This window comes from Tamandua tetradactyla, chromosome 22 (genome assembly GCF_023851605.1).
Source record: "Tamandua tetradactyla isolate mTamTet1 chromosome 22, mTamTet1.pri, whole genome shotgun sequence".
NCBI lineage: Eukaryota > Metazoa > Chordata > Mammalia > Pilosa > Myrmecophagidae > Tamandua > Tamandua tetradactyla.
The window spans coordinates 32,733,511-32,877,689 of NC_135348.1; the positions used below are offsets into that span (position 1 = coordinate 32,733,511).

General features: G+C 35.4%; 1 long non-coding RNA gene across 8 annotated transcripts; it reads right to left on the reverse strand.

Annotated features, from left to right (window-relative positions):
- Positions 1-59,395: 59,395 nt before the first annotated feature.
- On the reverse strand, positions 59,396-95,986 carry LOC143666095 (uncharacterized). Of its 8 annotated transcripts, none has more exons than XR_013167388.1 (6): positions 95,815-95,986; positions 90,164-90,261; positions 88,150-88,245; positions 85,768-85,834; positions 69,118-69,194; positions 59,396-59,651 (listed from the first exon to the last, which is right to left on the reverse strand). It is a non-coding gene; the product is annotated as an uncharacterized LOC143666095 (long non-coding RNA). The 8 variants fall into 8 exon arrangements; XR_013167384.1 differs by lacking the exons at positions 59,396-59,651; positions 69,118-69,194 and adding exons at positions 61,076-61,489; positions 88,854-89,076; XR_013167387.1 differs by lacking the exon at positions 88,150-88,245.
- Between the last annotated feature and the right edge of the window lie 48,193 nt (positions 95,987-144,179).

Consider the following 144,179-nt stretch of genomic DNA (forward strand, 5'->3'; position numbering starts at 1 on the left):
TTTTTCTAGGAAATAAAAACAAATAAAACTTTTATATTTACGAGAAAGTAGTAAAATAAGCTACTCAATACAAAAATATTAGATAATATCCTATAAACTTAATCACAAATATAGCTAGTCAAATATAATTTGAATTTTGCTAGATACAATTGACTAACTTCATACAATTTACTCACGTAGTATTGTATCAACATCTACTGCTATTATGTGCATTTTTGCTATATCATGCCCACACCCTCAAAAAGACAACTGAGAGAATTACAAATATAAAGCAACTGATTTGCCATGTTGTATGTAGTAAGATTTCCTTTCATCTTTTTTTTTTGTTAGATAAATTGTGGGTTTACAGAACAATTATGCATAAAATCAGGACTCCCATACCACCTTATTATTAGCACCTTGCACTGGTGTCAAATATTTGTCTTTATTTTTTCCAGAGGAAAGAAATGACATTCCTCTATCAGAGATAATTTCAATAAATTTATTGCTTACTAAGATTAAAGGTAGTACAGTAACTATTGGTTAATTAATATGACTTAAGTAAATATATTTAAATGTTTGTCATTGTGCTGGCTTGAAATAATGTACATACCCTAAAAAAGCCATGTTTTAATTCTAATCCAATTTTGTAAAGGCAGCCATTTCTTCTAATCCCTATTCAGTATTGCATGCTTGAAACTGTAATTAGATCATCTCCCTTGAGATGTCATTTAATCAAGAGTGGTTGTTAAACAGGATTAGGTGGAGACACGTCTTGATTAGGTGGAGACCCACCATTTGGGTGGGTCTTGATTAGTTTACTAGAAAGTGAGAGATTCAGAGAGAGCAGAGCAGGATGACATAGCCACGAGAAGCAGAGTCTACCAGCCAGTGACCTTTGGAGATGAAAAAGGAAAATGCCGCCCAGGGAGCTTCATGAAAAAGGAAGCCAGGAGAAGAAGCTAGCAGATGACACCATGTTCCCTATGTGTCCTTCCAGCTGAGAGAGGAACGCTGGCTATGTTCACCATGCGCCTTCTCACTTGAGAGAGAAACCCTGAACTTCATTAGCCTTCTTGAACCAAGGTATCCTTTCCTGGATGCCTTAGATTGGACATTTCTATAGACTTGTTTTAACTGGGACATTTTCTCGGCCTTAGAACTGTAAACTAGCAACCTGTTGCATTCCCCTTTTTAAAAACCATTCTAACTCTGGCATATTGCATTCCAGCAGCTAGCAAACTAGAACCGTCTTAACAATGAAGATCCTGTATATAAATTTTCAAAACCAAGGAGAGATCTCATTTTAATAATCTAAGTAATTAAAAGGTTGTTCTGTATTTTAGTCAATTTATAGAAGTTGAAATATACACAATTCAGCACTGTTCCAAAGTAACTTCATTCTGGGAGATCTAGGAAACAATTATTTAAAAATATATGCTAACTGCATATGATATCCAAAAGACAGACAGGTGATAGTCCAAACTGTGAGGAAATATTACATTTTTATAAGTATTCTAAATAAGTACTTTTAGTTATGAAATGCACTTTAACATTGTTTAACCCATTTTTATTATTTTAATTATTTAACATTATCTGACTCATGACAAGTGAATAGAGTGAATAAAACATGAGGTAGTCTGTACTGATGAAATTACTAATGATTTCTGAATCCCAATCTTCTCTTCATTTCATTCATAGAAATGATTTCTCTATTGCATTTTTTTGCTTTTTAAAATATCATGAATAAATTATTTTGAAATCATTCAAATCAAACAGATTTACAAATTTTAGTATGATCTCAAAGTTCCTTTCAAATTCTTCATTAAAACTAGTTTTTCAGGTATAAGTTTAACAGATTAAAGAATAAAACATTCAAACTAATTTGTTAAAAATTGTATAGAGAATATTTTCCTACAATCTCCCCAAATAACTATAATAGGTTTTTCCAAAAGCAATTTCATGTTTATCTTTGAATGGCATACATATACATTCATACATACAAATTCTTTAATATCATTTTCAAATTTCCACATACTTAATCTGCTAAAGAGAAAAATCTCAATTGCTATGTTTTTTTAGTAATCTTAGACACTGGTTTTCTATGAAATTCAAAATAAGAAAAAGCATCTCTAGTCTGTTTAATTAATGCCTTCACTTGCTAACATACCATACCAATGCTTTGAGTTCTATAACAATTTGCTATTTTTCATCATTTTGAGGGTTGGCATTGGCTTTTTGTTTCTTCTGCTGTTTTTTTTGTTGATCTTCATGTGTCACATAGCACTGTTAGACTGGGAGAAAGACTTCGCTGGACCAGCTTGGATGGCCGGGTCTCTCTCTTTCTGTGAGGTCTTCAATCCTGGGCATCTTCATGGCATGATGCACACAGGCACCATTGCAAGTGGGCATAGGCAGAAGCCACAAAACTTGTACTTAGGCTCTAAAATCACACAATGACATTTCCAATTCATTATTGGCAAGGAAGCCACACAAGGCCAGCTCAGATTCAAAGGGTAAGTAAACAAACTCCACCTCTTAGAGTAAAGAAGTTGTGACCATATTTAATGTATTCCAGTAAACTAGCTGTTCTAGTTTGCTAGCTGCCAGAATGCAATATACCAAAAACAGAATGGCTTTTGAAAAGGGGAATTTAATAGATTGCTGGTTTTCAGTTCTAAGGCCCAGGAAATGTCCCAATTATAACAAGTCTATAAAAATGTCCAATCATCCAGGGAAAGATACCTTGGTTCAAGAAGGCTGATGAAGTTCAGGGTTTCTCTCTCAAGTGGAAGGGCACATGGGGAACACGGCATCATCTGCTAGCTTCTTCTCCTGGCTTCCTGTTTCATGAGACTCCCTGGGAGGCATTTTCCTTCTTCATCTCTGAAGGTCGCTGGCTCGTGGACTTTCTGCTTCGTGGTCCTCTAGCATTCTCTGCTCATTCTGAATCTCTTATTCTCCAGAATATTTTCTCTTTTATAGGACTCCAATAAACCAATCAAGACCCACCCAAATGGGTGGAGACATATCATCACCTAATCCAGTTTAACAACGACTCTTGACTAAATCACATCATCCAGGGAGATGATCTGATTATAGTTTCAAACATACATGAATAAGGATTATTCTACTTTTATGAAATGGGATTTTGATTAAAACATGGTTTTTCTAGGGGGCATACATATTTTCAAACCAGCACACTAGCTATGATTGTATTGGTATCTCATCTTCACTTTTACTTTGTCTTTATATCTGGAGAGTGGAACCTCTAGGAGAGATTCCTATGGCTACCGAAATAAGTGTGATGTTGACCAGCTAATAAACTTCTCTAATTCAATTTCCACAACAGCAGCACTATACATACTAATTGCACAGCATCTTTTTAAATAATTTTGTAAACATATTAAGATAATACATAAAGAACCTAGCTCAGTACATGGCATATAATATACTCTAAACAATTGTTTTTCCTTAGCTCTTCTAATAGCCTCTCAGTTCTCTAGAAACAATTGCTGTAAAACAAACGTATTATGAACCATAACTTTATTCTTACCAGTTGGTTTGTTATATAAGATACCTTCTATTAGAAAAGAAAGCCTCTTTACATATTATGATCATAAGTTCATGTTAAACTTTCCTTTGTTACAGAATCTTCCTAATTTGTTGATAAAAAATCATATTTAATATTTATTCAGTACAAATATATTTTATATACTAACTGCAAATGTAAATCTGCTTAAATATTTTTCTTATGCATCAATGTAATTTTTATACTAATGGATTGAACTCCAGCTACAGGATCAACTCTACCACATGTCACATCTTTATGGCAAACTCTAGGATCAAGGATATGTAAACATTAAAAGTATTATGAGAATGAGACATTTTCCTTCTGACTCTGTGTTTGTTGGCATGATTCTCACTAAATATGACCAAATTCAATCCTTGCTACTATGGACCCAATTCCCAATGATTAAGCCTCTGCCTCAGTGAGAGTATTAGTTATCAAGTTCCAGTCTATTTTCTTATCCAAAACCTAATTTCTTATTTGTCTAAGAAGAATCATGTTACCTACTCCCTTAAACAATACACGTACACATACCTACATATACATATATAGTTGTTTACTACTGGGCAAACTTCTTTTCTTATTTAAAAGTTTAGCTTAAGAGTCAAATGCCTGTGATATTTTTCTTCTACAGCTTCCCTGACTCCGCTCTCCCCCACCAGCACATTCAACAAGGACCATACCCAGGACACTAGAAGCATTTTTTTCTAATCTGGTAGCAATTTTTACACCGCCTTTCTGAGGCTGTTTAACACCTCTTTATGTCTGTTTCCTTCACTATCTGTGATCCTTTTGTTTATAAGGATTTAGTTTTATCCATCATAAATCAGCATCGTTTGGTCTAATGCCTTTAACAAACTAGAAGCTCAATAAATGTTTAAAGAAAAATGACTCTATTAGCATTTCATTTATCATTTTAAGTGTTCTTAGGTTATAGTTCCAGCTTAATCAATATTGCTACAAAAAAATTTTGTTGCTTAGGAAAATACTTTATCATTTCCCAATTCCAGAAACAGTTTTGAGAAAACAAAATGAGGGATTAACCAATGTAAATATCCCAAACAAATCCAATTGTTTTCTTAGCCATTGTTGAATAGTCAACTGCTAGGCAATTATTTTGTTTACGCAACTGTGACAGTCTAGCTCATATGATATACATAATAGTAATACAACAGTGAGAGCATAAAACATAAAGATATTCCTAGTTTTAAATTTTTTATAGAATAATCTATCAAAATATGTCCATTATATGTGTCCATAGGTATTCAGAATAAAAAGTGTTCAAAACTCACAGCATACTGCCGAGTCCAGTTCAAACAATAGTTCAAGCAGGGTCAGAAGGGGTAGTGGAAGATGGAAAAAAAAAACGCAAACACAGCACAGAGTTTAAGAGAAAGCAGGTGCTAGGTGGTACATTGCCCAACTGACAACCACAATGACCATGAAAAACCAGCACAAGTTTGTCTTATACTGTTCAACAACAGAAATATAGATAAGGTAGTGCAGTACATGAGGAGGTGTTTGACATAATGAATAGGGATACAGAATTTTCTTGAGAACAGAGTGAACATTAATTAGCTTGCTTGAAACTGCAGAGGCAGAACTTTCCCACTGTAAACCCAGATTAGATAAGGCACAGCCCAGGCCAGACCTCCTCTCATGGAGACCAAGGGGCCGTGCCTCCAAGTTCATTCTGATGTGGCCCTGCCAGCAGTCAGAGGCCTGTTGCATGAAAAACCTGACCTGGGCCCCAACAGTGTACCCAACATGCCAAAGCATTTATCCACCAAATGTTGATTGCACATCAACTATTCATCAGGCTCTGATTTAGGTAAGTGGCTTCAAAGAAACTCTAGCCCCAGCTTCCTAGTGCTTATAGACTTAAAATATTTTTTTATGGCAACTCCAGTTCATTTTTAGAAGGGAAACTTCACATTCTCATGAAAACAACCTAATCAGCAGATCTCACCCTACAATATTGGATTAGGATTAAAAGCACATGGCTTTTCTGGGGTATATAATAATTTCAATACAGCACAGTGTTGCTACGAACATTGCTATGCATTTATCTGTTCAAGGCCTTGCTTTAAATAATTATTTTATGTATATACCTTTGCATCTTCTCAGATTATGATGTTGTAAAGTTAGAAATCAATAATACAGGGACAACTGAAAAATTCACAAACACTTGGAAACCAACTGTAGTAGATAGTTAAAGCATTCTTAAACAACCAATTGGTCAAAGAAGAAACTGTAAGAGAAATTAAGAAATACACTGAGGTAAATAGAATGAAAATCTAACAGACTTTGTCAATTTGTATTTTAAGAATTGGAAACTTAAACTTAAAATGATGTGTCAAATAAGATCTCCTCATCAGAATAGCTTTTACATAACAAATCATTTTGTAAGTTATTAAGAGCCCCACTTTAGACATGAAGAATGTCATTTGTCATAGTCTTTGTATAATACAGGTAAAGAGTTCATGCAAACATTTTGATTTTCCAAAGTATTGGTAATCTTTCCCTTTGTTGATTTTAAATCATTGCTGAAGAAATGCAAATACTTGGATGATTGAATTATCATCATTATCATCATTAGATTATATATCCAGCATTGTTGGATCTATAGATTTGATTTTTTTAATTTTTTTTCTTTTTCGCATGAGCAGGCACCAAGAATTGAATCCGGGTCTCCAGCATCACAGGCAAGAATTCTGCCACTGAGCCACTGTCACACCACCCTACAGATTTAATTCTATTTCGAGAATCCTTACTAACCAAAAATTCCCAGTGAGTTCCAACTTATATTAATATAAGAAAGCAGTTAAATAGTATAGGCACTGTATTGAAACAAAAGGTTGGTATTGTAGGTTTCTTATATTCAGCCAAGATATCATTCATTTGTAAGGGTGAAAGAAATGGGTTTTCATGTATTCAGTCATTCAAAGGATACAGCAAAGTCTGTAGTTTCTGACTCTACATTAGGCAAATAGCAATTGAATCAGAAAAATTCTCTAAATAGGGGAATATAAAAATAGTAAACAATACATTTTAAAATGTCATAAATCCAGAATAAGAAAGAGGTTCTTTAATCGTGTATAAATTAATGTAATGCCTGGATATATCCTAGAGTATATTAAGCAGTTAATCAAAAAATATTGGCAAAGTCCTTTGAAGGATGGGAAAAAAACATGGAACTATTAAAATTTACCATCAGGGGATCCCCTGATACTGTGTCAAACTTTAGGGACACCAAAATCAGTAGGCCATGCCCTTGATCCTGAGGCTTACTCTTATGAAGCTTATGTAGGTAGCAGAGAAACTTAGACCACTTATAGGTATGCCTAAGAATTAATTCTGGAGGACCTCTTTTGTTGCTCAGATGTGGCTTCACTCTCTCTAAGCCCAACTCTGCAAGTGAAATCATTGCCCAACCCCCTACGAGGGACATGACATTCAGGGCTGAAAGTCTCCCTGGCAGCATGGGAGATGACTCCCAAGGATGAATCCAGCCCTGGAACCATGGGATAAATGATTCCATCCTGACCAAAAGTGGGAAAAGAAGTGTAACTAACAAAGTATCAGTGGCAAAGAGAGTTTAAATAGAGTTGAGAGGCTACTCTGGAGGTTGCTCTTATGCAAGCTTCAGGTAGAGATTGCTACCTACCATAACCTGCCAAGTCCCAACAGGACCATTTCAGCCAATTCTAAAGAACCCCTAGAGCAATAGTTAAGATTCCAAAAGGGTTCCATGCACTAGAGTAACTTTCCAGAAACCTACAACCTCTAGATGGTTCCTTGGTCCAAATAAGTCCTGAAACCTAGCCCAGCCTCTCCTGAACATCAGCTATTTCCATCTCCCTACCCCATATTAGTGACAGTCCCTTCCAACGTGTCAAAGTTAGAATGGACATAGCCCAAACACCCCTAAAGTGAGGAACAGAGAGATCAAAGGTGATGATGGAGTTATACAAAGAAGACAGGATTTAACAAATGAATGTGATTGCTGAATCATTAAATTGATATCTCTTTTAGTTTCCAGTATCTTACAGCAGCTGAAGGTTAAAACCTAAAATTGTGGAATTGTAACCCATGCCAAAATCTGAAATATGTTCTACAACTAACTGTGGTGCTGTACTTTGAAATTTATTGCTTTTTTGTATATATGTTATTTTCATAAAAAAAGAAAAACAAAGTTGACTGTGATGATAAAATATATATATATATGCCTTCTAGCCTCCTATATTCTAGGAAAAACTGTAGGGAAAAATCTGAGAGGATCATATGGTAGCCCATAGCAAACTCTGGGATCTGTCCTGTAACTACTTGTTGAGGGGTCCTTTAGGAACTATTGCTTTTTATTTCTTTGCTTTGTATATTCATTATGCAATACAAAATTTTTTAAAAAGTCAATAAATGCAAATGAATATTTCAGCAAATAGTGATTTTTTTAAAATAGTGTTTTAAAACTGGACACTTACATGGAAAAAAATAAACATCAACTCAACCCTTATTTCACATTATACTCAAAAATAGTTTGACATCCAATTGACCAAGAATGGTGGTTTAAAGTGCTTCAAGTTGCTGTTCCCCCAAGTAATGTTTCAACAGCTAGCAAAACTGGCATAGCCATCTTCCCTCAACTCTGGAAAACAGTTAAATCATTGCAGTAACTGGACCCATGCTGAATCAGAATATCACAGCTATAAAAACAGCGGGAGAAGCTCACTGCAACCTTTCTATACTCTGCCTTAGGCCCACCCCAGCAGGACTATGCTTCCATTATGGATCATTGGCTCTGTTTTGGAGAGAGGAGAGCAATTCCTATAGCATTCTAGGGTACCTGAAGCCTGAACCGGGAAACTCATGACTTGCCTTGTAGACAGGAGCTGCCTGGAGACAGCTAGAGCCCTGGAAGAACCAAGTCAAAGAAGCATGGAGCGAAGGATTATCAGCTTGAAGACATGTAATAGAATGGCAATGAGAGATTTAAGTCTATTTCATAGGAAACAGAGGGACAATTGGATCCTGCAATCCAGGCATTGAACCAGCACAAGCCCAAGACAAAATGCAGGGTTAAAAAAAATGGATAGAACCCTGCATTTCACTTACACCTAGGTCTGATCTTCTTGATAGCAGGGCAAACCCTGAAGGACAGCACCAGCCAACAAAGAGTCAATTTTCAAAGAATGTGAAAGTTGTTTCTTGCGTTAGTTTCTTTGTTTATATTAGCTCTTGGAACTCAAGTTATTCTCTGACATATAGCTCCCTGAATGCAAATTTAAGGAACAAACAACCTGTTCCAGTTTGCTAAAGTTGCTAGAAGAATACACTAGAACAGAAATTGGTTGACTTTACAATGGGGATTTATTAGCCTACAATTTACAGCTCTTAGGCTATGAAAATGTCTAAATCGCGGTATCAACAGGATGATACCTGGATTCTAAAGACAGGCTGCTGGAATCTGGGACATGACTGTCACATAGGAAGGCACGTGGCCAGTCTCTGCTGGTCCTTCACTCCTGGCTTTCATTGCTTTCAGCTTTTGGCTCCAGTGGCTTCCACTCAGCTTCTGTGCATCCTCTCCCAGCTTCTCTGACACTTTTCTCTATATGCAACTCTTAAATTCAGCTGTTAAATTCTCAGAGGCTTCTCTGAGCCCTCTGGGATTTTACTGTCTTTTGTCCTCTCATCAGGGCTCCAGTTAAAGGGTTAACACCCACCTTGAATGGGCTGAGTCACATCTCAATTGAAATAACCTAATCAAAAGGTCCCACCTACAAAAAGTCTGCACCCACAGGAATGGATTAAAAAACAGAGCCTTTTCTGGTATACAAAACAGCTTCAAACAAACACATAGCCCAAGGACTAAATCTAAGAGCTAACACATTTACCAATTAAAATGAACAGTGTGACAAAAAAAAAAAAAAAAAAAAAAACAGGAAATAATGGTCCATCCAAAAGAACAAGATAAAAATTCAGAAACCATCAATGAAGAAGATAAAACTTTAGATACGCCTGATAAATACATTTAAAATATGATCTTCAAAATGCTCAAAGAGGTAAAGATAAACACAGTGAAGATTAAAGGATATCAGAAAAATAATACATGAACAATATGAGAATTTAAATAATGAAATAGAAAATTTTAAAAGAAATGAAACAGAAATAGAGTTGAAAACTACAGTAATTGAAATGAAAAATTTCCTAGAGGGTTTTAAAAGCAGATGGGAGCTGACAGAAGAAAGGATCAATGAATGCAATGTCAAGACAATTGAAATTGTCTGGGGTAGGGCAGAAATAAAACGGAATGTAAAAATGAATAGAGCCTAAGAGTACTGTGGAACATCAATGAATGTAGCCAATACATGCATTTGGTGTCCCAGAAGAAGAAAATACTGAGAAATGGACAGAAGGGATATACAAAGATATAGTGGCAGAAAACTTCCCAAATTTAATCAAAGTCTTGAATATATACATTCAAGAATCCCAGCAAACAATAAACAGGATAAACATGAAGGAAACCATATCCAAAGACAAGAAGACAGTTCTGAAAGCAACAAGAGAAAAACCACACGTTACATACAAAGGAGTCTCAATAAGATTAAGTACAATTTCTCATAGTAAACCATGGAAGCAAGAAGGTTATGCAACAAAATATTTAAAGTACTAGAAAAAATCTACCGCCAACCAAGATTTTATATCTGGTGAGACTATCTTTCAAAATGAGGAAGAGATTAAGGCATTCCTAGATAAAAGCTGAGAAAGTTCATCACTACTAAATCTGTTCTATGAGAAATGCAATGGGAGTTCTTCAAACTGAAAGGAAAAGACAATATACAGTAGGTTGAAATGACACAAAGAAATAAAGACCTTTGGTAGAAGCAACCATGTGGGTAATTATAAGTATCAATAATATTGTATCTGATTTTTTGTTAAGAAATCCCACTTTTTAATTCTTAGAGGTTCTAAAATGCAAAGATATAACAAGTAATGATAAATCTATGGTTTGGACAAAGTATAAACATAATTTGTAATAAATACAACAAAAAGGTGGAGAAGCAGAGTGGTATAGGAACTGTCCGTGGATTCTACTGAAGTTGGTATAAAATCAAACATGATTTTTATAGATAAAGGATGCTAAATTTAAGCCCCATAGAAATACCAAAGAAAAAAAATGTAGAATGGACATACATACAGAGGAAAGTGAGAAGGAATTGAAAATGGTACACAATAAAATAACATATAAATATGTATGTGTTCATTGACAGGAGAATTGAGAGCCAAAAGGTGAAAATAGTATGTTTCCCCACCTGGGGAAGACCTACTATTTTCCACTCATTGAGGACTCTCAGTCTGATGGGTCAGGCCCTCACCCTCAGGGCTGGCCCTTATGAGACTTATTCCTGAAAAGGAGAAGCTAAGCCTACTTATGATTATGCCTTAGAGTTACCCCCATAGAACCTCTTTTGTTGTTCAGATGTGTCCTTTCTTTCTAAGCCAAATCTGCAGGTAAATTCACTGCCCTTCCCATTTTGTGGTACATGACTCTCAGGCGTGTAAATCTCTCTGGCATCAAAGGACATAACTCCTGGCATGAACTTGACCCTGGCATTGTGGGATTGAAAAACACTTTTTGGCCAAAAGGGAGAAAAGAAATGAAACAAAATAAAGTTTCAGTCACTGAGAGATTTCAAATAGAGTCAAGAAGTCATTCTAGAGGGTATTCATATTCAGTATATAGATATTCCTTTTCATTTTTTTGAAAACAGAGGGAAATACCTGAAACTGTTAAATTGTAACCCAATGGCCTTGATTTTTGAAAATAATTGAATAACTATAGAGCTTTTGAGGTATGACCATATAATCGAGAAAACCTTCTGACCAACATCCATTTATCCAGTGTATGGACAGATGAGTAAGAAGAAAAAAAGGTGAAAAATAAATAAATATAGGGGATAGGGAGAATGGGATGCTTGGAGTGTTCTTTTTTACTTTTATTTTTACTTCTATGCTACTATATATATATTTGGAATAATGAAAATATTCAAAAATCTATTATGATGAGGGATGCACAGCTATATGATGATACTGTGAACCACTGACTGAACAACTTGGATGATTGCATGGTATGTGAACAAAAATATAATAAATAAAATTGCATTTAAAAAATATATCATGACACCCACACAAGGACAGACATATAGACCAAAGGAACCAAACTGAGAGTTCAGAAATACACCCTCACATCTACGCCCAATTGATTTTTAATGCCTAATTGAGTTTGATAAGGGTGGTTCATTCACTCAATAAGGAAAGGATAATGCCTTTACAGGTGGTGCTGGGAAACTGGATATCCATATGTGAAAGAATGAACACAGACTCCTACCTCACACAATATACAGAATATTAATTCAATATGGATTAAAGACATAAGCATAAGAACCAGGTCTATTACACCTAGAAGCAAATATAGGGAAACTCCTTTAGTACCATTTGTTAGGCAATAGTTTCAAAAACTTTACACACAAAACATGAGCAGCAAAGGAAAACACAGGTAAATGGGCACAAACAAAATTAAAATTTTTGTGCATCAAGGGACTTTATCGTGGAAGTAAAAAGACAAACAATAGAATGAGAGAAAACATTTGGAAACTAAACATACAAGAATGGTTTAAGATCCACAATAGATGAAGAAATCTATCTTACAACTCAACAACAATAAAAAAAGACAAACAGCTCAATTAAAAATAGACAGAGACTTTAATAGGCATTTCTCCAAAGAAGATTTGCAAATCTTGAAAACATTAACTATTACTTCCAAAACTGTCATTTCCTACCCACTAGAATGGCTACTATACAAAATGGAAAATGACAAACACTGGGGAGGATGTGTAGAAATGGGGACCCTCATTCACTGTTGGTGGAGACATTAAATGGTTCAACTATTGTGGAAAACAGTTCAGAAGATTCTCAGGAAGTTAAATATAGAATTACCATAGGACCCAGTAACTTCACGTCTAGATATATACTCAAAATATTTAAATCAGTGTTTGAACAGATATTTGCACACTGATGTTCATATTGGCATTATTCACAGTTGCCAAAAGAAGGAAACCAACCAAGTGTTCATCAATCAATGAACTGATGAACAAAATCTGGTACATACATACAATGGAATATTATTCAGACATAAAAAGAATGAAGTTCTGATACATGTGACAGCATGGATGGACCTTAAAGAAAGTGTATTGAGTGAAATTAGCCAAAGACAAAAGGGCAGTTACAGCATGAGCTAAATGATATAATTAGAATAAGCAAATTCACAGAGGTATACACTAGAATACAGTTACCAGGGGTTGTGATCAAGGTATGGAATGGGGGATGTACTAGTTTGAAAGGATGTGTGTTCCCTAGAAAAGCCATGTTTTAATCCTAATCCCATTTTGTAAAGGTAGCCATTTCTTCTAATCCTTATTCAGCACTGTATGCTTGAAACTATAATTAGATCATCTCCCTGGAGATGTGATGTAATCAAGAATGGTTGTTAAACTGGATTAGGTGACAACACGTCTCCACCCATTTGGGTGGGTCTAGGTTAGTTTCTGAAGTCCTATAAAAGAGGAAACATTTTGGAGATAAGAGATTTGGAGAGAGTAGAGAAGGCTGCAGCACCACAAAGCAGAGAGTCCACAAGCCGGCAAACTTTGGAGATGAAGAAGGAAAATGCCTCCCGGGGAGTTTCATGAAACCAGAAGCCAGGAGAGAAAGCTAGAAGATGACACCATGTTCACCATGTGCCCTTCCAGCTGAGAGAGGAACGCTGGCTATGTTCACCATGTGCCTTCTCACTTGAGAGAGAAACCCTGAACTTCATTAGCCTTCTTGAACCACGGTATCTTTCCCTGGATGCCTTCGATTGGACATTTCTATAGACTTAATTGGGACATTTTCGTAGCCTTAGAATTGTAAACTAGCAACTCATTAAATTCCCCTTTTATAAGCCACTCCATTTCTGGTATATTGCATTCCAGAAGCTAGCAAACTAGAACAGGGGAGTTAATATTTCACTGGTATAGAGTTTCTGCTTGGGGTGATGGAAATGAATGGTGGTGATGGTAACGCAGCATTATCAATGTTATTGGTATCACACTGAATTATATATTTGAATATTGTTAAAAGGGGAAATTTTAGGTTTTATCTATATTGCTAGAACCAAAAAGTAAAAAAAAAACCAGAACTGAACAACACAGTGAACCTTAATATAAACTGTGGAATATAGTTAATGGCATAATTATATTACTGTTTTACTAATTTTAACAAAGGTACCACACTAATTCCAAATGTTAATAATAGGGAAAATTGTGTGTTGAGGGGATATAATAGAATTCTGTATTTTCTGTTAGATTTTTCCTTGTACCTACTTCTCCTGTTAAAAAAATTAGATAAATCAGCGGTTTAAGATGAATATTACACAAACTTTAATACTGCAAAGCTCCTAGGATCTATATAAGGATATTTCTACCACATGGATATAGGCAAAATTTCTTAGATAAGAGAAATAAAATATTCACAACAAAGGAAAATTTATATGTTCAATTTTATCAGAATTAAAAATGGTGAATTATTCTCATATGGTATTAACAAAATTAAACTCAAGCATCAGACTGGGAAAAAATATTTGTATCACCTATTACTAAGAACCTTTGCACATATAGGGAGTTATATGTATAGCCTTCTACTACAACTCAATAGCAAAGAGACACACTAATAAAAAGTAGATAAAAAAGCTGATAAATGGCTACCAAGCACATGAAAAAAACATACAGTATAAATCTTCAGAGACATGAAAATTAAAATGATAAAATAATATCACTATATACCCATTAGAATGGCTAATATACCAGACTAACAACACAAAATGAGGAACCATCAGTACTCTAATACACTCTAATTGTACTCTACATACAATTGCTTTAGAAAAGGAATATTTGGCAATTTCTAATAAAATAAAATGAACTTATTTTTTGACCCAGTAATTCCACTCCATTGTATTTAGCAAAGAGAAATGAGAACATGTTTCCACAAAGAGACCTCTAAAAAATTATTCATGATAGCTTTCTTCATCTGATGGCAAAAGTGAAAGTAAAAAAGAAAAACTATCTGCCCATCAAAAGGCAAATAGATCAATCAATTGTGGAATGTTCATACAGTGACATACTATGCAACAATGCAAAAAGAATAATCATGGTTAAAGTGTACCAACTTGTATGTTTTAGTTTGCTACCTGCTGGAATGCAACACACCAGAGATGGATTGGCTTTTAATAAAAGGGGATTTATTTCATTAGTTCTTCAGAGGAAAGGCAGCTAACTTCCAACTGAGGTTTTTTCTTATGTGGGAAGGCTCAGGGTGATCTCTGCTGGCCTTCTCTCCAGGCCTCTGGGTTCCAACAACTTTCCCCAGGGTGACTTATTTCTGCATCTCCAAAGGTCTGGGCTGAGCTGCGAGTGCTGAGATGAGGTATGCTGAGCTGCTTGGGCTGTGCTATGTTGAGCTCTCTCATTTAAGCACCAGTCAATTAAATCAAACGTCATTCATTACAGCAGACATGCCTCCTAGCCAACTACAGATGTAATGAGCAACAGATGAGGTTCATGTACCATTGGCTCGTGTCCACAGCAGCAGAACTAAGTACCTTCACCTGGGCAAGTTGACAACTGACTCTAATTACCACATTGTATGAATATCACAAGCATCATGCGGAAGAAAAGTAGCTGGACACAAAAGAGTGCTTCCTGCACAATTCTATTAACTGACATATGAAATTGACTAATGTGAAAAATCATAGAAGGTAGGGATGGTTTTTAGGGGGTGGCACTCGGGGTGGTAAACTGAGTGATTAGAGGCACAAGGAAACTTTTAGGGTTGATGCAAGAGTTCTGTATCTTGGTATGAGCGTGTTAAACAGGCATATGCATTTATCATAATTAAACAACTAATATTTGTGGATTGTATGTGCAAAAAGATAAACTAATGGAGTGGAGGGTGTGCAAGAAGGTAAAGTTATAGATGATTTAAGAATGGCAAATGATAATTATTGAAGATGGGCAAAGGGGATAGGTGGGTTCATTATAATATTGATTATTCTTCATATGTATGAATTTTTCCATAATATAAAACTTTATATTTAAAACAATTGTATTAAAAAGAGGGGGGGGGATGAGACAAAACAAAGTGTCAGTGGCTGAGAGATTTCAGAGTCAAGAGGTTATCTTGAGGCTTTTCTTATGATTTATATAGATAGCCCTTTTCAGTTTATGGTGCATTGGAGTGGCCAGAAAATGCCTAAAACTGTTGAAATTTGTTCTAGTAGCCTTGATTCTTGAAGGCGATTGAATAAAGATATAACTTTTATAATTAAAAAAATGACTAATCATAATCTCACTGAAAATGTGTGTTTAGTAATATTCTTTGGACAAAATTGTCATATTATAAAATAAAAGAAAGTAATAGCCTTTAAAAATATCAACAGAACCCAGAATTTGAGTAGAATGTGTATGGCAGAAGGAAATGAAAGCATTTTAAATATCTCATCCTGGAGCAGTGGGGTAAAAACACATTTAACAAATTATATAAGGACTATGAAATTAAAAATGGGAATGGTATTGATAATTTATTTAAATAAATACTTAGAATGAAAACAATTCATAAAAATTACTGTTCTTACAAATGGGAAATTTTCTTGAAGGTAATTTAATTATGTAATGGAGGAATTAATAGGAAATGTGGTTTCATGGGCAAGAGTCTGAAAACACTATTTTCTTTTTACTCAATGCAGAAAATAAATAAATGCCTGAAATGCAAACATTTATCATATATCTACCTATGCATCTATCTCTATTTTTATACAACCTTTAAATAATTTTTAAATCTTTAAAGGCAAATCATGATGCATAAACCTTTAAGTCAAGATAATTCATTCCATTATATACATTAATTTTTCTTTTATTAAATGCAAATAATGTTATTTCAAGTCATTTTCTTTTAGAAAAATATTTTTATTGAAAAATTTTCACACACATACAGTCTATCCATAGTATACAATCAATGGCTCATGATCTCATTACATAAGTGCATATTCATCATGATGATTATTTTTAGAAGATTTGCATCACACCAGAGAAAGAAATAAAAGAAAAAAGAAAAAAAAATACCCTTTACACCCCCCTCACTGACCACTAGTATTGCAATCTATCCAATCTTTTCTTACCCCTTATCTCTCCCTTTTATTTATTTATTTATTTATTATCCTTATTTTTTCATCATTTGTCCATGCCCTGGATAAAAGGAGCATCAAACACAAGGTTTTCACAATCGCACAGTCACACTGTAAAACCTATATAGTTATGCAATCATCTTCAAGAATCAAAGCTCTTGGAATACAGTTCAACAGTTAGGTACTTCCCTCCAGCCACTCCAATACACCATAATCTAAAGAGGGATATCTATATAATGGATAAGAATAAACTTCAGGATAACCTCTCAATTCTGTTTGAAATCTCTCAGCCACTAAAACTTTATTTTGTCTCATTTTTCTCTTCCTCTTTTTGGTGAAGAAGGCTTTCTCAATCCCATGATGCCAGATTCTAGCTTATTCCAGTAACCCTGCCCCACACTGCCAGGTAGATTTGCACTCCTGAGAGTCATGTCCCACATAGTGGGGAAGGGAATGGTTTCATCTGCAGAGTTGGTCTAGAGAAAGAGGCCACATCTGAGCAACAAAAGAGATTCTCTGGGGGTGACACTAAGCCATAATTATAAGTAGGCTTAGCTTCTCCTTTGCAGAAATAAGTTTCATGGGAAAAACCCCAAGATCGAGGGCTCAGCCTATTGATTTGATTGTCCCCACTACTTGTGAGAACATCAGGAATTCCCCAGATGGGGACCCTGAATATTTCCTTCTTTCTCCCCAGTCATTTCAAGTCATTTTAATAGATACAGTAACTATAAAATGATCCTTTTAAAGAAGTCCTCACTTTAATTTTCCTTCTATTCATCTATCTATCCATTCAACTATTTAATTTCCAGTTATATACAATCATAGAAAGAAGCAAATGTATCATGGCATTATAAAAAGTCAAACAAGATTTGACTTTTTATAAGGTCTAAGGTGCCTGAATTTGAAGAAAATTTTGTTTATATTTTTAAAAATATTTCTTATATTCTTCTAATGAGCTATTAGGCATTCAAAAATTATATGTATATATTTTTTCTTTTTTCTTTTTAATGGAAAAGAACTAAAAGGAACCTGATACTTTTTTTCTATATGCTTGGTAAACCTTAAACAATTGAATCCCTATTTTAGATAGACACACATAATAAAATATCTAGTTTTATCCCTTCTGAGGAACCTAATGAGATAACATGTGAAAGCTCACATGGATTATTTTCATGATTTATGGTTCTCCAAAACTCTAGGCTGTCAGATTCATATAACATAGTAACTACATTACTGACTCCAAATCTTCACCATTCATTGTATCCATGCCCTTTAATACATGGTATTTCTGTTGCTATTCCTTTCACAAAGAGGAATTCAAAATTTTTAAATATATCCATGTGTGTGGCCTTAGCCAATAAGATAGTAGCAAGTGTGCTACAAGTCAATGTTCAAAAAGCTCCTCCATGATTGGGCATGCCCACCCTCCATGACTGGGAAGACAGTTTCTCTGTAATTACTGTGTAACCATACGCTGGATAATCTGCTGGGTAATGAGAGATATGGGACACAAGACCACGCTCTCCCAGTCATCCCTCCCAAGACTAACTGTATCTACCAACAGCTGGGCTGATTACAAAGGCCTATGGCCTGGATGGCAAACTGGAAGCAAGAACAATAGACAGTCACATGTCACAATCTCTGGGAACAAGAATTATGGGAAGACATCTGGGATGACTGCCAATGAGAAAATGGTGACTGTTTATTACATCCCTGCCCACACTCCCAACACATTACTTGGAAATGTGGAAGTGGATGCACACTACTTTCAGCAAAGCTGAAACCAGGAAACCAGCTGAATGGGTTCATCGGAAAAGCAGACAACAAGGAGATCAAACCCTGTGATGTCTGGCCCAGTGGTTCCAACTGCCATGTTTTAACCTAAATCTCATTTCATAAAGGCAGAATAATCCTTATTCAATACTGTATGTTTGAAACTGTAATCAGGTCATCTCCCTGGAGATATGATTTAATCAAGAGTGGTTGTTAAACCAGATTAGGTGACGACATGTCTCCACCCATTCAGGTGGGTCTTAATAAGTTTCTGGAGTCCTATAAAAGAGGACACATATTGGAGAATGAAAGAGATTCGGAGTGAGCAGAGCAAAACAACATAGCCATGAGAAGCAGAGTCCACCAGCCAGCGACCTTTGGGGATGAAGAAGGAAAATGTCTCCCGGGGACCTTCATGAAACAGGAAGCCAGGAGAAGAAGCTAGCAGATGACACTGTGCTCGCCATGTGCCCTTCCAGATGAGAGAGGAACTCTGTGTTCACCATGTGCCTTCTCACTTGAGAGAGAAACCCTGAACTTCATCGGCCTACTTGAGCCAGGGTATCTTTCCCTGGATGCCTCAGATTGGACCGTTCTATAGACTTGTTTTAATTGGGATTTTCTCGGCCTTGGAACTGTAAACTAGCAACTTGTTAAATTGCCCTTTTTAAAAAACCATTCCATTTCTGGTATATTGCATTCCGACAGTTAGCAAACTAGAACAGTCATTGCATATAGGGACAGTTCTATGTCCCTGCTACCTTATATAATTCTTTATCCCACACCCTGGTGATTGGGAAATGGTTTAATTCCCTTTCTTGGCCAAGCTAGCATCTCTTTGTAGGGTTGTTACCTCTGTGTGTGTGGGACTCCTAGTGTTCTGTTGTCCCTTATACTGCGGTTATGGAATATGGATGCATATTCCACATCTGTCCTTTGGTGAATGCAGCCTGCTACATGGGGTGGAATGTTGGGATCCAGGGCCTGGGATTCACTTCCATATTGAGAGCATGCCCTCCATACTGAGAGCAGGTCATTGTACAAAGCTACCTACATGAGAGGGACAGACTTTAAAGTTTACAAGACCTCCTCAGGGGGGAAAAAATATACAAACAGTACCATAAATAAGGCATTGAAACTCCCCTCTTGATCACTGTTTATAACAAAGCACCAAACTCTGTGAAATGAGACCCTGCTGAAACTCCTTTCTCACACTCTTGTTCTAAATTCTTAGAAGACCTTGCACTCTCCCACCCCCTTGGAGAGTACTGACGTTCATTTTTCATGGACAGTAGCCACCATGGAAGATCTTCTATCTGCAAGTCCTAATAAAATTCACATCTAACACTGTGCCTGACATGTCCTTTGGACTTCCCAAACCAAGTCTTCCAAGAACTGGCTTGGAATAGTGTACAATTTGATTTTTCTTGCATTTTTGCTTTAAAAGTTTATGTGGGGACTTAGATATTGAAAAACTAATAGAAGTAATAAACCATAGTTTTTATAAGAAAGCAAAATTATAAATGTAATGACTGAAAGCTTTAGAATCCTTTTCATTTTATAATTCTGTAAATAACAGATAATGTTTTCTCAACTCTGAAATGTACAAGATTTAGCATGGCAGAAGGCCATCTATTATTTGCAGAAATTTTCTTTAGTATCTGATATGTTAGCTGTCACAGCTAAAGCTTGATAAGAGTGATTATAATACATTAATGTACTTAAAATTTAACATATAGCAATTGCATCAAATATTAGTGTATTAGTTTGCTAAAGCTGCCAGAATGCAATATACCAGAAATGGAATGGTTTTTATAATAAGAACTTCCTATGTTACAAGTTTATAGTTCTAAGGCTATGAAAATGTCTGAACTAAGACATCCAGATAAAGACACCTTGATTCAAGAAAGGGCAAAGTCTGTCACATCGGGAATGCACATAGCTGGTGTCTGCTGGCCTTGTTCCCATTTCTCTTGCTTCCAGATTCTGATGCCAGTGGTTTCCTCTCTTACATCTGTGGGCCATCACTTAGTTCCTCCAGAAGACAACTCTGAGCTCTGGCTTGCTTAGGATCTCATGGGTAAGTACATGACAATGTCTACTGAGCTCTGCCCATGTCTAGGCATCTGCTCTGTTGGCACTCCAAGCATCTTGATACATCCATGTCTCTGTCAACATAGAAGTAACTGTTCTCCAAGCATCTGCATCTGAGATTTATCCAAAATGTTTCCCTTTTCAAAGGACTCTAGTAAATGAATGACCCACCTTGAATGGGTGAAGTCACACCTCTACCTAATCAAAAGGCCACATTCACAATTGGGTTTGCTGCATCCCCATAGAAGCAATCTAACTGAAAGGTCACACCTACAACTGGATGTGTCACATCTCCATATTACCTACCCAAGCAAAGTTTCTACCCTTAACAATAGGTCTCTCCCTCAAGACTGGGTCAGGATTAAAACATGGCTTTTCTGGGGTACATAATAGATTCAAACTGGCACAATTAAGAAAGTATTATTATAACATATTAAAGTCTTCTATATCTGATAATATGTCTTCTCAGAAGTGTGACTATAAACTCTCAAGTTGTGAAAATAAGGTGATATAGCTGCTTTTAAAATGTATTAAATAAACATATTAAAATTTACTAACTATATGTAGATAACACCCAATTAATATCATTTCTCTAATTTTAAATAAGCTTTGAATTTTTATTTAAAAAAACTGACCTCTTTTGACCATTTCTCTTTGTTAATAGAAACAACTCACTTCTCATGCTGTAATTTCTGTATCCTGGAGAATAAAACCACACTGAGATAATTTGATACTGTTGTAGTATTGTTAACGTAGAGATCCAAAGCAACTAAATGACATTTTCATTGTATTTCATATCAATTTAACTCAAATTTTAAAAACACTAAACTGCCGCGACCAGCACAGCTCAGTGTGGGGACTGAAGGGAGGCGACTGGGAATTAAGAAAGAAAGATAGGAGACAAAGGTATAGTTAAAACTGGGACCAGGTGGGACTCTGAGCTCTGATGGAGACTCAAAGACCCCAAGAGGTTGGGCACTGTTTATTTTATAGGGCTGTAAAGTAAAGAAAGTAACAAAAGTGTACCTAAAGAACAGGGAAGGAAGAAGCAGGGGCTCAACCATCTGCTTCCCTGTGTGGGAATGAGTCAAAAGTTATGCATGTTTCCCAAGGCTTCCTTCTGCCCCAGACTCAAGCAGCTTCGCAACACTTTAATCTTCTCAGGACTTCAGGTGCCTATTCCCACAGAGACAGCTTTGCTATATCTCTGCAGAGTGCATGTGACCTCTGTCTCATCCACACCTGACACTAACAATTGCAATAGAACTTTGATTTTCCCAAACAATTGCAAAATTAATTGCATAAGAATTGAGCTTTTCAGCACACCATCATTGCCACTATTACTGATGCACAACAAGGGATTCATCAGGTTTGTTGATTGGCATCAGTGATGATTAGCTTTTGGTGTCAACTTGGCCCAGTGATGATGCCCAGTTGTCTGGTCAGGCAAACACTGCCCTGACCATTGCTGCAAGGATATTTTGTGGCTGGTTGATAAACCAGAAAGCTGGTATATTAAGTCAGTTGATTGCAGCTATGGCTGATTATATCTGTGGTCAACTAAAGCATGTCTCTCACAACAAGATAATCCAATCAGATGGAGGCTTTTAAGGAAGAAGATAGATTTGAGATTGTCCAGGCCCTTCGTTGGAGTTGGTAGCTGCCCTACGGATTTTGGCCTCTTTCATTCCCATGGTTTCAAGCAACACCTATATAAATCTCATATTTACAGATCTCTCCTGTAGGTTCTCTTTCTCTTTAGAACCCTGACTAATACAGCATCCAAATATAGTTCTATGAAGTGGCAACATGGATGCTGTACCGACTGGGCCATGGACAGTTTACTTAAGTTCAACTTGAAAAGAACTTAGGAAACAGAGCTGCAAAGAAACTCGTGGTGACTTCTGGAGAAGATGGCGACTTAGTAAGACGTGCGGGTCTTAGTTCCTCCTCCAGAACAGCTACTAGAGAAGTAGAAACAATACAGAACAGCTCCCAGAGCCACGACAGAGACCAAGAAGACAGTGTACCCCATTCCAGAACGGCTGACTGGTTGGGAGAACCCGCTCCAGTGAGATCGCCGAGGGGCGCGGGCTTCCCCGGGCTGGAGCGGCAGGTGGCCGGAGTCCCTTCCTCCCTCCTTCCCGGGACGGCTGGGAGAATTGGACAGGCGGTCCTCTCAAGCCGTGGTGGCTGGCACCCCCCACCCATGCACGACCTCCCGGACCAGCTGGGAGAATTGGATCAGAGATCCCCAAGCCGCAGAAAACGGCGACCGGGGTCCCTTCCAACATGTGGCTTCCCGGTCCGGCTGGGAACGGTGGATAGACACGCCCCCAAGCCGTGGCGGCTGGCGCCCCCCCACCGCGCTTGGCGCCCCAGGCCAGCTGGGAAATTTGGACAGGCGCTCCCCCAAGTCGCGGAGGTTGGCGACCCTCCCCGGCGTGGATCCACGGGCCGGCTGGGAGATTCAGATTGGCACTCCCCCAAGCCGCTTTGGCTGGTGACACCCCCCTACAGTGAGAGTTTTCCAAAGTTAAAGAAGCCACAGCATCTTTTACTGGTGGGACCCACAGACAGATGAGTGCCACGAGCGCCACCTACTGGGCAGGATAAGAAAAACAGAGCCCAGAGTTTCACAGAAAAATCTTTCAACCTGCGGGGTCCTACACCCAGGGAAATCTGATTAAATGCCCAGACGCCAGTAGAAGATAATGGATCATACTCAGAAAATTGAAAATATGGCCCAGTCAAAGGAACAAACCAATAGTTCAAATGAGATACAGGAGCTGAGACAACTAATGCTGAATATACAAACAGAAATGGAAAACCTCTTCAAAAACCAAATCAACAAATTGAGGGAGGACATGAAGAAGACATGGGCTGAACAAAAAGAAGAAATAGAAAAACTGAAAAAACAAATCACAGAACTTATGGGAGTGAAGGACAAAGTAGAAAAGATGGAAAAAACAATGGATACCTACAATGGTAGATTTAAAGAGACAGAAGCTAGAATTAGTGAATTGGAGGATGGAACATCTGAATTCCAAAAAGAAACAGAACTATAGGGAAAAGAATGGAAAAATTTGAACAGGGGATCAGGGAACTGAATGACAATATGAAGCACATAAATATACGTGTTGTGGGTGTCCCAGAAGGAGAAGATACGGGAAAAGGAGGAGAAAAACTAATGGAAGAAATTATCACTGAAAATTTCCCAACTCTTGTGAAAGACCTAAAATTACAGATCCAAGAAGTGCAGTGCACCCCAAAGAGAATAGACCCAAATAGGCGTTCTCCAAGACACTTACTACTTAGAATGTCAGAGGTCAAAGAGAAAGAAAGGATTTTGAAAGCAGCAAGAGAAAAACAATCCATCACATACAAGGGAAACCCAATAAGACTATGTGTAGATTTCTCAGCAGAAACCATGGAAGCTAGAAGACAGTGGGATGATATATTTAAATTACTAAAAGAGAAAAACTGCCAACCAAGAATTCTATATCCAGCAAAATTGTCCTTCAAAAATGAGGGAGAAATTAAAACATTCTCAGACAAAAAGTCACTGAGAGAATTTGTGACCAAGAGCCCACCTCTGCAAGAAATACTAAAGGGAGCACTAGAGTCAGATACGAAAAGACAGAAGAGAGAGGTATGGAGAAGAGTGTAGAAAGAAGGAAAATCATATATGATATATATAATACAAAAGCAAAAATGGTAGAGGAAAATATTATCCAAACAGTAATAACACTAAATGTTAATGGACTGAATTCCCCAATCAAAAGACATAGACTGGCCGAATGGATTAAAAAACAAGATCCTTCTATATGCTGTCTATAGGAAACACATCTTAGACCCAAAAATAAACATAGGTTGAAAGTGAAAGGTTGAGAAAAGATATTTCATGCAAATAACAACCAGAAAAGAGCAGGAGTGGCTATACCAATATCCAACAAATTAGACTTCAAATGTAAAACAGTTAAAAGAGACAAAGAAGGACACTATCTACTAATAAAAGGAACAATTAAACAAGAAGACATAACAATCATAAATATTTATGCACTGAACCAGAATGCCCCAAAATACGTGAGGAATACACTGCAAACACTGAAAAGGGAAATAGACACATATACCATAATAGTTGGAGACTTCAATTCACCACTCTCATCAATGGACAGAACATTTAGACAGAGGATCAATAAAGAAATAGAGAATCTGAATACTACTATGAATGAGCTAGACTTAACAGACATTTATAGGACATTACATCCCACAACAGCAGGATACACCTTTTTCTCAAGTGCTCTTGGATCATTCTCAAAGATAGACCATATGCTGGGTCACAAAGCAAGTCTCAAAAAATGTAAAAAGATTGAAATCATACACAACACTTTCTCGGATCATAAAGGAATGAAGTTGGAAATCAATAATAGATGGAGTGCCAGAAAATTCACAAATATGTGGAGGCTCAACAACACACTCTTAAACAACGAGTGGGTCAAAGAAGAAATTGCAAGAGAAATTAGTAAATACCTCGAGGTGAATAAAAATGAAAACACAACATATCAAAACCTATGGGACGCAGCAAAGGCAGTGCTAAGAGGGAAATTTATTGCCCTAAATGCCTATATCAGAAAAGAAGAAAAGGCAAAAATTCAGGAATTAACAGTCCACTTGGAAGAACTGGAGAAAGAACAGCAAACTAACCCCAAAGCAAGCAAAAGGAAAGAAATAACAAAGATTACAGCAGAAATAAATGAAATTGAAAACATGAAAACAATAGAGAAAATCAATAAGACCAGAAGTTGGTTCTATGAGAAAATCAATAAGATTGATGGGCCCTTAGCAAGACTGACAAAAAGAAGAAGAGAGAGGATGCAAATAAATAAGATCAGAAGTGGAAGAGGAGACATAACCACTGACCTCACAGAAATAAAGGAGGTAATAACAGGATACTATGAACAACTTTATGCTAATAAATACAACAATTTAGATGAAATGGATGGGTTCCTGGAAAGACATGAACAACCAACTTTGACTCAAGAAGACATAGATGACCTCAACAAACCAATCACAAGTAAAGAAATTGAATCAGTCATTCAAAAGCTTCCTAAAAAGAAAAGTCCAGGACCAGACGGCTTCACATGTGAATTTCATCAAACATTCCAGAAAGAATTAGTACCAACTCTCCTCAAACTCTTCAAAAAATCGAAGTGGAGGGAAAACTACCTAATTCATTCTATGAAGCCAACATCACCCTCATACCAAAACCAGGCAAAGATATTACAAAAAAAGAAAACTACAGACCAATCTCTCTAATGAATATAGATGCAAAAATCCTCAATAAAATTCTAGCAAATCGTATCCAACAACACATTAAAAGAATTATACATCATGACCAAGCAGGATTCATCCCAGGTATGCAAGGATGGTTCAACATAAGAAAATCAATTAATGTAATACACCACATCAACAAATCAAAGCAGAAAAATCACATGATCATCTCAATTGATGCAGAGAAGTCATTTGACAAGATTCAACATCCTTTCCCATTGAAAACACTTCAAAAGATAGGAATACAAGGGAACTTCCTTAAAATGATAGAGGGAATATATGGAAAACCCACAGCTAATATCATCCTCAATGGGGAAAAATTGAAAACTTTCCCCTAAGATCAAGAACAAGACAGGGATGTCCGTTATCACCACTATTATTCAAGATTGTGTTGGAGGTTCTAGCCAGAGCAATTAGACAAGAAAAAGACATACAAGGCATCAAAATTGGAAAGGAAGAAGGAAAACTATCCCTATTTGCAGATGATATGATACTATACATCGAAAACCCGGAAAATTCCACAACAAAACTACTAGAGCTAATAAATGAGTACAGCAAAGTAGCAGGTTACAAGATCAACTTTCAAAACTCTGTAGCATTTCTATACACTAGTAACGAACAAGCTGAGGGGGAAATCAAGAAATGAATCCCATTTACAATTGCAACTAAAAGAATAAAATACCCAGGAATAAATTTAACTAAAGAGACAAAAAACCTATATAAAGAAAACTACAAAAAACTGTTAAGAGAAATCACAGAAGACCTAAATAGATGGAAGGGCATACCATGTTCATGGATTGGAAGACTAAATATAGTTAAGATGTCAGTCCTACCTAAATTGATTTACAGATTCAATGCAATACCAATCAAAATCCCAACAACTTATTTTTCAGAAATAGAAAAACCAATAAGCAAATTTATCTGGAAGGGCAGGGTACGCCGAACTGCTAAAAGTATCTTGAGGGAACAAAACGAAGCTGGAGGTCTCACGCTGCCGGACTTTAAGGCATATTATGAAGCCACAGTGGTCAAAACAGCATGGTATTGGCATAAAGATAGATATATCAACCAATGGAATCGAATAGAGTGCTCAGATATAGACCCTCTCATCTATGGACATTTGATCTTTGATAAGGCAGTCAAGGCAACTCACCTGGGACAGAACAGTCTCTTCAATAAATGGTGCCTAGAGAACTGGATATCCGTATGCAAAAGAATGAAAGAAGGCCCGTATCTCACACTCTATACAAAAGTTAACTCAAAATGGATCAAAGATCTAAACATTAGGTCTAAGACCATAAAACAGTTAGAGGAAAATGTAGGGAGATATCTTATGAAACTTATAATTAGAGGCGGTTTTATGGACCTTAAACCTAAAGCAAGAGCACTGAAGAAAGAAATAAATAAATAGGAGCTCCTCAAAATTAAACACTTTTGTGCATCAAAGAACTTCATCAAGAAAGTAGAAAGACAGCCTACACAATGGGAGACAATATTTGGAAACGACATATTAGATAAAGGTCTAGTATCCAGAATTTATAAAGAGATTGTCCAACTCAACAACAAAAAGACAGCCAACCCAATTACAAAATGGGAAAAAGACTTGAACAGACACCTCTCAGAAGAAGAAATACAAATGGCCAAAAGGCACATGAAGAGATGCTCAATGTCCCTGGCCATTAGAGAAATGCAAATCAAAACCACAATGGGATATCATCTCACACCCACCAGAATGGCCATTATCAACAAAACAGAAAATGACAAGTGCTGGAGAGGATGCGGAGAAAGAGGCACACTTATCCACTGTTGGTGGGAATGTCAAATGGTGCAACCACTGTGGAAGGCAGTTTGGCGGTTCCTCAAAAAACTGAATATAGAATTGCCATATGACCCAGCAATACCATTGCTAGGTATCTACTCAAAGGACGTAAGGGCAAAGACACAAACGGACATTTGCACACCAATGTTTATAGCAGCGTTATTTACAATCGCAAAGAGATGGAAACAGCCAAAATGTCCATCAGCAGACGAGTGGCTAAACAAACTGTGGTATATACATACGATGGAATGTTATGCAGCTTTAAGACAGAATAAACTTATGAAGCATGTAATAACATGGATGGACCTAGAGAACATTATGCTGAGTGAGTCTAGCCAAAAACTAAAGGACAAATACCGTATGGTCCCACTGATGTGAACCGACATTCGAGAATAAAGTTGGAATATGTCATTGGTAACAGAGACCAACAGGACTTAGAAACAGGATAAGATAATGGGTAATTGGAGCTGAAGGGGTACAGACTGTGCAACAGGACTAGATACAAAAACTCAAAAATGGACAGCACAATAATACCTAATTGTAAAGTAATCATGTTAAAACAGTGAATGAGGCTGCATCTGAGCTATAAGTTTTTTTTGTTTGTTTGTCTGTTTGTTTCTTTGTGTCTTTTTTTTTACTATTATTATCATTTATATTTTTTTCTCTGTATTAACATTCTATATCTTTTTCTCTTGTTTTGCTAGTTCTTTTCCTAAATCGATGCAAATGTACTAAGAAATGATGATCATGCATCTATGTGATGATGTTAAGAATTACTGATTGCATATGTAGAATGGAATGATTTCCAAATGTGTGTTAATTTCTTTTTTTCTTTAATTAATAAAAAAAAAAGAAACACGTGGTTCCAATACCAAGAAAGCAACAAAAATGTGGTCACAATCAGCATATCAAAACATGGAATCAGGCAGGCAAATGAGAATGCAGCATGGCCTTCTGAGCTCAACAATACAGCAAAATTTTAAGTGCAGTTTCCAGAAAAATGTTTTCCTTTCTTTATCATTAGGATTTTTTTTTTTTTTATCAATTCTGGAAGCTTCTTCTTGTGCATAGGAAGAAAAAACTCTCTGACATGTACAATCCACCAAGATGACAAACAAGGGCAGGGAATGAAGTGGTTCGGAGCCCTCCCTGGTTTTTGCCACACATGGAGAGAGGAGTCATGTTCAACTCTGGAAAAACACTGGACCTTTGGGAACATGACAGCAATTTGCTAAGTCCAGCTGTGTTCTTGGGGGAAATTATTTTCCTTCAGTAGAAATGTGGTGACTGACAAGTTGGGAAAGCTAGAAAAACAGAGCTGTGCCACTTCCTCTCAACCAAGGTTGGAACAGCAACCCACTCTGGCCGCTGAAACCAATCTGCTTCCCTGCTAACCAGGCCCCCTCTGAGGGTCCCATCCGATAGCCTACTGGACAGGTGGTGGGGTGGGGGACTTGTGTTCAAAAGCTTTTCAAATACAACACTACTACCAATATCTGGAGATAAGGACACAACACAACCCCAGAAGTCAGGGGTTCAGCAGAGATACTAAGTGTTTAGCTCAGGCAGTGGCTTCTGGATGAAGCCCCCCTAGGTTTTCCAGGATGTAGCCTGCCCCTCTCCCTCACCACCAGTCCTCTCTTTGGACAGCAAACTCAGGGACTATAGGCTTGAGCCCCGGATTTCAATGGAGGGTTACAATTACAGGTGTATGCTCTGCCCTCAAACCAGCTGAAGTTAGTATCCTGTCCCTTCCTTCCTATTTGGAACTCGTAGAAATACAGCAAAAAGGGATCACACAACAAAGCAAGGAGATTCAAACAGTTTGGCTCAAGAAGACTCTGTGTATGCTGCTACCTGGCTCATGACTGGTGCCACCCAAACATACATGCCCCACTTCCAGCTTTTTGCCTTAGTCGCATGGAGTTATGCATGCGCTTGACAGTAATGCCTGAGGTGGCAGGAAGGGACTGTGTCACAAAGCTAGGCACATGGGGCAGGGCTGTGGGGAGCACAAGTAGGCGATGGGGAGGCTTAAAAAAGAGCCCTTAGTGCCCAGGAGAGAAAAAGCGGGTGTGGGTGGCTGAAGGCTTGATGAGGGACACCCCTGCCTGTGACAAAAGGGTCACTGCTTCCTCAGTAAGGCACTAGAGAGACACTACACATGACGGAAAGACATGTTTTTAAAACTATCTACAAATGTGTCCCTGTACCTCTGAGGATTAGCTATATTGATTTCTTGGTGTGACTTTGTAAAAGGATCCTCTCAGAGAGAGAAACCGTTCAGGCTAAAGAACCCAGGCAGGAACAGATTTTGATGTTGCCAAGGTACCAGAACTCTCTGTCAAGCTTGTCAGCAGACCATTCAGCCTGCGAGCTCATCTATAGTCATAATCGTCTTAAAAAATATCCTCTTAAAATATTATGTGTGTGTATATATATGTATATACATATATCTATATCTCTCTGTATGTATATATCAGAACTTCAAAACTTTACTCAAGCTTTTATTTTTCAGGTAATAAAGATATTGCTTAAATACCATAGTTATTGCCTCATATCTTTCTTTTATGTTCATCTATTAGTTAGCATTCTGCCAAAAATGAAAAGACTTTACGGGATCAAGACGTGGGCTGGGGGTGGGGGGTTTGGGTTTCTCTCCCTGCTCTGGGGTCACGCATGGAATACCAGCATGCCCTCACACCCAAAGCAAGGAAGGACAGCAAGCTCCAGTCACCGGCACTGGGGCATCCCAGGAAAGCCCCCACTGTACTTTCCTCTTGTTTTGTCCATGCAGGCCTGTGTGCCCACTCACAACTGTGCCCCCACCTGAGTGGTCCTGCCAACCCCAAATCTATTCAATCAGGCCCTTGTAAACAAGGATCAAGTCTGATGAGGATGCTCATAAGAACACGGATAAAAAGACACACCAAAAGTGATTTTTCTATGGGAAAAGGGAATGAAGCTGCAGAAGAAAAGAGAAAGTTATTTCTCAAGGTTCAGACTGGCATTTGCTTCCTTAATTTGATCCTTTCACATACCCTGGGAGAAACCTGGGCATGCCACCTTTTTACCTCAGGTCTTTTTTTCAGACTTTTATGGTAGGAGAACTGAACAGTAAAGGGACACAGACAAGGACAGTGTCAAATTCCTAATAGTTGGGCCTTTCCTATAGGCCAGTGATGGTGGCCGCCTTTGCTGAGAACTCCTGGGGGCAGGTGGGCAGCCCTCTGCAGGGTGAGCCCTCAGACACCTCTTGTCTGTGTCCTTGGCAGCACATTTGCGGGCAGAGGCTGCACCTGGCGTGGACCACCTTAGCCCCTTCCCACCGGGACCTTCGTGTTTAAAAAAAAAAAAAAAGTGAAGGGAAACAGAGTCCTTCAGGAACCGTTTATTTTCACTTCAGAAAAGCTCTAACTAAGAACCTGGAACTCAGTATTTCTGGAATAACTTCCCTATTTCGTTTGCAATCCAATAGCTGTTTGGAGTTTTTGTTTGTTTGGATCTAAGCGGTCCAGAAGGGGAGTGGGGGGATGTGTCCCCTTCAGTAGAGAATATATGACATGATATTAATCTATCACTAAACCGAAGCCTCCATTTACAGGGAAAGTACCCCTCTGGGAAAGTGGCCATTGAGAAGGCTGCTCTCTGGCCACCACGCAGCACTGTCTCCTCGGCCTAATGGCTACTCGGAAATTCTGACACTTCTGCCTTAAAGTCTCAAAAGACATCATAGAAATTTCCAACAAACAAGCACCGCATATTTATATTTAAAAATAGTGCAAAATCTCATAAATAAATAACCCTAAACTCAAGCTTTGTAATTATTTTACAAGGTGTTATACGAATGTTGATGCAAACCTGTCCATCGTACACACACACAGAAAATTTAAATTAATTTCACTCAAGTTTAAAAAGAAGATTAGCAACAATAATCTTAATTCAGAGCCTCAAATCTAAATTTTCTAGTAAACAGGGATGAAGATAATCTCTTATTTTGTGCAATATTTCCTTTTATCCCACAAGTATCAGTTAATTTCTAAAAAAAAAAAAAAAAAAAAGCCTTCCAACTTTGTATCATAGATTTTACTGAGCCATTTATATTTCTTAAGCAAAAAAAAGGAGGAATTAGAGTCTAAAGGATATAAGTAAATGGCAGGACACACAAGAAAGCATATGCAATTGCAGGGTATGACTCTGGATCTCCTTGCTGAAATTCCAGTTTTCTATTAAATTTTCACAACAGATGAATTCACTTTGATCTGCTATAATCTGTTATCCCTTCTGAGCCATGTTACACTATCAAAAATCTATGCCCACTGTCATGGGGGAATTCCAAACATTGTGGAACAGACTTTGCAAGATATCATAGTCCAGATGGGTCTCTTCTATTTCAAAATTGCACCATTTTCCATATTTTGCATGTTTTTCAATCATAATTAAAATAATATCTATTTATAGATTGCGCAGGGTTTAGGGAGATCCAATATGCCTCAACTTTGGAGTATAGAAGAGAATCCCATGCTCATCTGTAGAATTACCAGCTTCTTTCTGATTTTCTTTTGTACTAAGTTTTCCATTAAAATGATAGATATACACAAGGGAACAGATTTTCAAAGATAAAATCCAAGTAATTTAAATTATCATTGGAGATGCTTGCAAATGTTTCCTGTCTTATACTCCCTCTGTTGTCACAAGTTGAAAGGTATATCTAAAATAAATGAATAAATAAAATACATTTGAGGCAATTTGTATTTAATTAAAACATGCATTTTTTTTTAAACATAGGATTTATTTTTCCTTTTAACTAGGATGGCACATTCATGTTAATTTCATAGTTGTAATTCCAACTTCATATTATAATTACACTATTTTCCACCCCCTAGAGAATTCTAACTAGAATTCTAACAATTAGGTTAAACAGAAGTAATTTTTATGCTCTCATGATAACCAACTTCCATGTAGTGGTGAGTGTTATTCTGGGTCAAATTCTAAAGATAAAGGTCCCTTTACCAATGTTGAATTTCTTATCTGTTGTTTCTTTCATTAAGATTTCTTCTATATCTCACATGAACCTTGCCACTGTTGTGGCAAGATATTATATTCAGGATATTGCATTTTTGAAGGTAAATGATATGAAATATTGCCAAAAATAATAAAATATGAAGAGCACTTGAACTTCATTATAAAAGATAAGATAAAGAATGGCAAATGTTTAGTCAATAGTAGCCAGTATTTAAAAATGCAATTCAGGTCCTAAAGACTTCATAGATTCTCAATAATAATACATGCATGAACATTTGCATCATAATAAATAGCATCCTTATTCAGAAATACTTTCCATATTAATACTGAAATGAAGATATAAAATTTGTCAAGACTGCAATAATGTTCTTTAGCAACTTCCACAGATTCCGCAACTTTTGGGAAGAGCTATTGAAAAGGTAAAAAGTGAAATGAAACATTTTTATTCATTGCTTCTGTTTAATCAAGAAAATTCAGTACATTTTATTTCACATTTCTGTCTGTACTTTAAAGTACAGGGATTGTGGCTGAAATTTTTCTAACAAGATTACTAGTTTTAGTTGCATTCTTCTATATAATAAGTTGCCTGCCTTTTGTTCAGGTTGATTCTGTGCGAAAGGAAAGACTTTTATTCATCTGGATATGAAGAAGTGGTAAAATGAGAAAAAACACCCTCTATACTAGTACACATTTAAATACTCTCTCTAGAATCATAAACACCTCACTGTGAAAAGTACTTTAGAAGTTTGCTCTTAAATTATTTGTTCTCTGGGTCTTAAATTATTTGTCCTCTGAGTAAGATGTACCAGTTTATTAGAAGCTGATGGATTCCTAGCCTGAATTTATCTATCAGTTTGTTTGTTTAATCTCTCCTTAGAATTAACAATCTGTCATTCTAGAGTCTCGCAGTCCAATGCAGTCAAGAGGGAGTCATTCTTTAGGTTTAACCTATATAACCAAACAACAACGTGCCTTGCCTTGCCTTGGCTTGCCTTCTCTTTTCATTTTTTGTCACGTTTGGTTGCCTAAGGGAAATTTCAATTTCAAATAAAAATTTGACCAAATAATTTTTTTACATGCCTTTTATCAGTTTCAGCTAAATATTTTGCCACAACTCTTCCTACCGATCAGGTTCACTCAGACAAGATCCAGGAATATATAGATGTTTGAAGCTCATGTTAACAGTAATATTTAGGCTATGGCTTGAAGTAAAAATTGTGAAATACATCGCCACATTTGTCATTGTTTTCTCTTGATCACTTAGATGGATTTTCCCCCATTTGAATCCCAAATTGCATAGATATTTGTAAATATAATGCATTTAGGACTACTTTATATTTGGCTTACTAAGTAAATCAGATTAATAAAGTGCCCATTGTGTGGGCAACAACTGCAATCATTTGGGTCACTCACTTTTTTTAGTAAGGTAGCATTGCTCACCAAAGAAGGCATTAAACTATGGTTTAGGTAATGATCCAGAAGATACATATAGTATATCTTATTAACTAAAAAATATAGTAATATATGTATTTTCTAGAAATTGCCAAACAGGAAGATATTATGAAAACCAAAATAAATTTTAAACAAGTTAATATTATTTTTTCAATATTTTAAATAAACATTTGGTGAATCTAATACAGTGTTATTTTTTAAAGAAAGTGGAACAATAGCATTAATTACATACATTAGTTACATACATTACATACATTTGTTAAGGTGCTATGTTTACAATATTATTCTGAAAACCAATATATACACACCTGTGATTTTGCTTTTCTCTAAAAAAAGCACTTTTGATTCTCAAACTGTCATTTTATGGGTCTAATTTTGTAAACTAGAAAGCAAAGCAGACTCAAATTTAATATTAGTGCTCTTGATAAGTTAGAAAATATGGACAGATATATAATTCAGCTCTAAAGGATGCTTCTCTTAACTCAGAAACCTGGGTGTCTCTATTAGTCCACATGATTAACTACAGGGAGTTTCAAAAATGGTTATGCTGAACTGTCTAAGAAAATTTGAAGAGCTTTAAGACTGCCACCATGCAAAAGATGTTTGAAAGTGAATAAAAGACATCACTGAAGTTATAATACTGGAATAGTTTAAATGGCCAAAACTTCAGCTACAACCTTGAATTAGTGGACCATTAGATTTACAGTATTTGTTTGCAACAAAAATGGATAACACCATAAAACAATCTGGTTGCATGGGTTTGATGGTACATTTTTCATGTCTTTTAAACTGCCTTAGTTGCTAATCCAATAATGTAGTCTCTGAACTGAGACAGCATGGGCCAAAACTCATGGACGCTTCCTTGTCAAACAGCATTGGCTAGGTAAGCAACGGTACTTCTACTTGCTACTTCATTTGAGAACCACATAATATACCTTTAGCCACTGGCTCAGGTTCCTTAATTCACTCTAAACACACGGATCTCAATATTTCAGTCAAATGCTTTCACCATGGAATAGGTTTTGCTAAAATTCTGTTGTATTAAAAGATTAAAAGATTCTGACAAAATCAGTTTAGTCTTGATTTCTTCATACACATATTGTGGAATTTCAAGCTGCAATTTAGAAATATCATTTACTTTCCCTTTATACAAATTGACACATAATATAGCATAAGGCTAATGCTATAAATGCTTTCAACATTTTACATATATTTGTGCAATATATATCTCTTTGTGACAAAAATTAAAATGCAAAAAAATTCCCAGATCACTCAGGAAGTAACTATTAGCGTTTATCTAAAATCTGTTGATCACCCCTAAATTTTTAAGAGAAATAAACTAGTTTTAGAAACAAATTTAAGTAGAATAAATAATTAATTATTTGAGTACCAAGGAGTAGATTGCTAAACTACCAATTCACCATGTTTAATATTATTTCTTTGTGGTATGTTCACTTTTCAAATGTGAGTAAATTGTAAGGCATGGTATCGTAGACGGTAAAACATTCAGAAGAATTAACATTTACTTCTCTTTTGTGTTATTTCATTTTCGGGGACAAATGATGTCAGTGCAATTTTAGCCAGAGGTAGAGCTGACCCATCTCTGTCTCCCAGCATGAAGTACATAACCTCACACTGAGTACAGTCCTGCAGTGAGTAGAAAGTTACCAACCTTTCAGAATTATAAATCTTTTATATAAAATTGCTTTTCACCACAGACCACTCTGATTTCTTCCTGTTTAACTCACACAGTGCCTTAACATATGTTTGAATTACTTTTATTGACATTCTCCATCTTGCTTGTAAACTGTCCTTTGCTGCTTATTAGGAATTCCTGTGATACTTTGGATACCATACCACCAAGGAAAGGACATTCTCTCAACAGTCTGACTTAAAAGGTAAATCCTAGAAAGGGAGATACATTAATCTCATCTTGGTTATCAGCACATCCCTGAACTAAAGACATTGTGGGAACTCTGATTAGTAAAGCAGGAGTATAGACCCAACTCTGTGACAAAGTCCCCTAATTGGCAGTTTCACCCAAAACATCTGCATAGAATTGTGGAGCACACGTTGCTCAAGGAAAGAACAGAGCTTTATCTTCTTAGATAAATGGTGTTGAACAGACAAAAACAAAAGTATTTGCTAGAGTATTCATTTATTAGTTTTATAATAAAATGCTATTAAATAAGAATAATTAATGTCAAACTTTGAAGATCAACATCATGCATTTAATATGTTCTTCACATAATTTCATGTAATCTAAAACTTGTCCTGCTAGTTAAGGGAAGAAACCACGGCGTGCTTTGTGATTTTTATTACATGGTATTTAAACATATCTTTTTTGAAAGTTATGTTATTTTCTCCTAAAGTTAATTGCATTTAAGTTACTTTCTAGAAATTAGCTGACATGTTTAAGTATTAAATATGTTCTAAGGTTTTGTAGTATTCATTTAATATGCATTACATCATATAACAATAATAACAAATCTATTAGACCTTTAAATACTGACATAGCTGTTTTAAATGTACCCATTGAAACATAAATACCATAGCAATTTAATGCCAATCATCATTCCTTTAAAAAGTAAGCAAAAAATCACTTTAATTGAAGTGATTTAATAATTGAAAGTGTATGCTTTAATTTTCCCTGTTGAAATCCTATTTCCATTTCATTTTTTGTAAAGAATTTTATTCTGATACGTTATACTTTTGTTTGAAAGTCTTGTCAACCACTATTTCACAGTTCTCTACAACGTAAATGTGTCTGAGTTAAAATTGTCTTATTTTCAGTGAAATAAAATTCTTCCTAACTGGTTTAACCTTACAAAAATTATTAGCACATATATTTTCAAATGTATGTAAATATATTACAAATGTGGATAAATGGTTATTAAATGAAAAATAAGAATTGATTGTAAAAGCATCTCTTATTGAGAATGAATGAAGACAGACATAATGCCTAAATCAAATCGAGGGTCAAGATTTCCCACTGTCTTTTCAGTGACCTAAAGTTTGTCATAAAGGAGCAATGTACGTTGGTAAGATTCTGCATCACTTAAGAGCATGCAATTCCGTTCTAAGGTGGAAGAAAGAAAGTTGTCAATTGTGGGAGATTGGAAAGGAAAGCCCACAGGTGGCCTCAATCACAAACATTCTCAGTCAGATCAGTATAGGAAAGAGTACTTCAGGGGGTCAGCACCTGAAGATTACTTTCTTTGCAATGATCCCCATCTGAGCTTCCCTTGGTAAGTCTCCATGTTTCCCTAGGGTTATCTTGTTGGAAAATTGCTATTACTAAAAATCTCTAATTTGTTAGATGAGGAAACAGGGGTAGAGTTTAAGAAAATTTCCCAAGTACACACACATTCATCATAGCCAGCATCTGACTTTAGCTATTTAGGCTCCCCTTATATATTCTAACTATCAACATATACTAACTCCCAACTTCATTTTGAAGAAAACTAATAATGTCATTGTAACACTTTCATCATTAAAAGAAAGAGTTAAAGGTCTTTTAATACTAGGACAACAGTTTGATAATTAACATTTCACACTTTGCTTATAACAGACAAGAAAGAGATAATGGAAGCAAAAATTCAGAAAAATGAGGTAGGTGTGGCAGTTGAATGAGTCCATTACTCTTCTTCAGGGAATATTTCCTTTTATAATTAAACCATAACAACAGCAACAAAGTGGCAAGAAAGGTACACACACATACACACACAATACACAAACACTTGACACTCACTTGTGTTTATAATTTATTCAAAATGCAAGAGGAAAGGCTGTGCGCTTATATGTATTTACATATGTAAGCTCCAGTTTCTAAGAAAGAAGAATTGGGTGAGGAACTGTGCTGGGGAAGTCACAGACCCATGCTCAGCAGTGAGGCTCAGCAACCATCTCAGAGCTCTCGCCTCCAATGCCCCACCTTCTATTGCTTCAGCATGCTTCCATTCCTCAGTCCACTGAGCAGGGGAGAAGGTAAGTTTAATAAAGGGACTGATTTCAAAGTGAACTTGGAAACAGCCCTAGCTGCTTATCAGGATGGGCACACCGAGCGGCAAGGCCCCCTCACCCTGGGTTGTATAATTACCCACTTCTAGTTGCACCTGTCTCTCTCTCCGGCACCTGAAGTTGGGTGTGCTGAACTGCTGAACTTACCTGACTTGAGCAGCGTGGACTCCCTGCGACACCTGAGACAATGAGATTGACGCCACCCAATTGGGCTTGTTGCTTGGTGCACAGAGAAGACAATGCCATGATACCAGGGTTTCAAGAAAAGAATTTTCATGTGAAGTCAACCAGCAAGGAAATAGGAGGAAAGGCTCACATCTGCCTTCCCAAGCTGAAAAGGTTTGAGACATTTATGCAGCTTTGAAGTAGGTAGGCCTAAGGCAAGGTGACACGATTAAAGTATAGGCTTTAGTGGAGCATGGACATTCCCAAATCAGGCTGCCTCATGTACTGCAGGCTCAAAACTGGCAAATTAGCATGATCATGTTTACTCCACTATCCCATAAAATAAAAAGGAGTATGATTCAGTTGTCAAAATCTTCCCTTAAATTCTAATTGCTCGGTTACAATTAGTGGGTATGAGTTTGCTATTATAATTAGGCAAGAGTGACCTAAGGTCAAGACTTCTCCTAACTGCACACGCCCTTATGGCTGAAACCTATCACACTCAGCTTTAGCAGGTGCTGCTAAAAGAGGAAAACAGGAAACTATCTTGTGGGTACAGCAGGTTTTTTATGAATAAACATGAGGAGGTGGAAGTGCAAAAAAGGAATGGAAATGGAAACTTTTCCAAGCTAGTGAGGGAGGGGCTACTTTAGAGCAGAAGTGGTTTAGTAGGCAGCAGTTTCAGGATCTCTTACCATGATCTTTTGGGTCCTTTGTGCTGTATAAATAATGAAAGGTGTTTTTTTTGCATTATTTCATTATTATGTAAATAATGAAAATTATTTTTTATTTCAGAAACTTTTTGCTGAAAGTTCCACCTGAGCATCTGTTCCCACAATGCACCATGTAGGAACTCAATCCACAAACTGTCATTAACTTTTCGCTTTATACCCTTTTGTTTCAACATTTTATCATCACAGAAGCCGTGGTAACCACAGTGGCCATTTTGATTTCTGGTCTCAGTAGCCAAGGTGTTTCATCAATTCAGAAAGAGTACACAAACTAAAAAAGGACACGACCTTGTAGCTGTGTGGTCACTGAGCACTCCCTGGAAGACCATTAATGTGAAGAGTGAGGTAATTAAAGCTGTGGTTGTATAGCCAAAGGTTAAATTCCCCAAAGCCCTGGGAATTATTAATGAGCAGCTGGGCAAAGTGAAAGTGCAACATGGAGACAAGAGGTAAAGAGAACCAGGGTAATGCTAAATTAATGCCGCAGCATTAGGACAGCCAGAGAATTTATCACATGGTTGATAAATGCCAGGCTTTAAGTGCATGGGGCAAAAGGAAAGTGACGTGGATTGCAAAAAGCTGCAAAGATAGATATAAATAGAAAGGAATGATTAAAAAGAATAGCAGCAAATGTCACGCATTCATTCATAACAAACACACTGATGTCTACTTTGTAATAAGAGAACAATAAAGGACCTGGTGTTGCAATGTCAGTCAAAACATGGTCCTTTATTCTCAAAGTAAAGCACAAGTCAGGGGAATAAAACCAGATAAGGCAACTGCTGGACTGTGGGAAATGTGTTTCAGATAGGTTATGGACACCTTCATACATCTTATAGGGGGGTGGGAGGGTTGTATATGACTCTCCAGAAGTTTTAGGATGACATATAGGGACATCTGTGTAAGGTTTTATGCAAAAGCTGAGAAGTGAGACATCAGAAACAGTTTGGTATGGATGGAGTAAAAAATCTATTGTGCTGAAATGGCAGATTGAATTCACTAAATAAGATAAATAAATCGTGAATTTGATTAGTTTGTTAATATGTTATTGACTCACGCCTGTATTTTAGATGTGGGTCTAAGCCAGGTTAATACAGTTTATTCACAGTGATGAGATCTCTCTCTTCAATCACTGACCACCCCGTTTCCTGTAACATAATTTCGCATGTTTCTAAAATCTGCATTTAAAATATACCCACACACACAGTCACACATGAATATTAGTGGTTAACTGTACTCCTTTCAGTTACTTAGGTTTAATTCCAGCTTCTTATGTAGCTAGGCATATTTAAAAATAGAAGGAAAAAAAAAAGCTTGGCCTTATAATTATAAATGTTGTTGACAGTGTCCATTTTCTTTTTTGGATAAATAAGAAGGGTAATAGTAGGAGACCTTGCACTTTCTAGCTTGGGAAAAATAAGAAACACACAAATCAAAACTATACACTGAGCACACTTGCCCTGGCATCCACAGCTCACGGTCAGCGACTCAGCAAACAAATCTCTTTGAAATGGTGTTCTAGTTTGCTAGCTGCCGAAATGCAACACACCAGAGACAGATTGGCTTTTAATAAAAGGGGATTTATTTTCTTAGTCCTTCAGAGGAAAGGCAGCTAACTTTCCACTGAGGTTCTTTCTTAAATGGGAAGGCACAGGATGGTCTCTGCTGGTCTTCTCCCCAGGCCTCTGGGTTCCAACAACTTTCCCTGCGGTGATTCCTTTCTGCATCTCCAAAGGCCTGGGTGAGCTACCAGTGCTGAGATAAGGAATGCTGAGCTGCTTGGGCTGTGCTACCTTGTGCTCTCTCATTTAAGCACCAGCCTATTAAGTCAAACATCCTTCACTGCAGCAGGCAAGCCTCCTAGCCTACTGCAGAGTAATCAGCAACAGCTGAGGTTCACATACCATTGGCTCATGTCCGCAGCAGCAGAACTAGGCACGTTCACCTGGCCAAGTTGACAACTGAATCTAACTACCACAAATGGCAAAAGAGATACGCAAAGGGAATGTTTCCTTAATAGCCAAGAATCTGAAAAAAATCATGATTTGAATAATATCTATGTGGATCTCTGAGGGAATTTATAGTCCAGACTACAGTTTAGGGATATATATTCCAGAACAATTTCAAGGAAGCCTGCAGAAATATGAGTATGCATCTATCTGGTTGAACCTGTAAAAGCTTCGAGGTTGAAGTACTTGCATCAGGTTTTTAAACTAAGAATAAAATAATTTTTTAGATAAAAAAACAACAAAATTTATTTATAAAAATAAAATAAAACAAACATCAAGTAAATAACTTGGTAGATTATTTAAGGACCCACAGGACTGATCATGTCCTCCTTTTTACCTGTCCCTGCCACACCTCTGCTCCACTTGTGGAGTTTCCCCCCTCATAAGCAGCAGAACTGATGACTAAATAATTGAATTCTTTGCAGATGACTGAGCTTTTTACTATGGGTTATGGTTACCTTCAAAATATTCCTTCTTATTTTTTACATGGTAGCAAGTGGGGGCAGTCTGGTTGCCATTTCACTACTTTTTTGTTTGTTCTTCTGTTTTTTGTTTTTCTTTATTAGAGAAATAAATTGTGAGTTTAAAGAATAATCATGCACAAAATGTGAGATTCTCATATACCACCCCACCAACATCACCTTGCATGGGTGTGGAGGATTTGTTACAACTGATGATAGTACATTTTAATAACTGTACTGTTATAGTCCATGGTCTAACCTAAAGTTTACTGGATTTAAAAAAAAATGTATCTTGTTGCCACATATACACTCTAGCATTTCCCTTTTCAGTCATATTCAGAAATATAGTCCAGTGCCATTAATCATGTTCACAGTGCTGTGCTACCATCACCACCATCCACTACAAAAAATATTTCTATCATTCCAAATAGGAAGCCTGTACCCTTTAAGCCGTAACTTCCCATTCCCTATTCCCATCTCATCCCCTGAGAACCCCTGTTCTACATTCTGCCTCTGAGAGCTTGCTTATTCTAATCGTTTCAAGTCAGTGAGATCATGCAAAAAGTGTCCTTTTGTGTCTGGCTTATTTCACTCCAGAAGACATCTTCAATGTTGATCCATATTATCACATGTAGCAGGGTGTCATTCTTTTTTATGGCTGAATAATATTCCATTGCATGTATATACCACATTTCACTTATCCATTCATCAGTTAATGGAGACTTAGGCTGCTTTCATTTTGCAGCAACTATGAATAATGCTGCTATGGACATCAGTGTGCAAATGTGTTGAAGTCCCTATTTTAAATTCTTCTGGATATATATCTGGAGGTGGGATTTCTGGATCATATAGTACTTCTAAACTTAGCATTCTGCGGATCCACAAACTCTCTCCCACAGTCTCTGTACCTTTTACGTTGTCATCAGCAGTGAATGAGTGTTCCCATTTCTCTCTATCCTCCCTAATACTCATTATTTTCTGTTTCCTTTATAGAAACCATTCTAATATCTATGAAATGGTATCTCATTGTGGTTTTGACTTGCATTTCCCTGATGGCTAATAATGTTGAACACTTTTTTGGCCATTTGTATAACTTCTTTGAAGAGATGCCTACTCAAATATTTTGTCCATTGTTTAATTGGGTTGTTTGTCTCTTTGTTGTTAAGTTAAAGGATTTATTTATACATTCTGGATTTCTTTATGTATTCTAGATATCAAAACTTTATCAGATATGTGATTTCCAAATATTTCTACCATTGTGTAGTTTGTCATTTTACTTTCATGTCCTTTGCGGTACAAATTTTTAATTTTGATAAGGGTCCCATTTATCCATTTTTTTTCTTTTGTGGTTTGTCCCTTGGTGTAAAGTCTAAGAAACCATTGCCCAATGCAATGACCTAAACATGATTTCTTACATTTTCCATTTTCTTCTAGGATTTCAATAATTCTAACCTTATAATTAGGACTTTGATCCACTTCAGTTGATATCTGTGTATGGTGTGAGATAGGGGTCCTACTTTTAAAAAAAAATTGCAAATGGAGATCACAATTTCCCAGCATCATTTGTTAAAATGACTGTTCTTTCCCAACTGAGTAGTCTTTGCCACCTTGTAAAAAAAGCAGTTGGCCATAAGTGTGAGGTTGATTTCTGAGCTCTCAATTCTATTCCATTGGTCTATAAGTCTGTCTTTGCGCCAGTAACATGCTGTTTTGATTACCATGGCTTTGTAATAAATTTAATGATTGGGAAGTGTGAGTTCTCCAACTTCATTCTTCTTTTCCAGGATGTCTTTAGCTACTCAGGGCTTCCCCTACTTATTCAACATAAAATGGTACTGCTAATTGACATACCATGTTCACATACAAAAGTTCTTGCTGAGTTCATGGATTCCATGGAATACTGATCTACACAATTGAAGAATAAACTGAAACCACTACATTACAAATATGATTAAATGTCCAGACATAAATTTGAATCAGCAAATCCAAGATTCACAGCCATATTTGGGGGAAAGGAAAGGAAGAAGGGGAGAGGGAGAAAGAGAAGGAAGGAGGGAGAGAAGAGAAAGAAAAAGAAAGAAAAATGGGAGAGAGAGAGAGAAAGAAAAGGGTTACTACAACAAAGAAACACCAAAGAACAAGAAAGATTTTGGAAAATATATCTGATTCTCAAAAAAACAAATAAGTGTAGAAGACAAATACTATTTCTTATAGATCTAGTTTCCTTATCTTTATACTTGAAAGTATGCAATTTCCTAAATCACATGTAAGAATATTTTTCAAAAGCTGGAAACATATTCAAGTATGATTTTTAGGTTCATAAAGTTTTATACACTTCCAATCATTGTAGAAGGGAAAGACTATTCAGTAAATTAGGCTAACAAAATTTATTAAGTACTTAGAACAATAATTATAATCTTATCACATGGTATGTATTTAAATAAATCCACGTTATAATAATATTGTTAATAAGTATGTTAACTAAAAACATAAAAAGTAAAATAAATCATACACAAATATCTATGTGATAGTTGAACAAGGATTTTTTTTCTAAATACAAATTTTGCAGAAGAGATCACAGAGAAATGAATTAAAAATTAAAATGAAAACATTTTAAAATTTCTTTAACAAAATGAGACAAAAAGTCAACAATTAAACTGGAAATATATTTGCAATATTTATGACAAAACTATTAAAATTTATAACAAATAAAAGATTTATATCACAGTATTGGAATTCTTACAATATATCAATAAGGAAAAGACTAACTCCTCAACAGGAAAGAAGCAAAAATCAAAAGTCCACCAACTTTCCATTGCTCCCAAATCTTACTGTTGGCTGCTGAACGTGCATCTCTTAGGGTACCGAATAAAAATTTTCCTTGGGGACTTTTCTCCCATTTCCTTTTATATAATTGTTGCGAAGTAAATTGCAACATTCACTCAAGACCTGACCAATTAAAGTATCACATCGCCCTGGTTTTTGGTTCAAAGGAAGAAAAATTACTAAAGAAAGCCCAATCATATGCTTTCTCCTGGGAATGTGAATACTAAGTGAAGCGATCAAAACATTGAAATCAATTGCAACCTGGGTGGACACTTTTGTGTTTGTGCTACTTCAATATTTAGTCTGACTTTTGCTGCTGTGTTTCCCAAGGGCGAGTACTTCAGTTTATTCCTCAGTCCCATTAGATGCCTAAATGCATATATATCTGCTCTCTCTATATTTATATATATATATATATATACAACAAAGTGAATTTAGTAGCATAGTTTAAGGATTGCTGGGAAAATAAGATCCGTTAATAAATTATAACAGGAAAACCTGGAGGGTCTTAAATATCAGGCACTTAGGAATAAAAATCAGAAAAACAGAGGGTTAAAGGAACACAATGGAAAAACAGCCAAATGCAGACTTTTAGAGGAGGTAAGTTGCTATTCTGCCAAGAGGACACACTATTAGTTTGAACTCTTTCAAAACTGGGCATGTATATACGGTAACAAAATATTTGTTACCGTAATGTATTGAGTAGTCTTTCTTTTCTGCAATGGTTGGTAATACAATAATTTATCTAAAATTGCATGGAACTGCAGTATACAATCAACCCTAAGTTAAGCCATGCATATAGTTAATAGTATAACCATAAAATGTGTTTCATCAATTGTAACTAATGTACCACACCAATGCAAGTTGTTAATAATAAGATGGTATACGGGAAGCCTATATTTTATGCATGATTGTTCTATAAACCCACAGCTTATCTTAAAAATAAAGCATGTTTAAACCATAATCCAATTCTACCACTGAACTACACTTGCACCCCCAGAATAGGCATGCCTAAAAGAAAAATAGGCTTGTTCAAACCATAAATCCACTGTTCTTTATATAAAAATCCATATTTACATAGATATCAATCTGAAATGTATTTTTAGTTTTTTATCTAGTAGGCCCATGACGGTTAATTTTACGTGTCAACTTGTCTTGGCTATAGCAGCCAGCTATTTAATCAAACACTAATTTAGAACTTACTGTGAGGGGATTTTGCAGATGTGGTTAACATCCAGGATCAGCTGCCTTTAAGTAAGAGGGATGCGCTTGTTAACGTGGCTGACCTCTTCCAATCAGTTGAAGGCCTTAAGAGTAAAAAAAGAGGATACTCAGAGAAGAAATTCTATCTCAAAACTGCAGCATGAATTCCAGACTATGTTTCTAGTCCTTCAGCCTGTCCTACAGATTTTACACTACCAGTGGTCATAGGAGATAATTTCTTAAAAAAGAAAAAAAAAAATATATATATATATATACACATACATACATACATATGTATATATGTATATATTTTTTACGGACACACATTTAAAAAATGATTTATTGTACATCTTTGCATTTCTTAAGGCATGAAACAATGGCGTACAGATGGAACAGGTTCTGAGAAGCATCACGTCTTCTTTGACAAGGCCGGCACAAGTATACCACATCAAACAGACACACCTGAAGTCTGAACTGACCAACTGCTGTGGCCCAGGAACGCCCATGAAAAGGTGATGGTGCTTCAAAGGACCAAACACATGGTTTCCATGTCATGTTGCTTTTAACTCTCTTGAACAGCTCTAAGCACCAGTTACAGTTTGTTTTCTTTACAAATTCTTCAGGCTTTGGATTTTATATTCTGCTTTTCAAGAAGGGTGTGGATGTTTTTAAGGAATATGGTTGCAGCAAAACAGAAAGGATCTAAAAGTGGTTAGGGGCCTTGTCTAATGCACTTCTGAAAGTCCATTATAAAGATGAATAGAAAAGCAAATGGGAGGTTTCCAGTCAACCCATATATATATATATAGGAATTTGCATCAGTCAGAGATCATCAGTAAAACTGAATACATATATATATTACTGAAGATCTCTGACAGATGCAAGTCCCTAAAAACATTCTTTAACCAAGCTTGTTACATAAGAAGTTAGCAGTTACTTATTTCTAGACCCTCAAAAACATTTGTTTCCTTATGGAATCAATCTTTTTTTTTCTTGCATGCTATATGGTGGGGTCATGTTTCATTATTTTTCCATGTGATTATCCCGTTATTGCAGCTCTATTTGTTGAATTTGTTTGTTTGTTTGTTTGTTTGGTGTGCTTGTTTGTGTTTGGGAGAAGTGCATGGATCGGAAATGAAACCCGGGTCTCCCACATGGCAGACAAGAATTCTATCACTGGACTACCCTTGCACCCCCAGAATCAATCTATTTTGATGATTGATTTTGACTTAGGTGCACATAAGAACATAGAAATAATATTTTAAAATATTATTTGGGTTTCTATAAAGTGCGTATACACATCCACACAAAAATGCTCTGTCATAGAAATGCTGGATAGAATATAATATTAAAATGTCTGAATGAAAGTTGAAGTTAATTTACCCATGAGTGTGTGGAATGGACTGACTTCTTGAAATGGGAACTAGAAAAATTCTGCCTTTTGATCTAGTAATACTCTTAGGAAAAAAAAAAAGAAATTTCATTATGGGTGAGAAAAACATTACCCACAAGAAACTGCAATCCTCAATCATCACAGTGTTCAGTATACAGTGTAAATTGCATCTTGAATGTGGCAGGAACTCTAAACCATAAGGTTATCAAAAATATGCTCAGAGATCGAAGAAACCTCTCCACCAGTGGCAAATATGAAATTGTCCAAAGGAGTATAAGTTCCTGGAACTACCACGGAAAATAAATACTGCAGAAAATAAGCTCATCTGCAAAATGACAAATCATGAATTAAATGCACCCACGTGAGATACAGCAGATGCAGCAAATAGGAGAACTCACAACTGACTAAATTTAGTAAAAAAGCTGTAAGGAAACAGAAAGATATTAGGGGGACAAGTTTGGCTTAGTGCTTTTGTATTAATCTGTATTGCAGTTAAATCTTCATATTTGTGATTCATTAAAAGAGCTGGCTATATATATATGGATATGTATCAACTGTGAAATCCTTTTAGAAAGGTATATTGTTCATTTAAGAACAACTAATCCAAAAAAAAAGTTTGAAATAATGTTTTTTTTTAATTTTTCCCTTAAAGCTTTTTCATATTCCAAATTGTTATCCATAATTAAATTCAAAACCAACAGATCAGGTATTCATTTCTCAGAAATTTCTCCTTTTTTTCCTTTAAAACTTACTTTTGCAACTTTAGCATTTAAACTTCTTTAAAACATCCTGCTCATATTTAAGTTCCTAAATAACAGGATGAAAGCTGTCATTCCAAAATATCATGTCTATTGTCAGTGGTTCATGAATAATTGACACTGAGATTATCTAGGGAAATTTGTAATTAGCCACCTCATTAATATAAGGATGAATACTAGGCTACTCTGTGAAGGCTAGATTTTAACTTAAGTATTTATTCAGGAGATAAAATGTTATCATAGGAACCTCTAATGAAAAATTCACTAGTTCAATCTGACATTGCAAATGTTCTCAAGATACTTTATAAATCAGTCACTGGGAAACTAAAGAACACATATTCACTCTGTTATAAATTTATGCATTCAGCTAAATATGAACGTCCAAATAACAACGGAAATAAATGTAATGGCGGCATATGATAATACCATAATGTAAAAGCATTGATGGAGGCTTAGTACCATATAGGTCAATACTGTAAAAATTAGGCCCTAGAAAAAGCAAATAATGTGGATAAAATACGAAAAATTTATCTATGACTACTCCCCGGAATGAATTTTAAAAGATGAAACTTACTCAGGTGAGAATTAATATCATCGTGACTCAATTTATTTCTGAAAGTTGATTTTTAAATCTCTTCAGGGGCACTGATGTAAATGAAAAAAAGAGGGCTGAAAGTTTGCCCATATATACTCATAAGGATAAAATAAAATGGATAGTGGTCAATAATGCGTGCATACAAAATACTAAAGTGTCCATTTCTACTCATTTGTATATCAAATGTATATCAAATGATCAATTTAACTGCATTCCACCTTGAAGGTTTCTTTTAAAAGTTATCCACATTTTAGATGTAATTAGAGGCAGCAAGTATTTTTAAACATTTATTTTTCAGTACAACTTCTTATCAGCCATATAAAATAAGAGGATGTCAGAAAATATTGCAATATAGTTTAAGAAATTCTAAACAGAATATATTTGTATAGAATGGGGAAAAGAGATTACTGGAAGGGTTCATATTCTATACACTGAATGTTGTTGATATGTTGCAGATTGCTAAATGCTGCTGAAATGCAATATACCAGAAATGGAACAGCTTTTAAAAAGAGAATTTATTAATATACAAGTTTGCATTCTGAGGTCACATGAATGTCCAAACTAAGGCATCCAAAGAAAGATCTTGACTCAAGAAGGGGCTGATGACATTCAGGGTATCTCTTTCAGTTGGGAAAGGATCTCTGCTGGCTTTTTCTCAGGGCTTCTCACTTCAAAGAGCTTCCCTGGGGGCATTTTCATTTATCTCTGTGCTGGTTTGAAAGGAAGTATGCCCCCTAAGAAAAGCCATGTTTTAATAAAAATCCCATCTCATAAAGGTAGAATAATCTCTATTCAATACTGGATGTTTGAAATTGTAATGAGATCATCTCCCTGGTTGATGTGATTTAGTTAAGAATAGTTGTTAAACTGGATTAGAGGATGACATGTCTCCACCCATTTGAGTGGGTTTTGATTAGTTTCTGAAGTTCTATAAAAGAGGAAACATTTTGGAATGAGAGACTCAGAGAGGGCAGAGAATGCTGCAGCACCACGAAGTGGAGAGTCCATTGGAGATGAAGAAGGAAAACGCCTCCCGGGGAGCTTCATGAAACCAGAAGCCAGGAGAGTAAGCTAGCAAACCAGAACAAACTCCAAATGTCTCTGTGTCAGCTCTGAAGCTTCTTCCATAATGTTTCCCTCTTCAAAGACTTTACGAAAAGACTCACCTTGAATGGGTGGAGACATATCTCCATGGAAACCACCTAATCAAAAGGTGGGTGACAGCTAAATGGACACAATAAAAAAGATCCCACCCACCAATATGAATCAGGATTAAAGAGCATCGCTTTTTGGCGGTACAAAACAATTTCAACCTAGCTCATATGTGTCATCAAGATACTAAACTGACATAGGGAGAAGACAAAAAATGTCTTTGCTTTGTCTTGTGTGCCTTGTTTGTAAACTTACTACCAGGGAGATGCAAGAATCAACAAAGATATCAAAGATAATTCTTTTGCATGGACTGGCAAAAAAAAAATAAGAATATGGCCAAAATAAATAGGGTTTTGGTTTTCAACTAAACAACTTTTTTTTCAACTAAACAACTTTTTATTTACCCATTTTTAACAATTTTACATGTTTCATTTTCTAATTCCAAGAGAATATGAAGGTAAATAACATGGATACCTAGTTGGAGGCCTTTTCAGTATACTCCAGATATTTCTCATCTTCTTGTCTTATATTACATTTCATTCCACATAGCACAATATGCTTGATAAACCCCACAAAGCTGTAGTTGATATTTGCTATTATTGTTGCTGTTTTTGTTATTATTTCTGTAAGACTAGAAACAAAATATAGTTCAATTTCAGAGTGGAAATTCTCTAGTTATTTACTAAGGAGTTCATTACAATTACTATTAAGGCTCATATAGTCTCAGGGTTCTTACATAAAATATTTTTACAAATAGCAGAAATGTTTTTAAAATAAAAGTACAAATACTTTGAAGAAATAACTGAACTTCAAATTAGGCACCATCGCATTGAAAACATCAATTCTGTGTTCATCCAGTTGTCAAAATTTTTAATAGATATGTTGCAAGCACATTTAGCTGGTTATGATTCCTCACTTATTTCCTCCATTATAAATTTGACCATTCAGTGTGACAGTTGGCGGGCTTAAATGTGGTTGCATGGGGAATATATTTTTAAGCACTTTCATTCAATCTCAAAGATACAATAGATTTAAAATCCTTCAGCTTTTCCCCTTTATCAGAGAAAAGCCCTGAGGTTTAGGTTACTGACCAAGTTAAATCATCTTCCCCGACAGGAAATAATCTGAATTTTAAACATACATCATGTAGAAATTCTCTTTAAGTTTCTCCTCTATTAGAACCTCTTAATTTAAGATCTGAATACTTACTTTATAATTTGGAACAAATTAAGTCAGTCTACCCAACTAACCCACAAGGTCTAGCTATTTACCATAAGATTGTTCTATTCACTAAACAGAAGCTATAGTTCAAATCATTTACTTAAATACAGACACTTACTTTCAATTAGTATTTCTCTCTTCACTTCCAAATCCAAAGGCAAAGAGTTCCCTAACAGTCTGAATTATAAATGATGCCTTAAATAGAACTAACCTGTACCCTCTATTTCTTCCTTGATATAACTTCAAGAAATCTTGGAAAACTATACCACTACTTTTCTTTTCATTTAAGTTTCTTTCTTCAATGTAGGCATTACTATAGCCAGTCAAAGCATATTTGCCAATAATTCTTGTATAAATTGGAATTATATTAGAGTTGCCCAATATAGATAAAATGCAAGGGTTTACATCACATTAGCATTATTCAGTTGATTATTACCACCTTCCAATACCAATCATCAATTGTATATTAAATGCCACCACAATCATTAACTTGAGGTCCACTAATAAAAATGTCCTAATAATTATTTTGGATTTGGCTAAAACATATGTTCGAATTATTGTCAGAATTTTTCTGGACTTGGCTGCTATTGTTTTTAAATACATATTCAGAATTAATTACCATAAATCATTTTCAAAATTTTAACCTCATGAATTAATGCAAATATACAAAATAAGAATTTTTATTTAGTGCTATTATACTTTCACTTATTCAAGATCACATTTTATGAACTACATATTTTCTATTGATATCAAATTTGTTCTGAGCATAGCGCATCTCACCAAGATAATTACAGTAGTTTCCAACATACTCTGATCCAATCATTCTCCCCACAGCAGACAGTCATTTTAAGAAATCATTCAAAGGATTATATTACTATCCTACTTAAAATGCTGCAGTGAATGAAATTCCCATTTTACTTAGAATTTTTACCCAACCCTAGGTAGGCTTTACCACAACTTACCTGGCTTGACTCCGTATACTTTCACAAACTTGCCTCAAATAATATTCCTTCTATCTTAGTATACAAGATCCAGGAATCCTTTCATAGTTCCTAGAGCAATACATGCTCCATCTTAACTTAGCATATTCCTGTGTTCCACTGTTTCTGCTCAGAAGGCTGTAATTCATTTTGTAACTCCTTCCCGTTCTCTTGCCATGCTGTTTTCATTTGCTAAAGCTTCCAGAATTCAGCTTTTATGACTTTTATAAATGGAATTTGTTGTTAAAATTTGCAATTTTAAGGTCATAAGAATGTCCAAACTAAGGAATCCAGAGAAAGATACCTTGACTCAAGAAAGGCTGATGAGTTCAAATATCTTTCAGCTAGGAAAGCACATGGCTGGTGTCTGCTGATCTTTTGACTTCCTGGGGGGGCACTGTCTTTCTGCATCTCCATATGTCTGGGTCTCCTGTTGGCTCTGAGCTTTCTCTAAAGTGTTTCCCCTTTTAAAGAACTCCAGTAAACTAATAAAAACCCTCCTTGAATGGGCGGTCACATCTCTACCTAAACAGAAGGTCACACTCACAACTGGGTGTGTCACATCTCCATTCAACAATCCAATCAAACTTTCCTACATAAACAATAAGTCTGGCCTCACAAAATTGAATCAGGATTAAAACATGACTTTTCTGGGGTACATAATAGTTTCAAACTATCACAATTGTCAAGTCCTATCCAAATCTACCACTCTCTACCCTATCCAAATTCCCATACCCATTTCAATCACCCACCTTATCCAGCAGATTATCTTACCTGCATTTTACTATTTTTAGAAATCTTATAATCAAATGTTTACCAGATCCCCAAAGAAAATAAGTTCTATGATTTTGCTACCCTCATTTCTGTATATTTAGGGGCCTAGCATGGTGCCTGAAACTCAGAGTAGGGCTTCAGAAGTATTTCTGAGAAAGATCAAAGCATTAAATAATGAAGTAATGTTTATTCCAGAAAGTTTGATAATTCGAAATTTTAGCTCATTTGCAATTAATTTTTATCAGGTATGTAAAAAGTACTGCATTTAGTCAAGAGAATAATGCAATTAAAATTACATTTTTTATACATTTGGTAGAACCATGTAGCTATCATAATTGACCATTAAATTGAAAGCATATTCCTAGGAGCCAAGAGAAAATAGAGAAGTGTTATGATTTTTGTTTCTTTGTATTGTGGATAAAAGCACAGCTTATCAGACAAAATATTTTTTTCACTTCCAGTATAAAATTGAGAGAAAATGTTATGTAAGCACAGCCCGATGTAGCACAATAACAAAATTTGCACAATATTTTTCAGAAAATTCAGATGTTTCTCAAATAGCTAATATAGATCTATATAAACTTCTGGTGTCTTCTGGGGAATTTCCTTCTGTATCTCCAAATGCCTGTGTCCTCTCCAAATTACCCCTCCCTTAAAGGACTTCAGTAAAGAACCCCACCTTGAAGGGTGAAGATACATCTTCATGGCAACAACCTGAACAAAAGGTCCAGCCCACAATTGGGTGGATCACATCTCCATGAAAACAACCTAATCAAAAGGTCCTACCAACAACAGGTCTGCCCCAACAACTGTATTATGAGCATGGCTTTTCTGGGGTACATAACAGTTTCAAACCAGTTCAGGGGCAGAGAGGAAAAAAAGAAAATGGCAACAACACTAGGAGCCATGAATGGAAAATAAAGTACATCAAGATCTATGCTTAATTTAACCTCTGCCAGGCAGATGTTTGACTCATTGTCAGATGTGATGTAGACGTCTATATTTTTTCTGTTTCAACTAAACTCTAATATCAGTAAGAGTATCTCAAAATCTATGTTCTTTAATTATGTGGTCTGTATTAGTCAACCATAGCCACAATACAGCTGCATAACCCAGTTTAAAAGCAGTGGTGTGAAAGTCAGTTATTGATTTCTCACACCTGTATCTGTGATTTTGTTGGTTCAGCTGATCTATATTGTGGTCAGTTTTTGACCATGAGTTCAGTTCAGACCTGTTCCTTGTGTTTCTCACTCTTCTGGAACTAGTGGGTTTCCAGAGCCATGTTCTCATGACAAAGGTAGAAGCACATAGGGCACTCCCAACCACAAGAGTATATTTTAAGCCTTTCCTCACATTTCTTTCAACATCTTATTTGCCAAAGTAAGTCACGTAGCCAAAGTCCACAGAGGTGGGGATTAGGAAAACAATACTTGCGGTACAATGATCTAATATATCACAGAATCTAATAGCCTGAAAAAATGGACTTTTCAAAAAAATGTCATATATTTTACAATATACATTATACTATTCTTGGAATTACTGTGGAAGTAAGATAAAGAGATTATGAATACCTGGACAGCATTCTATACTGTGTGACACTTCTCATGAGTCATAAACAGCTGCAAAGAACTATTTGTTTGTTTTATCAAAGTCATATCACTGAAATATTTTTGTTTCAAAATAATTTTAGATTCCCATGCAGCCATAGAAAATAATACAGAGATAATCTACACAATTGGTAACATCTTACATAACTATAGTATGATATAACAAACAGAAAAGGAACATTGGTACTATCCACCAACCTTATTACATGCACGCATGTATGTCTGTGTATTGAATTCTATTTCATTTTATCACATGGGTAGATTCATGCGCTTACCACTACAGAGTAGTTCCACCACAGGTATTTCTTGGGCTACCCCCTTACACCCACAGTAAAACCTCCACCCTCCCCACACACAAACCAATCATTGGCAACCACTAACCAGTTTTCCATTTCTATACTTGTGTCATTTTTAAATGTTATGTAAATGGAATCAAATAGTGTGTCACCTTTTGAGATTGGCTTTTTTTAAATCAGTATAATTCCTTTGCGATTTATCCATGTTGTTGCGTGTACAGTATTCTTTTAAATTATTTTCTCTTTTTTGCTGAATAATATTTCATGGTACAAATGTACATCTATGTTTAGCCCCTTACCCACTGAAAAACTTTTTTTCTGGCTTTTGGCTATTATGAAGTAAAGCTTTTATGAATATTTATTTAGTTTTTTTTGTATGAATATGATTTTATTTTTCTAAGCTAAATGCCCTATAGTGCAATTGTTGGGTCATATGGTAACATATGTTTCATTCTAGTTCTAATTAAGAGACAAATTATTTTAAACAGAGGCCATACTATATTACAGTCTTTCTGTGAATATGTAAGTGATCCAGTTCCTATAATATCTTTAGTAACATATTGTAAATATGCTGAAAAGATGAAGTCTCCATTTTGCAAAATATGGTTAAAGTTTCCATTGTTAACACCTAATTAAAAAAAACTGAAGAAGTATGAATTTCTTGGAAGCCTACCTGTGATTATGCCTAAGAGTTGCTTCCAGAGAACCTCTTTTGTTGCTCAGATATGGCATCTCTCTTTCCCTAAGCCCAACTCTGCAAGGAGAATCATTACCCTTCCCCCTAATGACAAGACATCCAGAGGTGAAAGTCTCCCTGGCAGCATGGGACATGACTTCCAAGAATGAGACTGGCCCTGGCACTGTGGGATCAACAATGCCTTCCTAACAAAAAGAGGGATAACAAAATAAGGTATAAGTGTCTAAGAGAGTTCAAATGGAGCTAAAAAGCTATTCTGGAGGCTACTTTTATGCAAGCTTCAGCTAGATACCGTTAAATGCCATGGCTGGCCAAACCCCAACCAACACCATTCCTATTAACCTTAAAAAAACACCTATGGCTCTATCTGAGATTCTACAATCTTAAATCAAAGATTCAAGCACTATTCCAGTAGTAGGAAATTGCTTAGAGAACTCAAGAACACCTTACTTCCATTCAAACTTCAATTAGAGATAAGAATAACACTGATCTAGTTGGGACTAAGGTAAATCAGAATATAGGGCAAGCAATAATATTGTCTGCATTTTAGAGGTTCATCTATTGTACGAGACCAAGGGAACAGATGTGTAGTTTGTCCAAAATCTAAATTTCCTATAACACACAACCTAACTCGATCTGTCTGAATAGATCATTTAAACAATCCAAACACAAGAAGCCCAGAATAGGAATGAGGGCTTGCTTCATGTAATGCCCTGAGTATGTTGGGCAGACAATTAAAAAGTATTGGCAAAGTCCCTTGAGGCACTAAAGAAAAAATATGGAACTATTAAACTTTACCACCTGGGAAGCCCCTGACACTCTTTCAAACATTAGGAACTCTCAAGTTAATACACAAACCCTTGTTCTTGAGGCTTGCTCTTATGAAACTTATTTCTGTAGTGGAGAAGCTAAGCCTACCTGTAATTATGCCTAAGAGTTGCTTCCAGAGAACCTCTTTTGTTGCTCAGATATGGCATCTCTCTCTCCCTAAGCCCAACTCTGCAAGGAGAATCATTACCCTTCCCCCTAATGACAAGACATCCAGGGGTGAAAGTCTCCCTGGCAGCATGGGACATGACTTCCAAGAATGAGACTGGCCCTGGCACTGTGGGATCAACAATGCCTTCCTAACAAAAAGAGGGATAACAAAATAAGGTATCAGTGTCTAAGAGAGTTCAAATGGAGCTAAAAAGCTATTCTGGAGGCTACTTTTATGCAAGCTTCAGCTAGATATTGTTAAATGCCATGGCTGGCCAAACCCCAACCAACACCATTCCTATTAACCTTAAAAAAACGCCTATGGCTCTATCTGAGATTCTACAAAACTTTCAAGTTAATTTTACTTTCCACAAACCTATAACCTCCAGATATTTCCTAGACAAGATAGGTCCTGAAACCCAGAGAGGATGGCCTATCCAAGAACATCATCTAGTTCCATCTCCCTATCCCATATTGTTGACACTCCTTTTCAACATGAAAAAGCTAGAATTGGCATAGTCCAAATATCCCTGAAGATTGGGAGAAGCATCAAAGGTGAAGGAGGAGTTATAACAGAGAAGACTGGATTTAATAAATGAGTATGACTGCCTAATCAGTATATTGATATTTCTTTTAGTATCCAGTGTTTGGAGCAGCTAGAAAGAAAACCTGAAATTGTGGAACTGTAACTCATTCCAAACTTTGAAATCGGTTCTGCAACTACTTGTTAAAATGTACTTTGAAATGTATAGCTTCTCTGTATATATGTCATAGTTCACAATAAAAAATTGTTAAAAAATGAAAAAAAAGAACACCTTACTTCCATTCAATCTCATTAAAACCCCAGACTTGCCTTTTATTTTATGAGATTGTATTTCTTAACATACAGAATAAAATTATAAGGGATTACAGTGTTTGATATGGCTCCGTAAAGTTAACCTTATGGCGATAAAATGTTTGGGATTAACTATAAAAGAACATCTTATTCTAATCCTGGTATATTTGAATGTTAAGCAATGATTCTGTAGTTTGAGAGAAGTAAAGAAATATATTTTGGGGGAAAGTATAGAGCACTCTTAGTCTATTCCAAAAAAAAACTGATGGAACAATTGGTAGTGCTTGGTAGGACTTTGATCAGTCAGAACTATTTTTAGGTTGCAGTTGAAGGAGATTCACTTTAAAACTACTTAAACCAAAAGAAAAACACAGAAGAATTTATAGCCTTAGGTAATTCAAAAGAAAATACTCAGTTTTATCCTCATTATTCAACTTATTGTGCCAGAATCTCCTTTCTCATTACCATCTCTGGCCTCTGATTCTCTCTTTGATAGCTTCATTATCAGATATAAGTAGCCTCTGGAAGTTCCACACTCAGAGTCTACAAATTTAGTGACTTCAGGAGAAAAAATGCTCTGGAAAAAAAAAAAAGTCCAAAAAAGACTTCTTGTCACTGTGGTTTAAGTCATCTGTAACCTAAAAGACCTGTGGTTAGAGGGTAAATAATCATAATGGCTATGACTTAGGCTGGAAACAGGATTTCTCCAATTAGTCTTCATTTAAACAGCATGGAATGAGATAAATTATATTTTAGTAGAGAAAAAATGATCCCAACAGAGATACCAGGAAAAACGGGAACATGCTAACATATCCCTTCATCTCACACCAGTTATGTTTTTCAAAGTAAAATTTTGTTTTCTATTCAATTATGAGCAATATTAATACAATGCAAAAGTGAAATTTAATTGCTAGCAATATGAATTCAAATCAAAAGTAAATTCAGCAAGAGATTACTGTTTAAAATTATGGTATCAAATGTGACTTTGAAATGTATGGCTTAGAAAAACAAGCCTCCAAGTTTGTACAATAAAAAAAAACCCTTATTACGCAAGCACTTGTATTAAAATTTTGAATATACCAGAAATAGCTTTGATGTAACTAAAAGAATAATATCTATAATTTGTGAAAATTAAACATTATCCAATCAGAGGTAGCATCAGAATGTTATCTGAAACCATGATTGTAGAGAATTTGACAATATTTCTAGCATCTGCCACCTATGTCTCATCTGAGCAGCAAATGCATATTGTGAGAAAAATGAAATATGTGCTTGTAATTCTCTTAGCAGCTTGCAAATTTGGGAATCCATGGAAAATGCGGATTTATCCTATTTATTTTACTTATTTTCTCTATGTACGTGTGCCTCATTATTTTGTCTTTACTTCATTTTTATTTCTCTACCCATATTCCTCTCCATATTTTATTTCTCAGGTGCTAGGTTAAAGGCTACTATGTCAGACACAGTGAAGTCCTTAAAATCTTTCCAGGACACTATTATCTGTTCCCACCATCAAGTTTCCATTGTTCAGTGTTGAAACCCAAGATATGCCTTCAGAATCAAATTCAAAAGAAGAAAAAGGCTTTACACAGCAGGTATACTAGTCAAGTTGTTTAAAAGTCTAGTCCTAAAAGGATAATGGAGATAAGGTGAGCAAAACTGTTAACCCAGCAATCAGAAGAAGGTACTACTCCCATTTTGCACTCTGTAAAAGGAAAATAACTTTTACAACACTGATTTTATAAGTGATGTTTTTGGAAGACTAATCAGAATAACATTCCCATACTGACCTCACTCTGTAAGAAAAAAGATCGGCCCTTTTTACTGTGAAAGGAGATTTCCCATACCATTTGAAGAAAAAAGGAGCAAATAATGTTAACTAAATGGTATATAAAGGATCTTAAATGGCAGAAAATGAAGAAACACATAACAGTGATTGGATTGAAGGAGCCCAGAGGATTACAATATTTAATCAGGAAGAAAAAATTTTATTGAATGTTTACACTGATCCAAACCTGTTATATAATTTTGTGACTTGCCCAAATCAATACAGACAAGTGTCTTTCTATTGGTATCATTTTTATTAAAAGCAGTTAAATCTACATTTACCTAAAATTATTAACTTAGGATAAATTGCTAAAATGTAGTATGACTTGCCAAAGCCAAAGTGAATTAACATATCTAACACCTTTGCCAATAATCTCCTTGAAACTGTTGCCAATTTGAATTCCTCAAATTCCATAATCCCGTCAATATGGAATTAGATAAATTGTTGGACATTGTTTTTTGTTTTCTTTTTTTCTTTTTTGAGTAAATTCTGAAACATTTGACCATCCAAGCACAGTAAAAGATAGATTTGGTTTACTTATTTTAATCATAGCAAATTAGATAGTAACCCCGCATGCAATTCCCAAAATGTTTTTGTCTCTGCCACCCACCACCATTTCGTACCTCCAGTCACAAAGGTACTGGTATGACAGAAGCTGAACAAATCGTATTATTCTTTCTTTCAAAATTGTGATCCAAACCAGGCCAATCAGTCTCTTTCACTAGATTTCTTCACCATTTCTCCAAACCTGGCACAAATATCCATATTTAAGAAATGCTTGTGATCCTATTTCCTGCAAAATAGAGAGATCTTGGTTTCAACAGAACAGATGAAACTATGATTAGACATATGCCAACATGAAATATAGAAATGGGCAGAGAAAGAAAAAGAGAGACAAACATGATTATAGGATATAATCATTCTAAAAGATTAACTTCTCTCTTGATCTTTGAGCAATTAGTTGGCATGAATGAATTCCTGCTTTGTAACTTAGTGGAGTGGTGCCTCTATCAACCACCTGAAATAATTCTAAAAGTATAGTTTGATTAGTGAGTATGATGCTTTCTTATATTTTGTACTGGCTTCAAAGATGATTTTACATCTTTTTTAACAACAGAAAATTAATTACTACTTATATATTTTTAGGCTTGAAAAGCAAATTTTAGAGATTAAGCACATACTTTATACTTCAATGCAGGTTTTCTCTTTCTGTACTAAAAGAATGTACAAAGTTCTACCTTCCATGAAATCTGGACCAGATTTAATTAGCATGAACACAGATCTAGATTATTTTGTTTATTGTCAAACACATTTTTTAATCAGGGGGAAGTAATTCTTAATGAAAATCTTAGACACACTATCAATAGATATGACTGATATACCAATATTTTATGGAGCAGATAAAATTGAACTTGCTCTGATTGAAAGAGGCTGGGCAGCTAGAACCGCATCCACTAGATTTCACCTGAATATGTGTAACAACCAGTTGAGGATTGAATCACGTCCCCAACCAAAGACATGTTAACCTATCTCCAGTTAACCAGTGAACCTATTTGTAAACAGAACCTGTGAAGACGCTATGATCTTTTAAGCTGTGACCAAACTGAATGAGTGTAGGCCTTAAATGAAATTGGCTGAAGTCTGTATAAGCCGGGGAAACTAGGATACAATTATTAGAAGCCAGAGTAGGAGAAGCTAGAGAGAGACCACCACGTAATGGAAGATGATTGACATCACCAGAGCACTACAGACTCCTGAAGCAAAAATTTCCAACTGCACTTCAGCCTGCTGGCCAGGGAATTCACTGAGAACCAAAGTTTAAGCATATCAGTGTAACACTCATGAGGACAGATAGTTGGTTTGTCTCCATTCCTAGTACCTAAAACAATGCCCTGGAATATATTTGGTAATCAATAGTTAACATTTATACTGAATATGTAATACTTATATTTTCTTCATCTATATATTTTTAAACTTATAAATAAATATGCATAATTATCTGCAATTTGGTTAAAATGCTGTAAGAAGTATTTGATTTATTATTATTTTCAAATATCTTCATGAATCATTGAAGACAAGTAGTATGTAAAGCCACAATTTATTGAGCACAAAATTAAGGATGTGCATAAAAGATCAGAAAATTATGAAAATATGTGGCTAAAACCTACTTAGAACAGAAAAAAGTTTGTTTTTTCCATTTACAAAATCCCATGGAAAAAGAGTACACATATATTCAAGTACTAGTAGAACATTTATGCTATACACCCAAATCCTAAATCCTTCTTACTATTTAACTTCTTTGTATTAATGGAGGCTGAAAAGTAACTGTTATCATCCAGTCATTTCCTTTAGTTTCACTAAAATCACTTTTAAATTAGGTCTTTTTTCCCCTAAGACTGTAGTCATTTAAATTTATTCTTTCTAAAAGTAGACTTTGTGATAAAGAATTTCATAATTCAGATGTATTCATTTAGTATATTAAAAGAAATTTAATTATTGTTGCAGCAAATGTGTTTCTTCTCCTTTTTTTCCTTATTTTGTTGTTAATAATCGTTATGGGGCAGGCCACGGCAGTTCAGTCGCAAGAGTTCTCGCCTGCCATGCTGGAGACCCAGGTTCGGTTCCCGGCGCCTACCCATGCAGAAAAAAAAAAAAAAAAAAAAACAACAAAAAAATCATTATGCTAATATAGTAGTCTTTCTAAGGTGGGTTAAATTTGATTAGCTTTTATCAGTCTTTCAATCAATTAATGCATACAAAGAAAGCTATTCCTTCAAGTACTTGCCAAATCTATTTTCCTGAGTAATAATCATAAATTGGGTTTATAGGTTAAAATATGGTGTCATACAAGAACCTAAGAGTTGATCTCTCAAATTCTTTCCTCTCTTTAGTGCTTTTCCTTTATTTTTCTGGGAACGGGTAGGTGATGAACCAAAACTGAACATGTGGAAAAGGCTTTGGAGGACAGAGGTAGAGAGATTGAAACTGGATGCTTCAGAAGCACGTGGAGTCTTACATGCTGCCGCGAGCTCTTCTCTAGATAAACAGGCTGCTCCAGCATCTTTGGAGATCTGTCATTTCTAAATCTGATGAACTGCCCTAGATAGAGGGCACCTATTTATATCAAGTAAAAATGACTTTCTTATTAGTAGCTAAAGGCAACCGGTATACTTTACAACCCACTCATCCTCTGGAGCAGTGCTTTTGAAATTCTTTCAGGAATTTTTTTAAACCATCTGCATTGCACATTGGTACTTGTGCAACAGAAGACAATTTAAAGACCTCTTGGGAGCACAGAATTTGAAGTTCAACTGTTCTTTACCACTACAGGGAGTCCAGAGAAGAAGGGAGAATGCAAAAGAGTAAAGAATGCACATTTCAGGTAGATATAAATTTTACAATAAGCATAATTTACATTTCATAATATGCTTAAGCATTTTCTTATTACAGCAACTTTGTGAAGTAATAAAGGCCTGGGTCATGAAATTCATTTAATATTCATTTTTAAATATTAACCATTCACACTGGGAAGTTAAGTAACACTGATTCAAATACTTGCATCTCTATTTCAAAGTGCAAATGTCTGTTAAGAGCAAAAATTTCACTCAGGGCTTCATAAAGACCTCTATACACTGATGTTACATAGGGCTTCTTTTGCAATATAGTATATAGTTATATACATGGTTAAAAATCAATTTGGCATAATATGTTGAAATCTTTTAAATTTTGTTCTAAAAAATTAGGTATGTTTTAAAATGCCATTAGTAACATGAATTCCTAGGGTTTTGTACACACTATTAATGTCAACAGAGAAATAAAAAAATTAAAAAAAAACTATGCTCCAAAGCAATAAATGCATTTATTTGGGATGTTAGAATTGTAATTGAGGGAGCATAGATTCAGGTAGCAACCCAAATCATGTCCCATCTTGGCATTTCCAGGCAATGTATTTTAAAGGAAAATAAGTTTTTTATGGTTGGGTATATTTGAGATGTTCTAACTGTCCTTAGGTAGACAGTTAACAAAGTTATTTACCTTGTGGTTTGTTTAAGGTGTATCAATTTCCATATTTTGGCAGAGCTTAAGAGTAAACTCCAGAATGAGCACTTGACTCTATCTTAAATCTCTTAACCATAGAAACTCTTATTTTGTTTGCTTATTTATTTATTTTGCACGGGGGGGGGGGGTCACATTTAATTCATTTTCCATGTGAGTATCCCATTATTATAGCACCGTTTGTTGAATTTTTGTTCGCTTCATTTTTTGTTTGTTTGTTGTTTGCTTGTTTGTTTGTTTTTTGAGGAAGTGCATGGGCTGGGAATCAAACCCAGGTGTCCCACATGGCAGGCAAGAATTCTACCACTGATCTACCCTCGCACCCCCAGTTCATTTATTTTTAACAGTAAAAGGCTCCCCCAAAAACTTATTCCATAAGTCTGTTTACAAAAGAATATATTATGAATTATTCTAAGGAAAACGCATTTTACTATCTTTATGACTGTCTTATATACAATAATATGAGTCTGGCATATTGAAATTTTAACTCGGAGAGAAAATTAAACTGAAAATGTCTGGGCTTGGTACAATTATTTTGTTCCCGTATCATATGAAAATTGATTATTTACTGGGTTTAACAATTATCTCTTATTAATTTACTATAGAGAGAATGGGAGACTTCCAGTTTATCTAGTTACCAAAAATAGAGGTGATTTAAATTTCAGATTGGAAATCATGAGAGAAATACTCTTATCAATGTCAGTTCCAGGCTTACTTTAACTGATCAGTTGTGGAATTACTTATGAAAGCACTTCTTTTCACAACTGATGTTTACTTGAAAATGTACCAATAACTTTAAAAGAAAAAAAAATCTCATGGATGATAAAATGGCCATCACTTTGATGTAATAAATTGCAATCATTCAATTATATAGAATCTAAGTATTCAAGCTCAACTGAAACCAGCAAGCCCATAATACTGTGTTATCTTTTATCAGCAACTGAATGGTTTTATAAAACTGGCTTTTATTCATACTGTCTCCTTGATATATATGTGTTAGACTAGTCAAACCCTGAATGAACTGTAATCCAAAAGTATGTTAACATTTGTTGTAGCCAGAAGGCAAACACTTACAATATAAAAAGCCTCACTGAACTATAGTCCGTAACTTTTAAAGGAGGCAGAAGCAAAAGCCTAAAACTACAGTCCACTGCCAACCCGATGCCTGTATTTTTCAATAATAACATCTTATTAAATAGATGTATTAAATTTCTTGAAAAACGTAAAAATTTCTTAAAAACTTGTAACTAGCTCTGCTAGCAAACTCATATCTTGTCTTAACGTCTGTTAATCTTTGAAGCAGTAAATCCTTGTAACCCAGATACCTGAATGTTTGGATAACGACATCTTACATCATAGCTCCTGACTAGCTCGGTTCGTAAGTTTACTACCGGAAGCCCAGTACCTCTGCAACAATCCCATAATAATTATTAAAGTGACATGTGTCAACCCAGATTTAACTATCTTGCTAATTACCCTAAGCCTACCTGCCTTCCTTTGAATACTATAAAAGTATTCAAGTATCTGCAGCTCAGGGAGACAAATCTCAGTTTTTAACTGCCTATTCTCTTTGGGTTGTGTGCAACAATGAAAATTCTTCTTTCTTTGAAACTCTGGTGTCTCAGAATCCATCACTGAGGGCATCAAGCAGCCAATCCAAATTTGTACGGTTTCAAGCTCTTTTTTAATAAAAAGAGGGAAAGGAACAAGTAAAACAACTCAAAATAAAATACAAATGCAAAAAAATGTATTAATCAGCCACACATTGTATTTAACCATTTTCCTGCCAATATTTGATTTGATGTATAAAGGTCCTCAAATATTCATTTCAGTGCAAATGATAGCTAGCCAAGACATTTTCATCTTACTTTTAAGCATTTAGGTAAGCAAACATCTTGATTACTTTTAAATTATAAAATATTTTAAAATAAATATGAGAAAATTTGAGCCACTGGACAACTATGTTAAAATTCTAATAAATTTGAGTTAATGTTATCTAGAAAGATAAAGGGATATTTTATTTCAAACCTGACATAAACTCAAGTTTCTTCCTTGTATAACAGCCATGAGAAATACACCTTTCTCTTTAACTTTTGTAAAGTGGGAGAAGGGAATGAGAGTAGATTAGACAATAAGAATAAGGTATTAGGGGCCTGTAGACCTCTATTTTTCTTTTCTTGAGAGACTACCCACATGTCTTCACATGTGAATTCAATAAATTTTCTGCCTGCTTTAAAAAAAAAAGAATAAGATATCTGACAAAAGTATTTAAGCAGAAATGGAGTAATCAAATATATAACTATTTCACTGCTACTGTCACATTAGCTAATATTTTAAATTCCTAGATTATATATGAAAGTGGAGACATATAATTTCATAAGTCTTTACCCCAAACATTCTTTCCCTCTCCAGATCTTAATGGCATGTAATTTTAAAAAAAGGAAGAAAAGACAAGCACATACAGTCAGGGGAACTTATTTTTCTCACTTCTCAAAATATTTTTTGAAGGACATTTCTTAATATCAGAATAGTTCAATCATTTTAAATTAATAACACTAATTTCACATTGTACTGTAAACATTCTCCAAGGGGAAGGAGAAAAACTCAAAGGAATTTTAAGGATACTAAGAAAAATGTGTCAACAAGGAGAGATGGATGGATTGAAATGATAAAACACTAGGATTTATGCATCATGGTGATTGTTTCTCCAGATCATTCTAATATTTGCCTGGCCTCATGACTATTTTCCCTCTAAGACCTCATCGTTCTCAACCTCTATTGCCTTCTTTAATTCATTTTGGAGCACTAAAGTTGGATGCTGAAACTGTATATCACAGATATCAACTACAAAAGTGGAAGGTTATTTACAGCACCTTGCACTACCTATATGAAAAAAATCACATGAAATATATGAAAAAATCACATGAACTAAGTTAAAAACTCCTTTCTCTGCTTGCAAATAAACAACTACAGTAACCTTCTTTGAAACATTTTACTTGATGATTTTACTCCTAAGACTAAATGTTGATCTTGGTCTTCACTATTATTGCAAGACATGTATTGTTTTTGTTTTGGTATTTATTTTTTTGTGCAACTATGAGCTCCTATATTATGTTTTAAATACTCCAAGAACTATTTTGCATTTATTATTTGCAACTTTGGCATAGAAGCATTGCATGGATGTCAATGTTCCAAATTATATTGAATGCTGTACAGTAAGACCTGAAGTTCTGTGAATTATGAATGGGTCAATAACCTCATGCAAAGCCAACATGAAATATTTTGCACAAATTTGCATTTAGTAGATGCAAAGCTCTTTCTTTCCTGGAGTGGAAGACTATATACTATTACAAGTTTGCATTTGATTTTTTTCTGATAGGTTTTATAGGTTCACCTTAATTAACCAAGCATTAACTAAGCACCTTGTTAAGACAAGAACATTCATGATCTTTGGTGGTGGACGTCAAAATAGATGAATATTAACCACTTGGTAAAGATCTTCTCTGAAGTTCAATTACAAATCTGTATTTTGTACAAATATTCAATGACATAAAAGAAGTCAAATAAAGGTATTTCAATGAAATCTCTTGCTGATCAGTAAGTATGCTAGTGAAGAAATATCCCAATTGTAGGAAGAATGAGATCAACATAGAAACGCTATTGATTTACTGGTGCAAAGTTAGATATTTATACTTAAGTAATATTGGAAAATAACAGTAAACTATCTTCCAGTTTTTACAATTATGTAAAAAAAAATAAGAAAGTATCAGAAAGTAACTAAATACCTTTACATTTTTTCGCAATTCATAAGTTACCACCCAGAAGTTAGCTTTTTTTCTTTAATACAAATATTTCATTTGAAAATGTGGATTCTAATTTCACTTCCTCACCATCTGTTCTATGGCAGGCTGTTTGGAGAACATAGAATTCTGTCTTTCACAGAATAGAAAATGTGACCTGATTAGCTTTTTAAAATTAAGAAACAATAAGCATTATCACTGCATTGATGAAAAACATGTTTTTTTTTTTTAAAGTTCTATGTTCTTGATGATTCTATTTGTAAATCAAATTATTTTTAGTAATCTCATGATTATTTAGAATAATCAGTTTTACTGTAACATACTGCTGTAAAAAAACTTATGAGGACAGTCTTTCAACTGAGCCATAAATTAGATAAATTTGAAATATGCAACCAAGAAAACCAAGATTTGCTTATCATGTCAACAGAATTATAATAACTCTAACTGTAGAATAAACAATGCTAGAGACTTTAGGAATTTTTTACAGTCTACCCTAATGAAAAAATATGTGGGAATAGTCCATAAAATAAGAAATATCTTCTTTAATTCATTTCTTCACACACATGGAGGTCAATAGAGAATTGCTATTCCATGTTCTACAGTGGATTAGACATTGTATTTATGCCTGAAGAGGATATAAGTCTTTCAAGTACATTATTAAAAACAAAAACAAAGAGAGTAAGATCCAAGAGATATAATGCACCAATGGAAAATTAAAAAAAAAAAGAACCAGATTGCTTCTGGTTTAAAAGATATATATTATCCTCAGCTAAATCTGTTCCTTACATTGACTGTTTTACAACATTTCTACAATTTATTTGACCACGGATATCTTTGAAAATTATAATGCATTTATAGAAAACCCACAGGAACTCACATGATATAATGTTTCTTTCTAGTAAAGTACATAGCCTAATGTTATCTCACAGATGGATTATAATTGCTGCAAGAAATTATCACAGTTGGAATTTATCAATTAAATATTGTGGATCAAAATCCATTCTAGATCCGTTCTTTGTCCTACTCCTTGCAGTCCTCAGCCATATGAAACTACATTTTATGAACAACCACCACCTGTATTCTCTGCAATTCTTCTGATTCCTCTATCTTTTAAGAACAGCAAGTCTGACAGGCTGCGAACAAGCCTTGTAACTACAGAAAACTGTTTAAACACCTTACTAAGTAATTGGATTGACGTGCAATGCTGCTCAGCTTTTTCATGCCCACCCTCCCCCAAAACATACATTAATTTTAAATTGCTTGAAGCATATAATTGTGTATCTATTTAGTAGTCATGAATGTGCTTAGTCTTTGAAGACAGCATTTTTAAAACCAGAAATATAGTCTTTATGGCTAGGTTTAACTGAAGATGGAAAAGTAGGAGGCATTTTCCACCGAAAATATCAGTACTCAAGTAATTGCAACAATTAGCTAATGTGGCTTTCTTTCACTTCTTTAGAAGCTTATTCTTGGGTAGTTTTTCAAAGTTATTGAAAAATTTACAAAGTTATTTAATCAGATGTTTTCTCCTTTGACAGTATGATTAATCACCAGATCGCTTAAATGGATGGAATCCAAGATTCCTCACTATCCCACCAGCTAACTCTAGCATCATGACATAATTCCACTAGATTCAGTTTTCTGCATTAAACAATTCTAATAAGGTTAGATTTTGAGTTCTTTTATCATGTTACTGTTGATTTTGGATTAAAAAACTTAATAGACCTTCTTTGCAAGACACCATATGTTACTCAATAGTACAGAGAAAAAGTAAAGATAGCATTGAAAACCAGAACCCACAGCACCTATTGATGTTCTGTATCTGAGGCCTTTATGTGGTTTAAAATTTCATACTTCATTGATAATATGCTCTGCCCCTCTCCAAAATTATAGACTGGCATATTGTATTGCTTATATGTTGATCAATTTTCCACTGTAAAAGAGTACTAGAATTTTATGAATCATTCACCTAATTAAAAACAGAATTTAGCGTGTATGAAGGAATTTGTTTTATATACGGCAGTTTGGAAAATTTGCTTCTTCAAGTTTATTGTCATTCTATAGAATTTTACTTATACTCAGAGCAGTAAATAGCTCTCTACTGTGGGGTTTTCTAAGATCACAAACATGCAAATATGGGCGGAAAGTTTTCAAGATGTCTGATGTTTTTCCCCAATCCAAGTTTGAGAAAATTTCTAGATCAAGAAGTACAAATACAACATTTTGGTTAATGTCCTAATGGTGGAATAATTCCAGGGTGGAAGTTACCAAAAAACCTTCCATCACCCATCTTAAGGAAAATAAATGCTTTTCCCAAATATCTGTATATTCCCAAGGACTTATATCTCATGGTCTGTTCTAGCTCTTCTTTTTGGTTTTGCTGAACTTGTAAATCTCACTCACATGTTTTCCAGTTTCACTTTTCTCCTCTTTTTGATACAACAATCCAGACAGGGAATTTTGAGTCTTTTCTTTGATTTCTATTAAAAACAAAACAAAGCCATAGCTCACGACAAGTTATGGAAGACTAGTGTAAGATTGTAGACCTGGAGGAAGTCTGATGGACAGAAATGTAAATTATTTGACCGAATTTTTTACTAGCTTATGAAAAGTCTTTCAGCTACATTACCATGATGTATGTCTATTTCTCTTTCCCACCAAGATGCTTTATTTCCCTTTTATCATGCTGTGTGCCATAAGCTTCTTCATGAAAATTCTTGTCCTCTTACTTTATTATTCAGAAAAATATTATTTTTCTACTTCTTCAATTGACTGCATGTGTATATCTTTATTTCAGCTACTTTTTAGCAACACATTTCAAATATTTTGCAATTTCAGTGTTTTCCCATCAACCTGTTCTTTCTTCTGCACAGTAGGTAGTAGGAGCTCTATAAACCTTTATATCATCACTCTGGCAGAAATAAAACAATATGGTCATGTTTGTTTTGAATGCATATTTATTTTCTATTACACGTGAAGTGGAAATTGAGGTTCTGGTTATTTTTTTGGAAAGTTTTATGCTTTCATGTCATATTTTTTTTCTAACCAGAATGCCTTTTGTGTCTATATTTCAGATTCTTAGGCTGCTTAAAGCAGATACCATGAAATAGGTTGGCTTAAAAATGGGAATTTATTCATTTACAGTTAGAGTCTAAGAAAATATCTAAATCACGGCATGATCAAGGGGACACTTTATTCCCAAAACTGGCTGCAGGTGATCCTTGGCTCCTCCGCAACATAGCAAAACATGTGGCTATGTGTGATGATCTCTCTTTTCTCTTCCAGGTTTTGCTGCTTTCTACTTCTTGTGTCCATATCTCCCTCTCTGTTCATTCCTATTTTAGTTCACAAGCTGCCAGAATGCAATATACAAGAAATGGGATGGCTTGTATAAATGGAATTTAATAAATTACAAGTTTACATTTCTAAGGAAGTGGAAGTGTCCAAATTAAGGCATCAACAATTACATTCAAGAAAGGCCTATGGATCAAGAACACTTCTGTCAGTTGGGTAGTCACCTGGCTGGCATTTGCTGGTGTCTTGCTCCTGTGCTCCATTGCTTTCTGCCTCAATTCCTGTGGGGGCTCCTCACTTTGCTTCTCCAGGGCTGGCTTTCATCTCTTGGCTTCCATTGGCTCTCTCCAGCTTCTGGTTTGCTTAACATCTCATGGCAACATCTTCTGGGCTCCAAGCATCTCCAAACATCCATGTCTTTGCTCGGTATCTGTTGGCTCTCTCTCTGTTGGCCCTGAGGTTTTTTTATTTGTTTGTTTTTGTCAGCTCGGCTCTCTCCAAAATGTTTCCTCTTTTAAAGGGCTCCTGAGAACTAATCAAGACCCATCCTAAGTGGGCATACATCTCCATCTAATCAAAAGGTCACACCCACAATTGGGCATGTCGCATCTCTGTGGGGATAATTTAATCAAAGTTTCTGCCCTAAAATATTGAATTAGGGTTAAAAGAAACAGTTGCTCCCACAAATTAGATCAGGGTCAAACATGGCTTTTATGGTGTACATAATAGATTCAAACCAGCGCAATTCCATTTGTGAAGGATTCAAATAATAAGATTATGACCCATCCTGAATGAGGTGAGATACACCTTAACTGAAGTTACCTCATCAAAAGATCTTAATTACAAGGAAAAATACCCATAGGAATGGATTAACTTTAAAAACACGCTTTTCTGGAATATATACAGTTTCAAGCCACCACAGTGTATATATTTTTCCCCATTTTTCCCAGGAGGCATTCGGCCATGCAATGTGCTATATGAAAGGTATCTGTGCCTCTGTTAACAATGATCATGATGTTTTTGAAGAATTCACATTCTTTAATTGTTTTCATTTTCTCATTTTTGTATGGTTATTTAGAGTTTCACTATGTTTAGACTTTGTTGGAGGAAGGTCAATTATGTTATATGTATTATATAATACATATATAGCCTATAGTTTATGTTCCTATCTGAATTTGAAGCATTGTCTTGATTACTGCCAGAATTTTTTCAACAGAAGCTCAGCAATCACGCCAATACTCAACTTGTTACAATTTATCCACGCAACTCCTTCTTGATGAATGGTGTTAAAAAAAGGAGTAGAAAATATAATTTTTCAAATAAAAATCATATTCATAGAAGTTCTCAATCCTCTGTGAGTTTACTACTTTCTAACAATTTTTAACTCCTTAGTATTTCCAATCATTATTCTTTCTGCAGCTAGAAAATGTTCAGAATAACCTAGCAATGGTCTCCAGTTTAATAACATGATCATCGTCATGATTCTCCCTTTATGTAATATTGTGGCTTTGAAATAGAGTTTTAACTGTTGGATTTAAAGTTTAAGTTTAGAAAGTCATCTTTCTGGTTTTCTGACTTATCACCATAGGAAATCTCTATATCAGTACTCTAACAGGCCTGGATGTTTTTCAGTGTCCTTCTCTGGGAAATTCTTCACAAATAAAATCCTACTGGAATCTCCTCTCTAACACGCTCCTTCAGTACAAGATATATCATCCTTTCCTTATCAGTTTGTTACTCTATGTGGGCATGGAGTTAAGTCACAATAAAATTCAGAATCACTTTCTATTAAGTTTTGCAAATACTTAATTTTTCCCAGTTGATATTTGCACTGATTTCATTGGCACTTTCCTATAAAGTAATAGTGTTGTATGCAAGCCCTTCACTTACCAGTGGGAAACCCTTGAACGATTTCTCTATTTAGTTCTTCAAGTGACACTTTGACAAGTCTTATGCCACAATGTAAAGGATGGGGCTGTGGAGTGAGTTGTTTTATGGTATGTCATGAGAACACAGGCTCAGGCACATCAGAAAGTTTCAACAAATGACTGCTTTATTTCTTACAAAGCCCAAAGGGTACAAATGGGCACAGGAAGAGATCCCATTGAAGCTTGCTGGTCTCCCAGGGAGGCCAAACTTCTCAGGTCAGTTAGGTGGATGGCAGCTGCACATGTCCCACTTTGCTTCCGAGAGGAGAGAAAAATCTATGCTGTCAGGGGTGAGGTATTTACAATATACAAGCCAAGGGGAAGGGGGCCCTACTGCTGAGTTTCCATTGGTCTGTTGGGGCTTTTCCATTAGACCTACCATCTCCCCTCCTATTGTGGAATGGAAACAGACTGGATCATCTATGCACAGCAGCAGAGGAGGTGAGAATGGATGAGGGCTGGAAAACAGGCACAGAGTATGTATCTGTGACTTCCCCAGCCAAGGCTTTAGCCAAATCATCCTATGTGCCTCACCTTCTTTTCTCAATAAATATTTCATTATTGTGGTATTTGCAATTCTCTATTGGTTAACTTTGTATGAAAGATGTTTAAATAACTGACATTTTTCAATTGACCAGCAAATATCTTTACTGCTGTCTCTATGCCATATACAGAGAAATGTCCCTTCTAATTATAATTTCTTCTCTTACTTTCTCTTACTTGTTGTCAGATAGACCTTTTGTCCTCCATTCATATTTAATAGTTTGCTTACAATCAGCTGAATTGTCAAGACAGGCAACCATGAGAGGTTTGATATACATGTTAATATCAGTGTGTCTGGACAAAAACAGTATCACAGAAATCGTTATGTATTTGAGCTACATGTGGTCACAATTTGTCAGCTTGTTTCCCTTGGTTTTTAGAAAAGGTAGGTCACTAGCAAACAATTAGAGAGGAAATATTCTTCAAGAGAGTAACAGAAGATGGCAAGTAATGTCAGTGGCATGGGTTCATGTCGCTAATTACACTGACAACATCCACTAAGAAACTAATTGGGAAACACCTGTCACAAGAGCCCAACATTGTGAAAAAGAGTCACTTTAGAGAAGGACAATCAGCATCTTCTCCCAAAGAAACTGAGGAGTTAGTAAGAGACAAGCACAAGAGGTGATCTTCAGTTTCCCTGTTATTCAGAAAAATAGAAACAGGATTTTTCAGAAAGCCATTCGTTTCTCAGAGTGTCTTACTAAATCAGAGCTGGTTTAAAAACAAATCTAATAATTTGCCTTCTAGAACACAGCATCCTCTATGAAAAGATAAATGTCCAAATCACCTGTTTTGGGTCATTAAAAAAGAAAGCTGGGTTGTAAAGAACCACTTCCATTGCTTAAGGAAGCAAGAGTCCAGGAATGTGGCAACCAGAAATGCAGTTTACCTGCCTCTTTTACTATTTAGCTGGTGAGAGTTGCTCACTTCATTCAAATGCAGGTTTCTGGATAAATTTTAAGAAAGGGCCTAATAACTAAGGCCACTGGGGTAATGGCCAAAAACTTAAGGACAGTTTCCCAGGAGAAAAGAACATGCCAGCAAACTTTTACTGTAAAATTTCAAGTTTGTTGTTATTTATTGTGTTCTGCTACCACAGTAAAATTTTCCATGCTTTTTCAGTAGGGTCATTAAATGTGAAAATAAAATAAATTCATGTAAAATACTTGTATGATAATATATTTAAATTGTGGCAGATGCCACAATATATATGGGAAAGGATATAAAATATTCATATGGATCTAGACCCACAGAAAATGTACAATAGAAATAATGTGTTACAATATTAAGATTATGCATGTTCAATTTTTAAAAGTTGCTTTACTGCTTGCCATTTTTTATGTAGCCAAATTTGAATTAATTAATAACTAAAGAAATGAAATAAATTGAATTAAAAGAAAGAATACAGTTTAGGTTAAATAACTTTAGGTAAACATCTTTTAAAATGTAATACTTATTACCTGTGATTTCAGTTGCAATCAAAAAATCCTTCACAGCATCTAGGGTGTTACAATAATTTATATGTATATATACAGAGAGAGAAAGATAGTATTCACCTGCACTGCCAGAAAGTTATTTTTAAAACAGAAATTGATGTTTTTAGTTAGCAGTTAGCATTTCCACATTATTCCTCTATTATAATTCTAAATTCCTTATCGTTCTCCTGGCTGCATTCCAAACTGGGTAATCCTATCCTGCTCACCTAAATACGTAATGTAGTTTCAGTTGATGTTGCATGCTTCCTTACTTTCTGTTAGGTACAATTGTGTAGCGTTGAGCACTTTGATTTCTGAGTGGGTTGCAGTAATCCTATTGTTTGGTTTCTCTTTCAGGGCACGCTTAAAAAATATTACCGAGCTTGTTGAAACCTTCAAGATGAGAGTTTATGAAATTATGAAAGTCAGTGTCAGAGCCATTATCAAACAACTTAAGAGGATTATGTTTATTGTTGATAGACTGGATTTTTATTGAACTACAAAGGAATTACTATTTGTGTTAATGTTCATGCTTCATCATCAGTTTTTCAATAAGCAAGCATACTTTCATGGCCATGAGAATTACTGAAGTTTTCACTTTTGCATATTTTTCCATGGTCAGGCTAATAATGACTACCTACACAGCTTTAATGTTTATGGCTAAATGAGAGAAGAATATCAACAAATCTTAATTCACTTGATTTCAGTGCCCACTGTAGCCCCCATTAAGTACCTGAAGTAGAAGAAGAAGCCATTCTCAAAGGTAGAATTTCTTATGTTCCACTAGAGCTTGCTGGATGGTTGAGGGGGTCAATGCAGGGGCTCTTTCATAGTCTAAGATGGATTGTCCATGCCAACTTTTTTTTTTCTGTACAGTACTCTTCTATCAGAGGAATGCAATAAATCATTCCCATGGGGATAAATAGGAATGCATAAATGTAGAGGTTTGCCTGGACGTGATTACTAGGTGCTGAGAGAAATTAAAGTAGTTAAAACCAAATCTATAAGAAAGGTAAGAACCAAAGTGAAGCATATTGTTTCCTTGGTAAATGCACATAGAAATGATGCCTTGGCTTTAAACGAATAGTGTGGACTGTTCTCCCTTACATATACGTACAAGACTGGGACGTACGGACTAAAACTTCCTTAAGATTAATGGGGAAAAATTTTTAAAGGCAGATGATCAGATACCATTTGATCAGTTGATAAACATTAATATTGTATTATTTATATTATTTCCTAGATCTGTCCTCACAAAGAGCTCTTAAAAATCTAGAAAGAACAGAACAAAATGTTGATAGACTAAATGAGCAAAATATAGGACATCCCATAAAAAAGTTGTACAAACGGACTTTGGACCTATGAAAAGTTGCATAATTGCACTTATTAGAAAATGAAAATTAAAACTACACTGAGTTGGTCCAAAATATATCTTATACTTATGGTCAGCCAACTTGTATCAAGGGTACAAAGCAATCAATACGAAGCAATAGTCTTTTCAACAATAGTGCTGAGAAAACTGAATCTTCATACACAAAAGAATGATGTTGAGCCCTACTTCACACCATATACAAAAATTAACTCCAAAGGGATCACAGATCTAAATGTAAGAGCCCAAATCATCACACCGTTAGAAGCAAACTTAAGAATAAGTCTTCATGACCTTGGATAGATGATGTCTTCTTGAATATGACACCAAAAGCAGAGATCACAACAGAAATGATAGCTACTCTGGACTTAATCATAATTTAAAATTTGTACTTCAGTTATCAGCAAGTACAGGAAAAGACAATGCGATTTGTAAATTATATATCTGATAACTGTCTTGTATTCAGAATATACATAGAACTTATTCAATTCAACAAAAATTAGACTGGCAACACAACTTAAAAATGGACAATTATTTTTAACAGACACACCCCCCAAGATCATAAAAAATTGCTTATAAGCATACAAAAAGATGCCTGATATCATTAGTTATTAGAGAAGAGTAATTCAAAATCACAATGAGCTATTACTTTGCACCCACTAGGATAATTATTATAAAAACACAATAAGAAGTGTTGACAAGGTTTAGAAGAAATTGGAACCCTGATACACTGCTGGTGAGATTGTAAAATGTTAGCCATTTTGGAAAAATGGTTTGGCAGGTCTCCAAAAGGTTAAACACAGAGCTTCAATATGACAAAGAATCTCACTTCTAGATATATACTGAAGAGAAATAAAATCACATCCACACAAAAACCTGTACACAAATATTCATATCAGCATTATTCATGATAGCCAAAAACTGGACACAACCCAAATATCCACGAAAGTGAAGTTTTCATAAATAGGATATTATTCAGTCACAAAATGAATAAAGTACTGAAAAGTGCTGCAACGTGGATGAACCTTGAAAAAAATATGTGAAGTGAAAGAAACCAGACAAAAAATTCACGTATATTTATTATTACATTTACATAAAAATGTCCAGAATAGGAAAGTACATGGAGACAGAAAATAGACTGGTTATTTTCACAGGCCAGGAGAAGAGGGATGGAGAATAACTATTTAATGGGTGTGGGAGTGCTTTGTGAGATAATTATATAGTAGGTTGATTGAACAATACTTTGGGTATTCTAAAACCCACTGAATTTTACATAGAGAGTGGATGCATTTTATGATAGGCATATTAAATCTCAATAAAGTTGTTATGAAAAAGTAAACTACACTGGGTCACTTCATTTTCAATTTAGGCAAAAATGAAAAACTGAAAATGCTCTGTTGGTGAGACTACAGTATATTCTTTCCTCTAATAAACTGCTGATGAGAATACAAAATGGGATAATGGGAAAAAATCGGGGAAAAGTTAAGAAAGCTATGCATACATTTATGCTTTGTCCCAGAAATCTCAACCCTAGAAATATTCCAGGAAGAACCACCTTCAAACACATTAAATAACATATCCACAATTATATATCGTGGCAATACTTGTAACAACAATCTACTGTAAACCTTCTAAATGCCCAAGTATAGAACAGCCGTAAATAAATTACAGCATATCTAAAAGGAAGCACAATGCAACCACAGAAAAGATCTCTCTTAACTGGTAGGGAGTGACTTCCATGATATATATTTTGGTATGCACAAAAGTGACATGAAAAATGATGTATTTATTATGCAGCTTTGTGTGAAAGAAAAAAAGGATTGATACATAGTTACATGGACAAATGATAGATAGATAGATAGATAGATAGATAGATAGATAGATAGATAGATAGATAGATAGATAGAAAGATAGATAGATAGATAGATAGATAGATAGATAGATAGATAGATAGATAGATAGATAGATGTACAGAGAGACTCTAGTAAAGTAGTTTAAATTCTAGATTTATCACAATTCTCATATAACCTTTGTTAAGTTTCTGTTATTCCTGTCCACAAATAGAAGTGGTTCAAATGCAGAATAACATAAAAATTATGAGTACTAAAAAATTCCACCCTATACTGATATTTCAGAGAATTTCAATGCTAGTATAAATGGAGCCTGGTATTAAAGACAAATAGAAGCTTTTCTCTTTAATGTTCCAAGTAGAGCACAGAAATGATAAGATTTCCTTTAATGACATGTAAAACAAATTATTCCAGAAGCATTTTTTATAAATGTCTAAAAAATAAATCTAAGTAATTGCTTTTTAAAAATTGGATACCAGAAACCATTACAAAAGCTATGGTTTTCTATTTCTTTTTTTCAAAACATAATTTAAGAAAGACTGCAATGATCAGAAGTTTGTAAATGTAAGTAAAGTTTCATATCAATAGCACATTTTGAAAGTCTTCTATTCTTCCTTTATAGGATGACATAAAGCCTCTGAAATGTAGGGAAAAATCATACTGTTTGGAAAGAATTCTTTGGTGATTACAACTGTTACCCAAACTTCACTCCATTTGAAAAGAAGCTTAAAATCTATCAAGAACAGACAAGTCTACAACTTCAAAAGATGGACTGCAAGCCTGAATACCAACTAGAATGCACAATTGGAAAGAATGACATTGAGAGAATAAAGGAGTATCTGATTTATCTGTCAATGTGGGTCAAGCCAAGAATCGAAAGAAGACATTCCTTTCAATGTCCCAGGCTATTTTCTTCCCAAATAATTTCTATAACACTACAAAACTTGATTTGATATATTTGCTGGGAAAAAATATGCCAACATAAGGAATGTAAAATGTGAAGGATAACTTCAGCTATGAATATGTATCTGTTTTTTATTTTAAAATATTTTTACACGTTAGACCATTTTAAAGAAAGTAAAAGCTATATTCCTTACTTGTGTCAGGCCCTCTTCTAAGTAATTTAAATCATCACCTCATTTAAATATTACAAAAATCAGTTGGATAAGAAAAATATTTTCATTTTACAGATGAAGAATTCAGTTTCAAGGAATTTAATTAATTTCCCAAATGTCTAACAGGTGGTAAATGGCAGGGTTCAGATTCAAATATAGTTATTTTATGACTCCAAAAACCAAGATATTTAAATAAAATGTTTTATGAAAAACACATGTATAGCATCCTAAATCATATTGCACCAGGGTGGAATAATGTTTTTATAAGAAAAGGACTTTCAATTTCAATAATAGTTGACTAGCCATATGTGATTGCAGAAATTTCTTAACTCGTTTTCAAAGATATCAGCAATTTAGCAAATTTTTGCATGAGTTTCTAGTTTCTTCTCATTAAGGATCAGACAGTAATGATTATTGGAGTCAAATTCTGAGCCTATGTAAATTTCTCTTCTCTTGGGACTTACCTGTAAGCACTACATGGTATCTTGTATAACCTACCTTCTTCCCTCAGATGCTAAAGTCTTTTAGCGTCCATATACATATGAATAGACCCTAATCCTTGCATTTGCAAAAGGCTACATTTGCCTTTTAAATGCAGCCTTGCTCCTTTGCAATGTATTCTTTATGAAGCTAGAATCTATTATTCTTATCTCTGAGAATGAATTTTGTTTGTCCTCCTCTTCTCTCTGTGACCTGAATGCTTGTCCCACCTGAATTATCTCTCCTGTGATGTATATGTTCTTGTTATTCTTAACCTAAGAAAATGGCCTTTTCCTGTTTTATTTGTAAAGAACAGTTATTTGCATTTTAGGATCTCAGTTAAAAAAAAAAACTGACTATATCACGATTCTCGGAAAAATATTGCTCATACCCTTACACTTCATACACCTCCAGAGCAGCAACAGATGATGGCTGTAATCTCTCATTATTTCAGTCCTAATATGTCATGTGAAAGATGATATATCTTGAAATGATGATGCTCACTAAGGTCATAAAGTGTGAATTACTGTTGGGGTGGCACTTGTAGGTAGTATAAGAAAAAGACCCTAAAATAACTCTGATGTTTATGAGTAACAGATTTTATAGAAACGGGGTATGGAATCAGTATTCAATTAAAACCATGGTCTTTGGACTTTTAAGGAAGTACTGTCTAATAGAACTTTATGTGATGATGAAAATGTTCTATAATCTGTCCTGTTTATTTAGCTGTAAGCACTAACCACATGTGCCTTGGTATACAACTAATATGACTGAGAAGCTAAGTGTTTAATATTATTTTTTTTTAATTAACTAAAATTTAAGTAGCTGTACATACACCCTTTATGCACAATACATCAAGAGGTTTTATAAATTTACAGAAGATTAGGTAATTGTCAGCTTTAAATAACCTATAGAACTCTCAGTAATTGATATTTAGAGTTCTTGCCCAACAAAGGTGGGGCGGGGTGTTCTTATGCCTGATGTGCTCAATTGACCAATTCTTGAGACACAACCAGGTGCACTGCTCGAAGTTCTGCCCACTGGGAGAATTTCTGTCATCACTGTCCTTCAAGGACACCCCAGAAAGGGGTTGTAGTGCTGCAGCTGTCCACTTTTGGGTGGTACCTGCATATCGTGCTGAACCATCTGTAAACCAGGCCCAAGTTTTCTTTTCCTCAGTCCATTCACTGTAAGGAACTCCTCAAGAGGCCATAGCTCTGGTCTGGGAAAGAGAAGGTAATGTGGCAGGAGTGGAGACCATGGCATTTGGGCCACTTCATGAAACTTACTTGTGCCTTCAGGACCTGCTCTGGCCCTATCTCGTATTTACCATTTCCATTTTACAATAGAGTGCTGCTGTGCATGCCCAACTTTATGACTTGGTGGGTCAGACAAACCCCAGCTCATGTTAGGCAACTCAGGTCTACTTAGTGGCCCATCATTAATCATTCAGTCTGTACTAAAGCCCAGTAGCAGGCCAAAAGCTCTTTCTCAAAAGAAGAGTAGTTATCTGCAGCAGATGGTAAGGCTTTGCTCCAAAATCCTAAGGGTCTGTGTTGTGATTCTCCTATAGGGGCCGGAGAAAGGCTCCAGACAGCATCTCTACTTGCCACTGACACTTCCAGCATCACTGGATCTGCTGGATCATATAGCCCAAGCAGCAGAGCAGCTTGTACAGCAGCCTGGACCTGTTGCAGAGCCTCCTTTTATTCAGGTCCCCACTCAAAATTAGCAGCTTTTCGGGTTACTCGATAAATGGGCCAGAATAGCACACCTAAGTGAGGAATATGTTGTTGCCAAAATCCAAAGAGACCAACTAGGCATTGTGCCTCTTTTTTAGTCATAGGAGGGGCCAGATGTAGTACTTCTCCTTCACCTTAGAAGGGATATCTCGACATGCTTCACACCACTGAACACCTAGAAATTTCACTGAGGTGGAAGGCCACTGTATTTTTGTTGGATTTATCTCCCATCCTCTGACACGCAAATGCCTTACCAGTAAGTCTAGCATAGTTGCTACTTCATTCTCACTAGGTCCAATCAACATGATATCATTAATATAATGGACCAGTGTGATGTCTCATGGGAGGGAGAAATGATCAAGTTCCCTGTGGACAAGATTATGACATAAGGCTGGAGAGCTGATACACCCCTGAGGTAGGACAGTGAAAGTATATTGCTGAACTTGCCAGCTGAAAGCAAACTGTTTCTGGTGGTCCTTCCTAATAGCTACTGAGAAAAAAGCATTTGCCAGATCAATAGCTGCATACTAGGTACCAGGGGATGTATTCTTGCTCTTGAAAATAAGAGGACAAGGATAATTTGTTTCTGAAACAGGTATAAATCAAATTTTTGATACATACAGGAAATGCTCAAAATGACTTTAATAACTTTTGGAAGCACCTCAATCAAGAGTACCTGAATATCTATCTATATATCTATACACATATACACACACACATATACATATGCACTTTGGCTATTTTGATTTTTTTCCTTTGCTGCCATGTTCCTGTAAAATCTTGGAGACAGTCTTAGCTGACCCAACCTAGTTCACTTGTCTACCCCTGACATGGCCACTAGAATTTCATGCTCATCCTTGGAAATGCTGGAAGGGGTCAGCTCTACCAGAATGACATGGGCCAACTCAATGTATTCTTAGATTATTCCAGGTAGAGCTGAATTACGCTGATCTGGAATATGAGTGGTTTTCAAAGACATGCTAGACAGAACAAAAAAAAATGTACCTTCGTTTGGAGATATCTCATCAAATCAAAATCACCAAGACATAGAAATGGATGGTAAAAGAATGGATTTTAGCAGCCGCAATATGGCAGTCATAATCCAGGAATATTCTCTAATGTTTTACTTTCTAATGTGTGTTCATTTTATTCCATGTCCCTTTCTAGTTACTGATCCATGTATTTATTTTTCTTCATAGTCAAACTAAATAAAATTTTTAAAATAAAAATAAAAGTTTTGTCAGTGCATATTGTTTGCATTTGTAAATCTCTAGGCATTACACGATTGGAGGCAATCTGGCTTGTACTAGCACCACTCACTCCTCTAAAACCATTTGTCAAACCTCCTCTTTAATGAAACCAATAAGATAAAGTGGGAACTAGTCCCCAATTAAATTTTCAACCTCATGTCATTCCACCCTCCTTTTCACCCCTTTCAAATCAAATCAATGATCTCCTTCATTGACTTTATCTAATACACTAACATGTTTTCTGCTTTAAGACTACACATTCTACTCACACTGCCTAGAATAGTCTTTGTATGGCTTCTCAAACTTCAGATTTCAACTTATCTTTCAAGCACCTCAGTGATAACCCTTCTAATCACCCATAATAATTGGAGCCCCTTTTTCTTATCTATCATTGTTCTTTAGCCATTTCCTTCAGTGTGTTTACCACTATATATTGTTACATGCTTATATCTTATGTTTTATGACTCCCACTATATTACACACCACACACGTGCAGAGCATATATATTTTTCAACAACAATTTTTGTACCCCTAGTCCTTGTCTTGTTTGATGGTAAATTGCATAGTGATAAATGTTTATTAAATAAATAAATATCTTTTTCTTCTAGCAACCATCAGTGTGTCAACACCTTTAACTCCACAACTTTATATTGTTAAATTACATTTTTGAATTTAAAGAGAGTCTGGGCTAACTTGAATCAGATGTGTCTGCCTTGAGATCAATCTTGCATGGCCAAAAGGGCAATTCACATAAAGGGGACATGGCTTTACTTTATCTGTCTGTTTTTTCCAGAGAGGAGAGAAATATTCCTAGTTGCATGGTTCCCACAAAGACTATTTAGTACCTAATGCCAAACAGAATTTGGAAATTTAGTATTAGAAGATATTAAACATAATCAATGATTTAGTTCTGCCCTTAAAGTGAGTATCCAATTCAGAATATGTTTCTAAATATTGAACTAAACCATAAACATAAATAAAATTGCCAAAAAGATATCACATGTATATTTTAATTAGAAGTACAAGGAAAAGTAACTTCCTTTATATTCTGAAGCTCATCTCATCTTTCTATTCTGTTGCTGATGGTGTAGATGGGTTTGATGGAGTTGATGCTCTTACTTACCAAAGGGCATGAAGGATGGGAAAAAGATCTGAGAGCAAATAAGCAAATGTTCAGTGCATTGCTTAATAAGAAACAGAAAGTGATCTTTCTGTTTGCAGGTTTCCTACAACTAATAGAGGTTAGGGATTTTGTCTTTACCCTAATCCCCATTCCTCAGCAAGACACTTAGAAACTAAAGTCTAATCCCGTGAAGGAACACGTGCCACATATTTGAGGTACCCAGACTGTATCTGCTTCTATTTTTATTCTTTCTAAATCACTCTCTTCATCACCTGTTAGAAAATATATATATATATATATATATATATATATATATTTGTCCTACTCTAATGTAGGTCAAATCCCTTATAACCCCTTATCTATCAAATCCTGAAAGAAATTTAGATATAGATATTGGATATAGCTATAGCTATAGATTTAGATACAGATATATAAAAATTGATACAGATAGAGATTTAGAGATGCACAAATACATAGCTATAGTGATACATAACTAACGGGGTAGGGATAAGGATATTTAGAAAGCCCAACATTTTACGTTTAGCAAAAATTGACCCAAACGCCTGGTTCAGCAATGGCTTCACATCACATTCCTAATCGTGAAGTGAGAAGCTTAATAGTCACTTTTCCTCTCTGCATTCCCATTCCTGTCTGAGGCAGGGAATATTTATCATATAGATGCTATATAAAAATATCATATGGAAATATATATTAATTAGTATTAAAATGTCTTATCTTTATAATACATGTATATTATGTCATTTTAAAAAATTAAACAGTGAAATGAAAGATGTTGCATTTGATTTTTGAATACTTTATTCTTTTTTCCTTCAAAATAAAATAGCTTTGGAAATGTGTTTATTCTATCACAAGGCAAAGAAAAAAACATATGAACCAATCTTTCTTCTTTTTGGGCAACAATGAATACATGTTAGAACAAATTTTGTCTTATTACATAAATCCATTCCTCATTGTACTTTGATATACTGCAGGTATATCATGCACTAATTTTGTTTTTAAAAGTATATTCTGATAGACATTTTTTGCAGATATTACCCTATGCTGAGACTATTGATACAACAAATCAACCTCAAACATACTTTCCTATCTTTATACCCTTATTCCTCCCATTTGTTACATGCCAAGTGACCTTTCCAGGAAAAGCCTCTCTACTTGACACTTACTCTAGTTAGCATTCATGGATTTTCTGTCTAGAAGTTCCTTCTTCCTTCTTTGAACTGTGCTATTTTTTACATTATTCATATGATTCTTCATTTACATGGCTTTGCAAAATATTTTAATAGCATTCCCAAAATATTTTAATAGCATTCCCATCATATGTAAATGACATTTAAAACAATATCTGATTGGGACAAACGACTTCATATTTGCCACAGCCCCAGGCACAGAGCACACACTAAATATATATTAAATCCATTGAGTTAAAGTAATCAAGGCATGTATTTGTAATGCAGGTTGTTTATCTATTACATATTAAAAGAAATCTGAACTACTTCAAATACTATCTTAAATTTATTATACTGAAAATTATTATTTCTCTAACTCTAGAGAGTTAACAAAATCAAATGGAGTTTTAAAATTAAATTTGTATTATTTTCAAATTACTAAAAGATTTTAAATACAAGGAATCATTGACATAATAGAGTATTAAATAGATGGCCAAGGTTTTAAATGAAGTCTTTTAGGTTTTAGCAATATTTTAGAATATATTTACTGAATTAGATTCAAACTTACAAATGCAAATTAAAATTATTGATAAATAATGTGGGTTACTTTACCTCAAGGCATCTTGAATTGCCTTTTTACTTGATCTCCTAAAAATGCAGCAGTCAAATGTAAAAATATGCTGCAAGCCTTCTGGCTGTCGGAACGAGTATGTTTTAAAGAGAGTAAAATTGGAAAAAAATCTATATTAAATCAATAGCTATGCACAGACAAAATAAAATTGGGGGCCAAATTCTTAAACAAAAGTACTTCCAGAGCTAGAAATGATAGTTCCTTTTAGATAAATAATGCAAGGAGTTAACCTTGCCATCACTCCAGTTCATTATATAATTGCATTCTTCAGATTCAAAATTTTCACCTTGATAGGTATAAGGCGGCTATGCAGATGCAGGCTTAACCCAATAATTTCTGCATTCTGCTTCTTCTCATGTTGATGATCTATTTTTTTAAAAACACCTTACACAGAAAAGACCAGGCTTTCAATATGCTTCCACTACCCATCAGAGAAGTCAAAACTATTAGAGAATACATGACTGGAAAGAATAATTAGTTTTTTTTTTTTAGAGAGAATGAAAATAGTTTGCTAAAATACCTTAAGCATATACTGATTAACTTGAATATATAGCATAGAAGATATGAGAAAACTTTTAAACTTCAAATCAGCTTGTAGTGTAAAATTGCAAATTCTCTCTTAAATTGATAATGTACTTTGAACGGACTCAGCCTTCACATTTAGGTATAAAATTAATGGTAAAACAGGTCATAAATATCCAACTATTGTTAAGTATAAGATATAATGATTTCCTATTTTATTTTTGAATGGATAATATATTTATATTTTAGAAAATCAAAACAACAGGCAAAAGTATCCACTTAGACCAAAGTCTTACACCTCTTCTCATTTTTTCCATACTTTCCAAACCTAAAGGTGACTTTTTATAAGTTGCATTCTCATTCATTCTTCCAGAAAATCCAAGAACAAATTTAATCTTAAAATACTACTTAAAAATTCTTATATATAATAAAAGCCCTATGTGAAAAATAAGGAAAATTATTTATCAGTATACATACTATATTTACGGTGTCACTTAAAAATAAATGAAAGCATTAGGATCAAGGAATAATCAGGTCTTACTGGATTCACTTAGAAGACCAGGTTTCAATCCGTGTTTCTTCCTGACTTCTCTTCATTTCTTCAGTCTCTAAACATAAGACAGCACATACTCAGTCTTGGAACCACTTTTCTCTCTCTATCTTACTCCCTATTTGTGATCTCATTCGAATGCTGATGCTCACCTATTTATATGATTGGGCCATTTCTTTCCTATGAAAATTTTATACCAGAATAACTAACAACCTATTTCACACCTCTATATCTCAAATTTTTCATACTTGCAGCTAAATTCCTGATTCTACTCCAAACCAATACCATCTCCAGCCTTACCTATCTCAGGGCTTCCATCATCTCAGTTCTTGTGGCTTAGGCCTCAAATATTTGTCATCCTTGATTTCTCCCTTTCTCCCCACCTCCAACACTCTCCTGCTTTGCTCTGGCCACTGTTGTCTCTGAGCTCATCTCCTACCACTGGTCTCCATTATTCAGTCATTCACACTGCTGGGACCATATGGGCTTCCTTGCTGTTTCTGGATTCCAGGTACTTTCCTACCTCAAGGCACTGCCACTGAAATCCCCTCTGTTGGTAGAACTCTTTCCCCAAATATGTCTATCCTACATTGCAAGCTATATCATTTATCTCATGTCTTAATCTAAATCCTATATTTAGAATTTGATCACTCCCCAGTATTCTGGCCTGAGCTCCATTTTCATCATTGTGCCATGTTATAATAATAGTTTCATTTGCATACTGGTTTTATAAGGTGTGTATGAATGTATTTTTTGTGCATGTACATGTATTTCTTAATTAGCTACTCTGTAAAATGAACAAAACATGGTGCGTTTTCAAAAACTTCAATGACAGTATTCAACTGCATTTGGTAAACCAGTATTAGAAAGTGCAAAAACCTGCTTTGAAAAATCTGTCCGCACGTCAAAAATAAAGGTGAGATTTCTTTTTGACATGCAAATCCTTTAGAGGTTTATGTTATTCTAGTGGCTGATTCAAAGGGTTTTAAGCACTGAGCCATAGTTACTCTGTAAATTTAATTATCTTTACATTTAATAGAAAATCCCAAAAAAGTTTAACTGGAAAATATCATTTGTAAAATACTGCAGAATGGAGAACCAAGATAGTTTTACCTTTCCCTTAATCATGTATGAAAAACAGCCCCCAAACAAAAACATTCTGTTGTCTATTTATGTCTTAATATGTGCTTATGAAGCACTTACAAAAAAGAACTGTGAAAAGGTCAGTGACATATACCAATACTGCTGCTGCATAAGTAACACAACTTCCTGTTTTCATCTTGATGGGATACCTTGGCTAGTAGTTGGTAATAACAACATAGGAGATTAAGAAATACACTAAAATTAGGTTCCAACTTGAGTCACTACAGATTATTTTGACTTCTCAATATAGTTACTGAGTTCACTAGAATTTGACTACTATTCGATGCTTCTTCAATCTATAGCAGCCACTTAAATAGCAATGATGATAGAACTAATTTAATCATCGATGAGGGGACAAAAGTTTGCACATCTCTGGAAGTATGATGCACAGATATTCATCACTTAGGTAGCTAGTTACTCTCTTCAGTTATATTCATTTTTAAGAGATATCAATTTAAGAAAATAATGGCCAGGGAAAGACAAACTGATACATGTACAGGAAATTCACAATCTGGAGGCACTTAGAATATATTCAGTGAGCATATATGTTATACATATAGGTTATGTATGTTATATACACAGATAATGTTTAATCAATGAAAATTTAAAGTTTTGACTTGTAATAAAACAATCTAGATATATAGCTTTATTGATAAACGAGAAGATTTGGGAACCTGATTGTCATTCTCACATGGCAGCAATTGGCTGGAACTGCCCCTGGATTTGGGATCTAGCTCCTCAGTTCATAACAGTCCATATAAGTCCCCATTCATTTTGCTGACCCAGGAGATCACTCTTTCTTACATTTATCATCGCACTTCCTTTACTATTTTCCTTGAATTAAAGGAAAAAGAAAACTAAATATATTTTGTTTATAAGTTTTTCAAGAGATGAATTGATAGCCAATTATACTATAGGTTTAAAAAGTAACTGTGCGTAAAGGAGAACTTTTGTGTTTTTGTGTGGAATTGTGAAATATAACAACTTTCAAAATATACAGAAACAATTGTGTTCTATCAAGGAAAACAATATAATTAAATGGAAACAATAATCACTGTGAGAAATATGACAGATCTAGAAAATAAGTATGACTAAAACTTGTTATACTGGAAAAAAAGCAATAAAAATTTTTATCAGATTTTTATAAGCATATTTACTTGAAATATGACATTGCAGTAAATTGTGATACATGATCAAAATATTTCTTGCCTTTATTACTTACATACTTACTTTTTATTTCCTTTAAATCAGATAGGAGTATATGCCCCACTCAGGTGTGAATCCAGCTTATATGGCAGTTGAAATACATACTCTGATAATTCCCTTCTAAGTAAAGTAATACAAATTTATGAATACAAATTCTAAATATGTATTTATAATTATTATGAATTTATTATGAATTTCTCATATTTATTTAATATAAGAAAAGAAATCACTATACTTTTTAAATTTAAAAACATTGGCAAATAATGCAAGCACCATAAAATCCAGAAAATAACAATATTTTTATTAATTCTCTAACAAATCTCCATAATCTTTCTCTTCCTGCTTTTGACTGCCTAATCTGTTCTTTCAATATAAAAATATTTGTCTATAAAAACAATATAAATTAACTTAGTTTTTACTCTAGCATTATTAATTAAAAATTGATTTTATTTTTATTGGTCATATATTTTTCTTGATTTCATTAGTTACTGTCACTTAGGCCATGTAAATTTCTGGGATTTGGTCACAATTAGGATTACCTGCCTTAAGTTCCCTTTATACATTAACTGAAATAGTTCATGACATTTCTAACTTTTCTACACAGTAACTAAAATTATGACTGATATTAGAAATTGTTTGACTTGAGAACATTTATAATAACATATTATGAGGTTCATATTTTTGTTGACATTTGAAAATAAGAATAATGAAAGCAAATTCTTACATACAATATTGAGATGAGTCGTTCTACATGCAATTAATACTCAATCCTGCTTGCGTGCTCTGAAAATCTAAACAGATTTGCTTCCAAACTCTCTGCATATGGTATCAAAATAAAAATGGTAATTCACTGGCTCTTGTCACCCATTGGTGAAGAATTGTACCATGAAGTGAAAACTCATTCACATTTCATGTTTTTCATGTAGCAAAATGGCTCTCCATTTCAGTATTCTGAACAACAGAGATGATAAGAAACAAAAAGCAAGTGAAAAGGTGCAACTGAGGTGGCATTCTATTAGATAAGAACTTACCCAGTTTTGACTAAGCCAAACGGTGGCCCAAGAGAATATATTTTGGGGAATTAGAGATGATTACCACCAGGGACTTTGGAGAGGGTTAAACCGTGTGCAAATAATATATGACTTGGCAGGTGAATTTATCATTCTAAGAAGTAATTTCATCATAAAGAAATGTAGATAATGGTATTTACTTCAAATTTCTTACAGAACTTTTAAGGAATGCAAGTCTTTTTCACATGATTTAACTATTTAAAATTAGGAGATATTGTCTCTAATTAGAAGAATGATATAATTCTCAACTCATGGTTTCCTTATTTCTGTATTACACTGATTTTTAAACATTTGTTATTGTGAAATATATATTTACACAAAGCAAAGAAAAAAGGGAATAATTTTCAAACCATACTTCAACAAGCAGTTACAAAACAGATCCCATAGTATGTCATGGGCTACCATTCCACAATCTCAGATTTCTCTTTCTAGTTGCTCCAAAACACTGGAGTTTAGAAGGAATATTAACATAATCATTCAGCAGTTACACTCATTTGTTATACCTCCTCCTTCTTCTCTGATCCCTCTCCCAATCTGTAGGGATCTTCAGGCAATGCCCATTCTGACTTTTTCGTGTCGAGAAGGGGTGTTGACACTAAAGGATAGGGGGATGTAATCAATCGATAATCTGGAGAGGCTGTCCCTCTGGGATTCAAGATCTATCTGATCTAGGAACTGTCTGGAATTACAGGTTCCAGAAAAGCAAAATCAGTGCATGAAACGTTTGTATAATATCAGTCTCAGCCCCAGGCATTCTTAAGAGTCTCCAAGGAGTGATTCTGGTTGGGGTTTCGCAAACCATGGCAATCAGCACTATCTAACTGAAGCTTACATAAAAATAGCCTCCAGAATAGTCTTTTGATTCTATCTCTCCTGGCCACACATGCTTTATTTTATTTTTGATGCCATATTTTATTACACTTTTTCTCCCTTTTTTGGTCCAGAAGGCATTGCTCCCACAAACTTACCCTCTGGAGTCAAGTCTCACATTGTAACCAGGATTTTCACCCCTGAATGTCATGTCCCACGGAGGGGTGGGGGTAATGAAGTTCCTTGCAGAATTTGGCTTAGAGAGAGAGAGAGAGAGAGAAGCCACATCTGAGTGACAACAGAGGTTTCTTGGAAGCAACTTTTAGGCCTTGTTATGGATAATCTTATCTTCTCCACAAAAATAAGTTTCATATGGCTAACCTAAAAATCAAAGACTTGGCTTATATCCCTGGTAGTCCACAGTGGTTGAGAGGGTACCCCATGTTTCCCAGCAGGGGGAGTTTAATACTTCCATAAAAATTTTTTTCCCTTTGGACCCTCAAAGGACTATACTAATACTTCTCAATTCTCAGTCCACCATAGCCTGAGATGTATTCTGGTATTATATTAACCTACAGAGAATTGAAAGACCTCATTCCCATTTCAGACTCCAGGAGCTTGGATTGTTCAAATGAGCTATCCAGACAGGTTGGTTCAGATTAGGAGCTACTAAAAATTTAGGTTCTACATATAATAAACCTCTTTGCCTTTGGTCTCATATAATAAGTGAAGGTCTAGAGTACAAACACTGTCCTCTTTCACCTGTTTTCTTATTTACTTAGACCCAGTCAGATTGGCTTCATTTTTCATTTCATTTTGTTTTGTTTTTGTTTGTTTGCTTGTTCTATTTTTTTTCAGATTGGCTTCATTTTTAACTCTAATTGAAGCCTGATCTCTTCCTCAGTTATTTTAACTGTTATTATATATATATATAGCTATGCTAACTCAAGGACTGTAGCATCATCCTGGGTCTTAGACGTCACAGATTTATTCGGTGTTTCAGGGAAATACCAGCTGATACACATATAGCTCTGTGTCTCAGAATCTAGAAATGCATTTACAGCTTCAGACTAAGTGTGGCTACTATAACGGCTTACCATCTAGGCTCCAATTTTCTTATAAGTGCTTTCTGAATGAGACTTCAGTATATTTTTTCTTTAGTTTCTAGCTTATTTTGTATAGCACATTGGCACCAAGCTTTATTCAGTTCATTGCATGCCACTCGATGCCATTCCTTTTTGTAGCTGCACCATATTCCGTCATATATCACAGTTCACCATTCTGCTTCTCAGTCATTGTACCCTTTGTCACCTTCAATACATTGGGCATTATGGATAATGTCCAAAATAAACAAACCATGTCTTACAGTATCCTCACTGGTTGTACAATCAGCAACACTCTCAATTTTAGACAATGTTCATTGATCCATAGTAACAAAGAACAAGAACAGCATCACCAACTATCAAATCATAACTATCCCTTATCACTTGTCCTTCCCCACCAACTAGTTGTCCCTGGTACTGTTGTGGTGCTGTTGATGTCTTCCTGTTAACTACTTACCATAGCATGCATAGCATACCCCTCTACTATTGACTCGGTCCATTATCAAATCTTTGAAATAGTTCATATGAGAACTTATTTATAATTATAGATTTAATCAGTGGAATACCTGGTGACTATATATCCCTTTCCAATCATATTCACCTTCAATAACAATATATTGTTACTTATAACCCCACTAATTTAGTTCCCATCCTGTCTATCCGTTCCCTTGCATTTAAGTTCAACTTTATTGGGCAGTCTTTCCCCCATCTCTAACTTTTCTGTACCTCTAAGTCTGTTATATTCTACAGTGTGAACTCTGAGATTACTGTTACCAGATACAAAATAGTGAAATCATACAGGATCTGTCCTCTTGTGTCTGACTTATTTCACTCAGCATTGTGCTCTCAAAGTTCATCTACCTTGTCATATGCTTCAGGATCTCATTTTGTCTTACTCCTCCATAATATTCCATCACATATATATATTTAATATGATCCACAAATATCAGGTAACATGAACAGAGAACTAATCAAATTACATTAAAATAAAGTTTCTGTAAAGCTATGGAAAAGAGAAAAATCTGAAAAGAACTATGAGACTTAAAAAGCCATTAAATGTTAGGAATAAAAATAACATGACAAATGTTTTCTTTTTAGAAAGAATGTAAGCCAGAAGTCCACAAAATGACATATTTAAAGTGCTGGAAGTGGGAGTGGATGGGCATCTCAGGCTGTTTAGATTTTGGAATTCTGAGCATGCCAGCACCCCTCCCTCTTTCAGCTACTCCAGCTACTTTCCTGACTCAGCAAGCCTTATTAAAACTGCTCAGAACCAGTTTAGCAACATCTCTGCTTATCTGTAACATGTGTAACTTTTCCTTTTGCTTCTTGAGCTTGTTTTTCAGGCAGCCAACTGAAAATTAGAGCTCCCATCTCCTCATGTTTATTCAGAAATACTTATAACACTGCAAGAAAAGTTACTGTTTCTTCTTTTGCAGCACCTGCTAAAGCTAGTTCTGGCCCACTCTAACCAAGGAAAAGCCCCAACCTTAAGTTACCTTTGCCTAATTGTAATAATAAAAATCACACCCACCCAGCAGATTAAGCCACCATTTTTAAACATGTATCACATGAAATGCCATGATTTGGAACTATGCATGCTCCACCTCAGCCTGCCCATTAATCCATGTCTTATCTCACTTTATACTAAACCACTCCCGGAACCCACTTATGCAAAACTCCATTAAATATCTCAAGCCTCTTCAGCAGGGTGACTGGTTTGAGGCTTGCCTGTGGTCTCAAAGCTGGTTGGCTACACAATAAACACTTTCTCTTCTCAAAGTCCTAATGTTGGGGCATTGACTTCTTTGGACATTGGGCAGTAACAAATGGCACCCAGATAAGACCACCTGAACTGCCCAGGGCTCCACAGCCGTTGTGGGGCAGAAATTTCCAGCCATCCATGAGGGGTTCAAGCATGAGTAATAGGATCTGGGAGGACTGACACATACATTTTACAGTTATGCTAATGTCCAAGGGAATTACAAATACCTCCTTGTTTTGTGGACTTTTTCTAAGGATGGGTTGAGACATTCTCGGCAGAACTGGGAGATCATCTGAAGGAACTAAAGCATTACTATGGAAAATTATTCCTCAGTTTGGAGTGCCACACTCCATCCAAAGCAATAATAGGAGTGCCTTTTTTTTGCCAGAATCACCTGAGAAGTACCAGATGCGCTCAGCATTCATTGGAAGCAACATGCATCTTGGAGACCACAATCCACAGAGAAGACTGGAAAGATGAACCATGCTATAATAAACTATAGCCAAAATCTGTCAAGGAACCAATATGACCTGGGACAAAGTTCTACTAGTAGTCTTGCTTAGGATAAGAGTGGCCACCTGAAGCAGATCAGATTGAGTCCCTATGAAATAGTGTTTGGGAGATGCTTACTTAAAACCAATTCTAACAACAGCCTAGATAATGAACATGTAATTAATGAATTACAAACTATAAAATATGGCCAATCCTTAGGAATTATATTCTGCAAAAAATCAATATGCTTCTGATCAGCTCCTTTTCCTAACCGATGTCCCCTACATTGAAGAGATCTGGGGCACTGGTTATTTCCAAAAAAATTGGAAGATACAGCACCTAGATTTCCAATAAAAGCCCAATGTGATAGGCTGCATAAGTTCTTGCTTATAATGCACTCTTCTGTTAAGTTGTAGGGAATCTTGCCTTGGATTCATCACTAAAGAGTGCAAGTTATGGCACACAAGGTCACCCTCCACTTTATTTTCAGAAGACTGAAGCCCCAGCGAAGCTGTCAACACTGAAGCAGGACCACCGTTCTGACAGAAGTCCCTTCTCAACTCCCAGTTATTCCTGTGAACCTATCACAAACATGAAGATACTTTTTTTGAAGAACCAAAGATAAGCGATTACTGTAGACTGTACTACTTGACTATACATTACTTTTTCCCTCATTAGTTGGCTCCTCTTTGCTATCTTTTATGGAATAATGTCTATCTGCCTCTTGTTCAGTGGTTAGAGTCATTTTCTTTACAGCCTGTTCTAACTACATGACAAAGGACGATTATATGATATTCATTCCAGATGTGCTATTTAGAATTGAAGTTAAAAGATTTCAAGAAAGAATAGGTCGCTTTAATTTTCATGATTTTGCCCACCTCTAACCTTCCTAGCTTCATGGAAGAACAGAATTGCAAGGAAAACTTTGTTATAAAATCATCACAGGCTTTAGTATGGGAAGGATAACTGAACAACTGCTATGTATGCCATCCAAATGCCTATACAAAATGCAACTTCTACACTACTACACCTGTGACCAATTTTCTCAGAGCTCCTGAGTTAACCCCACCAACAGGCTGCCGGAATCTTAGGTTGAGATTCTCATAAATAGTGAACCTATTCATCTTTAGCTCCTTCTTTTGCTTCCAATCTTAACCCTTATCATTAATTCTTCCCTGGAAAGAGATGGAAGATACAGAACCCTACTACTAAGCTCCTCCCAGCCACCCCACATTATATACAATTGCAGAGCTGATTTATCCTGGGTCTGGGAAGATAACTTTAATCCTACAACATGCAATTATTTAGTGAATGGAATCCCAAATAATGCGGCAATTTGCCAGGATTTAGGAAAGGAACCATAAAAACAGAGGAAGATGTTTATACCTATTATATCATCAGAGGGTCTGATAGGGAAAAAAAAACTTGAAATTAGCATATATAAAACAAGAAAATGGAACAAATGGTAGAAAGCTTGTAAGAACACCTCATGCCCATTCCACTCCCTGCATGAACCTTCTCGTGTAAGCTTCATACCTGCTCTCGCTTATCACCTTACAAAACCCTAATACAAGATATTCTTAAAGTATTTCAGCAAATAGTAAGCCTTACAGAAAACTCCTTGGGATATTCTCTATATCCAAAAGGGATATACATTTAATCTGTGCAGCTTCATGAGTCATTCACCATTCAAAGGTTCTGAAAGAGGCATCTATGACACTCAGGTCAGACTGTTCCAAGGTATAAGTAATACATGGACAAAAGGCCAAAGTACTCTAGGGTATTTAAAGCCTCATATTTCTGTATAACCATCTATTAATCACTGTAATAAACAGGCACTAGGTATGATCAGAGCTGGTTAGGATTAACCACAGGATTGTTGATTTTGGGGGTAGGTTTGCTTACCAGGAGTCAACTTTTTACAATTTCACTGCAATAACTGAAGAACCTGCCACCTCCACCACTACTAAACTTTAAGATATTTAGCCTCCTTTGCCAGTTTGGCAAATGTTGTCATGGATAATTGGAGAGCCTAAAACAATCTTTTAGCAGAACAAGAAACACTATGTGCTATAGCAAATGCTACCTGCTGTACTTGGACAAATAGCCCCAGCAAGCCTGAATTAAATATGTAAACGCTGAACAATCAAGCCACCTGGCCGGGTAATATTAATAACTCACTTGTACAAACTTTGCAAGAGTCAATTAAAAGCTATTTGTCCCAAATGTCTTGGCTCTTACCCATTTTATGCCTAATAACAATAACAACAACAACAACAATAATAATATATGCTTCTCATGTTTGGACCTTTAGCTCTAAACCTTGTTAAACAAGTACTCTTTTACTGGGCCTTTTCTCTCAGGGAGCAAAGGTACCAGAATGTGCCTGAGCCAAAACTGGGGAGAAAGACACCCCAAAGCTCCTTCCCCATCCCAGGACTGAAAATACCTCCAATTGCATGGCAAAATATTCCATTCCTTGAATCCCAACTTTTATACCCCTAACTGTTAGGTCAGGGAAACTGGGAAGGGCACTGCAACTGGAGCTGTGGCGGCTGTGTTGCCCCTCCCAAAATGGCTTCTGGAACCACCCCTTCCGGACACCTGACTTCCACAAGTGATGAGTGCCCCTTCTGACCACCTGACTTCCGGAGAACCGCCCCTTCTGACCACCTGACTTCCGAAGAACCGCCCCTTCTGACCACCTGACTTCCGAAGAACCACCCCTTCCGGACGTCACCTGACCCCCTTGCTTAAAAACTGCCCACGCCATCACCCAGGCGGTGACTCACCTCACTCCATCTTGGGTTCAGTGAGCTCAGCCCAGGAGTGCAGAAATAAACCCGCCCGCTTTAAATTTCCCCGTCTACCATCCTTCTTTCTCACCCTTTTGCCTCCTAAACCTTTCACTAACAACAGAAGGGAGGATTGAAACTGTGGGCATGGGGTCACTGTTCCCCCTTTCTCAGCAACCCCAACTCCCTTCCTGACAGACTCAGCCAGGAAGTCTGAAAATGGAAATACTCAGAACCAGTTAGTAACATCTTTGCTTATCTGTAGCTTTTCCTTTAGCTTTTTGAGCTTGTTCTTCAGGCAGCCAACTGGAAATTACAGTTCCTACATCCTCATGTTTATTCAGAAGAAACTTGTTATACTGCAAGGAAAGTTACTGTTTCTTCTTCCTTTGCAGCACCCGTGAAAGCCAGCTCTGGCTGACTCTAGGCACTAGGGCATTGTCAAGACAGAAGGCCCTGAGCTAAAGTTATCTTTGCCTGATTATAATAGTAAAAACCACTGAGCAGGCTAAGCCATCATTTTTCAACATGCATCACATTAAGTGCAGTGTCACATGACATAACAGTGTCACATGAAGTAGCATGCTCCTTAATCGCCATCATCTCACTTTATCCTCAGCCACTCCCCTAGACCCACCTACCCCAAACTGCACAAATATCTCAAGCCTCTTCAGTTCAGGGAGACTGATCTGAGGCTTGCCTCTGGTGTCTTTGCTGGTAATAAACCCTTTTTCTTCATGAAATCCTAGTGTCCTACCATTGACATCTGCCCACATTGGATAAATAAGCCCACTTTGGGCATTCTATTTTTCAAAGATGAAGGCAAGCGAATACCTTTCTACACAAAAACACTTTAAAAATTCATATTCATCACAAATCAACTTACACTAAAAAAAATTTGAAACAGTTTTTGAGCATAAAGAAAAATGATATTAGGTAGAAACAACTTCAAACAGAAATGGAGAATAATAGAAGAAGTAAATACATAAATATAATACTCTTTTTTCTCTTATAAAAGTTTCATTAAATGATAATGGACTCTTTTAACTAAAGATAATGACTGAATATTACATTTTTAAAACACGTTCAAAAGTATAATGTATTAAAATAATAGCACAAAAGTCAAGAGGAAAGAATGGATGAACACCTGTATATGTTCTTGTATATGAGATGACACAATATTATTAGAACATACTTTTTTTAAGTTGACATATTGCAAATCACAACATTCTGTAAATAAATGGAATAAGAAGATACAGTTAATGAGAGAAGTGGATTAAAGAAAATATATTTTAAAAATCCAAATGTATGAAACTAGGAGGAATAAAGAAAAAAACAATTGGGACAAAGAGAAAAAAATAAAAAGGTAGGTTTAAACCCAACCGTATGAATTAATTACATTAAATATAAAAGTTATAAAAGCACAGTTAAATGGCAAAGATTGCCAGGCTCAATTAAACAGAGGAAGACAAAATTACATTCTGTCAACCAGAAATCCACTTTGAATATGAAGATACTGATATGTTAAAAGTAAAAGGATGAGTAAATGTATACCATGAAAACACTAATAAAAAAAAGCTAGAGTGACTATATTAAATCAAAATATTTAGATGTTAGAAAAAAGAAATATTACCAGAAGTAAAAATACATTTCATAATAATAAAAATGAGCAATTGGTCAAGACATGGCTACCCTAAATAACAGGACTTCAAATCACCTGACATTCAAAAATTGATAGAAATGAAAAGGAGAAGTAAATACAATATAATGGTAGATGGTTATAATACCCTTCTTTCAATAACTGACAATAAATAAACAGAAGTCAGTAAGAAAATAGAAGTTAGCAGCAAACTTATTATTCAATTGACTTAGTCTCCATTTATAGAAGACTTCTCCCAATAACAACAAAGTCCATTTTCTTCTGTTTATTTACTGCAACTATTTACTGGTGAGTATCACTAGACTTTATTTCTCCTGGAGTCAAAGGGCAGAAGAAGACTAAAGGAAATTGGAAGATTATATTTATTGGGGGATGATGTCTGTTGTTTTTAGATTGAATTATCTAACTTAAAGTTACTACTCTGAATATCAGCATGAGCACCAGACACAGAAATGATTGAATAGAATAGCTGTGGAGAACACATTTTAGGGCAAGAATTTTGAAAGAGCAGTTTTTTCTACATTGAAGCATTTATCTACAGAAATAAGTTATCTTTCTTGGAATAATCCTCAATAAGAGTTCTTAGATTTTTTTTTTTCTGACAAACTGACAAAGCAAGTTCATTTTTCCTGTAATAGTATTATCTGCCTACTTAATTCAGAAGAGCTCTGATGGAAAGTTTATATTAAAGAGTTGGGAAATAGGAAGGGCAAAGGAATAGCTACTAAGAAGGAAGGAAGAGGGAGCTAAGTTTTATTTACATGTGATCCATCTGAATTTCTGCTTAGAAAGCTAATCTGATTTCTTGGCTGTCTGCTAATTTAAACATTTGTTACAATCCAAGTGGTACCAAAACTCTTTCATGTGATGCAATTTTTTTTTTACAAAAATCATTGGAAGATTCTTTTTTATCCTTAATATCCCTTATATGTTTCTACCATACTTATAGTAATCCTGAAATGCAGCTGAATACTTCAAATCCCAGCTAGAGGCTGCATTTCTCAACCTCTATTGCACCTATCTTGTGAAACATTCAGTCAGTATGATAGAAGAAAAAAAAATAGGTGCAATTTCCTGTGTACCTTTAATGGGAGGGGCATATACACTTCTTCCACAATATTGCTACTTTTCCTCTGGCTGAAAATGGTTATGAAATTGTGAGAATACCATTGACCATATAAATCCAGACAACATTTTAGAACAGGCATTGCTACAAGTTAGTATTCTGTTACATCATGAATCATCCCTGTAAAAGTTATGAACTCCTAATGCTTGCTCATGTTATATAGGAAAGAGTGGAAAATGTAAGTTCTATCATCTACTACTTATTTTGTTTTTACAGCAAACAGGCTTAAATCTCAAGTAATAAATACTAAACTGAATTTTGTTGCTAAATTCAAATTTTACTTAAATATGACTTTATTTTATTAAACAGTTCAATTTCAGATGAAAAAAGTGAGACCATTACATTTATACCGACTATTCTTAGTCTTAAATTACTTGGTTGCTTGGTGGGAACTGTTGATTTGTTTTATAAGAATATTTAGCATATGTTAGGTATCTGGGCAATCTATATTGTTTAACAGATTAATATCAGTGATATATAATAATGTTACTTTACAATTATAAGGGGCATGTAGATAATTTTCAAAATATTGATCTCATTTTATTCTTTTTCTTTTTTTTTTTTTACATTTTTTTTTTTTTACATGGGCAGGCACCAGGAATCAAACCTGGGTCCTTGGGCATGGCAGGCAAGCATTCTTACCTGTTGAGCCACCGTGGCCCACCCGATCTGATTTTAAATATTGATGTCTTTAGGATTGGAACCAGATGAAAATTAAGCTGCTATTAGTGAAGTGCAGCATTTGATTTCATAATGATCAATCTTAATATAGTCACTATCACATTTTTGAAAATTCCCTTTAAAAATCAGTTTTTAGCAATAATAATAATTCACATCAAATAAAAATACAAACATTTGCAAACATAAGGGACAAATAAGTTGACCAAATATTTCAATAAGCTCAAAAATGTGAATATTGTAATGACCCATTACACTTTTACTTGTTATCACGCAAATTATTTTTAAAACACATTTTTTATTGTGAAGCAGCATGTACACAAACAAAAAAATAGTAATGCATATCAAAGTTTAAAACTCTCAGGGGTAGACGGAAGCCCTCTCAATTGTTTCTAAATCATCTCACTGGGCTTAAACCTCTCTGGGGGCAAATGCCCTTTGTATAATTTTGAAGTCCTTTCACTGGGGTCAAAACTCTCAGGGGGGAGCCCTCTTGATTGTTTCTAAATTGTCTAAGAGTGAGATTTTCTCCTTACCCTATCCACAATCATGGTGTGGTAATTAGATTCAGTTGTCAACTTGGCCAGGTAAAGGCACCTAGTTCTTTTGCTGCAGACATGAGCCAATGGTACGTGAACCTCATCAATTGCTGATTACATTTGCAGTCAGTTAGGAGGCATGCCTGCTGCAATGAATGACGTTTGACTTAATTGGCTGGTGCTTAAATGAGAGAGCACAACATAGCACAGTCCATACAGCTTGGAATGCCTCATCTCAGCACTCGCAGCTCAGCCCAGGCCTTTGGAGATGCAGAAAGGAATCACCCCAGGGAAAGTTGTTGGAATCCAGAGGCCTGGAGAGAAGACCAGCAGAGATTACCCTGAGCCTTCCCACATAAGAAAAAACCCTAGATCAAAGTTAGCTGCCTTTCCTCTGAAGAACTAACAAAATAAATCCCCTTTTATTAAAAGCCAATCTGTCTCTGGTGTGTTTCATTCCAGCAGCTAGCAAACCAGAACACATGGGAAATGGAAGTCCCTAGTCTTACTACTGACTTAAAATGTAAGAAATTAATTTTCTATTGCAATACCACCTGACCACAATACAAATTAAATAATGGGTCAGCTTGGCCAGAAACTCTTGACCCACAAACTCTTTTAAACCCTGACAGTTATTGTCAGCATCCTGGAAAGTGGAGTGAAGTCCTGTATATCCTGGCCTTATTTGGCTTGTGCAGATGCCCCTCCCACTCTCTTCACCAAACTTGTTCCACTTATCGAATCTTTCTCCACTCCTCTCTCCCGAAACAACTTAGTTCCAAACCCAGTGCTCCTTCTCCCTCTCAATTCTTCTTTAATCCCACTGAAGCCTTACTCCTTACCTCCCCTTCCCTTCCTCCCTATGTGGCTCTTTCAAATTCCAAGCTGCAGCTGCTGCTGAAACACAGACAGAAAATAATACTCCCTTCTCCTCCCCCACATCTCCAGATTAAAATATAAATAGCCTTAAAATAGGAATAACTAAATAAAATTTAATCAAATTTCAGTAAATAAAATGAAATATTTTTGAAAAATATAAAAAAGCTTTCCTTAATTGAAGCTTGGGACAAATTAAACAATTGCAATATATTTTCCAGAATTGGATAGTCGATGTATTTTTAATTGTTAGTAATTTTAAAATGTTATGAAAACAAAGATTTTTTTTCAACATCTGATAAAAGAAATGGTATGGTAAATTGTAAAGCAAGCAAACATAATTTTATTCTGCTTGGATGTGTTCACGCTAGATTTGTACACATTTACTAATAAAATAAGCTAGTTTAAGGTAATACTAAATCGAATTGAGAAATTTCCAGCATATTGTAATGTACTCATTTGTCTATCCTGGATATAAAGCACATAAATGCATGACTGCATTCCTAACCCAAGCGAAAGTTTCTTCCTTTTTCCATTATTGTAGTATCTTTGTTTCTTCTTCCCTTCATGAATACTGTAATTGGAAGGAAGTATGCAGGTTCAAAAGCTTTGTGAATTTAGTATCAAATTTATTTCTAATTATGTGTAGTGTGGATAAATAAAAATTGTAGGTGGAATGAATATGGAAGGTGATAGAAAGTTTAATGGAATGGATTTTATTTGCTATAGTCATTGTTGACTACAAGCCCTGAATGTATACAGAAAATAGTAGAGAGTTTGGGTAAGTGACTTGGTATGGTCATTGTTGACTATAAGAACTGAATGAATGTGGAGACCTATACAAAGGAGTTTCTGATAGTATATTCTGTCATAATCAGCGTTGAGTAAAATTTAATAGGTCTGTTTATCATACATTTTAAAAAGAAAGCTTTTGTGTCAAGCAGATATTCACACAAAGCTAAAATTTAGTTTTTCTCCTTATTTAATAATGTGAATTGTTAGTATGTTCTTAATGCAAACTTTTTTTAAAAAAGTTTTTTTCTTTTTTCTTAACCATCTGAATACTCTGTCTGGAAAACAAAAATCTTACATCAGCATATGTTTTTTTGAATATCCTTAGCTTTATCATTCTGATTATCAGAAAACAAGTCTTCTCACTGTAAACTGTTACAAATAATTTGTTTTTTCACCTTCTAAAAATAGCTTGCTAAATTAATTTAACCTATTGCATGGAATGTGTTCGGAAAGTGCCACAATGGTTAAGACACATTTTCTGTCCTGTTGCTGGTTAAATTGCTATAGGTAAAATAATATTAGTCATATATTTAGAAATTGTATAAAATTCCTAAAAATCCGACAATGTTCTCACCATTTATGTTATATCCTGATACTAATCTGTATATTGTTCAACACTAATATGGTATTCTTATTCTTAGTTTTAATTATTCTTAAAATGCTACAAATCATAGACACCCCTAAATTATCAGTTGCACTGTTTGCTGTAATATTTCTCTAGTCAGCTATAAGCCATAGCTCCATCTGTAATAAGGAGAAACTTTTAAAAAGGCAGGACAAATATATTTTATCTGTTAATTACCATAGCTGGTAAATGTGTGGAAGTGAACCAGAATAAAAACCATGCCATGGTTTGTTAATATAAAACAACTAACTAATGCTTTCATTTCTAAAAATAGTTCCATTTAAAAATGCTTATAAAAATTAAAGTTCAGATTGTAACCTTTAACTGTTATCTTTAAATTGTAAAATGTTCTACTTTTTTTATATAGCCTAATAATTTCCTGGAATGTTAAGTGTCTGTGTGACACCTGAAAGTCACATTTAGTCTCCGGTTCTGAAAGTCAGCATAGACCCCATACAGCAACTGAAAAAAAACCTGAAAAGATCAAAATCTAATTAAAAATGTAATGAAGCTGATCTGGTTAAAATTAAAGTAAATCAACATACCAGGTAAAGAACAATTTTGTCTGTATTTTAAAGCTTTAACTTTCATGTGATATAAAAGAAAATTGTTTATTTTGTCCAAAATTTAAATTTTCTGTGGCATACTATCTAATTTGATCTGTCTAGTCAGTTAAGCAATCTAATTCAGCTTTATATGATATAAAACCTGGAATAAGGAATAAAAACTTAATATTCGGTATAAATGAATGTCATGTGATGATATATTTCAGAATACTTTGAACGAAAAATTAATGTTTACAAAGTCCCTTGAAGGATGAGGGAAAAAAAAACTATTAAACTCCCCCACTTGGGAAATTCCTGACATTTTCTTATGCAAGAGTGACTCCCTATTTGATAAGCCAACACCTAAACTTTGAGTCTTGTTCATAAAACTTATTTATGTAATAGCAAACAAAACCTACTTAAGATTGGTGTCTAAGAGTCTTCTGCAGAAAATCTCTGCTGTAGCTCAATTGTGGTCCCTCTCTAAGGCAAACTCTGAACTTCCCCCCAACATGGGATATGATTTCCAGAGTGTAAGCTTAGCCCTGCCCTCACAGAACATAACTGGCTGTGGCAATGAGAAACATAAATTCCAAGGATGAGCCTGGTCCTAGCATCATGGATTAACTGACCAATAGGTGGAAAACAAATAGAGTTTTTCAGTAACTATTTTTATGCAAGTTTCAGTCAAATATTGCAAATTGCCACAGTATGGCAAACCCCAACCAACAGTGTTCCTGGAAACCCTGAAAAATATCCTGTGCTCTCTAAAATTTTACTTATTAAGTTTGTTTTTCAGAGAATATAAACCTACAGATTGTTCCAATGCCATGAAACTCTGAAACCCAGAGATTCTGGATTCTTGAATAACAAAACCCACTTTCATTGTTTCTTCCTTTTGCCCCTTAATAACAATGCCTCTGTCATGGTCAGATTCATGTGTCAACTTGGCCAAGTTGTGGTACCTGTTTGTCTGGTTGGGCAAGTGCCAGCCTGGTTGTTGCAATGAGGACATTTCATAGAATTAGATCATGATCACATCAGCTGCATCCACAGCTGATTCCATTTGTAAGCAGCCAACTGGGAGTGCCTTCTGCAATGAGTGATGCTTAATCTGATCACTGGAAGCCTTTTAAGGAGGGTTCAGAAGAGACAGGCTCTCTTCCTGTTTCGGCTGGCAAGCCTCTCCTGTGGAGTTCATCCAGACTCTCCATGGGAGTCGTCGACTTCACAGTCTGCCCTGTGAATTTTGGACTCTGCATTCCCGCCATCACATGAGACACTTTTGTAAATTTTATATTTGCAAGTGTTCCCTGTTGATTCTGTTTCTGTAGAGAACCCTGACTAATACAGCCTCTCTTCAACTTTGAAGCAGTTAGACATCCCTGCCCAGATAGCCCTCCTCATTTTAAGCTCTGTCTCTTAAAATTCTTTACCAGCTTTATTCACAGAACTGTCCAAATAATAATGGATCAAGCTGTCGGCACCATGATACTCCTCCAGCAAAATCACCAGCCACTGCCCTGTGATAAAACACAGGGAAAGCTCTGTGTTCCCCACTACCCAGAAGCAAATACAGAAAACAGACCTTTGCCCTCAGCATCCCAAGAAAATTAAAAGGAAAAGGCTGACATGTTAGGCTAACCCACCACCCACAACTTCAGGAGGCTCCTTGTAAAACTCAACCTGCCTCCTCTCATGAAGCATGCCCATGATTGTCCTGGCATCCACCCTCCAAAATCTGCATTCTGTAGTAGGACCCCTTATCCCAACTCCACCCTCCAGTAGTTACAGCCCCCGCAGCTACAGGCTTGTGAAAATTCCCCTCTTAGCCTGCCAATTTCTTATTCCCAAACTAGATAATGAAAATCCACCTCCCTTTCCCTACCCTCGCCAACCATTCTATATAAGCTCCCTTCCCCTGCTCAAGGCTGTCACCATTTAGGTGTCAGCCCGCCCGCTCAGAGCTTTGCTATAAAGCCCCTTTGATGGAATTTTGGCCTCTTCTCCTCCCTCCTGTCAAGAAACCTATTAGCATGCTAGATAGTTGCATGGCATTTTCCACATGGTAGACTCTTATTCCATTGAAATCTACTGGGGAGATATTTCTGAGGTATTTATCAACCACTGTTTTTTTTTTTTAAATTGCAACTCTATACTCCTCAGCTATCAAACTTTTTACATAGAAATTCTCATTATCTGATTTTCCTGATGGCTTGTCCATCCCCACCAGGATGTAAATTCTATGAGGACAGTGTTTTTGTTCTTGTGAAAATGTCATTTTCAAAGACCAAGAAGAGTGGGCAGTAGGGATTGATAACTATAAGAATATATCCTCAATGAAGTCTAGGTTTGTTGTTGCTGTTGCTATTCTTAATTACTTTCAGGTTCATTATTTCGAATTTCGGCAAAAATGCTTAATTCATGTTTTTAAACACTTCGTAAGGCAGTTAATTTATTTTGATTGTTTATTAAAATTACTGAAGACTTTCAAATAATTTATACTTCCTATAGAAAGAAAAAATAGCATGTCCCCTTAGGTTTTCTATGAAATGCTTTCCATTTAATTACTTATTAGATAATTTATTTTATTTGTGATTTTCTTTTTGATAACATTTCCTAATTTCCATGAAGTTATTTGTAATTTCTGTTTCTTTTCTTATCTCTTCAATAAAATAGCTACTTAGGGAAAATTTTCCTATCATCTATGGAAATACTTTCTGTGACTATTGTTTGATTATTGACTTCTAGTAACATATTGTGTTACAGAACATATGGGCTGTAAAATTGCTATCTGTGGACATTTAATACAAATTTCTTCATGGCCAAGTGTATGATAAATTTTCATAAATGCCCACAAACACAAAAAATATATATGTATTTCTCTGGAAGGTGAAACATTTTATGCATATTGCATGTCACTAAACATTTTGTGCATTTTCAGTATTTTTATCAGACAGGCTGAAAATTGAATAAACATTTTTTTTTCTGTATGAATGTGTGAATGTATTCATGCTGTTTTAAGTTTAAAAAAAGAAAATACTCTATACCTAGGATTTTTGTTTAACAGATTTAGGTTCCATTTGCTTTGTGCCTAGATATTTGATGTTAAATCATCTCCCTTGTTTCAATACTGTTTCCACCTCCACATCTTTTCCTACTTAGTTGTATTTAATGTTTGTGTCCATGAAGCCTGTACTGTGTTACTCTGTCACACAGCTTTTTTTTTTTTTAATTTTCCAGTTTTATGGGAGCTTTTTGTTGTTGTTTTGTCTAACCCCTCTTTAAGATTGTTTTTCTTTTTCTTCCTTATAAACCATATAGAGCTTGATTTTGCATTTTCACCAATCTGAGTGTGTTGAATTGAAGCTGTTATATACCCCTGGAAACACTGGGGCTCTGTTAGTGCCTTCCTGTGGGTATAAGCCTTTGGCAGCAGGGGGTTTTGATTAGATTATTTCCATTGAGATGTGACCCATTTAATACTTTTCTGGAGTCATTTGTGAGAGGATAAAAGACAGAAAAACACCGAGAGAGATTTTAGACAGAAATACCCAGAGAAACAAAAAGAAACCACGAGAACTAAGAGAAAGAGCCACTGAAATCAAAACCTGAAGGCAATGAAACTCGGGTGAGATGGACTAGCAGATGCCAGCCACGTGCCTTCCCATGTGTCAGAGGAACTGGATGCCAGCAGCCTTTCTTCAGAGAAAGCATCTTATTTCTGATGCCTTAATTTGGACACTTTCATGCCCTTAGAACCGGTATATTTGTAAACTAATAAATTCACATAGTAAAGGCCAACCCATTTCTGGTATATAGCACTCCAGCAGCTTTAAAAAACTGAAATACTGAGGATCTCAGTATTTTTTATAGGGGAATGTGGTCTGCACAATTATTGAAGTAAATGATATACATGAGTTTATTATTTTCACTTTATTATACATTGCCCCTACTTTTACATTTTCTCTAATTACTTTTGTGGGTTAATTTGTAAGCTGCCAGAATGTGATATGCCAGAACTGGAAAGGCTTTTGAAAAGGGGAATTTAATGAATTACAAGTTTACAATTCTAAGCCTATACAGTTGTCCAAATTAAGGTATCCAGGGAACGATCACTTTCTTCAAGTAGGGCCAATGGTCAAGAACACCTCTGTCAGTTGTGTAGTCATGTGGCTGACATCTTCTGGTCCCTTGCTCTGGGGCTCTGTGTTTTCACCCTTTGTTCCTGTGGGGGTTCCCCACTTTGCTTCTCTGGGTCTGGCTTTCATATCTTAGCTTCCCTTGGCTCTCTCCAGGTTCTGGCTGCTTAACAGCTCATGGAAACATCTGGTAATCTCCAAGCATCTCCAAACAATGGCGTCTCCATTCTCCAAATGTTGGCATCTGTGTCAGCTCTGCTCTGAATTTCTATCAGCTGCCTCTGTCAGCTCTAAGGTTTCTGTCATTTCTGACTGTCTACAAAATGTTTCCTTTTTTTAAGGAATTCCAGTAAACTAATCAAGACCCACCTGGAATGGGTAGAGTCACTTCTCCCTCTATTCAAAGGTCACACCCACAATTGGGTGTATCATCTCTCCGTGGATAAAATCCAACCAAATAATTCCACTGTACAGTACTGAATCAGGATTAAAAGAAGTGGCTACTCCTATAAGATTGGATCAGATTTGGCTTTTCTGTGGCACAAAATACTTTCAAACAGGCACGCTCTTATTAGTTTGAGTTCTCATAACCACAGGAGACATCTATACATATATGAGATTTTTATAAAAACTGTCTCACGTGACTATCAAGATGCACAAATCCATATTCTGAAGTGTAGGCTGCAAGCTGGGAACTATGGTGAAGGTTTCTGATTGTTCTCTAGGAGAAATTGGCTGGCTAAAGTAGAGATTTTCTCTTCTGACTGCTGAAATCATTTCTCCTTTTAAAGGCTTCAACTGATTGGATGAACCTTCTCTAATTGTTGAAAGCAATCTCCTCCATTGATTGTAGATATAATCAACCATAAATGTAATTAACTTATTGATTATTCAAGTTCACAAATGTCCTCACAGTAACCAACAGGCCAGTGTTTGCTTGATCAAACAACTGGACACCGTCACCTAGCCAAGTTGACACATGAACTTAATGATCATAACTTTCATTCTTCATTTTCCTTAGTTTTTCTAACTGTGGTAGATATCTTTCATTTGCGTCTCCAGAGTCACTTGCCATCTTCTTCATCTTTTTCTGATGGGATCTGATTGGTCATTTTAAGCTTGAATTTGACACATGAGAGATACCAGAAGTAAATATTAAAGGCAAGAGGAGTTTGGGGAAGGTATATTTATTACCTCTCCTTCCTCCTTTATAGACTTTCTTGAGTTAGCTGTTTCTTCCTATTAAAGCAGACCTCTCTGACCAGTTCACTCTTTGGGTACAGAAAACTACTTTTTCCACTGGCTTTGTTGAGACCAAAATGCTAGGGTACTCCTCCACTTGTTTCTTCTCTATGAATTAACTCACTATGTAAATAGTTCCTTTAGTAAACGCTCTTCAAATTATCCAAATTAAATATTTTATCTTTCTCCAGTGTGCACTTGATTTTGAAACATTTGTTAAAGGATCGCCTTCCCAAAGATCAGTTCTTTAATTAAAATTTTGTAATGTAATTCATCTTATAAGCATGAGGAATACAGGAATAGTCCTGTCAGAAAGGAAAACATGATGGTAATAATCTATTGTATATAGTAGCAACATAATTGTTCAAATTTTACAATGATGGCATGGAAAAAGTACAATCAGAAGAAAGAGCATTTGATAGTCTTTTAGTCAAGCATTTAAATCATGGGAAAATAAAGATTATAAAATTGTCATGTCACCTGACTGTTTTTGACTATCCCAGTGAATACAACTGGAGAAAAAAGAAATTTAAGGCTGTGGATTTTTAATTTCAAGCACAAATGAAAAGTGAGAAAGCTTCTACAGTATATTTGAGTGTGCTGTAGGGGTTCCTTGCCTCCTACAGTTGGCTCAAGCAGAAACGTCTGAGGATTAAATACAGGGCCTGGTTGTGTATGCTGTGAAATTGCAATGCCAACTAAAATTTTACCACTTCCAGGTCTCTCATACTATAGTATAAGACTTAAAATTATGATTCAACATTATACGCTGATAAAATTGGGAGGTCCTCAAGTAGCCTATATGCAAGTCCCCCTACCCACTCTCCTCCTGCAGATAAGGTCCCCAAGCCATACAGCTCTCTGTAGCCTGGGACCAGGAAAAGTGCATGCTTATCCCTGAGTGGTGTGCTTCACTTTGCTACCAGCCAACAAAATCAGTCAAGGAACCCAATTACTTCTTCCTGCAGGAACCAAAGGTTACCTCTCCCTCTTGTTCCTATAAAATCTTCCTCCCTCAAACCCTGGTTGTTCATTCATTACCAAGTACAATCCTTTTGTGCCCTGTGTGATGTGTGGTGTCCTCCTTCCCAGGGATATATATGATTAATAAGCTGTCAATCACATCCATCCAGTGTTCAGTGTTGTATGTTTTGCCATCCCTATAATCCTAGGACAGAAATTCCTCCTTCATCAATGGGGTGAAGAGGAGATGATCAAAACACAACCTAGAGTAAAGTAGATGTAAATATGTATCTGTATGGGTATATTTGGATTGACAAGTAGGGTAAGAACTTTTAACTCACACACTCCTTTGAACTTTCCTGCCAATGAAGGCAGTCCTTCCCTCTATCCCACCTAAACAAATTGCTTCCTCCCCACATGAAAAGCTGTACCAAATGAAGTTCCCTGAAAAAAGGATTCAGATTCTCTAAAAATCTTAACCCTACCATTGTCACATTTCTAGCCTCATAACAAAAGACATAAAATTTAGTAGAAGATCCCAACATAAGACACAGAGAGATACAAGACCAACTATGGAAGTAGATGGTAGGTATACAAAAAATATTCATGGATTTAATTAATATTTATGAGGAGTCTGAGTTGTCTACTAGAAGATTTAGACACAGAAGGATAAAACGCAATCTAAACTTGGGATATTTATTCTGACATAGGATTCAGTATTTAATATATTTTCACAAGCACAAAAAAATGGTGAATAACTTTATAGGTTGGCCAATTCAAATCTGGATTCTAAAGTGACCTAAAATCAATGAGACTTCCTAGCATAAGCTACAGGTTCAGGAATATAAGCCATTTGAATAAATCTATTACATTCAGCCTTATGGGCTAGTGTGTTAGTTTGCAAGGTGCTGGAATACATTATACCAGAACTGGAATGGCTTTTATAAAGGGGAATTTAATAAGTTACAAGCTAACAGTTCTGAGGAAGTAAATGTGTCCAAATTAAGGCACCAACAAGACATTACCTTCACACAAGAAAGGGCGATGGGTCAGGAACACCTCTGTCAGCTGTGTAGTCAGTCATGTGGCTGGCACCTGCTGGTAACCTTGCTTCTGGGCTCTAATGCCTTCAGCCTCTGTTCCTGTCAGGGCTGCTCACTTTGCTTCTCCAGGGCTGGCTTTCAGCTCTTGACTTCCCTTGGCTCTCTCCAAGTTTTGGCTTGCTCAACATCATGTGGCAATGTCTGCTGGGCTCCAAGCATCTCCAAACATTCATGTCTCTGTTCTCCACGTCTGCATCTGTGTCAGCTCTCCTGTCAAGTTTCTATTGGCTCTTAGGCTTCTGTCATTTTTGTTGTTTCTCCAAAATGTTCCCCCTTTTAAAGACTCTCATAATCTAATCAATTGCCACCTGGAATGGGTGGACTCACATCTCTCTCTAATCAAATGGTAACAGCCCAATTGGGTGTGTCACATCTCCATTGATATAATCTAATCAAAAGCTTCTAACCTACATTATTAAATCTGGATTAAAAGAAATGGCTACTCCACAAGATTGAGTCACAATTAAAACACGGCTTTTCTGGGTACACAACATTTTCAAACTGGCCCATCCCACCTTCTGGACCCCCAAAAAAACATGTTTGTTTGTTATTTTTGCATGTACAGAATACATTCACTCCATCACAATGTCAGAACATCCTTAAGCTATTTCAGTAATAATAAAAATAAAATACAAAGTTAAAACTAGTGTAAAATCTCATCAATATTAGTTATAGGCATGGTCTGTTCTAACGTAAAAAATTATCCTCTGGCTTTAGATCTGTGGAAACTCAGAACAAGTTATCTGCTGTCAATATACAAGAGAGGGACCGTCATAGGATACATGTTTCTGTTTCCATAGGGAGAAATTGGAAGTTAAATGAGGGTCACTGGACCCATACAGTTCCAGAAACCTGCAGGATAAACTCCATTAGATTTCAAAGTTTGAGAGTCATTTATCCTCAGGACTTTACAGAGTGGCAACCCCACCCTTTCCAAGGGCCAATGTAGCAGCCTTGCTCTCCAAATGCTAGGGTAAGTTGCAACACAGGGCTAATTGGGGGGACCACCATTTCCTCAGCTCCATCCTCTCCATACATGGGGCTGCACCCAGGTTCTCTGCCATCTCTGGGGCACATGCTCAACTCCTTCAAAAGAATGGGGTGGCAGGCAGACTCCCCCCCAACCCCTGGTTTATGCATTCCACCTTCTCAGAGACCTGAGGTGGCACAATTCTTCCTGAGCAATGAAGCACAGGGCCCACCCTCTGCTTCTGGGGCAGACTCACCTCTCCACATGTATTGGTTAGTCTGCTCTTCTGGCCTGAGGTTTCCTGACTCCAGACCTTAGCCTCCATGGTTCTGCCACTCAAGACATTTTTCTTCTCTTTGTGTCTTTTCTGAGCCTTTTAGTCCAGTCTGGCAGCGGTTGCATTTATACAGATCCCACAACACTTTTGTTGGTTTTCTATGCAATATGTTGGGATCATGTCCATTAGACAAAAAAAACTTTCCACAAATAACTTTCTGGATAACACCATCTGAAATCCACGCTGGTCCTGTAATGGCTGACTACTTCCATGCTTGGATAAATCCTCCCATGAGGCCCTATTCACTTAGGTCTCACTTTCTGGAAGCCCAGAATTTTCCAGCACCCCAATTTCTGTTTTATTTGTACGCAAGAGTTCAATTCTCAACTTACTCTTTCCTCTCACATTTTACTATAAACTTCAAAGAGTAGCCACACTCCATTTTCCACACTTAGTTTGGAAATTTGCTCTAACTATCCAAGTTTATCACTCATATTCAGCCGCCTATTTACAAAGAATGCCTTCATTCCAGCTTTCCACGACACGTTCATGTTTTGTCTCTAAAGCCCTCTCAGAAATATCCTTAGAGTCCACAATTCTACACAGTGTTTTTCAAAATATTCTAGGTCTTCTCAATCAAGTATATCACAAGTATATCTAATTCTTCCAGAATCTTCCCTTTATCGATTTGAAAATCCATTTCAACATGTTTGGTATTTGCAAACTGCAACAGCACCCCACTTCACTGGCACCAAAATCTTTGTTAGTGTGCAAGCTGCTGGAATGTTATATACCAGAACTAGAACAGCTTTTATAAAGGGGAATTTAATAAGTTACAAGTTTATAGTTAAGGCACCAACAAGAGTTTACCTCCACTCAAAGAAGGCTAACGGGTCAGGAACACCTCTGTCAGCTGAGTTATCAGTCACGTGGCTGGCATCTGCTGGTCCCTTGCGCCTGGGCTCCAATGCCTTCAGCTTCTGCCTGCTGGGGTTGCTCACTTTGCTTCTGCGTGGATGGCTTTCAGCTCTTGGTTTCTGCTAGTTCTCTCCATGTTCTGGCTTGCTTACCATCTCATGGTAATGTCTGCTGGGCTCCAAGCACCACCCAATATCCATGTCTCTGTTTTCCATGTGTCTGTGTCAATTCTGTTGTGAAGTTTCTGTCAGATCAGAGGTTTCTGTCTTTTTTTGTCATTTCTCCGAAATGTTTCCCTTTTTAAAGACCCTGGTAATCTAATCAAGACCCACCTCGTATGAGTAGAGCCACATCTCCCTCTAATAAAATGTCAATACCCACAATTGGGCATATCACATTTACATGGAGATAACCTAATCAAAAAATTCTAATTGCATTCTTAGATCAAGATTAAAAAGAATGGCTTCCTCCACAAGATTGAATCAGGATTAAAACATGGCTATCCTGGGGTGCATAATATTGTCAAACAGGCACAGGTCCTCTGATACACGTCCTTTTTGTAGAATTTAGAAAGCACCCTTTACTAACTCACTAATAAAATAATTGTTGAGTGAATGAATAGACAGCTACATTTTGAAAAGCTCTAAAGGTGGTTTATAATTTACAAAAGAGATTGCTATTGGGGGTACTTAAGTAGAATTTAGTTCCAAGATTTCCATGAGAGTAACGCAAGGCCCAAGTGGCATAGGACGTGTGATAATTATTAACCATCAAAGCGAAAGTGAGCATAATAACCCTAATGAGATTGAATGGTAAGCAAAGTTTTCTTTTGTTGTTGTTGTTTTTATGCTCTGCGGTGGATGTCACATTTCATTCTTTTCCATGTGAACATCCTGTAATAGCAGCACCACTTGTTGATTTTTAATTTATTTTTTATTTTTCTGTAGTGCATGGGCTGGGTATCAAACCTGGGTCTCCCACAGGCAAGAATTCTACCACTCCCCATGCATCGCCCTCCCAAGCAAAGTGTTCTGATTGCTGAAATCTGTGGTGAGTTTGAAAAAAAACTGTCATCACAGATGATTCTTGAAAACTAAAGAGTTATATTCTCTACTGAACATAAACAATTTTAAGAGTATCAATAATAAACAGAATCACTCTATGACCCTGCTTTATTGCAAGACAAAGTAACACATGGTAATCATATCTGAACAGGAAAATTACAAGTATATAAAGCAGCCACACAATAACAAGACACTCCACTCTTTAAACTTGAGTGATTTTACAGCTTCCTTTTCCATGAAAATGCATAGTCTGCCTAGGGACCTCCCACTTTCTAACCAAAATTTGTTAAGACCCTAAGTCAATAAAAATGCCCCTCCCAAACTCATTCTTACCAAGATGCACAATAATTTCTCTGGTATATTCTACTTTGCTTCATTAAAGCAGTAAACCTAGTTTGTGTAATTACAGATGTGTTCCTGGTGAACTTTAGTTCCTGGGCTTTATCAGGTAGTAATTCCACCAAGACTCACCTAAGAAAGTTAGCACAGCAAACCAGTCCACTCGGTAATAGTGCAGAACTAACACCCCTTGAACAATTTTTGAGATTATTCAACCTTAAATGATCAACTTTTAGCAACTATAACTACAAGGTTTTTTCCCATTAAAAATAAATTGGGGGAGGGGAGTGCAAGAATAGTTCAGCAGTAGAATTCCTGTTTTCCATGCAGGAGAACCGGGTTTGATTCCCGGCCCGTGCACCACTTCCCACAAAAAACTTCAACAAATGATGCTGTAATAATGGGACAGATACATGGAAAAAGTATGAAATGTGGCCCTCACCATACAGCATACAAAAAATAATAATAAAAATAAATTGGAAAATAATCCAATCTTGCAAATGGCAAAAGGATAAATCCATTGTATTAATTATACTCTAGAAACATTCGTTAGAGTTAGCCTGCAATGCTGATTACTCCATTCCCATTTTTACTCCTCTGTTCATGACTTAAAACCAGAAATTTCAGTTTTGAATGTATAAACAAAAGTTTGGCTGGCAGATTGCTTCAGGACATTCAGTTCACCATTTGACTAAACACCATAAAGAGATTTTTAGATAGAAAAAGTTGGGTTTAAAAAAATTAGCTCAAACTAGAATCATGGCTTTACAAATAACGCAACTGAATGGATCTGATCCTCCTTAAGGGGCAGCAGCAACAGGGAGAACAAAACTCTTTTTACAGAAACATTTGCTAATATGAAAAAAATGGCCAGTGGAAAATCAATTATCCCATCCTAGTAAAGTAGAAAAAAGTAATAGAAGCTCCTTAAACTTAAAGGAATATTTAGGTTCCAAGCAAGAATTGAATGCCCATTGTTTTAATGTTATTGCTAAAACAGCAAGGAGCAATAACTTTCTTACATACATAAATTAGAATTATAAATCTTAATCACTTTTTATGCCATTTCCTCTGAATCATAAGAATACCTTCGATGGTCGCAATTTAAAGGGCCCTTCAAACTGCCCGCTTTACCAAACCTGCTATTGTGGCTTTGCCTCTCCCACCAGCCACATGTTCCATCTCTATGACGCCCCTAAATCAACTTTAATAACGAGAAAACTTCGATGGAAATGTGGCTATGAAATCAAACACTTCACACAGGCTGTTTCTAGAAATGCATGAGGAGTCTTCCATCCATGAATCAGTTCAATTGAACCCAAAGCAAAGGAAGGACTGAGCCTATTGTGGAAGATTTTATTAAAAAGAGATTTATCATTTCCTGCATTAGATCTTTAATGCTCTTTTGTTGCTGTTAAAAACCTTCACAGATTTTTGAGCTATAAAAGGTTTGTGGATCATTTTCTGGTGGGTCCTAATCTAGATACAGTACTGCTTAGAACTGACCACTCTGCTGTGGTGGACTTTTGTTCTACCTTCCTTAGATATATGCAATCAATAAAAATTGTTTGCTTTCTTATAGAAGAATCAACAATATTCCTGGACTGATATGCCCCTGAGCTTACTAAACACCCCCCCCCTTTATTTCTGTAAATTCCTCAATCAAAACTTAAGGACTTAATGTTCTCTTATGAAATTTTAATACAATAAATAAATGATCTACTGCTGTTCCCTACAAAACAAAGTTCCACGACTCACTCAATTTTGTAATGCCTTATCTCAGAAGAAACAGAAAGCCTCAAAAGTGAAATTGAAATTGTCAGAAAAAATTCATTATTTGCAAGAATGTATATAATATGCAATCCCAAGAAATTGCAAACTGTCTAGAATTTTCCTAGGCCAATTACCAGAAATCAACTCGCAGATTTCTGAGGCTGGCTGAGCATTGCAAGTTCTGAGTGTCAAATTTATTCCAAGTTATATCTTTTTTGTATAATCAAATTTTCCCTTCTTGAATGTACACGCTAGGAAAATAAATGAAAACTTCTTGTGTTAGCTAAAGAGTTCCTATAAGCAGTGGCTTATGTTGCATATTTGATTTCTAAATGGATAATTTTTAAAAACTCTAATCCTTGAAACTAAATTGTTTTTAGTAATAATTATGATATGATAATTAGTTTCAGTTTGCCAAAGCTGCTGGAATGCAATATACCAGATGGATTGGCTTTCACAAAGGGGATTTATTAAGTTACAATTTTACAGTTCTAAGGTCATGAAAATGTCCAAATTAAAGCATCAGCTAGAGGACAATTTCACTCAAGAAAGGAAAATCACATCTCCAGTTTCTCAGCTAAGAAGGCATGTGGCTGGCATCTCCTGGTCCTTTGCTTCCAGGTTGCATTGTTTTCAGCTCCTGATTTCAGTGGCTTTCTCTATCAAGCATCTCTGAGTCCTCACTTAGTGTTTCCAGGGCAAATTCTCGGTTTTATCTCTGAGCTTAGCATCTCTAAATGTCAGTGTCTTGGTATCATCTCTCTGCTCTCTGTGTCAGCTCTTTTAAGGACTCAAATTAACTAATTAAGACCTCCATTGAATGGATAGGGTCATACATTCACGGAAATAATCTAATCGAAGGTCCCATACAAACAATACATCTGCTCCCACAAGATTGGATTAGGATTGAAAGAACATGGCTTTTCTAGTGTACATGATAGTTTCAAACAGCACAATAATATACAGAAAAAAGAAGTAGACAGTGATACTTTTCTTATGTATTAAATCATATATGAAATTATACTTGTAAAATTATAAAAACAAAATCTGAAAAAATCAAATGGCTATTACAGTACAAGGAAAAAAGTAATTACATTAATTTTTGGAAAGGGGAAAAAACTTATACTTAATATTTTTCTGTTGTACTAATGAATAATGATATTACAAATTATTTTTTCATAACTTAAGTTCTAAAAAATTTGTCAATTGCATTTCAAAATTAATCTTCTTTGATAGATTGTATGTTTGATAGAGAGTATGACCAGATTAGGCAATCTATCTTCCCTCATATTTGACTGAAAAACATGTATGATAAAGTTTACTTTTCATCTAAAATATATGAGTAGTTAGGAAAAATCATAAAAGTAGGAATAAGCGTGGCAGGGATTTATTAACATCCCATTTGATCATAAATTCCTGAAATTGCAATATTCTCCATGTCTTTGTTTCTTTGGGGCTGATTTTAATGGTTGCAAATGTCTCCAAAGTTGAGAAAAAAATACTAAAACATCTTTGCCTGAAAAATTATTATAAATCTCCATTGTATTTTGGGCAATGGTGGCTCAGTGGCAGAGTTCTCGCCTGCCATGCCAGAGACCTGGGTTCATTTCTGTTGCCTACCCATGTAAAAAAATAAAAACTAAAAACAATTCTATTATACTTGATTTAAAAACTCCAAAGATGTTCTCCTTCTGCAAAAAGAATATGATAAATGACTGAATGAGAATGAACGTTGACCTCCATTTAATTAATGGCTTTAGAATGCATGTCCAGTATTTAAAGTAAATAATTGAGTCATTCAATTATTAACACATGGGTTTCTTCTGAAAAGGTATGCTCAAGTTAATTGTTCTCCTGGAATTGTTTTTCAAAATATGATTCTTTCTTTCTTTATTTATTTATTTTTTGTTTTTAACTTTTCACTTTCTTTATTAAATGATACAACTTAACATGAGTCATTTGATACAGTTACTATTTTCTACATTCTGTGGACCAAGAACTATTAGAACTATTTTCTATTCCAGTAATCTCTAACAATGTGTGAGAGGATGGTACAGTCTCAGCAAGTTGAGATGATCATTCTTTCAACGTGAATATTTCAGAGCAACCATATCTATCCATATCATCTCATATTCTTGCAATAAAAAAATCAAAACCATTAATAGGGATTACAAGCCAGTATACACAATGTTTATAACAAGAGATGAAACTAATAAGAACGAGGTTCAAATTTCAACCGCTTCTTGGGGAACCCTGGCATTGCAGACATGTTGCTATAAATTGGGTGTGACATTTAATCCTCACAACAGTTCAATAATGATATTAGCAATAGCAAACATTTATCCCTGAGCCCTGGGGCGGCGCAGCAGCCAGTAGGGAGCTGGACACTGGGCAGCTGAGGGAGCGGGCATCAGAAGGCTCATGTATCATTTTAGTGGAGAAGTGAGCATATGGGAGGGCTCTTTTCCAAGGGCAGAGGTTCTGGGGGTTAAAGATGTTAGAGCTGGGAGGGAATCCCCCTCTTTCCTGCATGAGGACACATGAGAGTGACTTAGTCATGGTTACACAGCTAACTAGTCATAGAGCTGGAATTAGCACATAGTTTTCTTAAGTCTTATTCTGGTGGATAAATCAGTGGGGTTAGCATCAGACCCTTCCCAAATACATGGTCTGGCCTCACCTCCCACTGTTGACTTCAAGCACCCGCTAGTGAGGGTTCTTACCCTTCATTACTTAAAGCAATGAATGAGTTCTGTTCATTTTTTCACTTAACAAACATTCATTAACTACCTGCCATTGCCAGGTACTGTTTGGTTCTGAAAAATCCAAAAAATAAAAAATCCCTAGCTTTGTTTTTTTTGTTTTTTTTTTTTTTTGTAAAAGCAAGCAGGAAACTCAGTGGAATCAATAGCATGACCAGTAAGTCAATTCAGTCATATAATGATGGATCAATAAATAAAGGATTCTTTTTTTATCAAGTAAATTTTACTTTTCTTAAATACTATTATTTTATTGCTAATTGCATTCTCCACTATTTCAGTGCATCATCCATATCTAAGGAAAATTTTTATAACTTGTGTTTCAAAATATTTTTCAACTCTAGTTGGTCTGTTTACAAATAGTATTGCATGTGATTGAATTCATCTAAAATTCACACGAGAAAAGAGTATCTCAGAAATGAAAGATCTCGTATAGCAGAGAGCAAAACTGGAGCTGATCCTCTTGTGTCCACATTTGAAAATGGATTACACAGTACTTTAAATGTTCAAATTAACTTTTCAAAATGCCTCTTTATTGTGAACACAATTTGATACTGAGAACTACATCTTGATTGGTAACATTTTTTTGTTGCTTTTTCTTCATTTTGCAGTGTTTTCTATTGATGATGTGTCACTGCAAAGAATTATTTGTCCTTCAAAGTTCAAAAAATGTTACAGATAAGGAAACAATCCAAAGAATGAACTCCATAAAAAAATAACTATGTAATCATTGTTCATTTTGATTCTACTATTAAAATAAGTTTATAACATCACATCGATTGGAGTTATTTGAATTAACTTCCGTGAAGACTACAATTTGATTGAAGAATAAGTACTAAGATGTACCAATTTACAATATGAATATATATTTCATATTTAATCATATAAATAAATATTTAAATATATAAACTATATGTTATATATTAAGTATATCATCTGAGTGTGTTTATATCTCCATGGAAACAAATTATTGTTAATTTAAAACAAAACAATATTTTTTTCAGAGAGAAATCTTTTATCACTCACCTTGTTTAGTATTGCTGATTTAGGTTAATCACACATTGCTGAACAATATTTATTCAGTTTAATAGTTATTTTATCATTTTTAAGTTATCTATAGAAAATGAACATTCTTATTACCTAGATCTGCAATGAAGTGGTTCCCCCGCCCATCTTTGATATGCTGTAATTTACAAAAATCCCCACTTTTAGGATTTCCCATCTATCACAGTTCTTTAGGAAGGCACTACTTTAGGAAGGTCAAGAGACACCTATTGCTTATTTCAAACTCTCTTTAAAGTTATCAGTCAAGGCACATCTACAACAGAAAATTTTGTATACACTTTTGCTGATTTAGTTTCAGTGTTTCCATTCCATTTATTGTTTACCCAGATTATATAGATTCCTAGCTTGACAAAAAGTATTTAGCATTTCTGTTCAAATTCCTGTGTTGTTTCAATACTTCACATAATTAACTATTGCTCTAACAATTCAAGTCCTTATATTCTCAATCCTCTGCCTGAAGATGAATCACACAATTGTTGAACCTCTCATAGAGAATTATATATATATCATACTTATCTTTTAAGTGATGCACTTGGATAGGCCAGATTTAATTACCCCCAATAGGAGAAATAATTGATCCCACATAAGAAGAATAATTTTAAAGGTATTGCTGAGGATAATTCCAATGCAAAGTCTACATGAAAGCAGTATAATCTTGACAAAAGACATCCCTTTCAGCACCCCCAGAAGTGTTTGATGCAGTTGCCTTTATCAATGGAGTGTAGATATATCCTGGTCACAATTTTAGGATCTATTGATTATTTTCTTTGCCAGAGAACAGGAAACACTGATGCTGACAGAAATACTTGCTTCATTTTGAATTCTTAAACTGGAGAATTTCAAACTATTTTTTAAATGATGAGATGTATTTCACTGGGGCCTTTATTAAAGAACTTTGTAAAGTTTTTTGTTTGTTCAAATTCTGTTGTTCAGATCACCTTAAATATTTAAGAAAAGAAGACATACAAATGATATTAAAATAAAAATATCAAAGGTCTGTAACACCCTGAAACTTTCATATGCCTTAATGTATCCTGACTCGTCTTCATGAAAATGAAATTAACTTGGAGACCTATAGGCTATCCATTTTTCAGGTAATAACAGGACATCACATGTAGTTGTCAATTTAACCTCTTGTCTTTTCTCCTTTGTGAAATGATATGTTAAAACACTGTACAAGATATCGAGTCACATCAACATGTATTACCAAACTTTCCAATTTTTTACCTAAAAAATCACTGTAAATCCTGATGGTGAAGTTTGTGTTCTGAAAGAAGTATCTGACAACCCTCCCCTATGTAAGCATCAGTAGTCACGATAACTCCATGTACTTTAATAACTATAATAACGGTAAATTATCAGAGTACTAATCCTTAGATTTGTGTATCTGATTTTAAAAAATCACTGTTTTCTCTGGATAGTTATGATTCTGTTACATTGTGATGCTATGGGTTGAAAATTCTTAGAAATCTTCTAGCATTATACTATGTTCGGAAAACAGCTAACAAATTCTCAGGTCAAGCTGATAATGGGACAAGTAGACAGCTTCAACCCAAAATGATGGAACAAGATTAATTTTCTCACCCTTGCTTGCTTATTTCCCCTTTGATTTACTACTAATCATAATTGTTATCATACTTCAGTAAATCTTTTTGACCACGTGGCCTCTCTCAGTTATTTTTACATATTTTTACCATATTATTTTTAATCTCACAGTGTTTTCACCTGTCACTTAAGGAAAAAACAAAACTCTCCTATGTCCTGCTATAAATCTAAATGGCTCTTGAATTTATCATCTTTCATGTGATTCTGCTAACATGAGCTATAGATATATATCTTCTTTCACCTCTGAGAAGGTGTATTTTTTTCAACACAAAACTTCTGTTATATAAATTGTCTTGGCATTAGTAATCAGACACTTTGATGGTGTGAAAATTTGACTGCCACCCCTCACTCCCAGTCAAAAAAGTATTTTCACTGAAATAGTGCTATCATCGCACTGTCAACAAAAAGCAGTTCACCAGAGGAAACAATATTGGGTTTATTCTTGTTGCAATTAACAGTTTGATTGTTTCATAGACTCTCTTGACCATATTGAAATTACTATTTATGTCAACTCAGGAAATCTGCCTGCATTAAAAGGACTAGTATTAAAAGGCTAGTATTTTGTTATTGAGAGTAAAACTATGCTTTTACTCTCAATTCTTTCTGTGTCCACCAGGACAATGCATTTAAATGGACACCAGTCTTATCTCACTTATGGCACGTAAATCCATCCTATGTATTTGTAAGATAGTTACAGGCTTTCACATATCTAAAATCAATATGGAATATTTTGCCAAAAAATTTACCCAAATTGTCCAAGTGAGGCAAGCACCATCTACACGGGAGAGCTCCCATGAGGGATAAATGCCTCCTTCTTCATACATTCTGTGAGAGCTGCATTTTCAGTGATACAATAGACAACTACAAAAGATGGCCTGAATTTTGTCTTGATCCTAGGAGAAGACATAAATGACAATCACTCTGTATTGCAGACCCCTAAATTAATTTATATAGATTAATCAAATTAGTAATTTGATTAATATTAATCAAATTAGTAATTTGATTAATAGACTAGCAAATAACCCTTGATTTACTTTAGGTAGCAACAGAAGAATATGTGCTATATAAAATTCTTGCTGCACTTGTATAAGGGCCAGTTGGTTTTTGAGAAAAGATCCAGATGAAAGTTGGGAAGTATTTTCATGAGCAGGAATTATACTCTAGGCCCTAACCTATCATACCTTATTCAGAGTAGAAAGAATAATATGAAGCCATTGATTGTCATTTTAAATAACTAAATATCTCCATATGCCACAGAAGGAACAGAAGATACAAACTCTCAGACAATTACAGGCAGCATTTTCCAAGCATTATTTTGATCAACAGAATTGTGGAAATGATGTGGATCTGGGAACCACAGTTTAATATCCTTTAGTCATATGTTAGCTGCTCTTGGACAAAAGGGCAAGTGAGAAAAAAGAAAAAAAAGACCTTTGCAGGAGTGTATTGTCAATTGGAGAAAAATAGTTAAGATAAAGGTCATCCTGCAGTATTTCCTATTGTACATGAACCATTTCACAGACTACGAAATCAGATGAGGCTCTCCATGACAAAGTTGGTCAAGACTAAGTCAAGACCACTCTGTGATCATGTCTGAAAATAACCAAGAAAAGTGACCATATGAACCATAATGAAAACCAAACAATTATCTTTTAGCTGAATGGTGAATAATATTTTTAACCCATGATGATTCTTACCTGATTCTTATTTATATTCATCAAATTCTCCCTCTTTCCTCTAGTACTAAACCTTATAACAGCCCTATGATAGTTTGAAGCCATATGGACAGCAGAAAAATATGTTCTTAAAGTTAATCCATTATGTGAATGTGGACCCACTGGACATAGGATCTAGGAGTGAGAGGATCTTAAGATGTGACCTACCACATTCAGGCTAGGTCTTAATCCTCTTACTGAAATTCAGGCAAAGAGAGGGAGAAAACCACAGAAGCAAGAAGCTTTCAAGCAAAGAAACCCAGAAGAGAAGGGAGAGACCAGCAGATACCACTATGTGACTTGTCATGTGACAGAGGAGTTCAGGATTGCAAGCAGCTGGCATTCAGGAAGAAGGTATCTTCTTCATTGCTACAGCAAAATAATAAGTTTTACTGTGTTTGACTAGAGTTGCTTTCTTATTGATCTTTGGTCTTGAGCTTAATTGTTCATGAGTTTCTTAAAACTTACATATTCTTAAAATGTTACGTATAATATACTCTTAGGATGGTGTTCTGGTTTGCTAGCTGCTGGAATGCAACACACCAGAGACAGATTGACTTTTAATAAAAGGGGATTTATTATTGTTGGTTCTTCAGAGGAAAGGCAGCTAACTTTCCACTGAGGTTCTTTCTTACGTGGAAGGCACAAGATGGTCTCTGCTGGTCTTCTCTCTAGGCCCCTGGGTTCCAACAACTTTCCCCGGGGTGACTTCTTTCTGCATCTCCAAAGGCCTGGGCTGAGCTGCAAGTGCTGAGATGAGGAATGCCGAGCTGCTTAGCAGTGCTATGTTGCAATCTCTCATTTAAGCACCAGCCAATTAAGTCAAATGTCACTCATTGCTGCAGACATGCCTCCTAGCTGACTGCAGATGTAATTGGCAAAAGATGAGGTTCACGTACCATTGGCTTATATCCGCAGCAACAAGACTAGGTATGCTCACCTGGCCAAGTTGACAACTGAATCTAACACAGATGGTATTTAAAATATATTGATTTTAATATCAATATTTAAATATTGTCTGGGTAGCAGACTAATTTCCTAGGCCACAGAGAAAGATATTCTTAAATGAAATTGGGTCCCTTTGAAGTAGAGGACTGCAATGTGGACACAACTGCATGTATTCAATCTTCCCTATGCCTATCTGAGACGATTTACCAGGGAAGGTGTCTTTTCAATAGGAAATAAAAATAGGCTTGTATTAAAGAAGTTATTAGTTACTGCCTCTGACTTGACTAATCTTCAGAGAGAAAACAAGCATTCGTTATCTATCAATCATAGATAATTATTTCCATAAAAATGGGGTTTATGGAAGTCACATGATAAGCATCAATGGCTTGTCTTGATATCAGTTGATTAGAATTCTTACCATGATTTTCTTTTCTCCCTCCCCCAATCACTCCCCACCCCCAGGTAAGATATCAACTATCCAAAATGATTTTTAGATTCAATCCAATATCAATTAAAATACTTACAACTTACATTGTAGAAATAGAAAAATCAATAACCAAATTTATTTGGAAGTGCAGGGTGCCCCAAATAGCTAAAAATATCCTAAGAAAGAAAATGAAGTGCAATTAAAAGAAGCAAATATCTAGGAATAAAATTAACCAAGGGTGTAATTTCTATATTTAACTTTCTGAGGAAGCATGAAACTGTTTTCTGAGTCTGCACTATTTTATATTCCCAACAAAAACGAATGAGTGCTCCTATTTCTCAACCTCTTCTCAACTTCATATTTTTATATTTTACATTTATATTATACAATTTTATATTATTTGAGGCTATACTTTATATTTTCCATTTTTTTTTAATGGAGGCATTTCTAATAGGTGTGAAATGGCATCTCAGGGTGATATTTTATTAGAATATATAAATAATAGCTAAAGTCTGTGAGTGTCTTTTCATGTGCTTGTTCTCCATTTGTATATCTCCTTAAACAAATGTCTATTCAATGATTTTGCCCATTTTTAAAATGGGTTGTTTGTCTTTTCATTGTTACGTTGTCAGTTTTCTTTATGTATTCTAGATATTAAACCTGTGGAATGAGTTGCTCCAACTGTGTGTTTTGAGAATACAGGTTCAGGGCACAACAGAAACTTTCATAAATCAGATCCCATTATTACTCACACAGTGTAAAGAGTCCGGGAGGGGCAAAATATTTCTTTATTGCTTGTACAGCACAAAGAGTCCAAAAGAGCAGGGGAAGGAATCCCATTGTGGCCAGTCACCCATGGTGGTCTAAACTTCTCTCAGTCTAAGGGTCAGTAGGTGGTAGCTCTGTACAACCCAATTTATGTCAGAGAAGAGAAACAAATCTATACTGACTGTGTGTGTTTTTTATCTACTTTGAAGACAAAGGGACATGCCACTCAGAATTCATGTTGCGAGAAGCACCTGGGCTGCTTCTTCCCAATTTCCAGGTTTAAGGTCTGGCCAGAATTGTTCACTAGAATTATCTCCCCCAGGTTGTAGAATGGTATGCAATAGAAAAGGGAATGGGAGTAGCAAAAGACCAGATGATGGCTACTTAATGCGACTTCCTGTCTTCCTCAGAGAAGGAGGTAGAGGTGGATGAGGTCTAAGTGATGCAACAAAACACTTAAGGGATTTGTGGTATTCAAATATCTTCTCCCATTCTATAGGTTTTTTATTTTCATTATGAAGTCCTTTGATGAGCAGATGTTTTAAATTTTTATGAAATCCCTTTTCCCCATTTTATTTTCTTTAGTTGTTCATGCTTTTGGTGTAAAGTCTGAGAAACCATCGACTAATATAAGGTCCTGAAGATGCTTCCCTATGTTTTCTTCTAGGAGTTTTACAGTTTGGGTCTTCTATTTAGGTATTTGATCCATTCTGATTGATTTTTCTGTATAGTGAGAGGTACAATTCTACTTTCATTCTTTTGCGTATACATACCCAGTTTCCTCAGTACCATTTATTAAAGAGATTATTGTTTCCCCATTTATTGAACCTGAAACTCTTGTCAAAATTCAGTTGGGCTTAGATGTGAAGGTTTATTTCTGAAGCCTCAATTCTTTGTCTATGTCTGTTCTTATACCAAAATCTTGCTTTTTTCATAGTGCAGCTTTTTAAAATCAGAAAGTATCATTACTCCAGCGTCATTCTTCTTTTTCAAGATGGCTTTGGCTATTCTGAGTCCATTACCTTTCCATATAAATTTGATAACTGTTTTTTTTCCATTTCTGCAAAGAAAGCTTTGTGATTTTGATTGAGATTATGTTGAAACTATAAATGTCTTTGGATAGAATTAACGTCTTAACAGTATTTAATATTTCAAACCATGAACATGGAATAGCCTTCCATCTATTTATATATATTATTTCTTTCAGTAGTATTTTGTAGTTTTCTGTGTACAAATCCTTTATACTCTTCGTTATTTTACTCATAGATACTTGCTTCTTTTGGTCATTATTTCAAGTGGATTTTTTCTCTTGATTTCATCTTCAGCACTTTCTTTATCAGGGCATAGAAGTGGCACAGAACTTTTCATGTTGATCTTGTTAGTCCTGCAGCTCTGTTGTGAATTGTTGAGGATCTTCCATATATAGGATATGTTATCTGCAAACAGAGAAAGTTTTACTTTTCTTTTCTCATCAGAATGCTTTTTTTCTTCTTTTTCTTATCTAATCGCTCTAGCCAGAATTTTTGTTCACTGTTGAATAACGGTGGTGGGCATAGTCATCCAACTCCCGACCTTAGGGTGAAATTTTTCAGTCCTTCTAAGTTGAGTTGGATACTAGCTGTGGATTTTTCATATATGCCTTTTTTCATGTTGAGGAAGTTTCTTTTTGTTCGCAGTTTTTAAAAAAATATTTTTATTAAAAAGCGGTACAGAAATTAGTCATTTTGCCAAACGTCTTTATGGATCAAAATGATCAGGTTTTTTCTTTCAAAGTAGTGATGTGGTGAATCACGATAATTGATTTTTTATGTTACACTGTGCTTTCAGGACTGGAATAAATCCTACATATCATGGCATATAATTTTTAAAAAATATTTTTATTGAGAAATGTTCATGCACATGCAGTCCATACATGGTATATAGTCAACAGATCACAATATCATCACATAGTTGTGTGTTCATCACCGTGATTATTTTTAGAACATTTGCATCACTCCAGAAAAGGGAATAAAATGAAAAAAAGAAAAACTCACATTCCAAACTCCTTACTCCTCCCTCCCATCGACCACCAGTATTTCACTCTACCTTTTTTTTTTACCCTTTATCCCCCTATTACTTATTTATTTTTATCCTCATTTATTATTATTATTTTTTTACTTATCTGTCCATACCCTGGATAAAAGGAACATCAGACAAAAGGTTTTCACAATCACACAGTCACATTGTTAAATCTATACCATTATACAATTTTCTTCAAGAATCAAGGCTAGTGGAACACAGTTCAACAGTTTCAGGTACTTTCCTCTAGCCACTCCAATACACCATAAACTAAAAAGGGATATATATATATAATGCATGAGAATAACCTGTAGGATAACCTCTTAACTCTATTTAAAATCTCTCAGCCACTGAAATTTTATTTTGTCTTATTTCTCTCTTCTCCTTTTTTGATCAAGACGTCTTTCTCTATCCCATGATGCTAGGTCCTGGCTCATCCCAGGAGTTCTGTCCCATGTTGCTAGGGAGAATTACACCCCTTGGCAGTCATGTCCCATGCAGGGGGGAGGGCAATGAGTTCATCTTCCAAGATGGCTTAAAGAGATAGATCACATCTGAGCAGCAAAGGAGGTTCTTTGGGTGTGATTGTTAGGCATAATTATAAGTAGGCTTAGCTTCTCCTTTCAGGAATAAGTTTCATAAGAGCAAACCAAAGACTGATGACTCAGCTTATTGACTTATTTGTCCCCATTGCTTGTGAGAATATCAGGAATTCTTCAGATGAGGAAGTTAATATTTCTTCCTTTCTCCACTGTTCCCCAATGCGACTTTGAAAATATTTTTTTATTCACTGCCCAAATTACCCTGGGATCTTTCAGGGCATCACACTAACCTGTACAAACCAACAAGATCTCATGGCTATTCAAGATTTCATGTGCTTATTGTGTGCAATTTTTTGAGTGTGTGATTTTTATTGAGAACATACTGAAGCTGTAAATTTATTTGGGTAGTATTAACATCTTAACAATATTTAATCTTTCAACCCATGAACATGGAATAGCCTTCCATATATACATATATTTATATACATATAATATATATATATATATAATTATATGCATATGTAATTTCTTTCAGTAGTGTTTTGATAATTTTTTGTGTACAAATCCTTTACAGCCTTGGTTAATTTTATTCCTAGATATTTGCTTCTTTTAGTTGCATTTCACTTTTCTTTCTTAAGATATTTTTAGCTATTTGGGGAACCCTGTACTTCCAGATAAATTTGGTTATTGTTTTTCCTATTTCTGCAATGTAAGTTATAGGGATTTTAATTGGTATTGCATTGAGTCTATAAATCAATTTGGGTAGAGGACATCTTAACCAAATTCAGTGTTCCAATCCATGAACATGGTATGCCCTTCCATTTGTTAGGTCTTCCATGACTTATTTTAGCAATTTCCTATAGTTTTTTGCATATAGATCTTTGGTATTCTAAGTTAAATTTACTCCTAAATATTTGATTCTTCTGTTGCTATTGCATAGGGAATTTTTTCTTGATTTCCAGCTCAGATTCTTCATCACTACAGTACAGAAACACTACTGAGTTTTGGGTGTTAATTTTATACACTGCCACTTTGCTGAACTCCTTTATTAGCTGTTGTAGCTTTCATGTAGATTGTTTGGGATTTTTGACATATAGTATCATGTCATCTGCAAAAAGTGAAGTTTTGTTTCTTTCTTTACAATTTCAATGCCTTTTATTTCTTTTTCTTGTTTAATTGCTCTGCTAAGAACTTCCAGCACAATGTTGAATAAAAATGGTGTCAATGAACATTTTGTCTTGTTTATGATCTTAGAGGGAAAACATTCAGTCTTTCTCCACTGAGGATGATATTAGCTGTGGGTTTTTTTATATATTCCCTTTATCATGTTGGAACAGTTCCCTTCTATCCCTATTCTTTGAAGTGCTTTCATCAAGAAAGGATGTTCAATTTTGTCAAATGCCTGTTCTGTGTCGATCAGGATGATCATGAGAGTTTTCTGCTTTGATTTATTGATATGGTGTATTAGATTCATTGATTTTCTTTTGTTGAGCCAACCTTGTATACATGGAATAAATCCCACTTGGTTCTTTTAATGTGCAGCTGGATTTGATTTGCAAGTAGTTTGTGAGGATTTTTGCATCTACATTCATTAAAAGATTGGCCTGTAATTTTCTTTTCTTGTAGTATCTTTATCTAGCTTTGGTATTAGGCTTATATTGGCTTCATAGAATGAATTAGGTAATTTTCCCTCATCTTTCATTTTTTTTTTGAAAAGTTTGAGCAGGATTGGTACTAATTCTTTCTTAAAGCCTCATAGAATTCCCATTTGAAACCATCTGATCCTGGACTTTTCTTTTTGGAGGAACTTCTTGATGACTGATTCAATCTCTTTACTTGTAATTAGCTTGTTGAGGTTATGGATTTCTTCTTGAGTTAATATTTGTTGTTCATGTCTTTCTAGGAAGATGTCCATTTCATCTATGTGCAATTTATTAGCATGTAGTTGCTCATAGTATCCTCCCACTACCTCCTTTATTTCTGTGGACTCAGTGGTTATTTGCATTTCTGATTTTATTCATTTGCATCCTCACTCTCTCTGTCTCTCTTTATTTTGTCAGCCTAGTTAAGGACCCATTGATTATTGATTTTCTTAAAGTTCAGCTTCTGGTTTTGTTGATTTTCTTGATTGTATCCATACTCTACTTTTCATATTTTTTTATCTAATGTTTGTTACTTCTTTCCTTTTGTTTGCTTTCGGGTTAGTTTCCTGTTCTTTCTTTAGTTCTTCCAAGTGAACAGTGAATTCCTCGATTTTTGCTCTTTCTTCTTTTTAATAAAGGCATTTAAGGCAATAAATTTCTGTCTCAGCACTACCTTTGATGCATTCCATAAATTTTGATATATGTGTTTTCAATTTTATTTGCTTCAAGATATACACTGATTTCACTTATAATTTCTTCCTTCACCCACTGGTTATTTAAGAGTCTATTGTTTAGCGTCCAAATATTTGTGAATTTTCTGGCCCTCTGCCTGTGATTGATTCCCAACTTCACTCCATTATTATTTGAGAAAGCGTTTTTTATGATATCAATCTTTTTTTAATTTATTGAGACCTGTTTTGTTACCCAACATGTGGTCTATCCTTGAGAATGATCCATGAGCACTTGAGAAAAATGTGTATCCTGCTGTTGTGCAGTGTAATGCTTTGTAAATGTCTGTTAAGTCTAGCTCATTTATTATCTTATCCATAATCTCTGTTTCTTTATTGATCCTCTGTCTACATGTTTTATACATTGATGAGAGAAGGGAATTGAAATCCCTACCTATTATGGTAGAGGTGTCTACTTCTCCCTTCAGTATTATCAGTGTTTGCCCTATGTATTTTGGAGCACTCTGGCTAGATGCATAAATATTTAGGATTGTTATGTCTTCCTGTTGAATTGTTCCTTTTATTAATACATAGTGTTCTTCTTTGTCCCTTTCAAATGTTTTACATTTGAAGTCTAATTTGTTAAATGTTATTATAGTCAACTCTGCTCTGTTCTGGTTGTTGGTTGTATGAAATGCCTTTTCCCAACCTTTCATTTTCAACCTATTTTTGTCCCTGGATCTAAAGTGAGTCTCTTGTAGACAGCATATAGATGGGGGCTATAGATCCATTCTTTCCATCTATGCCTTTTTTGGGGGGAGTTTAATCCAGTAACATTTAATGTTATTACTGTAAAGGCAGTATTTTCTTCTATCATTTGATCTTTTGGATTTTATATATCATATCTATTTTTTTCTCTTACCTTTACTGATAGTTTTCATTTCTACCCTCTTCTCCAGACTTTTCTCTCCTGTTTTTTTCTATCTGCCTGTAGTGCTCCTTTTAGTATTTCTTGTAGAGCTGGTCTTTTAGTTACAAATTCATTCAGTGACTGCCTGAAAATATTTTAATCTCCCTTTTGTTTTTTGAAGGACAATTTTGCTGGGTAAAGAATTCTTGGTTGGCAGATTTTCCCTTTCAGAATCTTAAGTATTTCATACCACTGCTTTCTTGCCACCATGGTTTCTGCTCAGAAATCCACACATAGTCTTATCAAGCTTCCTTGTGTGTGATGGATTGCTTTTTTTTCCTGATCCTTTCAAAATTCTCTCTTTGGCTTTGATATTTGACAATCTGATTAGAAAGAGTCTTGGGGTATGTCTATTTGGATCTATTCTGTTTGGAATATGCTGTACTTCCTGGATTTGTAATTTTATGTCTTTCATAAGAGAGGGAAATTTTTAGTGATTATTTCCTCCATTAGTCTTTCTGTTCCTTTTCCCTTTTCTTCCCTTTCTGGGACACCCATGACATATATAGTCATGTGATTCATGTTGTCATTCAGTTCTCTGAAACCCTGCATATTCTTTTGGTGTGTCTGATTTCAGATTTCCCGTCCTCTAGTCAGTAATCCTTTCTTCTCTCTCTTCAGATTTATTATTATACATTTCTATTGTTTCTTCTCATTCTCATAAATTCTGTGATTTGTTTTTTTTTAAATACTCTTTATGTTCATCCGATGTCTTCTTTATATCCTCCCTCAACTTATTGATTTGATTTTTGATGAGATTTTTCATGTCTGTTTGAACTTCCTGAATTAGTTGTTTCAACTTCTGTATCTCATTTAAAGTGTTAGTTTGTTCCTCTGATGAGGCCATATCTTTGATTTTCTTAGCATGACTTGTTTTTTCTGCTGGCATCTAGGCATTTCATTTCCTTAATTAGTTTACTCTGGGGGTTGTTTTCACTCTTTTATCTAGGGTTTTCTTGCTGGATTTCTTCCTTTTCTGCTCTTTGATATTCAGTTCTATTTATTCAGGTCCTTTTAAATAGGTTCTGTTTAACTGATCAGAAATTTTCTATTTCTTGCTGTGCCTATATGGAGACTTTGTGTTTTTTTTGTTTTTTTTTTTTGGAGGAGGGTCTCCTCAGGTATTCTTGACCTCAGTCAGATTTTCCCAGACCAGACAGGTCCACGTCTCAGGAGAGGGTAGCCGGTATCAGTGTTCCCTGGGAGTGAGTCCCAGCATATTGTGAGACTTCCCTGTGAAAACCGCAGACTTGGCGCTATTCCTATCCTGCCCAAGGTATGGCACTTGCCTGCTCACAGCTTCCCACTAGCATAAAGTGATGCAAGGCCTTTAATTTCAGCAGAATATCCCTGCCAGGGGCATGGTTGAGAAAGATGCTGCAGTAGGAGAAGGCTTTGATGGCTTCACTTGTTTAGCTCCTTGGGCCTGAATTTCCTGAAAGAGGGCCTCCAATTGAGTTGGACCCCATCCCCCCTTTTCTAGAGGAAGATATGTCCTTTTGGGAATTAACCCCTTTCATCTGACTAATTACTTTTCTCTCAGACAAGCCTTAGTTCTCTCTTGCCTGAGGCAGTGGTAGAGCCTAAGAGTGCTTGCGGTTCTATCCAATGAGCTGTTAAGAGGATAAAAAAAAAAAAGACAGAAAGGCTTTTCAAAGCAGGGCACCTGCTCCCCAGGTTTGCCAATCAACAATTTGAGTTGGTATGTGACTCTTTATATCCCCAGGTTCTATGTGCCACCTTTGTTTCTGTATTGCCCAACTGAAAAAGTCTATTTTTTTTTTTTTTCTATTAGCCCTGCCCCTTATCTGCTGGGGTGAAAACTCATGGTTTCTTTAGTGTTTTTTTCCAGGTTTATCTGTGCTCAGTGTCTGTTTTCAGTAACAGAATTTTAATTAATTCCACACTTGGAGCCTGGTTGAGCTAAGCCCTTGCTATTAGTAACTTTTGTTTCCTTTCCCCTCAGGGAACCAGCCTGCCATACCCATACTGGCCTCTACAGCTTATGAGACTTACCCTCCCATGTGGGATCTCAGGTGTTCCATCTTTTCCAGACTGGTGTCCAGTCACTGATGACCCCCAGCAGTTGTTCCACGCAGTTCATGGCTATTTACTAACTGGAGGATAAACTAAATTCCACAACTTCATTATGGTGACATCTTGCCCTGCCTCTATCCATGGGGCATAATTTTTAATGTGCTTTTGGATTGTTCACTAATATTTTGTTGAGGAGTTTTGTATTGATAGTCATAAGAGATACTGGTCTGTAATTTTCTTTTCTTGCAGTGTCTTTATCTGGTTTTGGTACTTGAGTGATGCTGGCCTGATGGGAAATACTTCCTCCTCTTCAATGTTTTTAGGAAAGTTTGAGTGGGAATGGTGTTAACTTTTTCTTTGAAATTAAATTAAATTCACCAGTGAAGCCATCTGATTCTGTGTATCTTTCTTGTGAGATTCTTGACAACTAATTCAATCTCTTTACTTTGTATTGTTTTTTTGAGATTTACTATTTCTCCTTGGGTCAGTGTATATAGTTTGTTTGTTTTTAGGAATTTGCCCTTTTCATGTAGGTTGTATGATTTATTGGTACACAGTTGTTCATGGTATCCTCTTATAAACTTTATTTCTGTGGGTTTGTAGTAAATTCCCCTGTATTAGTCAGGACTCTCTAGGAAACCAGTTTACAGGAGTCCTCCACTCCCGTTAATTAGACATTTCCTCCTCCCAGGTGCTGTGTTATATTCTTCAAATCTGGTACTTCTTTGCCCCAGACCACCTTTGTTTCATTATTTCTTATAGTGTTTTAGCTTCCTGCAAGCAGTTTCTGCATGCAAGGCAATTTCCAGGAGGACTAGCCCAAGATGAGTTTCCTCTTTCAAGCTGCTTCTGGATAATATTAGCACCACATACAGGTACTCCATTTGTGGCAACACAGACCAGTTTTACACTGTACTGTGGAAGATTTGGGGTATGGCCAGCAGGGGGGCCATGGGCTTCTCCTACCATTTTTCATTTCATTGTGTTTTCTTGATTCAGCCCTCACACTTTTGGTGCAAAAACGACATACATAACCAGACATGATACACTTTTTAATTTACTTTGTATAATCATTTTCTCTAAATCTGATTTATAGTCTTTTCCAATTTCTGTAATGTAAATTATTTCATTATGGGTGATTTAAATCTGCCAACATGATGCCACTGAATGTGGGATTAAGAAAAGATGTGCAGTTATGTAATGTTATACAGCCTTGCCACCATACATAAATAATGTCAAAGTAGAAACAATAAAATGTAGTAAAATAATTAGAAAATGATAGTTTGTGCATTTATTAAATTTGTTTTAGTGTAAAGTATTTAATTATAAGTTTAATAGTGTTATTTTTAATTCTAGCTGAATTTAAGAACCAGTTTACAAAATACCAGAAAATTTTGCCATAGGATCCTGTAATATTATTTCAGCTCCTGCACATGTGCTTATTTTGACAGTTTTCATAATTAATATCTGAGCAAAATATTATAAAATATTAAAAATTAAAATAAAATCATATTTTATTTTGCAGCACTTATTCTTTCAGTCATATATTCAAAAATATTAATTGAGCATTTAATATGTACTCAAATCTATTATAGATTCTGTAATATAGCATGAGCAAAACAGAAAAAGTTTCTGCCCTGGTGAAATTATCATTCTAGTGCAAGTCAAACATTAAAGAAATAAGTGGGTTTGGGACCAGAAGAGCAGCATGAACACTTTAATTTCAAAATACTTTCACATATATTATGTTTTAGTTATTTGATGATATATATCGTTCATCTTTTTTCTTCTATTAACTGAGAAGTCTTCTGTGTTTTTGAGGAAAATATCTGTTCAAAAATGTAAAGAGCCTGACTTGAAAACACATATTCAACTCCTGAAACAACATTCAGACTGCAAGACCGACACCTGCAGCAACCAGGCTGTGGAAGCTGCAGAGCCCAGAAACACATGCTCTCTGGTGCTGGGTCAGATATGGCAAGAGGAAACTCCCAAAGAATAGAATCATTGGCAGCCAAATTTACCAAACAAGGAACATAATTTCTTCCCAGACAGGAAAATAGCTGACATGTTATAAAATCTGGCATTTGCTATTGACCATTGACTGCCAAATATTTTGTTCTCCCAATGTCTAAATGGGTTTTTACTGTGCTAACCTAATGCGCAATTGTATTTGTCACACGTTACAAGGGGATAATCTGGAGAAGTTCACATATGACTCAAAAATCTTGGTCTTTGAGCAAAATGCAGTGAAGGAAGGGATTTCTATCGTTTCATGTAAAGAGAAAGTTTATATTCTTCAAAAGGATAAAAGTTTGTTCAGAAGCTTTTAATTTTACCACACACTACATTTAAAATTTTAAATGTATAACCTGCACTACTCAGGCTCTCTTCTAAACACACGTGATAATGTGTACAACACGATTTCTATCCGATGGGGTATAGGAAACATCTGGGAGGTGTAATATCTAGAATGTGTTCTTCAGGGAAGAGATGAGTCTTCCTCCTTGCCTTATCTCATTCTGCTATGTGGAGGTTTCTAAGGAGAGGAGCCATCATGGACAGCAAGGATAAACTAACATTAGTTTGACCTTTAAAAACTTAAGGAGAAGCCAAGCCAGGACAAGGCTATCTCCACAGTGTGTGATCCACCAACCCTGCAGCTTCACACATGAGCAGTGACAGTTTAAGCCTGAGGGCAGCTGGTCGTTAAATGCCATCTCTAACTTATCTCTCAAGCACAGATTTTGTGCTATGCTGAATCACCTGGAGGAAACCATCAAGGTTTTTCAAACACAACATTGGGAGAGGCAAGAAAAACGTTTTTAAAAAGTTTTCTTACGTTGTTTTTGGTTGCATTGGTGTCTGATTCCTTTTTCATCTTGGCTGCAGCAACTCAGTTCAAAACATTCTTTACTGTTTTCTCCCCAGAGAATTTTTTGAGTTTATTTATTTATTTATTTATTTTTTAATGTTACCTGGGTGCCCAGAATCCATGTTTGTATTCCTTCTTGCTTTTAGACTTTTTTCAAGATTGAACATGAGGGAAGAAGCCAGGAGCTGGTGGCAGCTGACAACATCTTCACAGGAATGAGAATATACAGGTCTGTATATTCTCACAAAAGAAAGAAAGAAACAGAGAGAGAGAGAGAGAGATAGGGGCTGGGGGGGGGGGAGGAAGGAAGAAAAGGAAGGAAGGGAGGAAGGAAATTGCTTAAAGAAGTTGAAGAAACCAGAAAATCTGCTATGTTTTATACTTCAATATTAGTTACTTTGATAACTAGCACTTCGGAGATATTTCAAATACTGAAATGATCTGACATGAAGAGTTTCCTAATATCAATTTGGATAACTAATTCTAATTACTATGAGTCTCTTTATGCTTGCAAATATTAAATGAGTAATATTTTTTTTAAATGAGCACAATAAATTAAGAATTAAAAAAAGGCCCATTCATATAGAGTTACCTTAACTTAATTATGGATACTTGAAAAACTTTTATGTTTAAGTGTTATGTGTCTCACAGAAGATAAGCCCATTTTCAAAGTCATTTCAGATATTAAGATTTACTTGAAGTTATCTAGAATCCATGTAACCTAGAATAGTATATTTCATTTCTTCAATTTCTTTTTACTATAAGTAGAAGTTTAAGCACAGTATCAAATTTAGTTTTAAATTAGATCTTAGTTATATGCAGTTGTCCAAAAATCTAAAAAGAAAATTAGTTTTCTTTTCTTTAATATTTCAAATTTTTCCATTTTATATTTTATATTTTTCCACTTTATAAACCAAAAAAAAAAAATCATTACTTTCAATTTATTGTGGTGTCATATAAATTCAGAAAGCTAATCTTCCTTCAAAGTTAAAAGTGGTTTATAACTAAATGTCTGTGGGTGTTTTTGATGCAGTTGGATTTAACATACTTGCTCTATTTGATTCTACACAGAATTGAATAGTTATTCTAATGCATGTGAAAGCTAATAGAGAGTTTCTTCCAGGAGCCTTTGACTGAAATAAGAAACTCAATCACCATGTGAATGAATTTCAAATCTAGCAGTCTTTCTGCTCAATTGAGATCAGCAGGTATTTTAAAAATTATTGGGTCAGGATATTTTATTAGAAGTCCTTGCACTCATATACATGCTTAAAATAATGTATCATTACACCCTCTATGTGAAGAAGTTTTACTGACTGAGAGTTAATTAACTATACAGAATTTGATTTGGTAGGGCTTGAAGTTTTTGCTCATGAGTTAGTTAACAGTACAGTTTTATTCGTATTTCTTTTAAGCCTCACAATCATGCTCAATTTCCTTAAAATGAATAATTAATAAAGTAGGCTATTCAATTGCTTAAATTACAAAAGAAAAATACTATAATATCTGTTTGTGTTTATAATTGTGCTAGCAGTCAAGAATTATGCAAGTATAATGGGAAAAATGAGTCCTGAATAAATAAAGGCGCATGAATAAATGAATGTGTTTCAGTATCATTTAAAGCACAGAGAAAATATCTTTCTGATTTCTGGATACTGAAAGTCACGATGAGGAAGTAGAATAAACAGTATAAGTTTTTCGCAGCAATTTTTAATTGTTTTGGTTGTTTTCTTCCTTTGCTCAATATCAATAGTCAGTCTTTTAACAGTTACCACATTTCACATCTGGCAAGCTCAACTTTAAGTGAAACTCTAAAATGATCAATTTATTTCATCACAAACCCTTGATTGTTTCAATATAGTCATCTCTTCAATGATCTTATAACACAGAAATAAATTACTTTAATCCCACTGAAATTTGTTGCTTTTTTATGGCCAAACTGTGAGGAGGGTCATTTGTGTGCCAGAAGCTTGTTAAAATGCTGGGGATTTAATAGTTGAGTAAGAGATGATCAAGGACTCTTAAAACATCAGACCTTAATCTGAAAACAAAACAAAAAAGAAGAGAACTTTTGGTGCATTTGATATCCTTTAATAATTTTCTTATTTATATCATGCTCAGTTTATTATTTCCTGTTTATTTCAATTTCTAAAAAATTGCATGTCAATTTTGTAAGTTTGCTGGCTATTTTCCTCAATTCTCATGTCAATGTTACTCTCTTTCCCTATCCCTAAATCAAATAGCCTGTCAGTTTTCTTTTCTCTAATATTTCAAATAAACTTACTTTTACATTTGAGTTAAGTGAAAGAGGAAAAATAATAGATAGATTCTTAACCAAAATCTCATCTAATTTGTTGGCTACTATTAAGCTTACAGCTAAGACCAGGTTCATGAGATGTCATCTTGGAACCCGTGACTGAAGTGAGAGGCAACGGGTCCTTAAGTGCTGGTATGACTCTGAAATCCCAGAGCTAATAATTATTAGTTTGATCACTACTAATTTCTCGTGCTTTCAAGACAGATGTACCACTGTTTCTAAACATATTCCACTGTTTGTATTATTTCCAGTGCTTAGAAAGAATCAAGCATTTCTTAACTTATATCTTATATATAAGATTTTAATTTAATTGACTCTTACCAAGAAATTTGGGATGATCTCTCATTTTAATAGATGAAGAAATTGATAGAGAGATATAAATTAGACAAGTTTATTTAACTAGGAAAATTCTGGACAGAGAATCAAACATTTGGTAGGACAGAGTTTCAATTGACACTATTTTTTCTGTGCCTTCTATGCACCAGAAACATGATAGCTGACTTTATATACAGTGCAGTCTGTCCAATTATGACAGTGCAATCAACTGGAATTTCTAAAACTCTAGTAAACATATTAAATTTATTCATAAATATCTGTCTCAAAGAAATAAGACTCAAAGCTCAATAATATTGGGTCAACACATGCAACCCTATGAAATTATTATAAACAATTAGCATCAGATGCCTGATTCTATTCTCAGCTTTGCTTCTAATTATCCAAGAATCAGTGCTTTCATCTGCAATAAATATTTAATAGTAAACTAGAGCATAGTTTTTTAGAAGAAAGACAAATGAAAAGCATTTGGCACCGGACCCATCACCTAGTAGATTCTCAATAAATAGCCCTTGCTTCCCATTATGTGAATTTCATTGTAAAAGAATAAATAAATGGCTTCACTTTTCCTACTTTTGTGAAATTGAATCAAAGACTGAATGCATTCGCACTGCATTAGAAAATTCTATCGCTATGTAAAAGTACACTTGAGAAACACGTTCATTAAATTTTCCTTCAATGAATTCATGATTTATAGAAGTCAATCCAAAAGAATTTAATGAATGCATACCCTGAGCCATGCAATAAACTCAAGCTCTAAGGGTACATAGATGAATATTTTACTGTCCCTGCTCTCAAAGCTGTAACAGATCGGAAACATCGGCAAATCATTGCAGATTCATGCTAACAGGCAAGCACAGCATGAAGACAAAGCAGAGGCGAGACACTCAACCATGCTGAGGTGTACATAAGTGTTTTCTTAAAGAGATGACTCTTAAAATCCATGTCCCAGGATGAATCTACCTACCAAAGATTTTGTGTGAATGTGGGTGGTGTGTATATGTGAGAGAGAAAGAGAGAGAGAGGGTATGTTAGTGAGGGATCAGGAGGGTATCTGAGGCTGGAGAAATAAAACATAGAAATATAGGAGCATGAGTAATGTCAGGGTGTGGTTAAGAAAACAGAAGCATAAACAGAGGCTTAAGTACCTGAATGTCCGGGCACCTGGATCTGGGCAGTCCACCTCTGAGCTTCGCTTTCCCTATGTGGCTTCATTCTGACATGATTGCACCTTGAAGTGTGCAAAATGCTACTAAAATCCAGGCACATATACCTTAAATTCAAGCAGAAAGGGATGTCTGTTTCTTGGTCATTCCTAAAAAAAAAAATCACAATTATCCCTGATTACATTGACTTGGGTATATGCATATTCCTGATCCAGTCAATATGGGATGTGGATAGAAGTACACAGAGTTTTGAACTTTGAATTAGAAGCACACAGCTGGTTCTACAGTAACATCCAACATCCTACTCAAGCTTAGATAAGAAAGATGTGTGGTTCTTCAAGGTCAATTAATTGCATTGCCAATAGTGGAGGTGTACACTTGATAATTTAAAATAAAAAACCCTCCAACAAGTTAAAATAAAACCTTGTAGTTTGCTGAAGTTAGGGAGTCATGGTAGCTGCAGATATAAGAATGGGGAACAGGTAGATTAGACTGAGGTTATGAGAAATCTTGAAACAATGGATCCCAGGGACTTGAGCTCAGGTACTGAAAATGAAGATGAAAAGAATGATCATATTGCAGGTATTTAATATTCATATCAGTCATTAAATAGAGGGGTTTGATAAGTAAGAAGGTGGAGTCAATAATGGTTTACAAATTTTGAAACAGATCTCATTTGGAAGAAGAGAGATAAAGGTAAAGGGGAAGAGAGCTTGTACTATTACAGAATCGATGTTCAAAGCTTTATTTAGTAAATTATTTTGTCTAATTCTTAGAATGATGCTAATATAATAGATTCTCCATTTGTACTTTATAGAAAAATACACTGAGCCTAATAAATGGAAAGAATATTTTCATGATCCTTCAGAAAGGCTGGAGCTAAAACTTGGATATGAGGCTGACAAATATATGTCTCTGACAAGATAAGAAACATGCTCTATTTATTTTAAGGGGAAGTGGCTGAGGTGGAGTTAAAATAACTTTCACAGTATATATAAGAACATTATTTTGAAATAAGGAGCATAAAATGTTATAAATAACACTGCATAAATAGAAAATATTGACTAAACTGTATTTTTTTTTATTCTAAGACATACATATTTCAACACTGGCACTTTTTAAAAAAAAATCAAGCTATATCTTTCAATATATGTTTCCACTTATAATACAGCAATTTTTTTACTCACCCTTGTGTATATATGTGTGTGTATAAACACGGGTGCATATTTCAATTAGTTTTAAATGATTTGTGAATCCTGTATATAATTTATTCACTCATTCTCTGCATTGTTTAGAATCATCAGAATTCACATTATCATTCCATGATCTTTCCCACATATTTTAAAAATAATTAACAGTTAATTCTTACACTGTGTTTCTGTTTCTTAACCATGGGATACCTTCATATCCAAGTTTATGATTTCTCTCTTTTCTCCACACTTTAACTGAAAATGCTTTTAATCTGATAATTAAATTTCTGTCAGATACATTCTTTTCAGGCTATGTGAGAAGTGTCCAATGACAGCCAAACTGAAGTCTGTTCTTCCACACCATACCGTTAGCCAACACTCCATTTTTCATGCACTCTTCCTACTCCTAAAGCCATACTATTCAATGGGAAAATGAGATAAAAACACCATCTGTGTCCCCTATAAATAGATTAAATTTACTAGATAAAATTGCGTGTTTATTTTAGCAGTATCACTTGTTCCCATGTCAGCCAGAAGGAGTTGGGGGTTGAGAGCTTTGAAAAATTGAAAAATCTTGGCATACTTTCTGGCACTTTTTTGTAAAGCGTTCCAGAAAAAAGGGAGACATCTCTAGATTTGCTCCTGGGGTTTCTTTCTCTTAAAATGCTGATTTTACTTCTTAAAGCTAACTTCCCAAAGAGTTTTAAGAGATTGTGCTATGATTTACAATTAAGTAGTGGTTTTGTTACCTTGTAGCTCTGATGGTGTTGGTGGTTGCTAATGCTTTTATACTTTAGCTCTGGATGTTCTAAGATAAACCACAAAGATAAGGAAGCTTCTTAGCCACTAAACAGACCATTGATTCCTGCGCCTCTAAGCTAGTGATATCAACTTCTTGGAGATAAAGAAGACTTTTAATAATGCTTTTTTTTATCACTGTTAATTCTTAACACTTATTTAAAGATCATCATTCTATTATCCCTATGTATAATTTAACAGAACACTAAATATGTTATCTCTCTAGTATGAAACAGTAAAAATTACATGGATATGAAGTCTGAAATCCAAAGTTTATTCCTAGTCTCTGACCAAAGGAAATTCAGTAAGGCCTCTGAATACTAGTTTACTTACATCTAAAATAGGATTATGTATACATATGCTCAAAGATTCATTACAAAACTCAAATAATAAATAATATAAATGGATCATTTAAAATTTTTTCTTAATAAATTTAGTATGAAGAAGAAATAGAATACAATGTTCCTTGATAAACTGGTATATTTTTACCACTTTGGGCTAATATTTGTTCAAAGAGGAAACAAGTCTGTGAGATAGGGTCATAAATAATAGCTATTTTTAATACCTAATAGATACTCAATATTGTTTAGTAATGTCTAAGGATGTGGACAGGAAAAAAAATGATGGCAAGGTAATAAAATAATGTCTTGGATATTCCCCCAGAAACAGTGTAAGTCAATGAAATCGTTGAATAAGGAATAAGATGTCAGCCAAATGGTATTGGCATAATAGGTACAAACTGTACACAATTTTTATTATAGGGAAATTACAAATATTTACATATGAAGACTGTTTTGGTTAGAATATATTTTTTCATAAACTGATATGCACAGTGATAAAGTTATTTGATTAATTACAAAATGGTTAGAAATTGAGAAGATGATGCTTAATTTAAAAGACATCACAAGAGGAACGTGGTTGTATAACTCTTCCACCCATTCTAGATTAACTTGAAATTATTCAATGATCAGTAGGAAGATAGCCGTTCACAGGCTAGAAAAATGATATATATATACATTTGGCAGAGGATACTGGTCTAAATATGGCACAGGTGGCCAACTTATTGACTCTTTATCTTGTGAGACTGAAGTTGTTTAGAAAGAGTATTAGTCTATGGCAGTGCCAGGAGAGACTTGGGAGCCTAAGAAAAGTCTTAAAACAAACGTCTAGTTTCCTTTTTTGTTACATAATTGGTTTATTACTTCTGTCACAACGTGTGGGAAGAACATTTGGTTGCAGCATCCATTGTCACTGGATAGGTTTATAGTCTGTACCAGAACAGGATGAAATTGAAAATGCCATGGGTTTGCTGTATTTAAGTTTGGCAAACATAAAAAACAAAAAACAAACAAACAAAAAAACTTCACTCTAGACAGCAATTCTAATGAGTTAAGTGAAAAAATGCATTAAAATTTTGCCTAATACAGGTAAGATATAATACCTGTTACCTTAGTTTGTTATCTTAGTTTCTAGGCTGCTATGAAAAATACCACACAATGGATTGGCTTGAACAACAGGAATTTATTATTGTTGCATAGTTTCAGAGGCTCAGCAGCCTGCTTCTTCCCAGGGTTGGTAGCATTTTCACAGGCTGTCAGTCCTTGGGGTTGTTTGGATTTCCTGTCAGAGGATGACACCCTCTCCTTTACCTTCTTGGTTAAGCTGCTCCCCATGACTTTCTTCTGAGGACCTTTTCCATAGGGCCACCACTGATAAGTCGAAGACCCAGCCTGCTTCGTCTGACCATACTTTACCAAAAGGTGACATCTTCAAAAAGTTCTATCTACTACGGGTTCACAACCACAGAAATGCAGTAAGATAAAGATTAACATGTTGTTTTTCTTCCCCTTGGGGTAAAACTCACTCTGCCATACCTTTGGAAATATTTGGGCTAAAATATTTATACATTGCAATATAACACAGAATTGAAAGTATCAATCTAGCAAAATGTAGAAAAATTTGTCTCAATTTTTCTCAATCCTGTGTAGCTTGGAGTTCTCCAGAGTCAGTAGCTGGGTCCTTCCCAGCAGGGACACAGGGACTACAGAGGAATTCACAGCAGTGAGGTAGAGTCCCAGGCATATCTTAATCCAAAGGCACCTCAGGCAGAGCACTAGCTGCTGAGGAGTGCTGCATAGAACAGGGAGCCTGAGGTGGGGGCTGGGGAGGGCAAAAGAAACTGCAGCAGCGCAGTGGCCAAGTGCTGTAATTATTCAAAATGTGACTGTCAACTGGATGTCCTAAGTACACAATGGGCTCTTCTGGAGTGATGCACCTTTCTGGATTGACCCCATCTGGCTCCCCAGGTGGTATAGTTAATGGGCAAGAAAGCAGAGGCAGAAAAACCTCACAGAGAAAAAATAAGAATAAAAATGGAGGGTTAACTAAATAGCTGTAAGACTGGAGAGTCCCAGAACTAAAAATTGTAAGGAAAATGGGGCAATGAGTGGGGAGAGACAATTTAAACATCAGAAGCGCTGAAGAGAATATTCTGCAGAAA